Source organism: Trichosurus vulpecula, chromosome 4 (assembly GCF_011100635.1).
Source record: "Trichosurus vulpecula isolate mTriVul1 chromosome 4, mTriVul1.pri, whole genome shotgun sequence".
NCBI lineage: Eukaryota > Metazoa > Chordata > Mammalia > Diprotodontia > Phalangeridae > Trichosurus > Trichosurus vulpecula.
In genome coordinates, this window is record NC_050576.1 from 127,530,757 (window position 1) to 127,674,935 (window position 144,179).

General features: G+C 37.9%; 3 protein-coding genes and 1 pseudogene across 3 annotated transcripts; 2 read left to right on the forward strand and 2 right to left on the reverse strand.

Annotated features, from left to right (window-relative positions):
* Positions 1-2,081: 2,081 nt before the first annotated feature.
* On the reverse strand, positions 2,082-54,278 carry AIDA (axin interactor, dorsalization associated). The gene is made up of 10 exons (XM_036754132.1): positions 53,989-54,278; positions 46,592-46,661; positions 22,285-22,338; positions 21,825-21,879; positions 14,920-14,983; positions 14,661-14,767; positions 9,571-9,693; positions 7,632-7,754; positions 5,092-5,209; positions 2,082-4,879 (listed from the first exon to the last, which is right to left on the reverse strand). The coding sequence occupies exons 1-10, from the start codon at positions 54,096-54,098 to the stop codon at positions 4,783-4,785; spliced, it is 921 nt and encodes a 306-aa protein (XP_036610027.1). The 5' UTR covers positions 54,099-54,278; the 3' UTR covers positions 2,082-4,782.
* Positions 54,279-54,311: 33 nt separating this feature from the next.
* On the forward strand, positions 54,312-79,592 carry BROX (BRO1 domain and CAAX motif containing). Its single transcript, XM_036755418.1, has 13 exons — positions 54,312-54,660; positions 58,028-58,167; positions 62,112-62,218; positions 62,952-63,048; positions 65,901-65,996; positions 66,282-66,354; positions 67,492-67,597; positions 68,325-68,414; positions 71,336-71,421; positions 73,935-74,016; positions 74,486-74,636; positions 75,648-75,807; positions 76,848-79,592. Exons 2-13 carry the CDS (start codon positions 58,067-58,069, stop codon positions 76,932-76,934), a joined length of 1,236 nt encoding a protein of 411 aa, XP_036611313.1. The 5' UTR covers positions 54,312-54,660; positions 58,028-58,066; the 3' UTR covers positions 76,935-79,592.
* A 5,399-nt stretch (positions 79,593-84,991) lies between these two features.
* Positions 84,992-92,658, forward strand: FAM177B (family with sequence similarity 177 member B). Its single transcript, XM_036756491.1, has 5 exons — positions 84,992-85,068; positions 86,841-87,005; positions 87,913-87,979; positions 90,496-90,593; positions 90,997-92,658. Exons 1-5 carry the CDS (start codon positions 85,042-85,044, stop codon positions 91,132-91,134), a joined length of 495 nt encoding a protein of 164 aa, XP_036612386.1. The 5' UTR covers positions 84,992-85,041; the 3' UTR covers positions 91,135-92,658.
* Positions 92,659-113,619: 20,961 nt separating this feature from the next.
* LOC118846833 lies at positions 113,620-131,243 on the reverse strand (annotated as a pseudogene).
* Positions 131,244-144,179: the final 12,936 nt, after the last annotated feature.

Here is a 144,179-nt window from a genome sequence, read left to right on the forward strand (position 1 = left end):
AAAAATAAATGCAATGTTTTGTTGTACCTAAATAAGGACTTGTAGATACACAGTGTTCTTAAGCAACACAAAATTCCCATGAAGTTTTCCATCTGTTTAATAAATTTTGACTTAAGATTTATTTTGGATTTGAGTTAATTTAGATTCAAAACATTTTTTAAAAGAATAACTGCTTAGGGAGAAGGTGTTGGATGGCAGGATTTTGACTTAGGTCTTCACTGACTCGGGTGGTTGCCCTCTATACAGTAAGCTACACTCTTTGTATGTTTCTTCCAACTATGCAGATCAAAACCCATTTTATGTGACTCTTGTCCATATCCATGTTGAGTTTGCCACCTGGATGGGGTAGAATCTACCCCTAAGTTTGCCAGCAGAGGTAGTGACCATCCATCGTGTTGTACACAATTATAGAAGAATGTAATTTGAGTAAAGGAATTACACCATGTATGAATAAAGTTAAAATTTTTCCAGGGTCTCTAGAATCCTTTCATGCTCTCCATACCTTCTGCTGAAAATGAAATCACGTTTTAGACCAAAACTCATTTTCGTAAAAAGCATGCATTTCTTTTCAGGGCTGGGGGAAGAGGGAGGCATGTTTTCTGGATGAAAAGAACTCCTCCCACAGAATAAAGACATGCATATAAATGTTATCAGATTTATTTTACTGTGTTTTGTTCATTTGAACATGGCTGAAATATAGATTTGAAAAATGACACTCTATCCAAGCAAGAGACAAAAATTTGTAGTATTAACATTTCATAGGATTTAGAGCCAGAAAGGACTTAACACCTGCTAGGTATGGAACAGCCCTACATGCTACAGTAATTTCAGGGGTAACCACCCAAAGAAGCCAGTCTATTACATGAGGGATAATAAATACTATAAAATAGGAAGAAACATGTCCATTCCTCCAGCATTGTTGAGGGTGACTGAATTTTCCCATAACTGAAGCCCACCCATTTAAGTATCAAAACTTTTTTTTAACTTTCTAAATGTAAATTAGCCTTTTCTTGGCAAATTGGCATCATTAGAAACATCCATCATTGTATTTTGTGCTATCATAATTTCTTTTAGAGGCTACTGATGGAGGGAAGGCTATTTGTTCCTACACTAGTTCTGTTACTCTTTTTTAATTTCATTTGTATTCTCCTCACCGTGGTCACTTCTAGCCTATCACTATGCCTGCTTCTAGCAGCCCACTCTGTTTGCTATCAGCTTAGAAATCATATTACATACAACTTTAAGATGGCTAAATAAATAGGAGTAAGGATCTGAGGGGGGTTTCTTGTGTGTAAAGTGCATTAAATTTAGTGCATAGACTGTAATGACTATTTTGGGGCTAACTTTATTTTATTTACTAGTGTAAAACTACTTTCTATACAGTTTATCACAGACCATCTGAATAATGTAGGCTCATCAAAAGGGGAAGCTACTAAAAAGCTCTTAGCTACTATCCTGACTAAATTTTAAATATAGCTGAGTTTTGGATCCATGGGATAGTATTTGGATCCCAGGGAAAATCATGTTTTCTGATGATTCAATACAGTATTGATGAAACTTGTAGACAGTAATGAACATCTGGGTTACATACATATCACCACATTATCATAACTTGAAAACAATGCTTCAGTAAAAGACAGTTTGTAGGCACTTCAAAGCACGCTACTTACAGCATATGTTGTATAGGTTAAGATTTAGAATTTAAAACTGAGCTATTACAAGTCTGAAACTTAAGAGTGGAAAGTTTATTATTTTTGAGACCTGCCCCCTTTTCTTTTAAGTTCCACATCTTAAATAATACATATTAGCATGATTTTTTTTTTTTGCCTCCAGTAAGAATGGCATGTAAAAGAGGCAAAAGCTTTAGTAAGGAAGAAGTGATTGCTCCTTTAACACCAAAATTAAGAATCTATTACATTATCACATTACACGTGAGAGAAGTAAAAAAAGGGACAAATACTTAAAGTTTAATCACTACTACAAAAGGAATAAAGTTAATTTTTTCATATCCTCCCACACACTGATTCTCCAGCCCTTTAAAAGATCAAGAGTAGGAGAATTTTTTTAAAGATATTCCATACTTCACAGTAAAGGACATGTGTTTAATATTAGTAAAATAACAAAACGTTTTATTACTTGATCCACAAACACAAACTCTGAATACCTATGACACCCAGACATGTAACACAATGCTGAATCAAAAAGTTGTAAACACCAGTTGGATACAGATTCCAGTTAGGAAGATATCACAGTAGCAAAGCTAAATCCAACCTAATCATTTACTCAGAATGAGAACTCTTTCCCTTTACATAACTCTTTTGCTCCCTAAGTAATTTCTACAGTATGCTCTTCAGGAAAACTCATAGACACATCAATATGAAATTTAGAAAAACTCAAACCTGGCTTAAACACGAACCAATCCACAACCACCATAAAACTTTCAAATCACATACAACCAGTTGCACCATTTTTCCCCCAGAAAAGCCCAAGGTTGGAATGTCACTGTAGAAATATTACAAATCCTTTTTATTTTAAATCATTAGATTCCATTCCAAAAAAAATTAACTATTGTACTATAGTAGTCATCCCATCCAACCATGTTTACTTGCTCACTTGCTAGTGCTACCATGTAAAATTCATTCAAACTGCACAAAGCCATCTTTATTTGTGAATCAGCAGCACTCTATCTTGAAAAGACAAATGTACAGTGTAGTTGCTGCTCAATGTTTCAGATCAGTGAAAAAAATCCATCATATAAAGGAAGACTATTTATAAATGCTTAGATGTGGGACACACCAAATGGTACAGAATTTAAGTGAATAGTTGATGTTTCTGCAATAACAAGTGCTTTCATTAGAAAACTGAAGCGCAGTCAAACTTAGCTTAAACTTCTTCAGATGGTCTTCCTAAGGCACTAGTGCTTCTAAATCACACTTGTGAAGCAGAAATGTTACTTTTTCATATAAACTATCACTTCATTTCATGCACATTTCCTTAATCTGAAGGAGTTATTTTAGTAATGATTTTTAGGTCTTATCATTGAGATTTACTGAATACTCAGAGTCTTGACAGCACTATAGGAATTTTACATTATTTGAAGATAATGTGATATGTTAGCTCCAAATGCAAGAGCTCTTTTAAACTCAGAGAATAGGAATATGAAAATGATTTCCCCCAAAGGAATTAATCCAATCAAGACTGAGGAAAGGGAGAGAAATTATATCGTCAACTTGATGTTTATATATAGTTTTTTTAAACTGTCTATCCAGCATGAACAAAACTGACCTGAACAGAGAGCTGAAAGCAAAGAATATTACATCCCTTAAAGCAGGGAGGGATAAATTGAATTATTTTGTTGGAGTTTTCCTAATAAAATTGTTATGCAACTTTTAAGAATTTGTGGTACAGAAAGCAAATGAGCTGAGTGGTACAACTGATTATACAATAAAAAAGAAAGCTAGTATTGACAATGCATTCACTCGGTGCTGGATTTTTTTTTTTACTATTATATAAGTGCATACGAAAGTATGTGCATATACTACATACAGTCCACATAAAGCACACAACAGACCTTAAAGGAATGTATTAAATATCCCGCCTATTAAGTATATGAAAGGTCTGCTTGGGTTTTATTTATGTCCCTTTATTAAGTAAAAAAAATATGTAGATATTCAAATTATAAGCTAATGACCTGCATCTTTTGATTTAGATGACTTAATACATCTGAATAGAAAATAAATGGTAATCCTAGCTATCTATCTCAGAAATAAAATTTAGAGTAACTTTCCAAACTTGCATACAAATTGCTATAAGAGGTATGCAGGTTTTTCAAGGATTTACAATCAGTTTTCAAAAAAACAGCAATAACTCCTGTAGGTATCTTTAAGGAAGTGATTGAATTCAAACATTTTTGGACAAGAAAGCTTAGAACCGTATAGAAGGTTATTTCAACCACATCATAGTAGCTGAACACTGTCACAAAATCAAAATTATTTAGACACTCTCTCTTGTATTTTATAATCACTTAGCGGAGGAAGAGCTTTGAATAAGAAAAAAAGAAACCTAGATGACCATTCCCTTAAATATATAAAAAGAATCCAGCTCTTCAGTTTTACCTCAAGTCATTTGGTAAATATGGGCTGCTGAAATCTGGAAAATAAGCTCCGCCCTCCCCATGAGATTGAACTATGTTCATGGTAAAGTTATGAATTCTTCTGCAGCCTCCCCATAACCAACCACCTGGTATTGGTGACTGGTGAGCCATCCCTGATACAAACCCTTTACAAGTTTACCAATTCTGGTACCTGGCAAATTTCTCTTTCATTGGACAACTCCTGCCCTAAGCAGTAAAGACCTGGAAATAAACACACGGATTCAAAGGAGTGCACTGAAGCAGAGGTGAATTAGGGGAGTAAAACCTGCACAGGAGATGAGTGTTCCTGCCTGCTCCGGTGTTAATCACTATAGCAAGTAAATTTAAAACTTAAATCTTTACCATGTACACAAATCACAAGTCAAAGACTATTTCAAAAATCTGTGGAAAAACCTGTATGCTAAAGGAACTCTTTATGAATGAGTGCAGTCCTCTTGCTCTCCATTGATGGCCTGGACCGCAAACATCTCTGTGGTGCGGCTGTAGAACAGATCACACTTTTCATTTATTGGCATGAGGAGGGCTGGTTTCCTAGGAGCCTACTGAAGGATCAATGTGCTACACAGAGCTACCATGACTTTGTAGTGAGGGGTTCAGATCACAGAAGTTTTAGGATATACATGCCATGGTCATTCTTTGTGCAAAGTTTGATGGAGGTGAAGATAAAGTGGTTTCTTGGTCAACAACTGCAGTTTCTTTCTTTTAAAGTCAGTGGGTTTCTTGTATCTGGAACGACAACAGAAGGCATACTGTAAATAAACTTCGGTGACTAATCTTTTCAAGATATTAATTTTTAGCATCTGAAAGGTACCGAAGTTTTTAGGATTCTCACTCTGCTCTACGGAAAACCATATTATTTTTGAACAAGGGAGGTATCTAGACAGGTATGTAACTCAGATGCCACTAAACAAGTATTAATTTACATGCATATCACTTACAGCTCTATTATAATTGGCCCAGGTTTAATTTCATCCATCTCCATGAAAGCAAAACACTTGGTGCTGGTAAACCTTTTCTTAGGCTTATAGTGTTTGAATTCAAAGAAAATAGCTGCACCTGGGGGGGAAAATAAACTCACGTAAGCAACAATATAGTCAGTATATTCTGCTGAGTTAATCCATTTCCATCGATAGGGAGCAGCATGTGGAAAAAATAGCAGCTGGCATAATTTTAGTAACCCGAATCATGTATATTTTTTCTCAGTTCAGTATAGCTATTTTGGAACTTATTGTAGTGTTGACCAAAAACTGTCTTCTGTAAACTAGACTAACTTAAATTTATAAAAATATTATGAATGGTTAAGATCATAAAACACCAAAGCATGTTTAAAAATACATAAAAAGATATTAAGGATGAAAGGAAAACTATCACATTTATCAGGTGAGCAAGTTTAAAAGTAACTGGATGGAAATGCATTTAGGTTGGCAGGGTGCTTTAAACAGATATGTCTGTCCTTTACCATAACAAAAAAATACAAATCTTTCAGGTGTTTCTCAGTTGAAGTGATATCAATCACACTACAGGAATAGAGGAAGTACTTCATTAATAAATAAAATGGTCCAAATAATAATGGCAATTTCTTTCCTATACCACTAACTTTCTGGAATAACAAAGACTTTGAGAGCATAAAGGAAGGTGAGGCTAGAAAAAAAGCCAGTTTTCCCACAGCTGGGAAGTGGTATGATAGGTTGCTTTTTTTTTTAATTACCCAAACCAAACAGGAAAGCTTCCCCATTCTCCCACCCCTAAAAGATCTTTTTTTTTTTTAAAGAGAGAGAGAGAAAGAAACTATCACATACCAATTTAGCCAATAGCAGTTAATTTCAAAAGAAGATATATAAAAATTGGGGGAGGGAAATCAGGGGAATTTATGTTAACTGGTTACCTATTAATGCTGACTTAAACCGGAACTGTGCTGTAATCTCGGATTTTAAAGACCGCCAACACACATCTAATATTTTCACTGATGACAAAACTCACAAGTTACTAGAAGCTTAACAATGTTCAGAAACGTGTGCACAGCCTTGGCACTTGGGTCCAATTGGAGTGCCTCACCTGTCAGGGGGAAAAGAGAAACCAATCGCTCAGGAGACAACAGGATCTCGGTAGGGAAGGGTTAAGCATTAAGTGGCCAGGCTTCTCCCACCACATACAACCGGATATTTAGGCTGCTGGTGACCTCCCTTTCCCAAAACGAGACCCTCCCAGATCCATAAAATAGCTACTTCCTCCCTTCCACCTCCCACAATATTAGAGGAACTGCCTCCAAGCCAATAAGGAAAGCAGATCAAATTTATTAGTCTCTTCAAGAAGCTTAGGTGTCTCTGTGATGTAAAGTGAGCATGAGGTTAAACTGATACTTGAGAATGGTGAGAAGGATCCCAAGTGTCTTTAATTTTTAGGAAGAATCTTTTTACAAACTGTAGTTTCTTTTGAATTATTCATCTATCACCAGCAAATAATGTATTTAACTAAGCCCCTGGCATGCATAGCTCTGTGCTACATGCTATGCCTAAGCAGAAACACAAAGGCAAAATGTGACGAGGTCATTCCTCAGAGGAATAGCCAGATGGGAAGACTAATTAAACTTTATATAAACCACTAAGTGTGCACCTTAGCACTAACCCAAATTAGGGTTAAAAGAGTTGGAAAATTTAAATCAGAAGGCCTGGGAGTGTGAAGGGACTCAAACTCTGAATACAGTTTTACTTTTAGCATCTTGTGAGTCACGTCATCAAGGACACAGAGGTGTGTTAAGACGGAAAAGTTAGCACATGAAAACTTCCCCTGCTTCCATAACATTTACAGTTTTCATCGAAAGATCTACATAATAGAAGGAAAAGCACATTTTATTGGCAATTATTCACACGACATCTTCCAACCTGAAATTCATTCAACAAATACTTATTAAGCACCCATTCTGCTTGCTTTTTCAAACAGCACTCCTGAATGTTCATCTCATACCAAATGGAGAAAGAAAACATAAGATATTTCCTGAAAAGATTTTCATAGCTTCTAAAGTTCAGAAAATGACCCAGTGCATTGACTGCATTCCATTTTTTTTACTTCCTCCAAAGAATGAAAGTTTGAGAAACTATAGCTAGGATGTGAATCTCAGAAGACATGGAGACTTCAAAATCTTTTTTTAAAGGACAGAGTTTAAGAATCACATGATCAAAATCATAGAGAAGTACTGAGTTCTCAAGCATTAACTGATAGTTTTACCACAATATACTTTTTCAAAGATTTTATTTTGCCCTCTATTCCCCTTCTCAACTAATTAGGAATTATAGTATCAACCTTTCTATATGGTAAATTTTAGGGGGAAAAGTGGTTTCAACCATAGGTGGTAGCTTCATTATTAAGTTCATTAAGATAAGAAAAACCAAAAGGAAATTTGCTTCTAAGGAAGTTTTTATTAAGTACATAACTGGGTAAAGTCCTCTGAAACCATTTCTTCCTCTTAAATGCTACAAACCTTTGGTTAATTTTTCGATGTGTTTCTGAAGTTCAATATCCACATTAAAGTGAACATATGTATCCTCCTTCCTTGAAGCCACAGGAGTATCTTGCACAGGGGTTAAATCTATGCCATTCAGATCTATAGAAAAAGAAAGTTTATACCATGAACCGTGAAATACCTAAATACAAAGAACAAATAGACCGTGAAATCACTTAAGTTATACCTCTCATATTGTCATCACACAAATATTATCATTAAATGATTGTAAAGATTTCCCAGAAGCAATAATTTTCCTTTTTGTATGTGTCCTTAACAACCTATTTTTTTTTCAACTGGAGAGCAAAGCAGCAGGAAACACTGACTAAAAAAATGAATTCAAAGTGAAATTTAGAGACAAAAATCTTAACTACAGATCGAATTCCATTACTGTGAAATTCCAAAGTGACACCCAAGTTCTTTAATTATATTGTACTTCCAGTTTATTAAATATTTCTTGAAGTGGGTCTTTAGGTAGGTCATAGAATCACAATTGTTAATCCAAAAAAGAATTAAGTGCCTACTATGTATAAGGCCCTGTTAGGGACTTATTGAGATGTGCATTCTATTTTCTGTAACCAAATTTGACCTACAGCAACCAAGTAGTGCAACAAGTATAGAAGGTAGCTTTTATCCTTCAGAGACAGCATTACACTGGCTAAATTATTTTTGAGCACTTAGGGCCTTCTATGTCTCTTACAACTCTATGTCCTGAAATAACATGTAATTCATTGCATTTGGCAATTTGAGTCCATGAAGGTCTTAGGACCAAGCAGAAAGTAATGTTTCATGGCACAATCAAATGACAATGGCAGAGGCTTGAAGACATTTACACTCAAATTTTACAAAAATCATTTGTAAAAACATTTCTTAACATGTCTCCTTAAAGCAGTCTTACAAGTGATTTAAAAAAAAATCTAAAAAATGTTTTTAATGGCACCACTGTTAGCTTCAAGTAACATGTATTTCAGAAGCCTATCTGCCCCCATTCCCATAGCTTAAATTAAATCTGTCCATGTGATTTGGCCAAAATTAGGGGACAAATAGGCAACTTGCACTAATTATGCAGTTCTTCTTAGATAAGACATAGGAAAGTAGCTTCATAGTTATTTTTAATAACTGGTTGATGAAAACTGACGTGCTACGTACAAGCTTAACAACAACAAAAAGTCCAATTCTAGATCTCTACTCAAAGTCAAAAATGAAAATAAAATTGTCTACAAGAAACAACTGGACAGAAGAAGAAAATTCCTAAAAAATAATCATGTTTAATAATAACCATGGCAACACAGTTAAGGATAACAAATATTCCACTTTTTCAGCATCCCACAGGATTATATTCAGGATATGGATATTTGTGGGTGTATCCATGTTTTTCCATCTGCACTGGTGATTCATTAAAGATCTAATTCTCAGCTACCTCTACAGATCTCTTCTATGCATAGAATTCTGTTGGAAATGTATGGGAGTTCCTATAGCAGGAAATGTGAGGAAAAATGGGAGAGTACTTGATTTTGCATCAAAAGGGTCAGATCCTTGAAATGTGTCATGCATTAATTCATTTCTTCAAGGGAATAATGCTTGATGAAGACTATGCACAAAGTTAATGACCACCATGGTTGGAAAATACTAGAGTTAAAACAGACACATTTTAGGAAAACCCCAAAAGCAATGTTGTGCAGCATGTTATAAATAAACAGGCAAGTGCTTTTGGCATATCCCTTTCAATTCTGGGGCAGGGGGTGGCAGGGGGTGGAGGATGATGAATGGAAATCTATTCCCAGTTATCCTGTCTCACTATAGAGTGGACCAAAATGAGTTTGTCACAGGTACATGACAAAAAAAGTCAATGGCTTGACCACAAAAAGCAGTAGAATAAAATGCACCAGAGACAGAACGTAGAAATAGAACTATTTACCCTTTACACTAACTGTAATATAGGGATCAATGCATTGCCCAGCATCTTTCAGACCAATTTTCTCAATTTTGATAGTGAGTAACGTCATTCCTGGTTCAGATGGCAACCTTGGTAATAAAGTACCTGGTAACAGAGAAACAGCAATAAACATTAACCCTACCAATAATTTTAAAGTAGGTATGTAAAAGAACATAGAGAAGACATGGCCTTTGCTCTCATGTAGTTAAACAAACTATTTCTCTCTAAAATCCTCATTAACATGGCAAGGTGATTTTCAGATTATTTAATATTTGGGAAAAAGAAAGCTGCCCTAGATCTAAAGATTCCTACTTCAGTGCCAAAAGCTTACCTACTGAACAGATATTAACAATTCAAAGTTTATTATTTAAAGAGTTTAAATCACACAGAAAATGTAATACCTGTTGCCCTGAAATAAGTATAATTTAGAAAACATGGTGATTAATAGTTTATTAAGAGGAACCGGTAATAATCTTTTAAAATTTAGATGGAATTCAAATGTTTGGGAGTCTGATAAATTGAATATGACCAAATATCCTTAAAAAAGATTCTGTTGTTGCAAAAAAAAAAAATCATTTCAAATTTAACATTCATAAAACAAAGGGGGGGGGTGCATAATTATAGTTACAGAAAATCAACTACTTAGAAAAAAGAAATCCCAATTCATATTCCTTTCCAGATCCAGTCCCACATATTTGCTCTCCCAAACATCAGTAAGAATTAGTGATAAGGCCAAAGTAAATCTCAAGAAGAGAGGGCCAAGAAAGTCCAAACTAATTGAAATTTTTGTCTAGCTGGCAATTTAAAGGTCAAAAACTGCAACACCATCAGTTACCATAAGAGAGCACTTCCTCCATCCTAATAATCTGTGTCTAAAGTTCTACTCTAACAAATGTTGCTAATGTTAGGAAGAAACAGCAGAGGATAAAGAGGTGTTTTCTTGACCTTATTATAGTATGGGGGTAAGCTTGGATTCTGGAAAGCTATGGAACAGAGCTCAAGATTCTTTTGTCCCATAAATTTGTATCTAAGATAAAATTGTATTTTGTCCAGCTTTTTTTTTTATTAAAAGCAGGTAAAATAAAAACTTCTGATTCATTGTATTTTTTAATCCACTATTTAACAAAATTTTGTCCCCCAGTAAACTCCTACTCTGGGGCTTTATCATAAGATCAACCTCAGTTTTAGAGCATAAAGGGATCCCTCCCTTAAAGGAGACATGCATTCACAACTATATAGCTGAGACCCCATTCATACAAAACTCCTGCATACACCCCCAAAACATGTAATAAAGATTGTAAAAGCCAAAGAGTCAAATATAGGTTCAGAGGTCAAGAAACTTATCCAAGGGCACAGCTAGTAAGTAAGCAGACCTAGAATCTGAATCTATTTCAATTATAGCACTTTTCTCACTGCACTAGGGAGTTTCTTTCTCCAGGGTTAAGCAAGGTCTAAATAATTCTTTTTCTGTTTTGCATTTCACTGAGGCACTAAACTAAGATGCATATATGCTAAATAATCTATTTCTTCAATCACTAACAGTTTTTGGAAAACAGTCGAATAAACAAGATTAGCATTTGACCTTATGAAGAAACAAAAGCACCAGCTAGTGGTGCAAAGGGTAACTCCTATAACAGTTTAAAGAAATGCATCATGACAAGACAAGAGAACTTGCCTGGTCAGTTAAGTGAGAAAGTTCACAAGCAAAAGGCAGAAGTTTTAAAAGCTACAGCTGGAAGATAAATGTATTTGTGCGTAAATGAGTAACATAACAAGGACATCCAAGTTGACTATGATGTTCTAGAACGAATTATTAACTCCTACAGTTCCCACTATTATACTTACTAACTGTTCTACTACTTTGGAGTCATCTGTTTTGTATTTCTATTTATCTCTTTATGTGACTCATCATCTAAATTAAATGAGATAACGTATGTAAAATGACTGCAAGCCTTAAAGAGCTACATAAATGCCAGCTATCATAAGCTCTTTGAAACTAGATGCCTTGTCATACCCCATGGAAGATTTATAGCAGGACAAGGAAAAGAATCACACAAGATGACCAAAAAATTAAAAGTAAAGTAAAAACAGTATCATACCCTCTAGTACATAATCTTGTTAACTAACCCACCTTCTCCAAGTTTCTTGTAGCTCAAGTGCCAAGCACTACCTAATTCTCCAGGCTGTGTCATTGCCTCTCAAAGGCACCAAGATTATCTACAATATGTTGCTTTACTCTAATTAGTTTGATTTGCCTTTCGTGTGTGTGTGTGTGTGTGTGTGTGTGTGTGTGTGTGTATGTGTGTGTGTGTACAGAATGAGAAACACTAAACTTGATAGTGAACGCCAAAGACCATTCGTTTCTATCTAACCATTCCATTATGCCATATATAAAAAATTCACTAATCAATCAACCAACAAGCACAAGCCCATTAATATGTGCCAAGTAATGAGGATACAAATACAAAAAAAATGAAAAAGACCCTTCTTTCCTGGCAAGAAGTTAATATTCTAATGGAGGAGACAAGTAGCTATAAAGGTGTGTACAAAATAAATATAAAAAGAATAAATAACAAAGTAGTTGAAACACAAGGTAGTTAAGAAAGGCTTCACGTAATAGGTGATGCTTCAGCTGCAACCTCAAGAAAGGAAGAGATTTGTGGTTTTTCCCTTTTGTCTGATTCTTCTTTCATAACATGACTAATGTGGAAATATGTTTAAAATGATTGTACACGTATAGCCTATTTCAGATTGCATGCCTTCTGGGGGAAGGAGGAGGGGAAAAATTTGGAACTCAAAATCTTATAGAAAGGAATGTTGAAAACTAAAAATAGATAAATTAAAAAAAGAGATTTTATGAGGCAGAACTAAGGAGTTAATACATTCCAGGCACGGAGCGATGGCCAGGACAAAACGGTAGGATCACACTTGGATTATTAAGTTATATTTCAATCGGTGCTCTTTCAGACAACTAAGGAAGGAGGAAAGAAGGAAATAGGCATTTTAAGGGTCCACTATGTGCCAGACACTGTGCTAAGCACTTTATGAGTATTATCTTCTTTGATCCACTGGGAGGTAGATGCTATTATTACCCCCATCTGACAGATGAGGAAACTGAGGCAGACAATTTAAGTCACTTGCCCATAATAAGTTTCTGGGGCCAAATTTGAACTCAGGTATTCCATACTCCAGGCCAGCATTCTATCTACAGTGCCACCTAGCTGTCCCTGAAGTCAATCTATCTACAGACAATTGTTCATCATTAACCTCTCTCATACCAAATAACTAGAAAATAAAATTTTAATTTCACGAACTAAGGCTATTATAGGCAATCACCTAAATGCGAAGTTTTCTCAACAACAAATTTTTTAAACCATTCATGATTGCCACCTAGAATTTACATAAAGTTCACATTTCAGAACACTCACACAATCTTTATAACCTGGCTTTTAATAACCTTTAGACAAATCAGTACAGTCCATCTACTTGATGGTTTTAAAGTATCAGAACTAAAATTAGTCATTCCAAAAGCATTGTGGTTTTAATGAAAGTTTAGTTAAAACAATTATAAGAATTATTCTGCCACTGAGTTTGCAGATACAGCCTATAAATCTTTGGCAATGGGTTTTTAGCATGATTAAAAACGAGAAAAATTTCCTGTGCTTTGAAGATCCTTTAAAAGTTACTGCTATCCTTATATTTTCAGAGTAAATGCAACTTAAAAATGATTGTGAAAAGAAGAGCCCCAACAGGCAATCCCAAGTCACAAAGACAGCTCATTTGGTTCTAATACACTTAGTTCCCCCACCTTCTGATTACAAATACTTCCCTACTTTTCACAGTAAGTCACAAAAGCTATCAGAAAACTTATTCTCAACTATATATTTTTAGAAGTTTTATTGATGTCTTTAGTTTTTTATATTAGTCTTATTCCAATATACAAAATTCTCTTCTGTAACAGAGGTCAGCAAAACTGACTGCCTTGGCAATGGACCCTGGTAGCATATGCAACATTGCAAACCTGCAGACCTTCATGCTACAGGGGAGGGGAGGGGCTATATTTAAATATTGCAAAACCACATCACAGAAAAAAAAGCTACATTATTATTTAATCTCTCTCACATTAGCATGAGCTCACTGTAAGAGAACAAGAAACATCTTCAGTTGAGCATCTTGGCCCCAAAACACAGATTCAAATGATTTCTCTGTCTCATTGCTGTCATTTGCTCCAGGTTTCTGTAAGTATTTGGAGCAGGGAAACTATCAAATTAAGTTGGCATTCCTAAAACTTGAAACCACATTAACTATAGCATGTTGTTTGAGTAGGAAATAGAAATTTCAAGAGAAGTTGCCTATCCCATCTTACTCCTTTTGCAAAAGCAAGATTGTATGCACTCTTTCATTATAAAAACACATTAGAAGTAATGTAACAATTAATCTAGGAGAACAGCATTAAGAACCCTGGAACTTTAATGATATTAATAAAGCTTCCACTGCCTTAAAAAAATACTGTATCATTGAATACTGTTCCACTTCCCGAAGCTAACTAGATATATGAAGTGAATTGCACAAAGAGAGAAAAACAGGGTGTGGTGAGATGGTTGGGGGCCAGGAGGGAAAAGGCAAGGAAACTCCCCAGTCTGCCAAGGAAGATAAAAGGCCTGGCCGGCTGCAGAAAAGGAAGAGAAACATGGAGCTCACCGATCTAAGCAAGTAAAAAAGTTCTCCGTGCTTATTCTCTCTCTCACAAGACATAAGAGAGTCATCCAAGGGCCACTTTGCCTGAGCCTAGAGTTGGTTTGCTATTGATTTCATGTTGTTAATTTCTAAATCTGATTACTTAAAACATCCTAAGTAAATAATATATGGAAAGCACTTTGTAAATCTTGAGTCACTAGAGAAATGTGAGCTATTATGATACCATTTTCAGAGGCTGATGGAGGACAGCAACTACTACACATGGCTGTGAGAACCTGCTCAAGAAGTTTTACTCCCTTCTAGAAAGAACTAGGGGAAAAGCTCCATACTTCTTGATCTTAGATAAAAACAAATGTATAATTGATGACTCCTACCTGGAACTCTAGCAGGGAAGGAGTCTGGAGATCCTGCTCTAGCACCACCCTCTTCATCATCATCCTCAAATTCCAAATTCTCTTCTTCACCAGGTGCTAAAATTCTCCTACACAAAAAAGGAAATGATGAGCTATGCAAACAATATGCTTCCAAGTCACTTATTTCCCAAGGTACTACTCACGTGAATATGAAAACAGCCATAGAAATATAGGTACAACATTAAAGTCGAAATGGTGTCTGGGTTGTTTTTTTTCTTACCTTAATGGGACCGGCTGAACATCAAAGGGGAATTCCTTATTATAAGTAAGAATATTCTTTAGGACTGTAAAGAGAAATATAAAAAATGAGTTCTTTCGTGAACCTAGAATCAAGAAATAAATGGGCCTTACAGTGAATTTTCACAACTAATTCATATTGAACAATATATATTTTAAAAAATTAATCAACCTTACCACAATCCCTGTGCCATTATTATACATTCTGCAATTGAAAGGCTGAACAAGGAATAAATTTACAGTCTGTTCCAAATGCTACCAACCCTTGGATTTTGCCAGACTTCCATGGAAATTAAGCTCCAAAGATTCAGAGACCTTACAGAAGACTACCATCCTCATCACAGTCAAATTGAGACTGACATTAAGAAGTGACTAAAATAGGGTCAAGGGAAAAATGGTTTCAGCACTCTGCCTTCAAAGGTCTATGACCACGTTTTGTCTTATATCATCCATCAAATGCTTGCCTATTCTTAGCATCAAGTGACAAGCACACTGTACTGGATTTTAGGAGACCTGAGTTTGGTTCTTGGTTCCACTACAAGCCATGTGACCCTGGTCAAGTCACTTCTCTTTTCTGAACTTCAGTTACCTTATCTGTAAAATGAGAGGTTGAATCAGCTGTATTCTAAGTTCCCTTCCAACTCAAATATGTGTTACAAATCCCTTTTGACATTCTTTTTAGTGAAGTCCTATGTCTGAAGGGTAAATGCTATAATCTACAAATTCTTTATTTTAAGAGCTATAATATTTGCTTACTGAATCTATAATACCTGTATCTACAACAGATCTGCAATACTACTGCTATCTTTAAAAGGATAGCAAATAACTTCTTTTATCTACCTTCTATCTACAGCTCCACAGTTTGCTATTCTGCTGTGATATTATGTAGCCCCATTCCCCGTAAAGAATACATTATATGTAAATGCTTTTTCATAAATTTTAGATGTCCTTGATGTCTTTCCATCAGGATTGAATGTAGGAAGGTAGGGTTTTTCCATTTTTTATTTTTCAAAGCTTACTGAATTAGCCCCAGGGCAACCCAAGGGCTCCTGTGACTTTCTAGTCCAGGGGTGGGGAACCTGCAGCCTTGAGGCCACCTGTGGTTCTTTAGGTCTTCAAGTGGGCCCTTTGACTGAATCCCAAATTCACAGAACAAATCCCCTTAATAAAAGGATTTGTTCTATAAAACTTGGACTTGGTCAAAAGGCCACACTCAAGGATCTAGAAGGCCACATGTGGTCTCCAGGCCACAGGTTCCCAGGTCACAGGTGTGGACCTGCTCTAGTTGATGTTTGCCTTCCCAACTTTGTGGTTTCTTCAAGTTTAGAGCCAAACCAGCTGCTATATTGTGTTAAAAGTCTGAAAAGAGAAAATCATTGGTGCTATATAGAATGAAGTTAGTCTTATTTTTTAAAAATTAACTGTGGACGTTTAACAGAAATCTCAGTATGTAAGAACCTCCCCTAATTCCTTCAGTTTTCAGGATACAAGAAAGGTGAAAGTCCCAAGACTTGGGGTTGGTTCATCTGAATCATGTTTATTTCCTGAGTGATCCAGATCTATATTAGGTGATTTCTGTTTTAAATACCGTCATAATATCCAATTCTATATAATAAAACATCTCCTTTTTCTTGCTAAGAGCTTGTAATAAATAACAATGTGGTGACAATAAATTATGTTGAAAGATAAATTATGTATAACAAGTATGTTCACAGGATTTAAAGACTACATTTTCTTTTAGATATGGTAATTCTATATAGTATCTGTGTGAGAATACTGTACAATATTAAATATCTTAATAAAATTTGAAATACTTTTAAACATGTTTCATCATTTTTTCCTTTAAGTGCTAAAGAAAGCTCCCAAACTGGTGTTTGAATTGTTGAAAGCTAATGCATGAAAAGTCTCTTGCTAGCTCAAGGTGAAGACAAAATGAAAATCTGTGTTACTGTACAGAAATTTTAGTTTTTACCTTTTACACATCCCCTTCCCCATAGAATGTGAACAACAAAGAACATTTTAAACCAAACAAAATTTATAAAATATTACTACAATGCTTTGGAAAACCACACCAAATATTAATATTCTATTGAATTCAAATACAGTTACTATATCAGAGCAGAGCTGTATTTGGGAGGCAATGATGCATATTAGAAAGAACACTGATTATAGAGTCAGAGGACTTGGGTTCAAATTCCTCCTCTGATGGTTACTATTTGTGTTCTCTTGAACTAGTCACTTATCTTTCTTGGGCCTCACTTTCCTTCTCTATAAAATGAAAGGAGTGGATTAAGTGGCCTTTGAGGTCTCCCTCAAGGTTTAGCCAGGGGTATGGAACCTGCATCCTAGAAGCCACATGTGACCTTCTAGGAACTTGGGTTCGGCCTTTCGAACGAGTCCAAGTTTTACAGAACAAATCCTTTTATTAAGAGGATTTATTCTGTGATGGTTGGATTCAGTCAAGAGGCTGCACTTGAGAACCTAGAGGGCCACATGTGGCCTTGAGGCCACAGGTGGTAGACCTATGATCCTATCTACTTTCTCAGGTATCACTACTTTGGAATAGGCAAAGTATCTCATTTTTTCAAAATGGCTTTCCATAATCAATGTTAACTATTTACAAATTACACAAGATTTGCTTTTACAAAAATAAAATTTCAAGAAACTTCACTTAACTCTTTAGTACACTTCAGTAATATGTTTCCATTTTAACAGGAGGAATTCTGACATCCCTTCAAGTTACTTAAAAAGGGAGTCTGCCTTTGGTGTGTATTTCTTTCCACTTATCCTGATAGCTTGAGAAAGTTACAGTAGTTACCAATGTTGTTTCAGCATACTTTAGGCACTGGGAGAACCACAGAGGATTATCATAATATAGATGGCATTAGGAGAAGCAAGAAGTATAGTATTATTTTGGTGACTATTATTTGGTCCTTTTAATTTATTTTACAGACTTCAGACCTCAGAAAAGCAGGCAGAGAAAGTATCTAAATTTATTCTACTAATAAAAAATTAAGCACTCACAGCATGCTATCACAGAACATATACCCTGATCTCTTGAAGCTTACATCCTAAAAAAGATAGACAAATACACAAATATAAATAACATGGCTTGTTTTGTTGGAAAGGACTATACAGTTGATTTGTTTAGTTTTATGACAAGGCAAGATGGGCTCCCCAACTTTTCTGAGTGGCAATGCGTAAAAATCCCCTGAAGACTGATTTTTTTTTTAAATGGGAAACAATAGGCAGGAGCTAGACCAGATAACCTCTGAAGTCTTTTCCAACATTTAAAATGTTACAATTACAATAATGGAGGTAGAGTAGATAACAAGTAAATCATTTAGGAATAATACAAGAAAATTATATTATGTTTTCATATCCCAGATGTTTGAAGTATTGAAGAACAAGAAATTTTTGGTAAAATAATATACCTTTTAAAAAAGAATTTATGTCCAAAAGATTTGAAGTTACTATTATTCATTAACTTTCCATTTCTAAATTTTTGGGCTATCTAGATGCCTAATTGGTTGATTATTATGCTCTTTAGAAAAGAATTACTGTAACCTAGCTAAATACCAATAAGCTAAGAATCTAAGGCTGATAAAATAATTAAAATCTTAATTAAAAACTATTAGCTAACTTTAACAAATCCCAAACCACATTCTATTATATTCAGAAGGACCAGAGTAGAACTTTATATACCTTTTTAAAAGTAAATTAAGAACCAAGTAGATACAGAAATCAAATTCAAAATCATTATGTGAAATTCAAAGCATGATAATCTGAATGCCATTAAGTTACTCAAGCTATGTAACACAGTCCTCTCCTTCCACAAAAAGAGATGGCAAGACTGATTCTTGCTAATGTAACAATGGAGTATGCAAAGGAATTAGATAAAGTTCTGTGCATTTAATATATCTGAAATGACATAAAGGAAAAAACATTTGTCCAAAGACTGAGCTCAAGTGATCATAATGAGAAAGTTTTGGGAGGAATCTAGAAGGGAAAAAAAAGATCTCAGAAAGAGGAAAAGTATAATCATATTTTAGCAAAATGAGAAAAACTTTTTTCAAAAGAAGAAAAAAAGATAGGCCTATTAAAATGATTATAATTAGAAGGACTGGGGGAACCCTGATACAGTTTGCATGTAAAACCTGTGCTTCTCTATGGCGAAAGTTAAGCTAATTTAGTAGATCGTAAAATATAAAGAGAATTAAAATACATTAAAGATCAACAATCTCTCTACAAATGAATGTTAAACTTTTTTAAAAAGGAACACAAATTGTAACTGATCAATAAATAACAAAGAAAACTACAATAGTTTCTGTTTTGGATGTTCCAATTTTCCTATCTTGAAAACAATAATGTGACACATTGATATCACATATCCTGATCCTAATGTACTGCAGAAAAACTAGGTGACACAGGGTTAGGGTTAATTGAAGTCAGGAAGAGGTGAATTCAAATTCTGCCTCAGATACCTACTATCTATGTGACCCTGGAGAACTCACTTAACACCTGTCAGCCTCAGTTTCCTCATTTGCAAAATGGTGATAACAGTAGCAATGACTTCACAGGTTGCTGTGAAGATAAGAAATGTATCACATGAAAGTACTTTGCAAATCTTAAAATGGTATGTAAATGACAGCAATTATTATTTGCAAATATTATCAGATATGGCTTTCCATTAAAGTAAAATTCAAGTATTTATGGGGCTGACAAAAAATTTTTTTGCTTATACTATAATACTATACTTTTTTCCAAAGCAATTAATATTTTGTCTCTCCCCTTCCTTTCACTGTACCCTGACTGGTTTTAAAATGACCTTCGAAGATCTAAGAAGACATTCCATTTTAACTTCAGACATGTTAACATGGAAAACTAAGAATTAAAATAAGTGAGAAGCTTAGATTCATGTGATAGATGTTTATAACCTCAAGAGAGCTGAAATTATATTTGCCATTTTAAAATATTAAAACCATGTTGATTAAAACAAAACATATCAATTATATAAAATAATCTATAACTAAAATATTTTATTTTTATGTTTCTTGCCAATGTCAGAAGGAAAATGTTCTGAAAAACAAAACCATAAAAAAAAACACTCCAGGAAAAACACCAAAATCATAGCAAATCTGCTACATGCCTCCATCAGTTTGGCACCCACCTATAACAACAGCCAACAGATACTCCCCATATCACCAAATGAAAGATCTCTTCTTTTGACTTGATAACCATATTTAATCTGTAATTCAAATCCTATTGCTACCACCAGAAATAATATACTCTTGTCCATGGCAATCATGATATGAATCAGAAACTAGTCTGCAAAAGCCCAAATAGCACATCCTTAGTTCTTACAAGGTGAGTCAGTGAAACATAAACCTCACTGTGGTATGATGGAAAGATTAGGAGACCCAGGTTCTATAGCATCCTCAAAAGTCACTTAACCCTTTAGGGTGTCTCATTTTCTTTAGTTTTAAAACTTGGAATCAATGATCTCTCAGGTAGAGAGGCAGAGTAAGATGGAGGAAAAAGTACTCGTTTTGGAGTCAAAGAGCCTATGTTTGAACATCATCTCTGCTATTTGCTGCCTGTGTATATGATGTTGAGCAAAGTATTGAACCACTCTGTGCCCCGATTTCCTTCTGTGTACAGTTGTACTGTGTGACCTCAAAGGTCCCTTCTCGCTCGAAATCTATGATTCTTTCAGCTCTAAAACTGGGATCCTACAGATAATTATAATTTTGACTTAACAGATGGATAAAGGGAAGGAACTGAGGCTATTTATACATAAACATTTTCAAGATATGATGTTTTGCCTTAATAAAAAGACAAAAGTTTTGGCCTATTTTTAGTCTTATATTTAATTCCTGTGGTTGTGCTTATGTTGGCAAACATTTATCCTAATAAAATATTTGTTTCAACCAACAAGATTATTTGGCAACAACCTTAATGATAAAAATTTCTGAAGCAAATCCTTTCTTCCAGGGGAAAACAAGTTTCAGAAGATAAAGTAGGAGTTGGACAGTAAGCATTTACATTTTTAAAAAATTATCCTCAAACCATAATAACATAAAGAAAACACTGAAAGACTTCAGATGACCAATGGCAAAATATCTTCCTGTCTCTAGACAGAGAGGTGGCAGACTAGAGGTATAGTTTGAGACATATTTTCAACATGGCCAATGTCCTGATTTGTTTTATTTGACTACTATTTTGCTGCAAGGCAAGGTTCTGGAAGGGCAATCAGTAGGAAGTGATAGTGATTTTTTTTTTAAAGAACCATCACTAAAATAATTTTTTAAGTATCATTGATACACATCTCTACATACAATGAAATATTTCCCAGATGACTCTACAATAAGTGTTTTCTAAGGCAGGTGTATCTTTATCAAAATGATTTAAATTTATATAAATGTTTTATCAGAAAATAAAATAGCATGCTTTTGAATATTCCATCTTATTTTCTTATTTCTAATTCTCATCAAAGAGGAATTTGATGAGTATGCATTTTTCTCATAAAGCTTTCATATACATGGGAAAGTAGACACGTAGATCAGTAGTTGTTGATAATTTCGTGAACACTTTTTTTGTGGGGGTGGGGAGTAGGGAGAATTATCATTTTCTTCCATACCGGGTATCTTCCCCTCCTTCCAATACCTTGTGAATCAAGATAGAATGGTGCAGTGAAGGTGTAATTAACTGCAGTAAACATTACTGCAATAAACATTGCAGTATATCAATTACAAGAGTAAAAGATCAAGCATATCTGTATTTTCATAGAATATAAAATCATCACCCATGCCATTTAATCTTATTTTGTTAATATTATAGGAAATAATGTTTAAAGTAACTGTAATAAAACCATATGATTCAACTTACTTGGTTCTAGTTTTTTCAGGTCTTCCAGTTTAAATTCATCTTGAGACTGTGTGGACTAAATGAAAAATATGTATGTTATACATTTATTACAATCCTAATTTTTAATCTCTGTAGTCCAATCAATGAGAAAAAGCATTCTGTGTTTCTAATAGGAACTACTCACACACAAGCTAAAAACAATCAATCTCTTGTTACCAAGAGACAAACTGAATCAGTCACCTCTGTTTTCCTGGAAGCACTTAAAGGTAAGGGAAGTAAGAGAAAAAAAAAAGTCTTCTACTTTCTCTTGTTTTAGAAACATTAAATCTTCTTGCTAATCTAACAGAAAAATTCCTGTTATAAAAGTTTCTCTGAAAGTATACAGTCTTTTGGTTGAAAGTATACAGTCTTTTAGTAATATATGGCAAACTTTTAGCAGAATGACAGCTACTGCTTTTATTGGAATCAGGAGGAAATTTACCTGTAAAGCTGCACTTCGTAATTCCAAGCATGTTGCAATTTTGCCAATGGTTTTCTGTAAGAAAGAGACATGAATATTAATAATACTGGTAAACTCCTACGTGATGTTGCTCTAGCCAAAGTTATTGTTAATACATTAAACCAAATCCTGCTGTAACCACTAGGCAATGGAGCATTTGTAATATTTTTCCTGTGGCACTAAACTGCTCCTGGTATGTCATTTAAACTATCACGTTTTCTTAGAACCAATTAATTATTTTTAGTAAGGGTATGCTTGTACTTCAGGACAACTGTTGAATGTTCAATACATAAAAATCTAATCTGCATTTACAAGATAAGTGAAATTCCTTTAAAAATCATAAGATAAATTTCTTTCTAAGCTGCCAAAAAGTTGTACTCAAATTCATAAAAAGCTACTATTAAGGCATGGCTCTTTGATCATGTTCTCTGATTTTTTGTTATTCATGCCACAAATAAACCATGAAGACTGAAACTACATTTACTGCATTTACAGATAAAATCTGCAACCTTAATCTGACACATAGTGTTCTGGAACAATGACAGTAACAGTAAGAAGTTTACCTAAGTGACTAATTAGCATTCTTTTTACACAGCCAAACCAAACCTTTAGTTTTCATCTTCTCACTTTGATAGGGTTTCGGTTTTGACACACACTGAAGAGGTCATGGATCTGCTGAAGTGTGTATAAGCAGCATCAATGACCAAAGTTCTCTCTCATACAAAAAAGTCAAAGCTCCTACATCCAAAACCTCCAAGAAAAAATGTGAACTGGTCTCAGGCCACGGAAGAGCTCAAAAAGGATCTGGAAAAGCAAGTAAGAGAAGTAGAGGAAAAACTGGGAAGAGAAATGAGAGTGATGCAAGAAAATCACGAAAAATGAGTCAACAGCTTGCTAAAGGAGATCCAAAAAATACTGAAGTAAATAACACCTTAAAAAATAGACTAACCCAAGTGGCAAAAGAGGTCCAAAAAGCCAATGAGGAGAATACCACCTTAAAAAGCAGAACTGGCCAAATGGAAAAGGAGGTACAAATGCTCGATGAAGAAAATAATTCCTTAAAAATTAGAATGGAGTAAATGGAAGCTAATGACTCTATGAGAAATCAAGAAATTAATAAACAAAACCAAAAGAATGAAAAATAGAAGACAATGTGAAATATCTCGTTAGAAAAACAACTGACTTGGAAAATAGATCCAGGAGAGAGAATTTTAAAATTATTGGCTACCTGAAAGTCATGATCAAAAAAAGAACTTAGATATCATCTTCCAAGATATTATCAAAGAAAACTGCCCTGCTACTCTAGAATCAGAAGGTAAAACAGAAATTGAAAGAATCAATTGATTACCTCCTGAAAGAGACCCCAAAATGACAACTCCCAGGAATATTATAGCCAAATTTCAGAGTTCTCAGGTCAAGGAGAAAATATTGCTAGCATCCAGAAAGAGACATCTTAAGTAGTGTGGAACCACAGTCAAGATAACACAAGATTTAGCAGCTTCTACATTAAGGGATCTGGCCCTGGAATATGATATTCTGGAGGTCAAAGAAGCTAGGATTAAAACCAAGAATCACATACCCAGCAAAACTGAGTGTAATCCATGAGCGGGAAAAATTGCTATTCAATGAGGTAGAGGAATTTAATATATTCTTGATGAAAAGACCAGAGCTAAGTAGAAAATCTGGCTTTCAAATAAAAGACTCAAGAGCAACATGAAAAGGCAAACAGGAAAAAGAAATCATAAGGGACCTATTAAAGTTGAACTGTTTGCATTCCTACATGGAAAGATGATATTTGTAACTCATGAAACCTTTCTCATTATTAGGGTAGTTGGAGGGAATACATATAGACGGTAAGTACAGGGTGGGTGGAATATGAAGGGATGATATCTAAAAAATAAAATTAAGGGGTGAGGGAGGAATGTACTTAGAGAAGAAGAGAGGGAGAGGTAGAATGGGATAAATTATCTCACATAAAAGAGGCAAGAAAAAACTTTTACAGTGGAAGGGAAGATGGAGGAGGTGAGAGAGAATGAGTGAACCTTACTCTCATTGGAATTGCCTTAAGGAGGGAATAACAATACACACTCAATTGGGTATGGAAATCTATCTTACCCTACAGGAAAGTAAGGAGGTAGGGGATTGGGGATGGGGGCGGGGGGTGATAGAAGGGAGGGCACATTAGCGGAGGGGGTAATCAGAAGCAAACTCTTTTGAGGAGGGACATGATAAAAGGAGAGAATAGAATAAAAGGGAGGCGGGATAGGATGGAAGGAAATATAATAGTCTTTCACAACATGACTACTATGGAAGTTTTTTGCATTACTACACATGTATAACCTATATCAAATTGTTTGGCCTCTCAATGAAGGTGGGTGCAGAGGGAGGAATGGAGAGAATGTGAACCTCAGAGTTTTAAAAAGAAATATTAAAAAATGTTTTTACATGTAACTGGAAAATAAGATACAGAAACAATGGGGTATAAAAATCTATCTTACCCTACATGAAAATAGAAGGGGAAGGGGATGGGGGGGTGATAGAAAGAAGAGCAGATTATAGGAAGGAGTAATCAGAAGCAAAACACTTTTGAGGAGGGCCAAGGTGGAAGGAGAGAGAGAATACAATAAATGGGGGTAGGAGGAATAGGCTGGAGGGAAATACAGTTAGCAATGGTAACTGTAAAAAAAAATTGAAGCAAGTTTCTCTGGTAAAGGTCTCATTTCTCTAACATATAGAGAGCTGTGTCAAGTTTATAAAAATAAGAGCCATTCCCAATTGATAAAGATCAAGAGATACAGTCAGTTTTCAGATGAAGTAATTAAAGCTATCTACAGCTATATGAAAAAATATTCTAACTCACTATTGATTGGAGAAATGCAAGTTAAAACAGTACTGAGGTACTACTTCACACCTATTAGATTAGATAACAGAACAGAAAAGGTAAATGACAAATGTTGGAGGGGATGTGGGAAAAATGAGACATTAACATACTGTTGTCAGAGTTGGGAATAGATTAAACTGTTCTATAGAGCCATTTGGAAGTATGCCCAAAGGGCTATAAAACCATGTGTACCCTTTGACATAGCAACAGCACTAGTAGGTCTATATCCCAAAAGAGATAAAAACAAAAAGGAAAAGGACTTAGATGTACCACAATATTTACAGCAGCTCTTTTCTGAGGGTAAAGAATTAGAAATTGAGGGGAATGGCTGAATAAGTTGTGGTATGTAATTATGATGGAATACTAGTGTACTATAAGAAGTGATGAATAGGATGCGCTCAGAAAAACCTAGACTTACATAGGTTGATGCAAAGTGAAATATACTAGGTACAAATTCTCAGCAATACAACAATCCAAGACAACTCTGAAGGACTTAGGATGAAAAATGCTATCCATCCCCAGATAAAGAACTGATGGTATATGAATACAGATTGAAGCAACTTTTTTTCCCACTTTGTTTTTCTTTAGTTTTCCTTTGTCTATGTTTTCTTTCACAACATGACTATTATGAATATGCTTCACATGACCAAACATATATAACCTATATGGCATTGCTTACCTTCTCAATGCGGGGGGTGGGGAGGCAGGGAGGGAGAGAATTTGGAACTCAAAGTTTTAAAAACAAATGTTAAAAACTATTTTTACATGTAACTGGGGGAAAATTAAATACTAAATAAATGCAAAAAAAGGATCCAGAATTCTTTCTACATCATGATGAGGCATCAGAGTAACCCAGAATAAGCTGCAGAGATTTAAACGAAAATCAAACGACTCATTCTTGTGCCTTCAAAAAAAAAGGGGGTGTTCACTAATGTTATATTCTTGGATTTCTTCACTTTATATCCTTTTGCTAGGTGGCAAATTCACTCCTGCCCTTGGTTTTAGTTATAACCTTTCAGATGATTCACAAATACAGCTCTCCAAATATGGCCTATCTTCTACTTTCCTGTATTAAACCTGTATTTAAAATGAGGCTCTTCACTTGGATGATAACAGTAACAACAACTGACACTATCATATAATGTTTAAGGTTTGCAAAGAACTTTGTTTATATACGTAGATGTGTTTCACTGGTATTGCAAACTTAGTATGTCCAAAACGAAGTTTATTAGTTCTTCTTCCTCTAACTTCATTGTTTCTGTCAGAGTAGTAATACTAGAGCTACAATAACCAAAACTTTGATGTGTTTTTTGATTCTGGCTTTTTTCTCCCACATCCATTCAGTCACCAAGTCTCCTGTGATTCTACCTACCCAATATTTCTCATTCCTCTCTATTCCCTACTGCTAGGACAATCCCTTATTACTGGCTACCAGAACCACTGTAATTAGCTCCTAACAGGTTTTTCCATCTACAATCCATCCTTTATATTTCTGACTAATTTAGCTTTCTTATGCAAACACCTGGTCACATAAATCCTTCTTCTCAAAACCCTTCCACATTTTAAGCTCAGGCCTAGCGAGCATTCTAGGTCTTCCACATTTAGTCACTTAGACTACTCTACTTTCCCAAGCATATTTCATACTGACTGCCATCCACATAACTCTATGCTTCAGCCACAGTAGACTGACTACACAATGTCCCCATACATAACCAGTACTATTCCAATTCTGCACCTTTACTCATGCTTTTTCTCTGTGTTTACATTATTTCGCCCACTCCCACCTATTGGTATTTTATAGATTCCTCAGAAAAACTCAGTTCAAATGCTTATGTCCTCCAGGAAAGCCTGCCCTTCTCCTTTTCCTCCTTAGTTGGTAATGATCTTCCCTCTACCTCAAAACTAATATAGCTCTATAATTCCTATGTATTTTATCAAACATTATGTGGTCTTACAATTTTCTAGGTATGCATCATATTCCCATCTTGGAACATAAGCTTCACTAGGGAACCTATGATGTATTTAATCCCAGTACTTAGGAGAGTCCTCTACTCCTAGTTGGCCCTCAATCAACCCTGGATTCTTACTAAACAGGAGAGCATGGGCAAATCACTTAACTTTAGAGCCTCAGTTTCATCAATCATAAAATGAGGACGATACCTACCTCACAGAATTGTTCCAAGGTTAAAATGAGAAAATGTACTTAAAGTACTTTGCTAACTTCAAAATGCTATTAAATATGGATTACAATCACTATCATTATTAATGTCTGTGGAATAGAATTCTACATAAAAAGCTTAAAAATAACACAAATTCTGGGGACTAGGGGTGGTGGGGAGAAAAAGGGAAGACAGAGACCAACACAACCTTACTAACAATACATTTCCATCTTTAAATTTTAAAAAGCACTTAGAAGAGTTTACAGAAATATATTTAAGTAAAATTGCGCATACCCTTTGATCCAGCAATACCATTACCAGGTTTGTATCTCAAAGAGATCATAAAAAAGGGAAAAGGTCCCATATGTACAAAAATATTTATGGCAGCTCTTTTTGTGGTGGCAAATAACTGGAAATTGCAGGGATGCCCATCAATTGGGGAATGGCTGAACAAGTTGTGGTATATGAATGTAATGGAATACTTTTGTTCACAAGAAATGATGAGCAGGCAGATTTCAGCAAAATCAGGAAAGACCTGCATGACCTGATGCTGAGTAAAGTGAGCAGAACCAGGAGAACATTGTATACAGTAACAGCAACACTGTGCAATGACTAACTTTGATCAAAGACTTAGCTCTTCTTGGCAATGCAATGATCGAAGACAGCTCCAAAAGACTCATGATGGAAAATGCCATCCACATCCAGAGAATGCACTACAGAATGTGAATGCAGATCAAAGCATACTATTTTCTCTTTTTTCTTTCTTTCTTGTGGTTTTTCCTTTTTGTTATAATTTTTCTTTACAACATGACTAATGAGGAAATATGTTTAATATGATTATACATGTATAGTCTATATCAGATTGCATGCCATCTTGGGGGGGGAGGAGAGGGAAGGAGAAAAAATTTAGAACTCAAAATCTTATAAAAGTGGATGTTGAAAACTAAAAGTAAATTAATTAAAAAAAGAACTATGTTCCATAATAACTCTAGGAGAGAGGTACTATTATTATCTCCATTTTACAGATCAAAAAGCTGAGGCAGATAGAGGTCAAATGAACTGCCCAGGGTTAAATAGAAAGTAAGTTACCACAGAAAGGATCACAACCTACAGAGTCACTAATATTTTCAATCTTTAACCAAATGATAAAGGCATTAATCAGGACTAAGACCTGGGGCATCTTATTGGTACTGTTGGTACATTTTGAAATCATAAGGTTTATCTTGCTATTAAGAAATAAATAGTACTCTATCCACTAAACCAATCAATATATTGCAAGAGATCTGGAATAAGAAAATAAAGTTTTAAATTATTTTTTAAATGCCTGCAGCCACAGAATATTAAGAAGCCCTCCTTGCAGCCAGTAAGACCTGGGCTCAAGCAACTCCTCTGACACATGGTTGTGTGACCCTGGACAAGTGACCTAACTTAGTGATCTAAACCTGTGGCATCAAACTCAAATAGAAATGGATTCTGTAGGCAACATCTTGACTTAGAAAACCACAATTTAATATTCTCTATGTCATATTACATTTTAATTTATTTTGTTAAACATTTCCCAATTACTTTTAACCTGGTACTGGGTCTGAAGCTTTGCTGGTCACTTGCTCTTCGGCTGCACGTTTCACGCCTCTGCTCTAAGCAAATCACAGGTCTGTTACTTATGCCTTTACTCAGAAAATTTATGTTGCATTCAAATGCTGTAACAACAAAAGGGATAAATTTTGCCAGAAAATCAGCAAAACGTTTCTCTTTAGGAAATGCATTCTAGTGACCTGTAAGTTCTCAGTTTTTCCAAGGTGGTATGATCTAAGGAAAGGTGTGTTTACTACTCCTGTCCTGTGCTCTGGTCTGTGAGTGACCACGAGCATTCTTTTCTGCCCTGGAATTGTGATGAGGGTCCCCACTCCACTGCGGCCACAGAGCTCTGCATTCCTTTGTCACAGCATGCAGGTACACTAGCTAAGGCTGATGCAATTTAAAGATAATACAGCCACACAGTTGCACCTGGTAGGCCTTCCATTTTCATAAAATTTGGATATAATATAATTACTTGGATATCTCATCTTAGAGGATTTTAAGTCTTTTAGAAATATTACCTAGCTCCTTTCTTCTTTCTTTTCTGAAATTAATTTAACTGAGCTCTTTCCCCTGTCAACAAAGAATGTAACTGGCAGATGGAAACTGCTTTAAACTCCAAAATCTTTGCAAGTTAAAAGGCACCAATCTGTTTTTATGCAGAATCTACTGCATTATGGCAAAATCCCAACAGCCATTATTCATAACTATTTTAGAGGGACCACACCCAGCCTCAGTATAAAAATAATGTGGCTGAACTATCATTTTCAGTTGCGGCAACATTAATTTAGTCCCAATATTCAGAATACTTGGTATTTAATTATTTCTGTTTGAGATAATAAACTCTGCTTGCTACAGTAATGTGTCTATTTTCCACATAAATAAGGGGTCTGGAAAAGAGATATAAATGAACTTAATTGTGCCACAGAATGAGGAATGACTTAACTAAAGCAAATTAATACCAAAAAGGAAGTGAACAAAATTCAACTTCAAAAAGATTTAAGTTATTAGCAGGTCACTCAGATTTTCTAAATCATTCTGAAGTTGTGTGACTAAAAACTGTTCTCATTTTAGAGACTGAAAATTTTATTTTTACTATGACTAAGAAAACAGATCATTTATAAAAGTATTGGAGGGTGCTATGGAGCCAAGATGATGAAGAAAAGGCAGCAACTTGTCTGATTTCTTCCCCAAACCCGTCCAAACACCTCTAAATAATGCAATAAAACAATTCCCAGAGCAACAGAACCCACAAAAGGACGGGGTGAAATAATTTTCGAGCCAAAGATAACTTAGAAAGTGAGCAGGAAAGGTCTGTTGCATCTGGGTGAGAATGTCTTACAGTCCAATGCAGGCTTTGCCAGTGCAGCCCCAACAAACCAGGAGCAGACCTTGGGAGCCACTGAATCAGAAGCAGCTGCTTCTGAAGCTCTCAGTTCACAGACAGTAAGGGGTTCAAACAACTGGTCAGAAGGAGATTACAGGGGTCTCTTTGCTGGCACTGAGGGAGGACTCTTGCTATCCCCATATTCAGATCTGGGTTGCAATCCTGGATGGCAGTCCCAGGGCAAGGAGGAGCACTAGCACACCAGAGCTTGTGGCTGCAGTGGAATAGGGACCCTTGTCACAATTCCAGGGCAGAAAAGAGTGCTTGTGGTCACTCACAGACCAGAGCACAGAACAGGAGTAGTAAACACACCTCTCCTTCGATCATACCACCTTGGGAAAACTGAGAACTTACAAGTCACTAGAAGTATCTCTGAAAACAGGTATACAAAACCCCTGAAGCTTGGGCCAGTGCACCTTCCACCCTGGAAAGAGAGCCCTGCTTTAACAAAGAATTAAAAGTCAACATACCAGAAGAATAAGCAAACAACAGAAAAAAATTCTGACCATAAAAAGTTACAATGGTGACAAGGAAGATCAAAACACACACTCAGAAGAAGATAAAGTCAAACCTCCTATATCGAAAGCCTCCAAGAAAAATATGAATTGGTCTCAGGCCACGGAAGATCTCAAAAAGGATTTTGAAAATGAAGTAAGAGAGGGAGAGGAAAAATTGGGAAGAGAAATGAGAGTGATGCAAGAAAATCAAGAAAAATGAGTCAACACCTTGGTAAAGGAGACATACAAAAAAATACTGAAGAAAATAACACCTTAAAAAACAGACTAGGCCGAATGGTAAAAGAGGTTTAACAAACCAATGAGGAGACTGCCTTAAAAAGCAGAATTGGCCAAATGGAAAAGGAGGTACAAAAGCTCACTGAAGAAAATAATTCCTTAAAAATTAGAGTGGAGTAAATGGAAGCTAATGACTCTATGAGAACTCAAGAAATTAATAAAACAAAACCAAAAGAATGAAAAAATAGAAGACAATGTGAAATAGCTCATTAGAAAAACATCTGACTTGGAAAATAGATCCAAGAGAGATAATTTTAAAATTACTGGACTACCTGAAAATCATTATCAAAAAAAGAACCTAGACATCATCTTTCAAGATATTACCAAAGAAAACTGCCCTGCTACTCTAGAACCAGAAGGTAAAACAGAAATTGAAAGAATCTACTGATCACCTCCTGAAAGGAACCCCAAAATGAAAACTCCCAGGAATATTATAGCCAAATTTCAGAGTTCTCAGGTCAAGGAGAAAATATTGCTAGCATCCAGAAAGAAACGGAAATTCAAGTAGGGTGGAACCACAGTCAGGATAACACAAGATTTAGCAGCTTCCACATTAAGGGATCTGGCCCTGGAATATGATATTCTGGAGGTCAAAGGAGCTAGGATTAAAACCAAGAACCACCTACCCAGCAAAATAGAGTATAATACTTTGGGCAAAAAATAGACTTTCAATAAAATAAAGGACTTTCAAGCATTCTTGATAAAAAGACCAGAGCTGAATAGAAAATAGAAAATTTGACTTTCAAATACAAAACTCAAGAGAAACATAAAAAGGTAAACAGGAAAGGGAAACTATAAGGGATTTATTATGGTTAAACTGTTTACATTCCTATATGGGAAGATGATACTTGTAACTCATAAGAACTTTCTCATTATTATGGCAGTCAGAAGGAATATACACAGACAGAGGACACAGGTATGAGTTGAATATGAAGGAATGATATTTTAAAAAATAAGGGGTGAAAGAGGAATGTACTGGGCGAAAGGGAGAGGTAGAATGGGGTAAATTATCTCACATAAAAGAGGCAAGCAAAAGCTTTTACGGTGGAAGGGAAGAGAGGGGAGATGAGGGGGAGTGAGTAAACCTTACTCTCACCACAACTGGCTCAAAGAGGGAATAACATACACACTCAAATAGAAATCAATCTTACCCAGAGGAAAATTGGAGGAGAAGGGAATAAGAGAAGGTATGGGGAGGGGGGGGGCAGGGTGACAGAAGGGAGGGTAGACTTGGGGAGGGAAGAGTCAGAAGCAAAACACTTTGGAGGAGGAACAGGATGGAAGGAGAGAGAGAATAGAATAAGTGTGGGGGGGAATAGGAAGAAGGGAAATACAGTTAGCTATAGTAACCGTGAAAAAAAATTTTGAAGCAAGTTTCTCTGACAAAAATCTCTTTTCTTAAATATAGAGAACTGAGTCAAATTTATAAAAATAAGAGCCATTCCCCAATTGAAAAATGACCGAAGGTTATGAACAGTTTTTAGATGAAGTAATCAAAGCTATCTATAGCCACAGGAAAAAAATGTTTTCATCACTCATTGAAGAAATGGAAATTATAACAATTCTGAGGTACTAACACATACCTATTAGATTGGCTAATAGGGCAGAAAAGGAAAATGACAAATGTTGGGAGGGAATGTGGGAAAAATGAGACATTAATGTGCTGTTGTTGGAGTTGTGAACTGATTCAACCATTCTGTAGAGCAATTTGGAAGCATGCCCAAAGGGCTATAAAACCATGCATACCTTCTTACCTAGTAAAAGAACTACCAGATACCACTGTATTCCAAAGGAGATAAAATCTGTATCCCAAAAGAAATAAAAAAACGAAAAGGAAAAGGACAAGAACCTATATGTACAAAAATATTTACAGCAGCTCTTTTCTGGGGTCAAAGAATTGGAAATTGAGGGGATGCCCATCAACTGGGGAATGACTGAACAAATTGTAGTATGTGATTATGATGGAATACTATTGTGCTATAAGAATGATGAGCAGGATGCTCTCAGAATCACCTGGAAAGGTTTACATGAGCTAATGCAAAGTAAACTGTACTGTGTACAAAGTAACAGCAATATTGTAAGCTGTGAGTGACTTAGCTATTCTGAGTAATACGATGATCCAAGCAACTGTGAAGGACTTACTATGAAAAATTTTCCCATTCCCAGGGAAAGAAATGATGGTATAAGAATAGATTGAAGCATACTTTTAAAAATTTATTTATTTTTCTTGAGTTTTTTAGTCCGTTTTCTTTCACAGTATGATTAATACGGAAATGTTTTGCATGACTACACATATTGAATTGCTTGCCTTTTTGATGGGGCAGCGGGGGTGGGAAGTGGGGGTGGAAAGGGGGAAAGGAGAGAATTTGGAAATCAAAAGTTTTAAAAACGAATGTTAAAAATTGTTTTCACATGTAACTGGGGAAAATAAAATACTAAGTAACTTTTTAAAAAGTATTCCAGAATAAGGTTAAAAAAAATTTAAAACCATATACCCCCACCCATCCACCAACCCAAAGAAAACCTGGCATTAAAAAAAGTCAGTCAAGGAACATTTATTAAGGTAATAGGCTAAGTGCTGGGGATACAAAAAGTAAAAAGGCATTCCACTGCCCTCAAGGAGCTCATAAACTAAAGGAGGGAAACAACAACCTCTATACAGTATAGATAAGAAATAATTGAGAGGAAAAGCACAAGATTAAAAGGGTTTGGGGAAAGGCTTCCTGTAGATGATGGATTTTAGCAGGGACTTAAAGGAAGCCAGGAGGCAGAGAGAAAAGGAGAACATTCCAGGCCAGAGAAAATGCCTAGAGCTGGGAGATGGATTATCTTGTTTAACAACCAGGAAGCCAATTTGAATGAACTGAAGAACATGTTCTGAGAATGGGAATAAGGTTTAAGAAGACTGGAATGGTAGAAGTAGATGGTAGGTTATGTAGGGCTTTGAATGCCAAACAGAGCATTTTGTATTTGGTCCTGGAGGTGACAGAAGACCATTAGGGTTCACTAAGTAATGTGATGAAATGGAAGTTTGAGGGGATGAGGGCCTGCACTAGAGTGGTGGCAGGATCAAAGAAGAAAAGGGGATGTGTTTGAGAGATGTTGTAAAGGTGAAACTGACATGCCTTGGCAACAGACTGGATATTGGGGGAGGACAGACATTTAGAGATAGTGAGGGTCAAGGATAATACCTAAGTTTGCAAGCCTGAGTTAGAGACTGGGAGGCTGGTGTTGCTCTCCATAATAACAGGGAAACTGTGTGGGAGAAGGGAGTTTAGGGATAAAGACACTGAGTTCAGTTTTGGTCATGTTGAGTTTAAATTGTCTACTGAACATCCAATTAAGATGTCTGAAAGGGAGGCAGAGTTGTGAGACTGGAGGTCAGCAGAGAAGTTAGGGCTAGATAGGCAAATTTGAGAATCATTAGCACAGAGATAAATTCATGGGACCTGATGAGATCACCAAGTGAAGTACTATAGAAAGAGAAGAGAAAAGGGTCCAGGACAGATATCTGTGGAACACCAATGGTTAGAGGATATGACTCTGATGAGAATCCAATGTAAAGGATACTGAGAAGGAACAGTCTAATAGGTAGGAAGGCAACCATGACAAAGTGGTATCCCAAAAACCTAGAGAAGAGTATCAAGGAGAAGTAGGTGATGAATCATGTCAAAGGCTGCAGAAAGGTCAAGAAGAATGAGGACTAAGAAAAGCCACTGGATTTGGCAATTAAGAGATTATCAGGCAGCTAGGTGGCACAGTGAGTAGAGCACTGGCCCAGGAGTAAGGAATACCTGAGTTCAAATCTGGCCTCAGACACTTCACACACTTACTAGCTGTGTGACCTTAGGCAAGTCACTTAGCCCCAATTGCCCTACCTTCCCCCCTGCAAAAAAAAAGAGATTATCAGTCATTTTGGAGAGAGCAGTCTCAGTAGAATGATGAGGTCATTAGCCAGACTGTAAGGAGTTAAGAAGTAAAAGGAGAGAAAGTGGAGGTACCTATTAAAAATTTCAATTAGTTTCACTAAAATATACTGTAGTTGCTTTCTGGAGGAAATCAAGTTTTTAAAACCAAAGCTGCCAAGGTAGAAGAGTCTGACTCAATCTTCAGTTTGCTATACATAAATACAGGCCAGCCACCTAAAGAAAGTCTGGTCAAATGGACCATAGAACAAGCAGACACTGGAATGCTCACTACCACTAAATCTGGCACAAAGCAAGGAAAAACCGTCTAAGCATCATGGGACAAAAATCCCATGAAACTTACGAGAAAAACTGCTAGACAAACCAGGGAATCCTATCAAACTAAAGTTTTTGGCAGCTATTTTTTGGCTACTAAACTCAAAATGTGTTAGAATGACAAAACTATTAAGTTTTCAGATGATGAGTAGGTCACCTAACTGCAAGAGAAAATCAAATAACACCAAATTATTTATAGAACATAGGACTCAAAAAGGAGCCTTGGAGATTATCTAGACTAGCCCCTTCATCATACAGATAACAAAATTAAGGCCTGGACAAAAAGTGATTTGTCAAAAGTCACATAAGCTATTTGGAGAGTAGGAGGTAAGAAAAAGTGTTGGTTAGCTTTGTTTCTTTTTTTCCTTTTTTTTAATCTTTAAATAATCTCTTTGTTATATGGGATTGATCTCTGGGAGGAGGAGGGGAAGGGCAAAGGATACTGGAGCAAACCGTGTAATATAAAGAAAAAGCCATGAGTTAGGAGATGGTGTGTGTTTTGTGTGTGTGTGTGTGTGTGTGTACACAAGAAACAGCAAGAAGGGCAGGATTGCTGGATCACAGAATATAAAGAAAAGATTAATGTATAAGAAGAACGAAAAGGCAGGAATGGACTAGGTTGTGGAGAGCTCAACAGTAAAAGGGAAGATTGGGAGAGGGGTGGGTTTGAGGGAGTTATGCTTTGGACATACTGAGATATCCAAATGACAGTTCATCAGAGATACCCTTAATCTTGCCATCACTACAAGTGTTCAACACTTCATAGTTCATGAACTATGAAATTCTCCTATCTGATCATAACCTGTTATTATTCTACCTCTCCCCCCTCTTCCCTACAACCCCTAACCCTGTTCTATCTATGAGTTCCCATTCTTCCACCCATCAGTTCTTCCCTAGACCAGTTACTCCTGCATTGGTTATATTACTCTCCTCATTCCCCATCTAGACCCTTCGGTGAATAAGTTCAATTCTTCTCTTGAGAGTCTTGCTCCCTTACAGCGATCTCACCCTTCAAAGCCTCAACCTCAGATTATTCTCACTATTTACTGCCTTCACTCCTTGTCATATGCTGCCAAACAAAGCTGGAGAAAAGCATGAGACCGGGCTGACTACATTCACTACAAATTTATGTTATATAATCTCAGCTGGGTGCATACTGTGGCAAGACAATACTTTTACAACTCCCTAATCAATTCATTTTCATACTCACCTTTGTGCCTTTCCCAAATCTTTTCATCTCCCTCAAATCTCTCATGGCTCCCCACCCCACCTCTTTTGCCATTTGAGTTAGTCTAGGCTAGGAACATAGCCTCATACTTCACTGGAAAAAAAATGAAGCCACTTGCACAGTGCTCCTTTTCCATTCCTTGTCAGCTGACAGCACTCAGATGTTTTCTGCCATTATCTCCTCCTTTGCCCTTCTCATGTGAAAAGGTGGCCCCTCTTGCCAAGGCAAACTCCTCTGTGCACACAAGTGATCCCATTTCAGCCCATCTGCTCCAACAAGTTGGCCCCTCTATCATCCCTGTACTGTTCTGTCATGTCCAAATCTTCATGACCCCAGGGACCATAGAATGCTAATAATATCCATGGAGTTTTCTTAGCAAAGATACTGGAGTGGTTTGTCATTTCCTTCTCCACCGGATTAAAGCAAAAGGAAGTTAAGTGACTTAGCCAAGGTCACACAGCAAGTAAGTGTCAGAGGCCAGATCTGAACTCCAGAATATCGTATTCCAAGCCCTTTGCTCCCTCAACGTAGAAGCTGCTAGATCTTGTGTTATCCTGATTGTGTTTCCACAGTACTCAAATTGTTTCTTTCTGGCTGCTTGCAGTATTTTCTCCTTAATCTGGGAGCTCTGGAATTTGGCAACAATATTCCTAGAAGTTTTCTTTTTGGGATCCTTTGGAGGAGGCGATCTGTGGATGCTTTCAATTTCTATTTTACCCTCTAGTTCTAGAATATCAGGGCAGTTCTCCTTGATAACTTCTTGAAAGATGCTATCTAGGCTCTTGTTTTGATCATGGCTTTCAGATCATTCATTATCTTTAAATTATCTCTCCTGGATCTGTTTTCTCGGTCAGTGGTTTTTCCAATGAGATCACATTTTCTTCCATTTTTTCATTCCTTGGGTTCTGGTTTATATCTTGATTTCTCATAAAGTCACTTGCTTCCACTTGCTCCAATCTAATTTTTAAGGTAGTATTTTCTTCAGTGGTCTTTTGGACCTCCTTTTCCATTTGGTTAATTCTGCCTTTCAAGGCATTCTTCTCCTCATTGGCTTTTTGGAGCTCTTTTGCCATTTGAGTTAGTCTATTTTTCAAGGTGTTATTTTCTTCAGTATTTTTTGGGTGTCCTTTAGCAAGTCCTTGACTTGTTTTTCATGGTTTTCTTGCATCACTCTCATTTCTCTTCCCAATTTTTCCTCAACTTTTCTAACTTACTTTTCCAAATCCTTTTTGAGCTCTTCCATGGCCTGAGACCAGTTCATGTTTTTCTTGGAGGCTTTTGATGTAGGCTCTTTGACTTTGCTGACTTCTTCTGGCTGTATGTTTTGGTCTTCTTTGTCACCAAAGAAAGATTCCAAAGTCTGAGTCTAAATCTGAGTCTGTTTTTGCTGCCTGTTCATGTTCCCAGCCAACTACTTGATCCTTGAGCTTTTTGTCAGGGTATGACTGCTTGTAGAGTAGAGAGTACTTTGTCCCAAGCTTGAGGGGCTGCACTGCTGTTTTCAGAGCTACCTCTACGTAACAAGCTCTGCCACAAGCTCCTCCCCCAAGAACCACCAACACAGAAGCTACTCAGATCTAAGCAGGCTCTGCATTCCTGCTCTGATCCACCACTTAATTCCTCCCACCAGGTGGGCCTGGGGCCTGAGGCAACTGCAGCTGTAGTTCTGTAAGCAGCCTCAGAGCTGCGCCACCTCCGCCACCCCTAGGGTGGTAGCTGACTTCGAACTCCTTTCACTTTGCCCCAGCAGCTTTTCCCACTAACTTTCTCTGTTGCCTTTGGTGTTTGTGGGTTGAGAAGTCTGGTAACTACCATAGCTCACTGATTCAGGGCGCTACAGCCTATTCCACATGGCTCCTGGTGTGGTTGGTGTGGGTGCAGCTCCCCTCCGCTCCCAGCTCTGTGGGACAGACCTTACCCAGCGACCATCCAGGCTGTCCTAGGCTGGAGCCCTGCTTTCCTCTGCTATTTCGTGGGTCCTGCAGTACTAGAATTTGTTCAGAGCCATTTTTATAGGTGTTTGGTGGGTTCTGGAGGAGAGCTTTAGGCAAGTTCCTGCTTTCCAGCAGCCATCTTGGCTCCATCCCCCTCTCCTCTAATCTTTAATCTCTCCCTATCTACTGGCTGCTTCCTTAATGCCTACAAATACATCCATTTTTCTTCCATTTTCAAAAAAATCCTCACTTAATCCAACAATCCATATTAGCTATCATCTTACATCTTCCTCCCTTTTGTGGCTAAACTTGAGAAAGCCATCTAATATCTGGTGCTTCTACTTCCCTTCCCACTCTTTTATGAACTCCCTGAAGTCTGGCTTCTAATCTCATCATTCAACTGAAACTGGTTTTTCCAAAGTTACCAATCATATTTTAATAACCAGATCTAATAACCTTTTTCTCAATCTTCATTCTTCTTGACCCTTTACAGCCTCTGACATTGTTAACTGCCTTCTTTTCCTTGAAATTCTCTTCTCTTTAGGTTTTTGTAACATTACTCTCTCCTGGTTCTCCTCCTACATCTCTGATCTCTTCTGTTTCCTTTGCTTATCTTCATCTACTACATGCCTGCTAAGTATGTGGACCCTGAAACATTCTGTCCTTGGCTCCTCTCTTTTCTCCTCTACTATTTTAACTGGTGACCTTATCAAATCCCAGATTCAATTTTCATCTCATAAAGATGAGATCTCATACAGATACATCTCATACGTACATTTCATTTCGTACAGATCTCAAATATACTTATCCAGCCCTACCCTCTTTCCTGGACTTCCAGTCACTAGTTGCCTACTGGACAGCTCAAACTGGATATCCCACAGACATTTTAAATTCAACATATCCAAAAATGAACTCATTAACTTCCCCTCCAAATCTTTCCAACCTCCTTCAAAATTTCCCTATTACTGTTGAGAATACCATCCTTCCAGTCACCCAGGTTTATATCCTCATCATCATCCTCAACTCCTCAATTTCTTACCCTCTGCTCCCCACTTCCCCCCATGTAATCTAGGGCCAAGTCCTGTTGATTCTACCTTTGGAATATCTCTTAGATAAGCCACTTTTTCTTCTCTGACACCACCACCACTCTGGTGCAAGACCCCATCACCTCACAACTATTCCACTAGTTTTCTAATTGGTCTCTTTGTCAAGTCTCTCCTCACTCCAACCCATCCTCTGTTCAGCAGTCAGTTATCTTCCTAAAGTGCAGGTCTGAGCATTTCACTACCTTATTCAATAAACTCCAATAGTTTCTTATTGTCTCCAGAATAAAAAAGAAAATCCTGTCTTTTAAAGCCCTTTACAGCCTAATCCCTTACCTTCCCAGTCTTCCAGGTACTCTACAATCCAGTCACATTGGACTACTTGTTGTTCTTTGAACAGGACACTGTCTCTGCACTTCTTCATTTTCAAAGTATATTCCTCATTTCTGGAATACTTTTCTTCTACATCTGTTCACAGCCTTCCTTTAGGTCCTAGTTAAAATCTCACCTGCTACCAGAAGTATCTCCCCCTTAAGGCTAGTGCCTTCCACCTTAAGATGAATTCCAGTTTATCCTGCCTATAACTTGTTTCTACATAATTGTCTGCATGTTGTCTTCCTCATTACATTTTGAGCTCTTTGGGAATGAGGACTGTCTTTTGCTTTTCTTTGTATCGCCAGGGTTTAGCATGGTGTCTGGCACATAGCAGGTAAATGCTTACTGATTCACTTTGAGACCGGAGTTCAAGAGAGAGCTTAGGACAACAGATCTGGCAATCACTTGCACAGAGACAATAAATGAGCCCATGGGAGCTGATGAAGGATAACAAAAACAAAAACAGAGAAGAAACTTAAAGAAAATAAAAGATCAAATGTCATCAAGATAAAAAGAAATTTACCATACTAATTTTCCAACTTGTGTCCATTTAACACACACACTCCTGAGCTATTACTTTATATACCTATTTTGTTGTTAAGAATTCAGCAAGAATCAAGGCATGTAGTATGTGAAAATCCTGGACATTTCGATTTTTCTACCCAATTAACCTACGCACAGCTAATATTATTTTGGACCATTTTGGCATCTCAAAATAGACATATGCATGAACTAGTGACAAAAAGTATAATTTTCTATGGGTTTGTCATTAGGTTATCTGGCTACTAAATTCCCTTCCAGACTACAATCTTTAATCTACCCTGGTAATAGCCAGACAAGAGGTTAATTCCTACCTTCTACCTAAGGAACACTGGTCATTCTGACAAGGGACAACACAGAGTTAAGCTCTCCCAAGGTGACTCTATTGAAAAGTGAGACACGTTGTCAGGGAAGCAATAAATGTACAATGAATAAATGTACCAACAAATGAATATTCAATGTCAGACCGAGTTTGAGGAAATGTATGCTCACGGAAAGTAACAACTACCCAGGCATGACATTTGCCTATAATCCCTGCTGCTAGGGAAGGCTGAGGTTAGCTTGTTTAAACCTGGGAGTTCTGAGTTGCAGTTGAGCTAAAATCCATTGAGTACTGCAGTGAGTCTAGCAATAATGTGGTGAGCCCTGGAAGTGGAGGACCACTAGGCTGTCAAGGGGGAGAAAACTGGCCCAGGTCAGAAAAACAGAGCAAGTTAAAGTTTCCATACCAATCAGTATTGGGCCTGGGCCCACGAGTGACTGTTGCATTTTCATCTTGGGTGATAAAGGGAGTCCCTAGTTTTAAAAAACAAAACAAAACAAAACAAAAACCACTAAAGGAGTTCACTTTTCAGAAGTTCTGCTTATTTACTACTTCGTTTTATAATCTACAAATCCTGTGTAACATTTAATAACTTCTATTCCTGACATGTATAGTGTTCCACGGGAATAAGTTAAAGTATTGTCTAACAAATTTCTGATTGACACAGAATCGTTCTCTCCTACACCTTAAAAACCAATATGCAGCGGACTACAAATTTTAACTCCTGTATTCAATATTCTACAAGAGGTCTCACTTCAGGAAATCTCATATAGAGCAATGTCTTCAAGAATACTGATAATGTAAATTATATAAATATATATGTCAAAAAGAACATATCTGTCAGCTAAGTTACCACAGAGTTAAGTGAAAATAAAAAACAATCACCTGGAAAACCTAATGTTAAAACATCCAGTAAAAGAAAAATATTATTGCTCAGGTGAATGCATGACAGTACTTATAGAGGAGCCTGTAAAATAAAATCAAGAGCTCAGTAGTACTAAAATTTTTAAAAAATGGATCATGAAAAAAGTTGGCCCTTCTCTAGATTCTCTTGATGAACTCTGGAATTCTATGTCCCTGTTTGCTTCAGGTAAAACTCAACAAAAAAGACAAAAGAACTGGTATTTCTGGCTCATAAACATTAAATAAAATGAAATTAGTCAAGTTGAAACAAATAAGACATGGCTATTCCACTACTAAGTGAAAGGTGATGAGAAAAAAAAATCACTCTATTTTAAGCAATTAGAGATTTTATCTCCTCTGATATGTACACACAAGGTTAATTTCACAACTTGGCAAAAGGTTGGCCTGCAGATACAAGTTATAGGACTATCCTCTACTGATATTCATGCCTGGCTGTGTTTGCTGATCATGGTGACACCTTATAAAACACTACATAACTAAGTAGCACTGCAATAACATTAGTGGGGATGTAAAAAATAATGTAAACATCATACAGTATAACGTTGTAGGACTTAATCTTAAAAGACTGAATATACTGAAGTATTTCAAATTTGAAAAGGCCAAGGCAATTGTTTACCACAACCTCCAAAACTGATTTTAAAATATTTTGCCCTACGCTCCCACTTCTTCATATATCTACTACCGAAAGCTGTTCATAAAAAATTCTCTTGCCTGTGCAGAATGCAAATTAGTTATTAATAACCTCCCAAAACACTCAGGACTTAGATGAATTATAACAACTACAAAACACCCTTTATAGAAAAAAACTTAATAGCAGATCTATTGTACATGGTTGGGCTATGCCAAAGTAATAAAATGATACTATTGAAATAAATGAACAGATTTAATGCCATATCATCAAAAAGAACAAGGGGTTACTTTTTAGAACTAGACATAGTAACAATGAAAGTCATCTGGAGAACAAGAGAAAGAAATCACAAGGGAAATAATGAAAAAAATGTAGGCTTGAAAGGAATCTAATATTACTGTAACTCAAACTATACTGTAAACCAACACTCATTAAAATATTTGGTAGAGGCTAAAAAAATAGAGAATTTGATTCTTAGAACATACTAGATAAGAAAGATCCAAAAGCAATCAAACAAAGTAGTAGCTTATTGTTCCATAAACAAGAGAACACAACCTAGTAGGGCAAGGACTTCCTATTTTAACAAGAACTACGGGAAAGCAGTTTGGCAAAAATTAGTCTCTGAATAACATCTTACAAAATACAGCACAGTAAGCTCCAAATGGATATCATCTAAAGATAAAAGGTTAAATCATTTTTTAAAAAATTGCTCACAAACATGAAAAGGGAGGTAATAACAGAATAAAGGAAAGAAAAAAACACTAAATATTTTATTGCATTCTAGGCTCTGGGTATTCAAAAAAACAAGGAAGACAGTCCCTATGCTAAAGGATCTTATATTCCAATATGGAAAGCAACAACACCTAAGGGGAGTTGAGTTGAAAAGCATGTGAGGACATAATTTGGCAATCGCCAGGAAGTGTACCGTAGCTTGGTTCCAAGCAAATAAGGCAAAAGCTCACTTAATCAAAACCCAGTTTCCCATGGGCAGAATCTAAGTTCTGGTAAGAGATGAGAGAAGGTCAGAGTGAAATGGTTGAAGAGAGAGAAGCTACAAAAAAAACCCCCAGCACTTTGCAGGAAATATTTCTGATAAAAGCCTGAAACGTAAGGTATATATATATATAGGGAATTGAATCAACTATATAAGAAAAAAGAACGATTCCCTACTGATAGTGGAGGTATATGAGGGGATAGAGGGTATATGAGAGTGATGTTTTAACAAGCCATCAACAAAACTGGTATAAGAGAGTGATATTTTTAAGAGACAAAGGATACGAACAGGGAGTTTTCAAAGTAAGAAATACAAACTATCAATAGCCGTATGAAGAATGATCTAAACCACTAATAAGAGAAATGTAAATCTAAAAACTCTGAAGTTCACTTCACATTTATCATATTAGCAAAGATGACAACAGACAAAACTGACAAATAGTGTAGGGGGTTACAGAAGACAAATACACTGATACATTAATGTAGAATAATACTAAGTGTTAGATATTAGTTGTTCCAACCATTATGACAAACAATTTGGAGTCGCTAAACTTATACATACCCTGTCTATGACCCAGCAATACCACTTCTGTGTTTATGCCTCAAGGTGATAAAAGACAGAGAAAAAGATATACATTTATAGTTGTAGCAGAACTTTTTGTGATAGAAAAAAAAACTAGGAAAAAAAGTAAGTGCCTAGCAAATTAGGAATGGGTGAACACAATGTAATATGTGAATGTAATGTAATATTATCTATCTATATATATATATATATATATATGTAATATATAATTAAAAAGAAATTGGAAGTATTTTAAGAAACTTGGGAAGACTTGTATAAACTGACATACAGCAAAGTAAGCAGAACTAAAAGTACAATTTACACAATCACCACTACATCATAGAGAGAAACAACACTGAAAGACATCAGAACTTTGATCAATGCAGAGTACCAAATGTGAAATATACAGTACCTGAATCTTGGGGGATGGTTGATGATGGGTGCAGAGTAAGGCACACATTGTCAGATATTGCCAATTTACTGGTTTGTTTTACCTATTTCCTTATCACATATAAAGGAGGGCATATGAGAGTGATGTTTTAAAAAGCCATCAATAAAACTGGTATAAGAGAGTGATATTTTTAAGAGACAAAAGATTTGAAAAAAGTTATCAATAACTTTGTAACAAACCATTTACAAAAAAAATTAGGAAGAATAACTTCAAAGAAAAGTTGTGAACAATTAGCAAACTTAATTTTCAAATTATGGGTTTATGAAATATCACTATTTTGGTATTTATATACATTAAGGATTTAGTGTCTCTTTGGAAGAGTCATTTAAAAATAGAACAACAGTTTACTTAATGCACAGAAAACTGAAAATTTTCTAAACACAAGGCTACAATATTATTTAAACTATGCGAATTAGTACAAATTCAACTTCAAATTTCTAGTAATTACCCACTGTAAAACTGAAAGCCTGAATTTCTGTAGTAAGCTTTGTTTTATTAAAAGGAGAAATAAAAAAATAGCAATTATTGCTCTTGTGTAGGAAAATAAGGGCATTTTTCTTTAAATTTCCATTTATACAATTGTGCTGATGTTACAAACAAAAATGATGCTAACAGTTTCTATGCGCATAGATTTTGAGTTAGAATTTTATACAGAACTAGAAGTCACGTAGGTTCAACCTCTTTCCCCATTTTATAGATGAGGAAACTGAGCCCCACAGAGGATTTCTGCCCAGGGACTTTTACTCTGACCCCAAATTCAGTTCTCTTTTTCACTCTACTATACTGATAAAATTTGTTTTGTTAAAAACTAGGACAATGTAATTTTTTTCATATGAGCAAATCAATTATACGATAAATCTCTTCATATGGCAAATATGCTTATGTCATGCTGTACAATGCAACTAATCTCTTACTCAGAAGTCTTCAATCTTAGTGGACTATATAATTATTTCCCAAAGTCTCACATATAAGAGAAGTTAAATAAGCGGATTAAATAATTTTTTAATGAAATAAGCTTTTTACACCTATTTAGAAATATAAATTCAAATGTGAACTAAATGTTCACATAAGAATTTTAATAAAGTATAGTCAGTACTTGTAGTATACTTTTTCTGAAGCTTACTGGGTCAATGTTATTATATGCATTACTGTTCACTGACTGAATCATTGCTATTACATTGATAAGCAAGGGAGAGTGTGAAAAAATTCTATGAACAGAATTTTTAATTTATAAAAACAAGGCCAATATAAAGCAAGATATCCTTAAATAATAGGAATAAAATATAAGATATTTCCTCATCTTTCCCTAGAATAGGAATTATAGGGAGGAAAAAAAATCTAGAGATTTCCAAATATGGAATGGATCACCTTGTACAGTATTTCCTGTCATTGAAGGCATTCAAAAAGAGAAAAAAGAAGCACTTTCTGGGGAAGTTTTAAGATGGGATAAATGCATCAAGAAGAGTATCGGAATAATGATCCCTGAGGTTGCTACCAGGTCTAATCTTGAGTCTAAAAATCTTTGGAATATCTCCCCTTCTTGATACATTAAGGTATACGGAATTTCCAGGACAGTGAACTTGCTATACTTCTACTACCACTTAGCTTTAGGAGAATGAACAGAAGACTAATAATCCTCCCCAACCCAACCTGAATTTGAGCATGCAACCATGTGAGATGAGAGAGGAAAGCCGGTAGTTAAATAAGTATTAAAAATGAAAAACAATTACTCAAAGTGCTTAGGTTCAGATGATTCTAGAATCAGAAATCACACAGTACACTCTCCTTACTTTACAAATGAGGAAACTGGGATTCAGAAATGAAATGACTTTCCCAAAGTAAAACAGGTAGTTAAGTGTCTGACAGAGTCAGAACCAGAACCCAGATTTTAGGCTCCAATCCAGTGTTCTTTTTCTATCATGTCACACTGCTTTTACTTTAGCCAATCTCTAGTGAAAAGAAAAGATAGTAGCAAGTGATTATCAAGTCCTTTATTTCTGCCTCCACCAAGTCTGCACATTTGAATTGTCTGTAGTTAGTATGGCCCTAGATGAGTGAACACAGAAGCACTAGAGTATAAAGGGCATTCAAGCAATCACTTCTTGTCTAAATCACTCTAATATTTCAGTCCAATAGAGAAAATATGAGCATCATTTTTACTCAAAAGCACAACACCTAATTTTGTTGTTTTTTAAAATACCATTACTTCATATGGGTTCTTCTATACTTAGAGGGTTTTAAAATACTACCTTTTGCTCTTCTGTGAATTCTGAATTGTTGTGTTGAGCCTGAGCTTCTTTCTGAAGATGTCTTGCTAATCTATAAGAGAAAAAAAGTTTCAGTACTATTCTTCTTTTGTATTCAGAAGATATGTTAAGTGAAACAATGTGACACAAATCAAACCCTGGAAAACAAGAGCTGACAAAACATTACAAAATTAGGAATAATAACAACAGCTAATGTTATTTATAATTTGTGTAGAACTTTATAGAACTGCAGTCCTTTACACATATTATCTCACTTGGGCCTAACAACAAAACTGTGAGGTGGCAGCTATTAGTCTCATTTTACAGAAGAGGAGAGTGAGGTTGAAAGGGTGGTTCAGTAACTTGACCAAGGTCACGTAGCTTGGTAAGTATCTGAGGCAGCAGTGTAATGTGGGTCTTCCTGACTCCAAGTCCAGCACTCTTCTCCACTCTGCTACCTAGGATTTCATCATACTTATAAGAGACAAATTTATCAACTTAACCTAGATCTGTTCTCAACATATATTACTGTGACCTCATGAAAATATAGTGTTTATTACAACATTTTACTAGTTCAGATTTAAGTGCCAATAAAGGAAGATACTACCAGTAAAGTCACTGCTATTATAAGACCCTTTAACAGTCTTAACAAGTTAAGTGATGATGTTACTCTATGTCAATACTGGATATAGGCATCTAATAGCTACCAGCTTCAACTACAGAAAATATAACACACATTCCTAAACTCCCTTGGAAAATAAACTAGACTTTAATTGGCTGTGGAAATTATAGGCTACCACCATCACCTAAACATAGTACTAAGGTATGTAGGTACTTTTAAATAAAGAGTATCACAAAGTCTGTGTCACTAGTCTAAAATTTTTTGACAGCTAGGAAATGGCAAGGGTATTATGAAATGACATTTTAAATGAGAATCTGGATTATGAAAAGTAATTCACAATCTAAATGTTCCATCCCAAAAGGTTTCATATCTCAGGTCCACTTGTTGGGAATGTTGTAAGATGGGATTTATATATCTTTTCCTAACCCACAAAAGATCCAAAATCAGACATAAAGTTCATTATACTAAACAGAGAGAATCTTTATCGACTATATTCAATCTATATGTCTTAGATCTAACACCAACTAATCATAAATAATAGAAGGGCCAGGTACATCAACAGACACAAACATATTATAATTTTACTTTTAAGTAAAATTTGTCATCATATTTTGTTTTATTTCACTTGGCAATGTTATCAGTTTCTGTGGATTCAGTGATCATCTCTATGCCTTAAATCTATCTTAAATCTACCTATTCTATCCCAACTTCTCTGCTGACCTCCAGTCTCAGATCTCCAACCTGCCTTTCAGACATCACCAATAGGATGTCCAGTAGACTTCTTAAATTTATTAACATGTCCAAACCTGAATTCTTTATTCCCTGCCCCCACACAAACCCTTATTAATGTCAAGGGTACCAACAACCTCTTAGTCACCCAGACTTATAACCCAGATGTTCTCACTATCAAGTTCTCACTCTCTCTCACATCCCATATCCAAACTTATGCCAAGACCTGTCAATTTTACACACCTAATATCTCTCACAGGTCCCCCTCTCTCTTCTGACACTGTCACCACACTGGAGTAGGTCCCTATCACTTCACACCTGGACTCTAGTCCATTCTCCACCAAAAAGTGCTCTTTCTCAAGGGCACGTCTGACCATGACACTGCCCTTCTCAAAACTGAGTAACTCGATACCACTTCTAGGATCAAAATCCTTTCTTTGATGTTCAAAGCACTTCATAACCTGACCCCTCCTTACTTTTCCGGTCCTTTTACACCTACCTTATCCTACTTCCTTCTTAATAACATATTCTACACTCCAGTAATTCTGCTCTCCTAGCTGTTTCTCAAATAAGTCACTCCATTTCCCACCCTCCAGGTACTTTCTCTGGTCCTCATACTTGGAATGCTCTCCTTTGTCATCTTTGGTTCCAGCCTTCCCTAAAATCCTACCTTCTATAGGAAGCTTTTCCTAATCCTCCTTAATTCAAATACTTCCTTTCTGTTGATTATTTCCAAATTATCTTGTGTATATCTTGTCTGTACATAGTTGCTTGCATATTTTCTCCCCCATTAGATTGTGAGCTCCTTGAGAGTAAGGACTGTCTTTTATCTTTCTCTGAATCCCCAGTGCCTTAGCACGTAACAAGTGCTTAAAGTTCACTGACTTATGGATAAGAAATTGCACTGTATCAATTGATGGTCTTTTGTGGTATTTTTAAATTCTAGTCCCTTTAATATAGTAAAATTAAATTCACTAAATATTACAAGAAAAAATATACAGCACAAAAGCATGTGACATATCAAAGAATTTTACCCCCTCTTTTTGTAGCATTAGAAGAATGGGGTAAGAGGCCAAGACTAAAGTGTTCTTAACTTTTAATACAGAGATCATGCAACTATGCAAATATTCTAAAGAAATCAATAAATAAAAGTTAAGTCCATATATAACAGTATTTTTAGTAGCACTTTTTGTAATAGTAAAGAACTAGAAAGAAAGCAGATGTCTATTGACTGGAGAATAAACTGTGGTATGTGAGCAGGACGACTATTACTGCACCATAAGAAACAATGATATTGAAGAATAGAGGAGAATGGGAAAGTTTAAATAAATTGATGCAGTGAAGCAGAAATAGGAAAACAATATGCATAAGGACTACAGTGTAAAATGCAAACAAAATATCAAGACCAAATACTGTGAAATTATCACTAAGCTTGACCCTGAAGAAGAGATGTAAGAATGCACTTTCTTCTCCCTTTTGTAGATGCAGGTGACTATTGCATGCATAACTTCAAACCTGATTGTTGTGCTTATTATGTCAAAATATTTTTGTTTCATTCTTTAGTATATGGAATGGCTGGGGGTGGGGCATGGGAAGAGATGGACACATAGGGAAATGATTACTTCAATAAAAATTCAAATTAAAAAAGGAAGATTGAACTAAAGTAACAACTAGTAGTATGAGACTGTCTATACATTCAAGTGATGTGAATTCAAGTTATACAATATAAAATGAAGTAACATTTTTGTGCCATTATCTATTTGATAATTTTCTCAATTCTTGATTTCATTTTGTAGGGAGTCTGCTCACAAAAATTTAATTCAGTCTCATTAGGTTTCTATTTGAACTTAAAATAGACAAATCTCCATGATTTATCTGATTTAAAGGAAAATTCCAATTAAAGTCCTAGCATGGGCATCTGAAGCCAAGAAATTTCCCTTTCTATAGGATGGAATTAGAAACCAAAAGGTTTTTTTAAACTAACTACATCACGTCACACTTCTCTGTCATGCTGAAATACTCAAAATTCTAATCTGGATACATGGTTTGTAAGATCTATTTCTCTTTCCTATTAAGATAAAAAATTCTTCAACTTCTATTGAGTGAATCTGAGTGCTAAAAGCTGTTTATACTTTAGACACCTAGTCCAAGTGATTCTTAACCTGAGATCCATGAACCCCAAAAAGGTCCATGTATAGATTTCAGGGATTCTGTGAACTTGGATGGGGAAAAATTATACCTTTATTTTCACTAACTTCTAAGTGAAATTTAGCATTTCCTTCAATTATTTAAAAAGAGTACTATGAGAAGGGGGCTACAGCCTTCACTAGACTACAACAGGAGTCTGTTACATACTTATACACACACACACACACACACACACACACACACACACACACGCACTCCTGTTCTAATTCAACTCTTATTTTACAGAAAAGATAGGCCCAGAGAGTTAATGGCTAGCCCCAAGTTACACAGGGAATAAGTATCAGTGGCAGGAATTAAACTCAGGTCTTTCTGCTCCAGATCTGGTGATCTTGCTCCTGAATACCAATGAAAGGCAGTTTGGGATTTTGGGGTAGAAAGTATTTAGTTACACACAGAAAACAGGAGTATGTTTGAATCCTCAGCCTAAGTGTTTAGAAGACCACATCCCTACAGAATCAAATTAAGTGCAAAAAGTGACAAACTGATGACTCTGGAGATGAATGAAATACTTTAATTTACCCATTTCTTTCATGATATAGTACTCCCTTTTCTACAGAAAGGTCCATCAAACATTTGTAGATTTATTATCATTTCATTCACTCAAGAGATATTTGTTAAGCTCCTACTATGTGCTAGGCACTATGCTGGGAATACAAAGATGAAAAAGGAATAGCCCCTGTTCTCAAACAGCTTACATTCTATCAGGGGAGACAACATGTACACATAAAAGTCAGCTCAAGTCCCACCTTCTGCAGGAAGCCTCTCCTGGTTCCCCCAGGTCTTAGTGCCTTCTCTTCTAAGATTACTTTCCATTTATTCTATGTATATCTAGTTATCTATATGTGGTCTCAGTCATTAGAATGGGAACTATTTGAGAGCAGGGTCCATTTTAGCCTTTTTTTTTGGTATCCCTATCATTTATCAGTGTCTAGCATTTAAATGCTTTTTAACTTACTACTAATTATTATAATTTATATTTATGCCAATTAAAACAAATTATAAGGTAATTTAGGGGAAGAGAACACTAGCAGCTGGGGAGATCAGGAAAGGCCTCATGTAGGGGAGATGATACTTGAGCTAAGCTTCAAAGGAAACCAGGGATTCTAAGTGGTGGGGGTGGGGAAGAAGTACATTCCAGGCATAATGGATAAATGCCCTGAGATGATGATAGAGCTGGAATACTGTGAGGAACAATTCGATAAATCTTTGTTAAGCACTTAATATGTGCCAAGCACTGTGCTGTCTGATATTTAAAAAAAAGTGAAGTATGTTATGCCTATGTTGGAATAGTAAAGGGTTTTAAGTGCCAGAGGAGTCTGTAATGAGTTTGTATGATCCTAGAGGAAATAAGGAGCCAGTGGAGTTTCCTAAGTGTGGTCAAATCTATGTTTTAAGAAAATCTGAATGACAGCTTTGTAGAGGATGAACTGTGGTAAGAGGTGAGGGGGGGGGAGGAGCGGTCGGGGACGGAGGATTAGGAGGCTATTCCAATAGTACAGGTGAAAATCAATGAGGACTTGAATGAGGGTTATACAAGTAGAAGGGTATGGATGTGAGAGATGGCATAAAAGTAAATGAACAAGACCTGGCAACAGGATATGTGGAATGAGGAAAATTGAGGAGCTGACGATAACTCTGAGGTTGAAAACTTGGGAGACTAGAAGAATGGTGATACTCTCAACAAAAACAATTTAGTCTGGATAAAGGGTGAGTTTGGGGAGAAAGATGATTAATTCTCTTTTAGACATGTTGAGGTTGAGATGCTTACAAGACATCCAGATTGAAATGTCCAATAGGCATTTGGTGATGGAGAATGGAGCTCAAGACAAAGGCTAGGGCTGGATATATACATCTGGGAATCATCCATGTAGAAATTGAATACAGGGGAGCTAGTGAGTCCACCAATATAGAGTGTAGAGAGAGATAAGAAGAGAGCCTAGACATAAGGGATGGGAGACAGTCACATTTGGGGCGGGGTGTAGGATATAAATGATGATCTAGCACAAGAAACTGAGAATCTCTCTATCCATGCCAGAATGTCATCTATCAAGTCCCAATCTATGCCAGCAGATACTTAGGAGAAAACATTTCACTTACACATACTATTTAACACTCTTCTAACCAACAAAAGATGACTTTCTTTACTGAATCAACACCAAAGCAATGAAAAGAGAGCTTGCAAACAATAGCATCCTGTTTTAATTTCATACAACACTGATCCTTCTACTAAAGAAGGACCTACTATAGCTTCTCATGGTGATGTGCAGTTTTCTTCAAAAGGCTATTCCAGAGCCGTACTATAATTCTAATTACAATAATAATAATAATTCTCTCAACTTGATAAAAGCTTTCAAGTAAGTAAAATAAGGCCCCGCTGTGAACTATGCCTGCCACAGTTCTTCTAGATTAAACTGAAGCTAAATCTTGTACACAAGGTCTTTCCACTGAGGAAGGCAGGTCATTCTGAGAACTGAAGTACCAGAAACGAAGTCGAAAGGGTTTTAATCATCTATTAAGTGTATGACTGCATGATATCCTTGAAGAATCATTTTCAAAAATGGATACAGGGGAAGTAGAACCAAGAAAACAAAATACACCACAATGTAAATAAAGAGAACAAAAAAAGGCTGACAGCTGTGTAATTTCAGTGACCAAGCAGCCCCACCTCATCTGAGAAAACGTATTTCCCTCTCTTCTTTGCAGAAATGTGCAACATTGCACATAGTGTAAGACTGGATCGATGCGTTGATTAGTTGTGTTGGATTTCTTTTAAAAATTATTTGTTACTAAAGAGATGGCTCAGTGGGTCGGGGATAGGCGAGAAACATATTCGGAATGGAGATCAAACAGAAGTTACCGATAATTTTTAAAGTATCCCTGAAGCTTGTACAGAAAATCAGAATGAAATAAGCCGGGTGGGGATGTTCATGAAGCTGGTACCCGCATGTACCCTGCGAGACATCCTTTACCTGCTTCATCAACAAGCCTTTATCAAGTGCCTGTTGGCCTCGGCACAGTACCGGGATGGCTACAAATAGGAAGAAGGACCGAACATTTCCTACGACTCACACCAAGCTTACGTCCTAACTCATCTACAAATGAGGGAATGAGAAGGAAGGAGAGAGGGAGCTAGCCGTTGGTCAGATGCTGGGTAGAATTCGCATTTTGCTTTCAATCCTCCTCGAATCCGGAGCTGACTCCACCCAAAGGAACAGAGAAAGGGTGTGGGGATGTGGAACTCGATGCCTCGAAAATAACAGTTTCGGAAACTGAAACCGCAGCGAGGTGTATCGGGAAAAGGCGCTCCTCTGGGAAGGGCTAAGGAGAGGGGGGGAGGGGGACCCCCGGGACGCCCCGATTGCTGGCAGCAAGCTCTCCCGGGCAGCTCGCGACCACCTCCTTTTCTTAATTTTCTAAAATTTTTTTTCTTCAGATCAAGGGTTGAGCCCCGCAGGAAGCGGGCATCCAGGCTCCGGGACGTGGGCGGGGAACGTCCAGCGGGATGCGCCGCCGAGAAGTTTTCTTTAGCAGGGGCGGCCACCTGCAGGGGCAGAGGAAGGAAGGAAGGGGGCAGGCAGACAGGCGGAGGGTGAAGGCCGGGAGGGGGGACCCGCCGGGACTTGGGGGCAGCCACCCGAGAGAAGGGCGGGGCGGGGCGCGCCTACTTGTTGAATGGCCCCGGCCCATCCGAGGAAGGGCCGAGGCGGCCCCCTGGGACAGGCTTGGGCATCTGCAGAGGCGCCACCAGCCCGCCCCGGGGGGCCGCGACCGGGACATGGGGGGAGGGAGAAAGAGAGGGACACGGCCGCGCCGGGCCCAGCTCCCGGGGTCAGCCACTCACATCTGGTACTCGTCTATCGCCTCCACCAGCTGCCCCCACGAGTCGAAGTCGGCACCCCTCCTGAAGCTGGCGCCCCAGCGTTGCAGGAGGCTGCGGGTCACCTCTGACATGGCCGGTCCAGTCCCCACCCCGCCCCTGCCCGAGAGTTCTAGGGAGCCATGGTCCCGGGTTCGCGCCGTGGCATCCACGGGGCTCCGAGAAACGGCCTCAGTAGCCGCCGCTGCCGCCAGCTCAGGAGCCGCCCAAGCCCATTTGCCGCCACAGCCAAACTTTGCGGCACTGGAGGAGCCGCCCCTCATGGACCCCGCCCCCCGAGTTAGGTTGCGTCGGCCCCGCCTCCTCGGAGGGGCCGGGAGGAGCCTTCGGCGGCCATTGTGATTGAGGCACCTGAGCCTCGGGGAGGAACCCAACGAGTTGTTCCTCCTTGGGTCTTGACTTAAGGGAGGGGCCACAACCCGACTCCCGGAGCCCTAAAGTGAGGCAGAGGGGCTGCGCGGGCCACCGTAGCAACGATCTCCAAGGACGCGGGTTTCCGCCCGGTTGTTTGCCATGGCTGCGGGGGCCACGTGACCTTGGCTCAGTATCCCGAGTCCCGTTGCTTTTAGTCTCGAGGGTACCGACATTGTCTCTGCTTCCCCGGAATAACTGCTTCACGGTTCTCTGAGAAGCCCGGTGAGTGTGACGTGTCTATTATTAGTTTTCCGTTTCGGGACCCGCCCCCCACCCCCACGTCCCAATCATTGAAGCCCCCCTCCCTATCGACACAAGCGGTAAGGATGGGGTGTCTTTAGAGAAACTCTTTCCTTTTCTCCTGCCTCCAGTCAGGAAACCCCCTCACTTTGGCTGCACTCCTCACTCCCAACCTTTCCAAGAGCCACTTTACACACCAGGCTCCCAAGAGCCGGTTGTCTAAGGCTTGAAAGGCATTTGACAGCCCTCCTAAAGGTTCGCGAACGATGATATCGGCTTGCAGTAGCTTTCCCCTGCCTTCCGCTGTAGATGCTCTCGACTTTAGATTGGAGAGACTCCGCGGCTCCTCCCTACTTTCTCTGTGTCCAGCTGTATGGGTTGGGGGGGCGGGGGGAGGGGGAGATGGGTGGGAAGACAGTGTACCTCCCTATCGCGCAGGCGCAACTTGTCTAGCTTGTTGAGGGTGTGGGAGGAGGAAGAGGCGAGTAAGCCGGAAGTAGCCCAGCACTCAGGTGAGTTGGATACTTTGTGGGGCGCACCCTGATATATTTCTGCCCTTTATCCACCCCCCCCCCCTGTCTTGTCCATTGGGGAAGCTCTTCCGGGGTCCGAGCGTGATCACAGAAACGGGGACAGATGCGTTGACTTCAAAGACTACCCCACACCAACTGGCTCGTCCAGACAATTTCCTGGTGACAGACGAAGGATTGGGGAAGTTCTGGGGAGACTGAGGCAGGGAATCCTCATTCCTTCGTGTAAGCAGGGGCTTTTTTAGTGCCGTCGACTCTCTGCATGAAGCTAGTGGATCCCCTTCTCGGAATAATGCGTAAAGTGGGATTACAAAGAAAGGGGATTAGATTGAAATAGTGGTCGAAGCCCAGGTTAAGAACCTCTTAATTAAAAGACTATGTTTTGTACATATTCCTCCAAGATTTCACCTGAAATTGAAAGAAGCATTCATTTTATTACAGCCAAATGTATACATAGTAGGAGTGCATATTTGTATTGCTAAAACATGAAATCTTACACAGTTAAGTTGTAGGTGAGAGTTCTCTATGTTGTTAGTGGCTAGTGAGTTGGAAGTTCCCAAAGGGGATGATTCAAGTGTTTTTTAAGTTATGAACAATTTTTGCTTTTATTGGGGAAATTAAAATTTGTTCAAGAAACTTTCTACTTTTAAAAAAGCATATTTTTATAAACCAGATTTTAGTTTAAGTCTCGTATTCCATGACTCTTGTTGACTGACTGGAAAAGGTGTTGGGAAGGTACTTTTCCTCTCATTAGGTAATAACCCTTTCCCAAAATGTCCTATCATAAAACTACTGGATAAATACCATAATCACCGAGTAGTAGTTTGCAGTAGTCATGTAACTTACTGGGTAAATTCAGTGGTAAAAAGATGCCTGTGAATTTTACAAAAAAATCTTAATTTTAAACTGACTAGGAAAGCTTGCAAATTAGAGGAACTCTGTCCTCTTAATTTTAACTTCTTTGTAAATCTTGACTTTCATTAATTGAATTTGTTTTGTTTGAAGTTGAGTACACCTAAAGGATCCTATGCAGGTGGATAAAGGATAGTGATCCTTTAAAAAAAATATCTCTGGAGAAGAAGATTCTGCTCAGAAAATCATTCTAATGTCTTGAAATTTTTTTAAGAATAGGAGTGTCTGAGGTCCACCTATATTACATCAGCTTAGGTTTCTTTCCTCCCAGAGAACATCTGTTCACAGATTACCTGCCTCTCTTTGATATTCAATCAAGTAAAAAGTTAAATTTAAAAAAAATACTCATTTTCAGAGATGGATATTTTCATTCTGGCATGGAATAATCTGGAAAGGCAGTGTAGTGCAGTGGCTGACTCCAAGTCATGACCTAGGTTTAACTCCATACTTAATTGTGTGACTTGGGGCAAGTTACATAAGATCTCTGTGCCTCAGTTTCTTTATATTTGAAATGAGGGGGTTAGACTAGATGCCTTTAAGGTCCCTTGCAACTCTTTATCAATAACATATACTGCCATTTAAGAATGAATATGTCTACAACCATATAGGATAAATAGCTAACTAAAGATAAAAGGGACATCAAGGCTCTGTCTTACTAGAGGGAAAAAAGATAAGTTGAGATTGAAACTGTTTGGTTCATGAACTTTATCTTTAGACACTATTGCAAATGGTAAAAGTAATGCAGATTAGTATCCTTGCTTTCTAATTCATTTTGTACAGCACTTTAGTGTGGTAGGAAGTATACTGGTCATGGAATCAGTCAGGAGCTATGGATTTAAATCCCTTATCTTAAACTTAACTCTGTGATGTTTGGCAAGTTAGAGCATTATAGAATCAGTCACTTACTCAGCCTCATTGTCCTCATCAGTAAAATCAGAGCAATAACATTTTCACCATCTAACTTACCAAAGTATTAAGAAGAAAGCATTTTGTAAATTTAAAGTGGTGTATAAGTGAGTTCTGGGGTTGTTTTTAAAACTCGGCCATAACTGGTGGGCCAGTCAATAGTTATTTCATCTTAATAGCAATTAGAAAATTATTGATTTTTAACATTTAAATATTTTGTAGTGAGACCAACTGAAGTGCACACTTCTGAATCATGGATTTATTGATAAAATGTCTTCTGTGCACTACTTCCTGGACTAATTTCAAGATAGCTGTTGGTCATGCTCCCCTTTACATTCTTCATTGCCAGGGAATCTTTTAGACATATACTTCAATTGTTCAGATGATAGAATGTAGAAGTCAGTCTTTTAAAAATACTAGTGCATTTAGGTATTTAGGTTTTTCATTTTTTTTTTAAATCATAGACACAATGTATATAAGATTTGGGAAGAATTTTTTTTAAACTCAATTTGTTTTAAATGGTGGTAATCTTTATTATTGCTACTACAAGGGAAAATGTTTATCATAGAGAAAATATAAAGATTTGTATGCCACCAATGAGATACATGAAAAACAGTTATGGAAACTGCTCTTTCCTATTGGAGGCTAAATTTAAATCAAAACAGTAATATCTGATCTGTTGTTATAGGTTATTTGGGAGAACATTCTCCATCTAACTGTTTGCTTTTGCTTCCTACAGCAGCCATAACTGGATTATGTAAATTCAATATTACTTTGCAAACTACAATTGATATAGGACAGGCTTCCAACAAATTTTGTGTAGACTCAATGTCTTTTTAATAGAAAAGCATTTCAGAAATGTGTATTGTAAACATGAAAAACAAATAACACATATTTTTAATTTTCATTTTAGAACTAAAAATGGTTATAGAGTTCACTTTATGAAATATTTTATCATAAACATTCAGATCTATACTTTTTTTTTTCTCCTGGGTGTTTAGGTTTCTTTCACATAGATCTATAGAAAACATCTGGGGAAAATGACACACTGGTTTCATCGGAACCCACTAAAAGCCACTGCTCCTGTCTCCTTTAATTATTATGGTGTAGTAACAACTCCTGCAGCTTCAAAAATTTGCAAGTAAGTTTGAATCAGATCCACCATTTCTTGAACTACTATGCTTTGTTTGTTTTCCTCTGCTAGGTGCTGTGGACAATATGGAGTAATATGACATGTACTTACCTTCAATGATTGTAGCTTAGTTGGAGAGACAACATGTGAAAAGTTAAACTCCCACATCTTAAAATTTTATACCTTTAAGATCTTTTTACACTTTGCCAGAATAGTTAAATTATATTACCAAAGCTAAATTAAACAGAAGAAAGCAGTGCAAAAGATGTCACAAATCAGCATGTGACTAATTTACCAGAGACAATGTATTATGAGTTGAGAACAGAGCTTTAAAGTAATCTGAGAAGGAAGTCTTCATGAAAAAATAGAGACTTTAATTAGGTTTCAACTGGGCAGAGAGGCAGAGATTGGGCATTCCAGGTTTAGAAAAAGTATGAGTCAAGTGATTGAGTGTCAGACTTGAAGTCAGGAAGACCTGAATTCAGATGTGACCTCAGATGCTAGCAGTGTGACCCTGAGCAAGTCACTTAACCTCTGTCTCAGTTTTGTCACCCCTAGGAACAAATGACCAAATTGTCACAGAGGTTTTACAGCCTCTGTTAACTCTTAAAAAAAACCAGAGAGCTCACACAGATTATCAAAACCACAGTTAACTCTAACAAATAATAACAAATAAAATAAAAACAAAGAGGCAACAGTGGTTATAAGGAAAAAGCTTTCTTTCTTCAGTTGGAGGAGGGAAACTAGACACATGTGCTGGGGCCTCCTCTAATACCAAAGAGATCTGCTTTAGTGTGGGCCAGTCTCAATACTTATACCAGTGGCTACGCAGTGAACTATAGCCCTGACAGTGGAGGGGAACAGCAACAATGAGACAAGTTTGGTTCACAGCAGGACTTCATGACTGAAACATGGGTACTACAGGGGCTTGTCCAAGCTCAGGGACCACCTGCTGGTGCTGGTGTGAAACAACTCTGCGATTTTGCTGTGGCTGAGATCATCCAGAGGGTGAGCCATAAAGGATTGTTATGCCAAGCTCAGGGCACAGCTTGCTTGCCGTGCCTTAACTCTGGAAAACAGAGTGTCTCCTGGTAGTTAAAAGAGAGGAGTGGTCTTGGCATGGGGATCCTGACAGTTTCCTTAATGTAAAATGGAAGTAATGGCACCTACTCCCAGGGTTGTTGTGAAGGTCAAAAGAGATGGTAATTGTAAAGTGCCTAGCACATAGTAAGTGCTGTATAAATTTGTTAGCTATCACTATGTTGCAGGGTCAATTAATTAAGTGGACCAACTTTGTTGGAGTCTGTAGCAGCCAGCACCCTAGCATACCCAGTATGGCCTGCTAGCACAGGTTCTTTAATCTGTTTTACTAGGAAAGATAGCTTTTTAGGGGTCAACAATCTTCTTCAATTACATTCATTAGTTGAGGGGAAAAGTCAGCACCCTAAACGTCAGAGAAAATACAAGCAGAGAAATTAGAACAACAGACAGGGCTCTGACTGCCTGAATCAAATCAATATTGCTAAAAGCTTTACATACACCACTGGATTGAGAGAGCGTTTATATCTGAGCAGTCGTGGGAGGGGAGGTGTGGGGGAGGGCCTGAGAGCCACAGTGCTGAACATACGACTACTCAGAGTCTTGACCAGGGAATCACAAGGTCCTTCTCATAAGTGAACCCCCAAAGCAAAATACCAGCCCAGAGTATATATAAACCTCTCAGAGCCAGAAGGCATCACAACCAAAAGGTATGCCTTCCTACACGCAAGCCTCCCCTAAACAAGCTTCTCTTAATAGGCAGGGAAGATCTTCATATCCCATTAACATTATAGTCATAAAGAGAGTAGTTGTGGATAAGTTTGGAAAAGTAGTTTGGTGCTAAATTGTGGAGAGCCTTAAAGGTATAAACTAATATGGTTGGACTTGTAGTTAACAAGGAGCCTTTTAATAGAAAAATATTTGGGTGAAAGCATTGTTTTAGAAAGGCCAATTTAATAGTAATATGTGGGATGTTGATATAGGATTGACTTGGAGGTGGGAGAGCAAGCAATGTGCTAATTAGGAGGTTGTGGTCTAGTTATGAGATGATAAAGACCAGGATTAGGGAGGTGGCAACAGGAATAAAGTGGAAGAGGTCTTCTAAGAAGTATTTACAGAGGAAATCAAAAGGACTTGAGGAGTCAAACAACTGAAGTTTTGCACCTGACTAACTAGAAAAATGATGATTCTAATAAATAGAAATAGGGAAATCAGAAAGAGGATCTTGTTTTGTAGGTCAGCATAGGGATATAAGTACTTGATTGGAAATCAGGCCTAGTTCTAGACAAAAATCCACGACTTAGTTGTTGTTCAGTTGTTTTCAGTCAGGTCTTGGCAGAAATACTAGAGTGGCTTGCCATTTCCTGCTACGGCTCATTTTATAAATGAAGGAACTGAGGCAAAAAGGGTGGCGCGAGTTGCCCAGGGTATTAAGTGTCTGAGGCCAGCTTTGAACTCAGGAATTTGAGTCTTCCCAACTCCAGGTCCTACATCACTGCACCACCAAATAGGATCAATTAAACATATACACAGAATCAATCTGATCATTTCAGTTCTAGAATCCTGATTCTATGTTGAGCTGTATAATTACACTGCATCCATCTTAGTTCAGTCCCTTATCACCTATTGCTTAGATTACTGAAACATTCTCCTCATCAGTCTCCCTATCTCATGTTTCTTCCCACTCCAGTTCTTCTTCTCTGCTGCCCCAAGGTGATTTTCTTTAAGGATCAATCTAAACACATCACTCTTCTACTCGATAAACTCTAGTGGCTCCATATCTTCTCTAGAGTTGAAATGACCTCTGAGGTCCCTTTCTGCTCTGAATCTGTGTTCCTATAACAGAGACTTGAAGAACACCTGTAATTGAGGATAGAAGAAGGAAAGGGGTTCCAGAAAACAAGCTCAGAAGGAATAATGAGCTTGAAGAGGTAGAATATTGTAGAAGTCAAAGAAAGAAATTTCAAAGGTAGTCATTGGTGTTACAGTGCAGATAGTGCCATGTAAATGTATTTCAGTCCTCGAAAAATCATTACTGTCAAAATCATCCCCAGCAGTCAATTGCTTTCTGAAACAAAGTTTCATACCATTATTCTTCTAGTGGTTTGTGGTTGTGAGCTATGGAATATTATGGGCTTTAGAGAATTAAAATTTTAAGCATTACCCAAATGATAGTGAAGAGATGTTTGATGGACCGGAAGAGGCCAAAACATACTACAAATTAGTGATTGTACAAGAGAAACAGCATAAGAAATGTCATCAGAGGAATGTATGACCAGAAAGAAAGATAAGGCCAGTCATGTAGCAGATGCAAGAAATAAGCAGTTGATAGCTGAAAAGCTCCAGTGGTCTTTGTGCATTGTCAGGAGGAACAAAAGAAGCCCTTTAGGATATTGTTGAACTTCCTGCTACAGATTTACAGGTAGACATGGACAAATCAGCTAGAATGGACGGGCATGAAGGAATTGAAATTGTTGTCATTGGAGGCATCTGCAATCACAGATGCATTAGAGTATTTGTCAGTTATAAATAGGAGTCTTTAAAATGTCCCTGAAGTACAAGACTCAACAGAGCCGTGTATATTATCTAAAATTAAATCAGCAGTACGTTGTCAACATGACATCTTGGCAGTAAAATTCTTTTTGTTTAATTAGAACTGTTTTTTTATCTTTTTTGAATGGTTAGATTCCTTTTATATATATTTGAGGATATTAAATTATAAGTTTAATTTATTTCTATTGTTGGCCAAAAAACCCCAGATTTCTTGGGAGATAAGATTCACAAGATTTCATATATGAGAACAAGCTTTCTCTCTTTTTGAATTGATGGATTTTTAAGTACTTTCATATTGTCCACTTTTCCTTAGACGTCATAATAGAGCTTACTTAATTTTACTCTCTTCCCTATTCTCCAAGTGATTTGAGATCATCAAGGGCACGACTGCTTGAGTTGTTCACTGATTTGACCTGTAATCCAGAAATGATGAAGAATGCAACAGATTCCTACTTTTCTCTTTTGCAAGGTTAGATGTTTAAAGTTTTACTAATATGTGCTGAATTTTTTCTGTTTGTTAAAAGCAAATATTATAATGTCCATTTTCTAAATGTATAATTCTTGGGCCTTTAAAGATTGAATTTTTTATTCTTCTGATGGAGGTTGTGGTTGCATTTCAGAGGAATGGTAAGATAGGAAAACGAGGTTATTTAAAACACTACTATTCTTACTCTTTGAGTGTTCAGATTTAAGTTGCCAGAGAAAGGTAGATAAGATAGAGTGAGCATTCTATGTGTCAGGTTCTGTGTTAAGCACTGAGGATACAAATTCAAGCAAGCAAGATAGACTTGTTCTCAAGGGACTTACATTCTAGTGGGGAGTATAATACATGAATGCATGCTGGGAAGCTGTGCTGGGGATGGAAGGGTACCTGTGTTGGGGCATGGTGAGGAGAAGGCCAGAAAGAACCTAGGCCCCAGTATATCAAGGCAAAAGCTCACCCCTTAGAGGTGGGGGATGTAGTGGTGGGAGCCTAAGTTTCTGGTGAGGTGGAAGTGGTCAGAGAGTAAGGCCAGGGTGAGGAAACAACTAGGAATTTGTGTGGAGAAGACAAATATGAGCATAGTGCCATTGAAACTATGGAATAGATTATGTATGTTTTGGTGGCTTCTTGCTGATATCCATCTGAATATTTTAATTTCTTTGTTATAAAATATCTGAAGTTCTTTAAAACTAAAATTTTTTAATTTTATTTTTTTCAGGTTTCATAAATTCATTGGATGGCTCTACCCAAGAAAGCAAGTTGAGATATGTTCAAAACTTTAAATGGACTGATACATTACAAGGACATGTTCCAAGGTATATCATGCTAAGTTAATCTAATGTTTATAACTGATTAGCTGGTTAGTAAATCATAGGCACTACATTTTGGAAAACAAATGTAGAAAAAGAAAAAATGAAAATCTGAACAAGTTTTTTTTTAATATCCTAGGGAATTTTTTAATCACAATATTTGAATTTAACCCATTGCACCTCACTGTTAAGAAAAATATTTCATTCACTTAGATAGATTTTACCCACATGAAAACTGAAAAAAATGTTCACCTTCACTTTATCAAAAGGATGACTAATTCTTAATTAAAAAAAAGGTACTAACATGCAGAATAAGGATGTAGGCATTTGAACTCTCCACCTTAACTATCTGATCTTATGTGTAAGAGTAAAGTTGAAAGTCTCTCTCTTCATCTATTCATTCTACTTCTTTTTGAGAGGGAGCTCTAGAGAGTTGGTCCCTTTACTCTCTTAAGTTCCCCTCCAGCGAACCTTCCCACACAACTAGTCTTTGTTCGCTGTTCTTGCCTTCTTTCTCTCCAGTGTTGAGATTCTCCAGCATCAGTGAGGGATTCCATATCGTTCCTCAACAATTAAAATCTGTTATTTTATTATCAAGAATTTATTTATGTTAATACATTTTCTACTTTATTCCTTATTATTCCCCTTCATGCATTCTACATTTTAGCTAAGTAACTGCTAGCTGTTCCCTTAAATTAACATTCTGTCTCCTGCCTCAGTGCAGCTGCATATGCAGTCCTCATGCGTTTCCTACAGTCTTTCCTCATTTCTGCCTGTCACAGGTTTTATCTTCCATCAAAGCTTAACAAAGATGCTATCTCTAGTGATAAGCTTTCCTGATCTTCCCCTCTACTTGCTAATGTTCTCTCCTACAAAATACCCTGTATTATATTTTCCTGTATACATGTTGTACTCACCTAACCTTGAAGGTAAATGTTAACTACATCATTACTGTCATTATTATTATTATTTTATACCACAAGTGCTTCATACATAGTATGAATGAATGAATGAATGATCAGAAAGCTTTAATTGCTTACTATTCGCAAAACGTTGTGTTAAACTCTGGGGATAGAAACTGAAAAGCACAGGTAGGCATTTAATATGTGTTTACTGAGTAGCATTGAAAATTCTTAATTATAACAAGGTGATTGTTATAGAAAATTAGCTCTTTAGGGGACCTTGGAGATAATATCTTATATTTGAAATTGTTCCAAAACAAACTATACTATCTTAACAAATGAAGAAAGAAATTGAATAACAACCTTCCTTGGCCATAGCCTGTTCTAATAATTTAACAATTGATCTTTCTTTATGTCTAATCATTTTATTTCATTTTTTGGTCTTCAGTGGAAAGAAAAATTTTTATGTTGCCTTATATTTAAATGCCTGTGTTATGTCATTAACAGGAATATGTATGAAATAGGTTGTCAGGTAGAAGTGACATCTTTAGAAAATTTCCAGCCATTTTTAGAAGAGAAGCTACTTAATTTACCCAAATTTTAGGGTCCTGGGGGTAGAGTGGGGTGGTGAGTTTGGTACTAAGGTATTTTCAGGCTCTGAATCTATGATTTTACTCATTTGGCATATATTTCATCACCATTAAGTTGTTTAAATTTGCATATATATGTGAAATCTTCCCTGGTTTCTCTGAAACTATTCATTTTACCTACTGTGAACAGAAGGGGCAAAGAAAGTGTGCAGATGTGTATATATATATATTATTAATTTTAACATAGCCAATGTTATTTTCAGGACCTGTAATGCTTTCTTGTTAAACAATGCAGATTATTTCCAAATAGAGATGTTTTAAATGCTAATGAGTGAAATGTTAGTCCCCTGATTGGAATGCTTGCTTCTTCATCAATCTAAATCCTGTCCATCCTTTGAGGGTTCAACTCAGGCCCAGTTCATGAAGCTTGTCTTGAGAATCGTTCTTTTCTGAACTGCTCAAGATAGGGTTATTTTCAGTTCGTTACTCTGCCTTTCCATCCTTCCATATCCAATTAGTTGCCTAATCTTGTAAATTCTACCTTCATAACTTCTCTCAGATATATACCCTTTTCTCTACTCACCTAGCCACCTCTAATCCTCCCCCGCTCCGGTTCAGGCCCTCATCACTTCTTGCCTAGATGATACAGAGTATCTTTCACCACGCTTGTTCTCCCTGGCTCAAGTCTCTTCCCCTCCAGTCCACTTTCCATTCTCCACATAACTTTCAAAATTATATTTCTAAAGGACCTCTGACCATGTCATTCCAAATAAACTTCAGTTACTTTCTCTGGGATCAAATACAAATTCCTTTGGCATTTTTGAAGTCCTTCATAGTCTGGCTCCAATTTTCTTTCCCAGCCTTTTTATATATTACTCTCTTTCATGAACCCTTTGGTCCAGCCAAACTGGTTCTCTATGACTAGTTAGGTGGCAAACGCTACCTACTACATGAGGCCCTTCTGGGTTTTCCAGCTGCTGGTTCCTCCATTTACCTCATATTTATTTTATTTGTGTTTTGTATGTATTTACATGTATATTTGTTGCCTCTGACAGAGTAGTAATTCTTGGAGGGCAGAATTTTTCTTTTTGTGGTTTTGTATCCCCACTGCCTAGCATAGTGCCTAGAACATAGTAGGTATTTAATAAATGCTTGTTCATTAATTGTCATTTAACATATATTTTCATATATAGTTGTCTTATCTTCCTAACTAGATTATATGGTATCACCTACAATGCCTAGTAGACATTCAAAATAAATATTTGTTGATTGATAGTATACTAAGTAATCATATTGAAGCTGTTTTATGCAGATAAACTTGATATATATGAGATGACCAAATTAATGAAAGTATGTTTAATTTTAGTGCCCAGCAAGATGCTGTGTTTGAGTTGATTTCCATGGCTTTTAATGTAGCCTTATGGTATACCAAATATGCATCAAGATTGGCTGGAAAAGAAAAGTAAGTGTGAACAGAAGGGGTAAAGAATGTGTGCAAATGTGTATATATGTTATTAATTTTAACATAGCCAATGTTATTTTCAGGACCTATAATGCTTTCTTGTTAAACAATGCAGATTATTTGCAAATAGAGATGTTTTAAATGCTAATAAGTGAAATGTTAGGCCATAATATGCAGGGAAAGAACAAGGCCAGAATTTCTGTAAATAATTATTTTTATTGATTAAAAAATATTCTTTGAAAACTAAAAAGAAGAATTAGTATGACTGGTGTCATTATGTTTTAGCATAACAGAAGATGAAGCAAAAGAAGTTCATAAAAGCCTAAAAATTGCAGCTGGGATTTTCAAACATTTGAAGGTACCAAAATATATTTTTTCTTTTGATAGTTTTCTCACTTTTTGAAGCTTTCTAAATTTTTTGTTAGTGATGAGATCCAAGAAATTTGTTTTGTTATTTTAGATATATTGGTAATTGGCCCTTTATTTTATAGTATTATTTTGCTATAGCATAGCTACCTACCTTTTGCCTTTTTATATAGTGAAATGTGAACTTAATAAGTAGAATAGCTTTAATCATAATATATTATTTTAATTACCCCTGGTAGGGTGGGGATGAAAAAAAATGGGAACATGGCCTTCATTTCTGCTTCATCTTGAGCCAGAATGTTCAATACTAATAACCTTGCTCTTGCAACTTCCTTGGTGTCAGAGATCCTTCAGATCCCTGGAACTTTCTGATGTAGTTATCATGCATTATTGGTGTACATTTTCATTTTATCCCTGTTATTAGACTTCAGTCTCCAGGAAGGCAAGGACATTGTTTTATCCAAAATTTGTATCTTCCCCCAATGCCTAAAACTATGTATACAGAAGGCCTTTAATAAATTTTTATAGTATTGTATCTGCAATTTGATTATATTATTTACAGTAGCTATTTTGTAAGTTTGTTGTGAGAAAGGACCCTATTATATAAAGGTGATCTATCATTTACGTTCTTGGTGTGAGATGTTACAACAGGGATAAAACCTATAATTGTACGTGGTGTTTTTCATATGATTCTCTTTTAGATGCTTTTTTTTCATTGTATATTTAGTTTTCTTAATTGTCTGAAAGTATAATTCAGGATAACATACAAAAGTTAACTTGGTTATATTACCATTTTGGCTAAATGTTTTCCAACAGGTATGAGTTACATACATAAGCATTTCATAATACCCCCTTGATTTGAATCAAAAATTATTTGGGGCTGTAGTTGCTATTCTACTAGTATATGGTTTGTGAAACTCTTGTAATTCTTTATGTGTTCTGGCCGTTACAGCTGCTCTATTTAGCATAACTTTAATTTGCCCTTGAAATTTCTAGCAAAGCCCCAAATTGAATGTTTCACCTCAACTTCTAGAAGTATCATTAGCTTAAAAATTTTAAATATAACATTAAATGGCTGAGAATAATTTGGATTAAAATAAAATTTGGTATTTATTTTGCTTTCTCTTAGGAAAACCATATTCCCAAACTTATCACACCTGCAGAAAAAGGCAGGGATTTGGAAGTTCGGCTCATAGATTCCTACATTATTCAATGTCAAGCTGAAGCTCAAGAAGGTATTCCCAAATGTCACAATGTAGCGTTGAATTTCTGAGAAATTAATTTTCTACAAGTACATTTATTTTGCAATTCAGCTACATTGTCCAGAAGATAACTGGTTCTGAAAGATCTGTAGTCAAAAAGCAATTTTTTTCTTTTTAATACCTTTTGGCCTTATTGGTTTCTAACAAGACTCTCCTTGGCTACACAAAGTGAAAGACTTCTGGGTTCTTTTGAGGAAGGTCTTTGACTTTATCCCACTTCTTCTGTAAGAGTGAAAAACCACTCTCACTCTTCTCTTCTTGTTTGCCCTCCTTTCTTCCTCCCTCCATTTCTGCTCTTTGCATCTGCTTTTTCCTGGGCTCTCTAGATATGCCTACAGGCAAACATGCAGCTTATGAGGGCTAGAGCTTGTGCTAGGGGCTTTCTTGATCCATTTCTAATTCTTTCTTAGGAATAGTTCTTCGTATGTCTCAAAGTTACTACTTAATGCAAAGTCACATTTCTTAGAACATTTGGGGGATTTGGCTCTGTACTACTGAGCTCAACAGTTTCTGCATGCTGGTGCTTTTGTTTTCAGTAATTTACATTTTTCACATCATAGTTGTTATATAACAAATTCTTATTCTAGGTCTTAAAACTTTAGTAATACAGACCTATAGTTCTACTCTTACTATGTATCCAAATTGAACTTGTGTTCTGTTGTGATTCTTAATATAGGGGTACATTTTTTTTCTTTTTCAGTTACAATTGCTCGAGCAATTGAACTCAAACATAATCCTGGTCTAATTGCTGCACTGGCATATGAAACAGCCAATTTCTATCAAAGAGCTGGTGAGTTTTAGGTCCATTATTGTGCTCCTTAGCCATCAGATGTCCAAGTTTTTCTTCCACTGATTTAATTAGAGGAACTGTTGTAAGCCATTCATCAGACAGGCATCTATGTAGATTGATTTACTTAAAAGTAGAATGTGATCCAGTGTAATTACTCACAGTTAAGAAGCAAGAAGTGCTCCTGTGAATGGAAGTGGAATTTTATCCCAATGAAATGGGAAATGCTAGACTCTTTCCAATAGCATCTCGCTATACAGTGTTAACACTTCCCAAATTGCTCTTGTAGTCAGTTCTCCATAGATTGTCTCACACAATAGTATGAGGTGGCTAACGCCTGTCAGCCTTACTTTGCAGCTGCTGAAATGGTCCAGAGAAGTTTAATGTTTTACTGGATTAGTCCCACTAATTGGTTTCAGATGAATTAAAGTCACCAAAGTAGTGTGAAAAAGGGCTGTTCGTGTGAGTTGTAGGAGTTTTAAAATGAGAACAAGACTAGATCTGTTTCTCGTATCCATTTCAATTCCTACATTTGATGGTAAAGGCCTAATCAAATGAGTGATTACACAGTTAATCAGCATCTCTCACTAGGAAGAAAAAAGGAGAAAACCCATGTGTAAGACCCATATGTGCAAATGAAATGTACTAAATTATTCTTAATTAAATTATTCTCAATTGAGGCCAGAGGAAGGCTAGGGATGGGAAGTGTGCTGCAGTCCCCCAAATCTGTATCCTGATTGGGGTGGTGGTACATAGAATGATTCCCTTTTTTTTCCTTTGCTATAGGAAAGGTCCCATTTCTGATGTATTTTAGATTCTCTCTTGTTCTTCATGGATTCCAGGGTAGTGATTGATGGGGAAACAACATGTTATCTGTTGTCTTCACTTACAGATCCAGGCTTTAGGATTTTTGATTGTTGTAATTAGTTGAAAGGGCAAAGAAGGGAGAAAGAGAAGTTAAAAGAGATTCTGACTCATCCCTTGGCTGACTTTGGGTTTGTTCATAAAGGAGCTTGCGGTTAGGGGCTCATAAAAGTAGCAAATGTGCCAAAGTTTTAATCAGCCAACAATTGTTTATTAAGTACTACTTATATTTAGGAACCAAGAATACAAATACAAAGATTGAACGAATTTTTACTCTCAAGGAGCTTACATTTTAATATGGAAGACAAGGCACTGTGTTAAGTGCATTACAAATATCTCATTTAACAACCCTGCAAAATAGGGTTCTTGCCGAGCGAAGGCCATTTTGGCTGGATCACAGAGACTAAAAGACCATAATATGTAATGAGGCCAAAAGGAAAGGAGAGAGAATGACTGAGGGCCAGTAGACAAAGCTACCATGATTTGAATAGAGGAGGAGATGTTGCTGTGTGATGTTGGCAAAGTGAAAGTCTGGAAATGGCAGAGGGGAGCAAGGAGTACTTCAGCTCTCCCTTCAAGACCAATGTGTCTGGGGTTTGAGGGAAGATACAGTGTTGGAAATGTCGACCAAGAATGCAGGGTCCTCTGGGTGAGACAGATCTCTTTGAGGGCAAGTAAATTGAAGGAGCGTTAGAGAAGGAAGACCAAAATGAAAGAAGTTTGTTCACTCTGGAGTAGTAATTCTAGAGGATGTAGTGCAAGGGAGTGAGCAGAATTAGAATGGGACATGGATAGTGTGGAGTTGGGGTAGGAGTAGGGTGGGCATGAGAAAAGAGGTTGTGAGGTTGAGGGCAGTTTGTACCTAGATGGTGGGTGATTGATTGTTTACAGGAACAGAGAGACAGGTGGGAGTTTGTTAGCTGGAAGGATAAAGAAGTGGCAGATGAATAATAACTCTCACTGCCTTGAAGGGATGTTGACCTCATAGACTCTTAAGGTTCCATATAGTTTTAAAAACATGCTCCTGTGATTTTACTTGCTCCTTCTTGGGGCTAGCTGAGTCAGAGGAGAAGGGGGAGTGGTGTTTCTGGAGATACCTATACACATACCTTAAAAAGAGCCTGAACTGGGGGAAGGAGGAAAGCAATTAGTAGTATAATCAGGTCTTCCTAGGTGGTACAAGGTTTGTTTGTTACCTAAATTTCTGGTTTAACTCTTAATTTTCCTTTGTCAATTTCCAGACTCAGCATGGGAACAGTGGACAGGTTAACATTCACTCAGGGTCTTCTGTTCAGTACTTCCTATATTGGGGTGTTTTGCATCTGTGTGATAGGCCAGCAGCCAGTCGTCCACAGGTAGAATAGGTCCTAACAGACATGATCAAGGTTACAGTGCTAGTAAAAGTGTTGGAACTAGGACTAGAACATAGTCTTCTGACTCCTGGTGTGTTCTTTTCACAAGTGTTGTTTTTTGTCTTTGGACTTTTCACATAGTAGATGCTTAGGAATTGTTGAGTTCAATTAGGTTGGCAAAGTTAAAAGACAGTTGTTATGCTTTAGGAATGAGTATTGGATTTTACTGAATTTTATATTTGTCTCTTGCATCATTTTACAAAATTTTAGGTAACGATAACACCATAGCTTGCGTAATGATTTAAATTTTTCAAAGCCCTTTCATATCTGTTATCTCTATTTCACAGATGAGGAAGCTTAAATTCAAGGAGGTAAAAAACGATTTGCCCAATATCATAGAGGCAGTAAGTAGTACCAGAACTATCCAGCTCCAGATGAGGCCTTTTCACTGCTAGTCTAGTGTACTTTCCAATTCCTGACTGCCTGGGTCCACACTCTTCAATAGAGAAAACAATCATGGGATTGGTCTCATTGGCTATCTTGGCTGTGCTTGAAAAAGAATGGTTTTAGGGTTTATTTCAAATTTACAAATCAGTCTTAATTTTTAAACTGGAGTGATGATAGTAATTGAACTCTTCGGAAGAAAGGAAAATCAAAGATTCTTGTCAATCAGAGAAGTTATGTTTTGTTTTATAAATGTAATTTTAGATCACACTTTATCCAGTTTGGAGCCTACATATACTCTTAAATGGAGAAAATACCTTCACTTGAAAATGTGTTTTTATACAGCTTATGTAAGTATTTATTTAACATTATATAATGTTAAAATGTTGTTCCCACGTTCACATTTGCTATTTGTGAGAACATTTGATTAATTCTAGTCTAGTTCAGGACAAATAGATATCCCTACTTAGCTTGTTCATTAATGATTTTCTAGTACAAACATTTAGTTTGACACAGACGAGGAAAAGTGAACTGCATGTGATCATCTACATCTTACCCCACCCTATTTTCTAGTCAGAGATATTTGTTCTCTTAATGTAGCTGGAGAAGTAGAATACTGTCATAGTCTATTGAGAGCCGATTTAAATCCTGAATAAAGAATTAATTGGTTTAACTGGTTTTGTTCCATGACATCCCACAATATCCCTTAAATGGATCTGAGTCAGTATGACATTTCTTACTAATGTAAGAATGCTTACTAATGCTTTCTTTGGTAACCTGTTCTAATTAGCCCTTCTCACTGAAGTTTAAGTTCATGTCCTCTTTCTCTTATTAAAATTAAACAATTACAAAGCCCTGCTCCAGTGCCCCCATCTTGGTATGGAAGTAGACCCTAAATTATTGAAGGCTATGCCAGCAAAGCATGAGCTTTCCTAGAGTCTGCCTGCCATTCCGGAAAGGCTTTGAGAATAGAGTCATCAACAAACAAGAGCATTGTCCTAAGTACAGAAAGGTTCATCGTCAGTAGGTTGGCTGAGACATAACAAAATTTTTTTTTATTATAACCATCATTTTAGTGCAAACCCTTCTGCTTGATGGCGATGATTGTGGTAGAAAAATGGGCAGAGGATGCTGAGAATCCCACAGTTTTAGATCATCTATGAATAGTCATTGATCAATAGACACTTCGTATGTATGATCTTTGTCCGTTGACCAACAAAATTGATGTGCTATTTATTGGAAGAAATAAACCGTACTTATGTAGATACATGAAACCAGAAGATTAAAGGAAGCTGTGGCTAAAGTAATGGATGGGATATAGCCTCTCCTTGGAGAAGTAAACAAAAGAGTTAGTGGAATGAGTTTCATTCTGTTCCCAGTGGCAGCAAGAAGCATCATTTCATGGGATGTTTTTATTCATCTTGTCTTGCCAATGAAGATCATTACAGCTTATATGCTTCTCAAGCTCTGAAGATTAAAAATTGGGGATCATGCAAAGGACAGTGGAGGAGTTGTGTAGTGGGGGCAACTAGGCTGTAACATATGAATGGAGTATGGGAAATTGAGTAAATTCATATTCAGAGAAGAAGGTGGACAAGTCATTTAATGAGAGCAAAGGATAACACATGAAGATCCTGAGTACTGCAGTGATACCTGTGAAATGTTTAAAGATTAAAAGAAGTTCTTTAGCAGATTTGGTAGATTTTCTGTGGCTGATCTATGGTATAAAATTAATAAATATCACATAGAATCAAAAGAGATGGATAGGTAACAGTTTGTACTGATGAAGGGAATCTGAGATTACAGATTTATTGAAGCCAAGATGAAAAATAGTTCAGTATCATTATTTATATAATAATTCTTGATATGCTTGAAGATATCTTTTGCTTTCTATTCCAACTGAATAACTACAATTCTTGTTTTTAAAGTAAACATTTGAAGTTTTTATTTAATTCTAATGTTCTGTTCCTTTCATCATTTTGGTTGGTTTTTCTTTAGACCCTCTGTCTTACCACATTTCTTATTCTTGACTGTGCTAAAAAAGTTGGAAAAACTCACCATTGTAAAAAAAAAAAAATCTTCTAGTATACCCAAATTTTAGGTACTGAACAAATACTTACTATATTGTAAGATATATGATTTATTCTTGTTGAACTTTTTTATTAAGATTACTTTGATTTCTATCTTCCACAAGTTTGTAAGGCCATTTTCAATTTGGTGTCTTTTGCTGACTTGATGAATTTCCTCCGCAATTCCTTCATCCTAATTATTTCTTTAATAAAATTTAAAAGTATTAAAACCAGTCTTGACACAGCACCCAGTATAACCTTCCTAGGTTGGTAATGAGCTGCTAAAAACCTCTTTGGGTTTGATCCTTCAGTTATGTACTTAATAGACTATATATTCCCTTTTTTGGGGGGATGAAAAATGTTAGAGTAGATTTTAAATAAGAAATGGTCATTGATCTTCTTCTCTGGCTTTATTTTAGAATCCCTCTTTAATCCTAAACTTCAACCAAGGAAATCTCTCTAGTGATCCTTGATAGCAGAGTTCTTTCTACCCTTCTAAGTATTTCCCATTACTGCATATTGTAAGAAAGTCCAGTCTTCCAATATTTATAGCATATTTTAGTGAACTTAGTCTTTGCTAAGCAAAGAATTTTAGGTTAATTCAAGTCCTTTACTGGGATAATAAAAATTTTCTATTATTTCTGAGAGGGAATTAAAAGCATAAAAGGAATTAGTATTTGAATAGACAAAGGCATTTTTATGTGACATATTTGAAATGTGAAAAAAGTAATATCTGTTGTTAAATGCCATTTGGGAAAAGCAGAAATGGGAAATCTTGTTTTTTCTTCCACCAGGCTTACTGCTATCATGGTCAGACTTTGCTGGCAAGTGATAAATGTGGCGAAGCAATCAGGTCTCTCCAGGAATCAGAAAAATGTAAGCTTTCCTGTCATAATATTATCTCCCTCAAAAGCTAGCTTTTTATATTTTTTTTGAGACAGTAAAGGGACCTTCAAATGGGCAGATGGGAATCTGGGAAGGGAATTTTCCAGAATTTATACAGAAAAGTTTGCCTCTAATGTAAAAAGAAAAATATATTGATACTTTTTATTTTTATATCACTGTCATATTCAAATATATTCTTTCCTTCATTCCATCCCCAGGGAACTGCCCCTTGTAAAAAAAAAAAAAAAAGGAGAAAAAGTGAGTTTTGTAAGACTGACACACACATCAAGCAAGTCAAAAAATAAATGCAGAGTTTAACACCCATAGGTCTTCACCTCTTAGTTTGTATCTCATTTCGTTGTTCTTAGGAATCTTGTTTTTTCATTTTACTAGGTAAATGAGAATAAGCATGAAACAATGAATTATAATCTAATAAACTTTACCTTCTTTTTATGTGCAGTTTATGTCAAGGCTGAAGCATTGTGCAAAGAATATGGAGAAACCAAAGGACCTGGAACAACAGCCAAACCTTCAGGACATCTGTTCTTTAGGAAACTTGGAAGTCTAGTGAAAAATACTTTAGAAAAATGTCAGAGAGAAAATGGATTCATGTGAGTGTAGATATCTATATATCAGAATCTTTGTTTTCTTTTGTATTTAATTAGGTTATACAAAAATGTGTTTGCATGTAGAGTAACTTTAATTTCTGTCTTAATTCCTTTTTTTTCTCTTGAAAATGCTTATTTTAAATTTTGTAACACCTGAACTTTTTGCATCTTCAAATTGTTCTGTTCCTTAAGTAATATGACTTTAGCTAAGAGAGAGGACATAATTCTAATTTACTAGAATGCCCCCAGACATCTATTCATCCACCTTTCCACTCATCTTATATCTACCTTTGTGTCTTATCTAAAGATAGAAAACCATTTTTTTCTCTCAGTCCTCTTCCCAGGCCTTATCAGGCTGACTCCCTCCTTTCATTTAAACAGCTTCTAAAACCCTACTTCCATCATGAATCCTGATCCATAAAGCACTACCACATTTCTCACTTTTAGAATTAACTGGAGAACAGTTTAATTATATATTTGCTATAGTTTGCTATACCTAGAATGTTTTTACCTTGGCCTCTATCTTTGATGTATCACTCATTTCTAATAAATTCAGCTAATGTTCATCAGTGATGACTAGTTAGTATGTGCTTCTATTGATATTTCATTGTTTATTTTGCCACCTCGTTAGAAACTATTAATTTGTCAAGAAAAAGAAAAATTCTAACTAAAACCTTTAACAGCCTTTGGAACCAAATACAGTTTGCCTGGTTTTAGGAAGCATCATTTTGATATTACTAAGAGCCTCTAAAGAACACAGCAGTCACTGTCAATCACAAGTCAGTCAAGGAACATTTACTAGTTGCCTACTCTGTGTCAGATGAGGAAAATCATGGAGTTGACTTTATCTCAGTAAACCATTTAGGTGAGGATAATCCTCTTTGGAATCAGCTGATACCCAGAAGATTCATTTTTAATAGGTGAAGAGAAGTAGTTGAGATGGGTCATCATTCACCCCTGGTTTCTTTTAAGGGAAACTTGGCACTCAATTATTGTTTAAATTTTCTTTTATAGCTATTTCCAAAAAGTTCCAACAGAAGCACCACAACTTGAACTCAAAGCAAACTATGGTCTTGTAGAGCCTGTACCCTTTGAATTTCCTCCTGTAAATGCACACTGGACACCAGAAATACTGTCTGCATTTGATCTCACCAAAAGGCCAAAGGATGATAATGTATGAGCTTTATTTTATTTCTTCCATTTCTCTTTTAAATTTAAGATAAGGATTATAGAGTTGTTATTTTTAATATCTTTATTTTCCCTGTTTGCAAAGATAGAGGTTTATCTGAGAGTAATGACTATTAAATTAGCTAATTTAGTGCTTTCCATTTGGAGCTATTCTAATATCCAGAAGGCTCTGCACTTTTTGTTTCGTTTTGGAAAAAATTTCTAGGTATTTGCTCCTGAATCCCTAGAAGTAAATATTCTCAAAGTAATATCTATCTTTTAAAAAAAAAGTCTCTAAACATTGCTTTAAGATGAAAAACAGGGGTGGTAGTAGTATCTTAAAATCTCTTAAAAGAATGGAATTGATAAGTATATGATTCTGTAATAAAGCTCCATACTTTACATTTACCATTTCATTGAAGATATGGTCTTAATTTTAGCATTCCAGGAAATAATCAAGGTGTAAAATATAGTACTATTCATTTATTTCTCAGTAGCTTTAGTGAACTTTGGTTTATAAGGGTGATGAAGTAAATGGAGTAATTGAATTTTGGCTTAAGATGATTAGGAATTTATGGGAAGGATTATTAGGGATCTGTGAAAATAGAAGTAGGAATGCTTTGTCATTTCATAGACATCTTACCTCTCTTGGGTTTGAGTTAAAACTCTTGCATAGTCAAAATAACTCTGTAAAATAGTCTTCCCTCTGTTTTGCTTAGCCACTTGCTGCAACATAAAGCACTTTTAATGACCTCCAAGTACTATGGGAATTTGTTATTTCCAAACTTGGAATCTCTGTGTCAGTGGCAGCTAGCTAGACTCTGGGCTCCTTAAGGGGAAGGGACTATTTAGCTTTTTGTATTTGGAGGCAGTTAATTGGCTCAGTAGATAGAGCACTGGGCCTAGATTTGGGAAGATCTGAGTCATTCAAGTCCTGCCTCAGATGCTTTCTAGCTCTGTGAAAATGTGGTGCCTTTAGAAAAACTGATTATTTTAGTTTCCTAGACCTGGCCTCCAATATTCATAACTCTTTGTCTTTCCCTCTAGGCCAAACCCAAACCAGAGGAAGAATTGAAACCAGTCAAAGAACCAGATATCAAACCACAGAAGGATAGCGGCTGCCATATTTCCTAGAAGACCATACGTAGAAACAAGGAACTCCTCTCTTAAGTGGATTGGCTTAACTCTGGGACTGGATTCTTTTTTGTGATTCCTCTGGAGCCTGAAGGATAATTTGCTTCTTTTCTTGCCTTCACTATGTCAACACTCACTTTTTTAATAGGGTTGGGGTTTTTTAGTGCTTTATTTCTTTATTTCCACTTTAGTCAAGTTGACAAGAACAGCTTTTATAGACCTTACTTTGACTTGAAGATATGGGAAGAGTTTTTTTTGGAGAACTCTAGAGTAGTAATAGGTCTCAGGTTAATATATTAAATTATAAAAAAGAATCATGGTTCTCCTTGTCACAACAAGGTTTGTTTTCATTTCTCATCTGTCATTGAAATCAGAGGAGAGGTACAGATAAGAGTTGACAAAGAAAAATCAGTTCTTACTTCCTTATGGTTATATTGCATCATGGGACAAACCTGTAACACTCCCAAGCCATTTATAATTTCTCACGTGAAACAACTTTCTTATAATGGAAGAATCTGAAAATCATTAGCAGCTAGGCTCCTTGATAAATATTTGCTTAAAATTAATATTTTTAAAACCAGAATTTCAGTGTACATGTTGGAACATTAAGATAACACTTAATTTTATCTCTAGTTGACTAAACATAGGCTTTGCTTCTTTTCTTGAGCTGAATATTTATTTTCGATCCCTTTTTAGAGAGCTTATGTGACTTAAGGAACTAATTTGTGCATACCAAGCTTTATATATCTATATGAAAGAAGGTAAAAAAAAAATTATTCCTTGGAAATCATACACCATGTAACAATGCAGAAAATTTTTAGAAGCTTGAAAAACTACCTCTTTGGAATTACACTGGTTACCCTCTATTTCCCTTTCAAAGAAGTGTCCAAGTCAGTGTTTTTGGTTTCAGACTTGAATATTTTCTCTTTTCATAAGGCATTCATCCTGTCAGAATGAATGAATAAAAAAGCATTAATTAAGTGCTCACTACCCATTGAGCACTGTGCTAAGCACCTTTGAAGATACAAATTAAAAAAAAAACAGTCCCTACTCTCCAGGAGCTCACACTTACTGAAGGAGACAATAAATAAAAGAAAGTGCTGCTTCAGGGCAGAGGAAAAGGTCTGGAAGTCCTGAGGGTGCAGTAACAAGGTGGATGATATAGCCTGGAGGTCCTTAGGTGTGTCAGGAAATCAGATGACTGCCCATGGGTCTGTTGGGCATGTTGCAAAGACTGACATCATGCCCTGCGAGACCTTAGTATTGCTTTCAGCTAGAGGATATTGCAGAACCGAGAGAGCAAGGAATTAGGTAAGAGGTGAAATATCTGTAAACTAGAGAGCTCCAAGCAAGGCAAAGTTAGTGTATCTAAGCGATGATGTTTAAGCAAATTGTCAGTCGTTGAAATTTAGACATAGAAGAAGGCTTTAGAACTGGATCATTTAGTCTAATTCCTTCCTTCGTAGCATTTGATTATTTTGCAGTTTTCGCACTTTTACTAAATGGTGCATCACTAAATACATTTACAAAAGCCTTTTTGGTTTTGAACTGTTTATGTATCTCTTACTTTGGGAAAATTACCAGAGGTTTAATGTAAGCCATACTGACCACATGGTAGTCTTGCATATATCACTGACTGTGGTAGTCAAGCCTAACACTAACATTTGCTGTGCTCTGCACATAGAAATTTTTCGTGTATTTTATGTATTAGTGCATTTCTCCCTAGTTTTTTCAGTTTTCATATTGAACGTTTTATATGATTCCTCCTCCCATACATAAAATAACACCCAGTGCTTTTCATTTCTTTTTTATAAGATATTGTAAATACCAAGATTAATGATTGACAGCTTTTTAAGGGGTAGAAAGTGAATATCCTCTTTAAAGTTGACATACAGCTAGAATCTTCTATCATAAAATTTCAAAATCATGTTTGGAGATTTTTTAAAAATAAAGGTGAAGAGATTGCATGAAGATTAGACATATACATTGTATTAGCTGTTCCACATAATTGTCTGATTTCAGCCAGTTCTGGTCTTCTATTACTGTCCTATACTGAAAGCATTGATTCTATAGGCAGTTCCTGTCCCACTCACCTTTTTTTAAGAGGAGAGATTTTACAAATCAAGTTTCCTTAGTTCTATTTCCCATTAAATATTTATGCTTATACTAAGTTAATAAGATACCTAATGTGCAACAAAATCATGATTTTTTCACAGTAAAGTTTTTAAAAGATACGTATGTGTATGTACATATTGTAGTCATTGTATCAGTTTAATGTCATGCGCTGTTTAATTCTGTTTTAATTACATATGTCTACATGCACTCTTTGATACGAGTATTCATCTGCCCATCTTGGTAGAATTTGGCCTGGGTCTATAGCTGATATTAATATGTAGCATATGTAATATGCAGTATTCTGAGCATATGGTCAGAAAGAAAACTTACCATCATCTCTCTACAATGTTGTGCAACAAACTTTGCACTTTACAAACTTAATATTGCATTTCCAGTGATATGTGAAAGTGTTTGTAATTATTCCTTTCCCTTTATTGTACTGATTACATAAGAATACAATTAGTGTTCAGATGAAAATATCTTTAGTGTATGTTTTACTCTCTTCAAAAAATAAATTTGTAGTGCCACCTTGGATGATATTAATCTCTGTGCCTGAAGACTTAGATTTTTGCTTAACTCATTAGTCTTAGTAACATGTTTTAATAGAGTATAGGGTTGAAAAGAGTTCATGCTAATAATCAGAGGAGCTTATTCAATCACATATGAAGCCTAATGAGGCTAGTGCTTGTTTTGCCTTAAAAGGTGTGTATGAGATGCTGCCATTCTTAAATTTTTTGTATTTTCACAGAGCATAAATTTATTTCTCGATAAATTTTGAATCTTTTAACAGGGCAGACCATCTCATTCCCACTGCACCATAGTTGATATGGAATATCTGTAGACAATTTAGTACATAAAGAGAAAGCAGTATGAAGTCTTGGGGGCCAAGAACAAAAAATACCAAGAAAACATGAAAGAACTTTGATTTTAAGTAAGATATCTAGAGAGTTGAAAATTTGTCACTGGTTACCTTTCTTATTGGAGGAGGAGGTCCTCCAGCACCTCCCTTCCTGCCTAGTTGGCCAAAGAGCAGGCCCAATCTCTGCACCAGCCAGTTGACCCTCCAATGGGTCATACGATGTTTCAATCATGTCCGACTCTTTGTGGCCCCATTTAGGGTTTTCTTGGCAAAGATACTGCCTTTGAAAGAATACTGGAGTGGTTTGCCATTTCCTTCTCTAGGTCATTTTACAGATGAGGAAACTAGGCAAACAGTTAAGTGACTTGCCCAGGGTCACACAGTAAGTGTCTGAGGCTGGATTTGAACTTGGGAAGATGAGTCTTCCTGACTTGATGTTAGCACTCTCCACTGCGCCACCTCACTGCTGCCTGACACAGAATTGTTGCTTAATAAATGCTTGTCAATTGAGTCTAAGTCCCCTTCACTCTTTAAAATAAAAAAATCCTACCAACAGCAATGGAATCAATTTTTAGGCTTTTCCTTCAGTAGAATAATTTACATCCATGTTATGCCTCCATTGACTTAATGTCTCCAGCCTCCTTTTCACACCTTAGTTGCTGCATTCCAGTCATTTTATGCATTGACATGAAAACTGAAATTTTTAGGATCATAGGACACTATTTGATCCATTTAAAGTCTTCCCCTCCTTTCTCAGACCTTTTGCTAAAACTAGATTAGGAATAAGCAATACTGAATTAAAGCATTAGCAGCTCTGGGATTAATTAGATCCCTTTTCTGAACTTCACCATCCCTAATCAATCAAGTATCTTTTAAATACCTACTATGCCCTAGGTATTGTGCTAGCTGCTGGGTATGCAAATACAACAGATGAAACGATTCCCCCTTATTGGTCTTCCTGCTTCCAAGCAATCCCCTCTCAAATCTGTCCACCCAGCTGAAAAATTAATATGCCTAAAAATAGAGTTCTGACCATATCACTCTCTTCAGATGTCTTCTGTAGCTTCCAATTGAGGGGCTGCTAGGTGACGCAGGGGATAGAGTGTTAAGACTGAAGTCAGAAAGACTCAACTTCATGAGTTCAAATCCGGCCTCAGACCCTGGGCAAGTTATAGCCCTGTTTACCTCCGTTTCCTCATCTGTAAAATGAGCTGGAGAAGGAAATGGCAAACCACTCCAGTATCTTGTCCAAGAAAACCCCAAATGGGGTCACAAAGAGTGAGATACAACTGAACAACAATTGCTACTGTCAAAAAGGAAGCATTTTAGCATTTAAAACTCTACAATTAAACTACTTTTCCAGATTAATTTCATGTGCCTGGTCCACAGTAGGAGATTATTACTCCCTTTCATGCATTTTATGTCCCAGCCCATGTCATCTCTTAGCTGTTCCCAAGTTCAACTCACCAGGTCCAGAGAAGCACCTTGGAGCTGAGAAGGCACAAATGTTCAATAAAGGAAAATATAATGTAATATGTATATATGTATTATATTATATTATATTATATTATATTATATTATATTATATTTATTATATTATATATAAAATAAAGGAAAAAATATGGGGCAGCTAGGTGGTGCAGTGAGTAGAGCACCGGCCCTGGAGTCAGGAGGACCTGAGTTCAAATGCAGACACTTGTCACTTGACACACTACTCGTGTGACCTTGGGCAAGTCACTTAACTGACTTCCCCCCTCAAAAAAAATTTTTTTTAAAGGAGAATAGCAATCTCTTATCAGATTTCAACCCATGAAACAGTAAGAACTAAATGAATGAAAAATGTCTTTTATCTAGTCCAAGGGATGCAGTTTAATGGTCAGTCCAATTAAGTTAGTAAATCAGTTTGTGAATCTGGCATAGGCACTGTCAACAGACAGTGAGTTGGGCACAGAACTCAACTAAGAGAAAGCAGGATGGATTGCATTGGGGGAATTATGTGAATGATTCCAACAATCTTAAGAAGGAAAGTCCATCTTTTTAACACAAACTTTCTCCTGGTGATGATGTGAATCCTGTGGTGCCATAATCTCTTTAGATTGAAGGTTGCATGTGATTCAAAGGTGAATGCCCATTTAGTTCCGTTTCACGGATTGAAGTCTGATAGAGACTGTTCTTCTCTTAGACATTTCTCTTGAGTAATCATAGATCTCACTGAAGCCTTATAATATTTTGGGATTTAGTGCAATCAGCACAATATCATCTGCAAATTGGACTATAAGAATGGAATCACCACTTCTTGGATGTGTCTTCCATCTGTATCCTGCACAGAACAACTTCCATGATAAACAAATTCCTTTGGTGAGCATACAAAACAACTTATCGTTTTATAATAATAGCAAAATCCCTCTCCCTTTCTTTCTCTCTCTCTCTCTCTCTCTCTCTCCCCACCCCCATATATCTCTAACAATGACCTGAACTCAAGAAGTAGCATAATGCATAACATTAAAGAAATTTATAATTGGAGAAGGAAATTTAATTAGTCATGTAGGAAAAAAAAAGTGGAGAAGGTTTGTTCTTCACAGATAGGATCATATATTTGGAACTTGAAGGGGTCTTAGAGGCCAGCTTATCCAATCCCCCTTATTCTACAGATAAGGAACCTGAGAGGCCCAGAGAGTTTAAATGACTTCCCCCTGTTAACACAGCTAGTGTTGGAAGTAGGATTTGAAACCCAGTCTTCCTAATTCCAAATCTAACACTCTATTGACTCTGCCATATCACAGACAAATAGCAAAGTGCTACTCTTATTCCTATGAGGTATAAAAATAAAAACCTACCAAAAGACTTTCAGTCCATACACTAAACATTCGTTGATGAGATCATAGGTCCAATGAAGTACTACTCTATGGACTAACCATGAAACTCACTAAATTGATAACCTCCCTAGTGAAAGCAAGACATATTTAAATTAGTCACTTGGAAGATATCAAATAAAGAATATATTGTCTGGAGACCCTTAAGACACTCATTGTGGAAGTGAACACAAAATTTAACCTAAAAGCACACCCCAAAGCAGCCCAGAGAATGATGTTTAGTCTTCTGTCCACATCTAGCTACTGGAGGTACAACTCTGTTTACAAAAGGTCCCTAAGAATGTTTCAGAAGCAATAATGTTAAGTTTTCAAAACCCTTAGTGGTTTGGCAAATGGTAACAAGTGAAGGAGTTTTTTGGGATAAAAATGTAAGTCACATGACACATGGGAAATTCACCATACACCTATACAATCAATTTTTTGTACTGCATAATTTACTAAAATGTAGCAGTTGTGCTCTGGTACGTTCCCAAGTGGCCCATTAGGTGGCAGAAGAACATTCAACATAGTTTAAACACAAACCAGTTCTGAGACCCCCTCGTTCCTTTATAATCCCTACAAATCCCTGAATTTAATTTTTAAACAACAATAAACTTAGACATTCTTCTTCCCCCCATTAGGGACTGAAAAATGAATTGGTTTTCTAGTGGCAGTTTTTCCTCAACTAACAGATGGTATTACTTACTATATACCATCTTTAATAATATAATAATAGCTTTATTATTAGGACTGGAAATGTATGTGTAGTAGGAGTTGGATTGGAATAAATCCATAGAGTACTGATCCTGCATCCTAGCTACTTTCAGGTAAACAGTTTAGCACTGAAGGATTTGGACACTTTGGAATGATGAAGCATCCCTTTTATTATTCACTGAGCAAGAAAAGCCACTACTCAGTGGGTCTTTAAAAGGCAGTGACTCTCTCTTTCCACTTTTAGATTGTATCAAGACTATTGGGGTCGATATCTGGAAGTGTGGGGAGAAGAATGATGCTACCTTTTTTTCTCGCTCTCAACCTCCCAGACACCAATATGATAGCTGCCCACTTCAAGGCACCTAGAGCATGTGATCTGCTACACAAGCTGCGCCTGGGTCTTGGGATCCTTGGTTGCCTTTTCCACTTGGTGTTTCCTTCCCTGAGCATTGATGACCAATCAGTGATCCAGAAATGAACGTGTTCGATTTTGGAGACAGTCATGTAAGTTTGAGAGTTTGGGAGATCCTAGACCCCTTAATCAAAGTTGACTTACTACAGGAGGATTTTCTGCATTAAGGAGGATACCAGTGACAGGGGAACAATCCCTGGCCTCACTTTCCAAAAGACACAGACCTGAAAGAGGTTGTTTGGAACCTGTAGAACCGATGAGAACTAAGGAATACTGATTTATTTTGCAGTCCCTGCAAAATGCTTTTTGAGTTGACAGTTTTACATCTTAACCTCCCAGGAGAATGTAACAGTAGTTATGTTCTGGCTACTTGTTTAAATTTTCCCCTTTACTGTAGAGAAAACCTAGACATAAGCCAAACCTAAAGTGTATTTTCCCTAGGGTGCCAGGGAGGGAGTGTAAAGAGTCAAAGAGAATGAGAAAAGGAGTCTTAGTCCTCTGATTGGAGCCAGGCTTCTCCAGAACCGAATCTGGTATGTTAGGGGCAATATCCTATACCATAAACAGGTATCCAGAAGTGAGGCAGGTCCCTTAGTAGAGGTGGGGGGGGGGGGGCATAGTGCTCCAGCCCCTAGAAGTAATTGTAATTGTTAGATGTGAATGTCTTGATAATAATAAAACTGGCCTGGAAATGGCCTTGGGGAAGCATGCATTGACTGCAATCTTAAGACCTTGTACCTTTAAATGTTCTCTGACTGAGAGCTATTCACTCATGTATCTATCTTATAGGATAATAAGAATAATAGAAGAGTTACCCTGAAAGTTTTAACTTTCAACATTACTGTATCCTTTACAAGCCTCTTTCAGTTCCAATTACCCCTAGCTGATCGGAAATAGGGATAAAAAAAGGAATGTTGAATGTTTAAACAGTGGGAAAAAAAAAGAATGTTGACTGTTTAAATAGCAGAAGACCTGCCTATAACTCAAACAGATCCAGCCTTTTAATATGCATGAGAGGAAAAAAGTTCCACGTCAGAGCACATTTAATCCTGCAACATGGCCTGGGTCTAGTTTATTTCATGTCATCTACTTCAAAAGCAAGGTCCAGCTCCAAAATATTGTAGCCTCCAATACTAAAGATGACTTGGTGAAAAAATGGAAAATGCCAGAGAGATATTGCAGGTGAGTTGCTTTCAAAGAGTTTGTGGTACTTTAAAAAAAACAACATATTTATATAGTTATTTCTCGGGTGGGTCCTGTTGTGACTTTATTAATGTATAGTAGATGAATTTCTGTGCTGTTTTCTCATTTTTATCGGTGACTTGGATAAATGAATAGATGACATGCTTATTGAATTATAGATGACAAAGCTTCAGGGAATAGATAATGAGCTTGAGGGCAGAGCACAGGAATTGGAAATAAAGGGAACTGAGTTTTGGCCCTTTTTCTTCCATTTTCTGACTTTGTGACATTGAGCAAGTCACAACCTCTCTGAGACTCGAGAGAAACTGAGGTTTAGCTGTATAATGGGGGAAATAAAGAATTGATGAGATGGTGATAGTAATAACAACCTAAAATACCTCAGAAGCTATAAAGCACCATCAAAATGCAATGTGTGTTATCAGTCAGTGCAGTACTTGGCATACGGTGAGTGCTGAATGTCATCAAAGTAAATTTTTTAAAATTTGAAACTGTTTGGCTTTCTGTGATAAGAATTATAGGCCAATTCCTACTATATCCCACAATACACATACATGCAAACTCCTGCTCAAATTCCTTCTGATCATCAGCTTTATGATACTTTGATGCCCAGTGGGATAGGGTAGGAAATATCTTGTATGTTCTCATTCTAACAGTCTCAAAGGAACTTCAGGACTAGGGTGAGGTATGCAGTTGTGTGCTGGGAAATATTCAAGAACCAGCTCACCAGGAAAAATATGTACCAATAACATATTTTTAAGTTTGATATGTATTATTAACATTTTTAACACTTTCTTAAGTCTAGAAATCAACAAAACAATGAATCAAGCCCTGATTTGTAGTTTGAGGTCTAAATGCTCACAATGAACATCTCAAAATTGGCCCAAGCCAGTTTGATCTGGCTTTGAGGGAGGAGGGGGGGAAAGAGAGAGAGAGAGAGAGAGAGGGGGGGGGGGGGGAATTGGATAGACAGAGAAGAGTGAGAGAAAGGGGAGATGGAGAGAAAGAGACAGAGAGACAGAGAAAGGGATAGACAAAGACAGAGAGAGAGGGGAGACATACAGGGAGAAAAGGGAGAGGGGGTGGGAGGGAGAAACACACAGAGAGAATTTGAGTCTTTGTTAAGCTTCTAACAAACACTGTTGTGAAAATGCCATAAACTCAGTGCCACAAAAGGAATAGGACTTAGTTCATCATGAAGTGGGGGGTGGATACAAGAATTTATTAAGCACCTAATATGTGTCAGGCACTGTGCTAAGCACTTTATAAATATGATCTCATTTCAATAGGTTTGATTGTGTGGTGTCCATGTAATCCTAAAACCTGTGACATATTATTTGCTACCCTTGGTGTGGGTATCACATAAGCAGTCTGCAAGGTTTAGTGGCTACAAAGAGAAGAGACCACTCTTCACTGGAGATTTGTTTTGGAATTAATTACAGGAAGAAGGGTCCCTTAAAGGATTGCTTGTGTGGCCCAGAAATGACTGCTTGCTTCATTCTGACTTTTCCATTCTGTAGCAGACCTGGAGAGTCCTTGGAACTGATGAAACCGTATTACATAGTCAAGTGATGCTTGTCTTTGGCCCTCTTTTGGCTAGACTTATCTTTCATAGATATTTATGAAGAACCTGCTGGTTACATGGCATTGGGCTAAATACCCTTTATCCTTGGTCTGAGTAGATGAACTTAATGGATCCTGATATCTATTCACTTTATCTGTTGTTGTTTGTTGTTGTGTTTCTCATGGGGAAGGAGGATGGTTTCCCAAAGTCAGGCCTGGAGAAGAGAGAAACTACCAAAAGAACTATCCCCAAACGGATCATCCACTTTGCAAATGGAGACACTATGGATGAATATAGCACAGAAGAAGAAGACGACGAGAAAGAAGAATTGAAAAACACTCCAACACTTGCTATTGTAAGTCCAGTATATCCATATGAGTAATAGGTAAAGGGACAATATGCATTTGCCAAACCATTTAGAGGAGTTAGAAAAGAATTCTAGGAATATCGGATTTTTAATAACACATTATATAGTTTGTAAACTGCTTTGTTTACATTATCTTGTTTGGTCTTCACAACAATTCTGTGAGGTAAGCAATATTATATCCATTTTATAGATTAGGTAATTGAAGTTCAGAAAGTTAAATAACTTGTCTCTCATCACTACACCAGAATAGTTCACAGTAAGACTTTGCTCTCACGTTCTGGCTTTTAACCTGGGATCCATGGACTAGATTTCAAGGGATCTGTGAATCTAAATGGGAATAAATTGCTCCTTTATTTTTGCTAAGCTCTGACTGAAATGTGTCATTTCCTTCAATAATTTAAAAACATTATTCTGAGAAAGGTTCCACCAGCTTCACCAGATTGCAAAGGGGTGCATGACACACAAAAAGTTAACCCCTGCCCAGTGAATAGAGTATTCTGTTGTGGGGGAAGGGGTGATATTAAAGCTATTTTTAAAAAAGTATTAATGAAACATCTAAAAATAAAATGAGTGGGGCTGTACTGCAAAAATCTCTATTGCCTAGATCCATTTCCCTGTGCCTTTGAGCAAAACCGTTTAATCATGTATAGATACTTAGTTTTCTTATCTGTAAAATGGTAAGTGAAAGCAGCTCACTATGAAGTACCCCTGGTTATAGAAAGGCACTAAGATGTAAGAGAAAGAGTGAAGATTGCAAAGCTGAGTTCGAACCCTATGTGTTTTTTTAGTTAGTGTGGTATATAACATTTTGAAATCTCTACATGAAACATTCTCTGCAGTTCTCAGGGCTTTCTGTTAATCATTGTCACAACTTTGTTTATTTGTTGGCTTTCAGTCTAAACTTCCATGGGGGCCATACTTAAGATTTTGGGCTGTACGAATGACAAGTGCTACATTTTCCAGTAAGTGCCTTCGTTTTAGCTCTTCCAAGATGAGGGTTTCTCTCTTTTTGACATGGGCCAAATTGTGACTTAGAATAACCAAATAACTTGATCATTACTTTGAGTTGTTTTTCCCCCTAAAAATGATCACAACCAGTAAGCGTCAGTTGGATACGTCTTCAACACATGGAGGGGGTGGGGGGGAGCTTGGGGGAGGGAGGGTGAGAGAAGAGAGGAGAGGAGAGAGAGACAGAGACTGAGACAGCAAGACAAAAATAGAGACAAAGACTGAGACAGGAGAGAGAATGTGTGTGTGACAGAATGTGTGTGTGTGTGTGTGTGTGTGTGTGTGTGTGAGAGAGAGAGAGAGAGAGAGAGAGTTTCCTTAGAAAATTTGAAAGTGAAAGTGAAATAAAACGTTTTTCACTTTCATTTTAAAATTTCCATTCTTCATTTATTTATTTATTAAGCTTCTGCTGTTTGGCTAGCTATCCTTTTACTGGAAGATATCACTCAGTAACAGATGCTGCAATGGAAGTATAGCCTATAGCAATCTACGATCTAGTTAAACAAACAAAACATCTGCAATGTAAAATACTACTAGGATCACCTCAGAGTTGTGTTATTCAGGAGAGGCTTTGATCCTAAAATTATAGAGTGAAACTTTTCTTTAGAAATCCTAAAATTCTTGTACCATTTTGAAAAACCTCAGAATCCCTTTTCCTATTTTGCTTCCCACTTAATTTAAACCTTGGGCCTTAAACTTATCAATTATTAGAAGGGTGAGTAATCCTATCTTGCTGTTCTCCATCTTGATTGAGAACAGAGGGAGAAGAAAATGACTTACTATTGCCAAGAAGGAGTTATGTTACACATATGAAGAACTACCTGATGGTGAGTATTGTTAGGCACTGGAATGGATAACTGAGTAAAAAGGAGGAATTTTCTGAAAGTTTTTTTTTGGTAGCTAGGTTGATAGAGCCTGGGCCTAGAGTCAGGAAGATCTGAGTTCAAATCCAACTTCAGACACTCGTTGACTGTGTGATCCTGAGGAAGTCACTTAACCTCAATTTCCTCACCTGTAAAATGGGGATAATAAGAGTAGCTACCTCCCAGGGATGTTGTGAGAACCAGATGAGATAATGTCTGGAAAGCACTCAGCACAGTTCCTGGCACATGGTAGCCATCATATCAATGTCAGCTATTTTATCTTTGTTATTATTATTTCTATTATTATTATAAATTATAAGCTGCCTTACAGGCAGGATTGTTTAATTTTTTTGTCCCTAGTGCCTAACACACAGTAGGTGATTAATAAATGTTTGATTATTGTTCGTTGAATAAAAGATATAGCTATCTGATCTGAGGTACTGCGGAGCAGCGAAAAGAGATCTGGAATCAGGAGATCTGGGTTTGAATCCTGCCTCGGCTATTTACTAGCTATGTGGCCATGGTCAGGTTATGTAGCCTCTCAAAGCCTCGATTTTCTTGTATGTAAAATGAGGATAATAATTAATTTACTACCTACCTCAGAAGCTTGAAGCGTAGGAAGTGCTTTGTAAGGCTTAAAATGCTACCTAGATTTGTGTTATTATTAGATGTAATCTAACTGTTCACTTCTATAACATCTTTCTTCCCCCTTCTGGATCTGCGATTTCATTAGTGTACAGAGCTCCTTGCATCAATGCAGAATGGCACCTGCTCTTTGGATAATAGATTTAAATCTGCGCGGACCTGTGAGGCCATCTGTTCTAACCTCCTCATTTTACAGATGTGGAGACGGTAGCAAAGTGAGTTGCCTGGGGTCGCACAGCTTGTTAAGTGTCAGCTTGTTGTTGTTCAGTCGTGTCTGATCCTTTGTGACCCCATTTGGAGTTTTCATGGCAAAGATCCTGGAGTGGTTCGCCATGTCCTTCTCCAGCATATTTTACAGATGAGGAAACTGAGGTAAATAGAATTAAGTGACTTGCCCAGGGTCACACAGCTAGGACATGTCTGAGGCTAGATTTGAACCCAGGAAGATGAGTCTTCCTGCCTCTAGGCCCAGCACTATATTGACTGTACCACTTAGCTGTCCTGTAAGCATCAGCAGCAGGATTTAAATCTGGGTCTTCCTGACTCTAAACGCAGCACTCGATTCCCTCTTTAAAAATTAAATGGAGTACTATTTTCACCTTTTTTATTGTTTTCTTCTTTCTCATGGTTTTTCCCTTCTGTTCTGATTCTTCTTTCACAGCGTGACTAATGTGGAAATGTTTAACATGATTATACATGTATAACCTAAAAACCAAATCTAAATAGAGAGGGGATGAACCACATGATCTCTGAAGGTTCCTTTGAGCCCTAGAACATCCTGGAATGACTACAGCATTAAGAACAGTTAAACCATATAAGTCCTTTCTAGAGAAGCATTCTTCTCTGGAACCTGGTAAATCTCTTCTATGCAGTTTCAAACCCTCAGCCCCATTCACTCAAAGCTTCCCTCCCTATAAATCCTGTTTACTCTACTGTTTTTTTGTTCTTTTGCTTTCTTGCAGCATGTGACTTCCTAGGTGGGAAGTTAGCCACTTTCTTTGGACTCGATGAACCCAAATATCAGTATTTGTTAAATGAATACTACAGAACTCAAAATCAGGTATGCAACATCTGGACAGATAATGCAAGGACTTAAAATAGGAATCTGGTTAATTCAGGTCTAAACCAGCAGGACTATGTGGAGAATTTTTTGGCTTATCTTAATAGTGTTCACCTTCTTTCCGCACAATTTTCTAACCTTAGTTAGTTTCTAACCTCCATAGTCAGACTTTTTGATCCCAATTCCTCTTATCATCATGGATAAATGAATACCTTTCCCTACTTCCTTTTCCTCTCCTTTTAGGTAGATGGAGATCTATAGGGTAGATTATAATTGGAAGCAAAGGAGATGATGGGGAAGGATTTGAGGAATTACTAACTCCCAAAGTCTTCAGCAGAGAGGCAGGAACCAAGGAGGAATGCAGTGCTGGATAGTAAATTTTCTTTGTTTCTTTACCTACCAGGAGAATGATAAGCAAGCTGAAGAAGATGACTCAAAGGCCCAGTCAACAGAGGTCTCTGACGAAAAGCAGTGCTTGGATATCTATGGCAAACAGTATGGCACCAATGAACAGAAGACTTTACCTCCTAGAGAACCTTGACATATATGGGGAAAGTGGCGGAATCCAGTGCATGACATGAAGCAGCAGTCAGGTTTCCTTATTACCTCCTTTTTTTGATCATCAGTTGCCACAGCAACAGAATCCCAGGGAGTATCTATAAGCCTATCAAATGACCGAAAGGCTTCTCCAGTTCCCATGATTAAATATCAGGTAGTTATAGGTTATAATCTGAGAACATTTATGACCTTTTTGGGGTGGGGAACCTTGAGGCCACATGTGGTCCTCAAACACAGCCCTTTAACTGAATCCAAACCAAAGGGCCACACTTGAGGAACCCGAGGGCCACATGTGGCCCTGAGGCCACAGGTTCCCCACCCCTGCTAGCTTCTGGGAGAGGGGAGATAATGGGAGAAAGTAGTGGCAGCCCTTTTGTATCATTGGGATTTAAATAGCCAAGAACAGTGGTGAGGTAGTCATCTAAAACTTTTTGTGTGGAAAATGAGAAGGATATCATTTCTGATGGAGCTCTGGGACTCTGTTTAGATGATAGGATCATAGAATGCCAGAGGGACTTCAGAGATTGTCTAATCCAACTTCCGCATTGTATAGCAAAGAAATTGAGACCCAGGAAGCTTCAAGGACCTGAGTAAGGTCATGAAGCTAATTAATAGCACAGCTGGGTAGGTGAAAGTAGATCATCTTGTCCAGTCCCTTAAATTTTTAGTTCCAGGTTCTCAGCTGAGGACTGTAGGTTTTTCAAAGCCCTCTGGGAAGACAGGTGTATAAAATCCACTCCAAACCCTGATCCCTTCATTTACTTTCCCAGCAGTTAAATGGGAGTGAATACACCCCCTAATGACTTCTGTATTCAATCTATAGGTATAACTTTTGCCCAAGCAAAAACTTTATCTTCAAAGCCTGAAGAGCTCCAAGAGAACGATAGGAAAATCATGGTATCAGGTCTGGCCTTTATCTACTCAAAGGTTATACCAATTCAACAACAACAACATAATATTAAAGTTCTCTAGGATTCCACTGAACTCTGCACTTACATACAATAGCCACTTCAATTAAACCACCTAAGTCTCTCTTTTTTTAAGCAAAAAAACCCCTTTATCCAAATCAGTAGTGTAATAGAAGTCAGACAAAGTATACATATGAGAATATATACCAGATAATAGTGAAGGAAGTCTCCCATTGGGAGTGAGATATCTTAGCTGAACCAAAAGAGAGAGTTCCAGATCTCATTCAAGGGGAAAATTCCCTGAAGTCTCAGTGTAGTAAGCTAAGGAGAGGGACATGATAGAGACTGCCAGCTCCTCTCATGATGGCTTCTTTCCAGAGTCTATTTTCAAAACCACCTAACTCTTAACCATCCATCCATTCACCACCCCACCAAAAAAGTTAGTTATTAAGTCAATAAAGGATTTATTCTTCATCTATTTTTAAGTACTATAAAATGCAATACATAGCAAGACAGAGTCAGAACTAAGAAAATTACCACTTGCCCACCCAGAAGTAAATACTTTCCAAGTATTTGTTGTTCAGTTGTTTTCAGTCGAATCTGGCTCTTTGTGACCCCATTAGGGGTTTTCTTGGCACAGATACTGGAATGGTTTGCCATTTCCTTCTCATTTTGCAAATGAGGAAACTGAGGCAAACAGGGTTAAGTGACTCACCCAGAGTCACACAGCTAGTAAGTGCCCGAGGCCAGATTTGATCTCAAGAAGATGAGTCTTCCTGACTTCTGGCCCTGGCACTCTACTGAGCCACCTAACTGCCCACTTTCCAAGTAGCACTTACATTATCAGGAAACTAGAGCTCTGTTCATTTTTTTAATCCATTAAGTTCTAGAGAACCTTTGTACTCATAACCAGTATGCTGATTTATAATGATTGTTCTTTTGTCAATTCGTGTATGCGCATTATGTATCCTCTTCTAGATTATAAACCTGAATAGGGCAGGGACTATGTCTAATACTTTTTTATGTCTACTCCCTTCCAAAGGTTTTATTTGACTTTAGTCACAATCTTGCTTAACCATGGATTATTGACTGTTTTGGAAGCCCAGGAAAACAAGGGTAGGTTCTCTGAGCTGAAGCGAAATGTGGGCTAAGAGGAATCCTTTTACGAATAAACTTGGTCATTTTCCTAAGCAGATTTTTAAAGTCTCAAATTATGTCAAATGTACATATTTCTCTCTTCAGTTTACAGAAAGTGATTTATAAACACTTTGGGATCCTATATTAATGCCCTTCCTCAGTGTAATCTTTTAATTATAAACATCCCCTTTGATCCCACTTAGTCCAGTTCTGAAGCTGAAGGAACAGAAACTACTCTACTTAAATCTAACTAGAACGTTTCTTGATAACATACAAACCTCGTGATCACAACACATAGGATAATTCCCTTTACCAGTCACCCCAAAACCTCATCTGTCAGTTCTGATCTCTGAAGGATGAAGCAGCACCCACATAAATCCCAGGAAGTGGACTCTGCCCACAACTGTAGGCTGGTTCCAAGTGACCACAATGATTGGGACTTTTTTATACTTAGAAGGGTCAAAAGAGCCGAAGCTTATTTCAGATGTACCCATGAAAACTTCTTGAGGGCATGGACTCTTTTTATTCTTTCTCTTTATATCCCAGCAGAGTAGCACAATGCTTGACATCCTGGAATGGCATTTAATAAATAAATGCTCATTGATTGATTGATCAATTGCCTGGGTAACCACGAATAAACTCAATAAAGACACTGCCAGGTGGCTGTACTTAAAGACTCATCCGTCATTCTAACTATTCCTGCCTCCTTGTCCCTTATTTCTTTGGGAGAAGGAGTCTAGTCTGGCCAGACAGCATCATCTACCACCACCACTGTAGTCTTTCGTTCATATCCCTAGAGAATAATTCCTTCTCTTCTTCTTTCTCTGTTTTAGAGAGGCCCAGTATCTATATATAGCATTTCAGATGTCCTGAGTAACTTGGATTCAGAAATTGCTAGCCCAAACTTTGTCACTGGATCAATAACCTAGCAGAGAAATTCTGTCCCCTAAACACTCTGCTCATGAAGGCCTGGCAGAGCTGGGATTCTGTACTTTCCCTGTAGCCTTATAAGCAGCTATTTTGATTTATATATTTCATAAGTGGATATAACTCATAACTGTGTTTTCTATGCCTTCATCAAGACCTTTAGAGAATCAGGTGATTTTTCCCCCATCCCCAAACTATAAATAAAACTACTAATGCTGAAAAAAAAAACTATTTCAGGGAGCAGAGATTATGCTTCTTTTCTGTATGCTGCCATGATTCAGAGTAAAAGTAAATATATGTATCAAAGGACTTCACTAATATGTCTGAAGGGCAAAAATTTTCTCACATTTCCTGGTGGTGTCTCAGTTTCTTTGAATATTCAGATGAACCAGATCAAATCCATGATGGTCTGCCTATCATATAAAACTGTTAAACTATCCAAGATAGCTAATGAAGGGTGGCAAATTAGGACAAGGTGGAGAAGATTGGGGGGCGGGGGAGGAGTTTAAAAGCTTTGTTATGGCAGAAGAAAGAACAAGCTCTGGCAAATAAGCCTACATTGGTTAAGCTTCAGATATCTGGTTATACAAAAACTCTGCCCCTGTTTTATTTGTGTTACCTGAGAACCAGTCCATTGATATACTGGTTAACTTCTCTTAGTGTTTTCACAGCTGTTAAATGGTGGGGAGGAGGATTTAGTAACTTGAGACATAGTCACTGGCTGCTAATCCAGAAACAACTTTGCTAGTACACAATGCTATAATATTTCATGGAATAAATTGTCTCTGTCAGGAGGGGATAAGGGCTTGGGCTACTACTGGTAAAAAATTGAGTTGTACTAGGTCACTTATGGTTTGGGAAACAGGTGAAACTTTCATTAGGGTTTGAGTAAAGAGAAAAGGGACTTTCTGCATCCTTGATAGAGTGCTGGACCTGAAGACAGGAAGACACATCTTCATGAGTTCAAATCTGCCCTCAGATACTTAGTAGCCATGTGACCGTGGGCGAGTCACTTAACCCTGTTTGCCTCAGTTTCCTCAACTGTAAAATGAGCTGGAGAAGGAAATGAATGGCAACCCACTCTAATATTTCTGCCAAGAAAACCCCAAATGGCATGAAGAGTTGGACATGATTGCAACATAAGTGAGTTGTCTAGGGTCACACAGCTTGTTAACTGTCAGCTTGTTGTTGTTCAGTTGTGTCTGATCCTTTGGGGTTTTCTTGGCAAAGATACTGGAGTGGGGTCATAGAGAGTCAGATATAAATGAAAAAATGCCTGAACAAATGTATAAATTAGGAAAAAAAATTGAGAGACAATTTACTCCATGAATTTTTGTACTATCAAAATCTATCACTATTTTGTACATGCATTTTGTACTATCAAATTGCTTCTGGATTAGCAGACAGTGGCTATGTCTCAAGTTACTATTTTCATAAAACTGTTATTTCACTTACGTCAATTTTACTCACACATGTTCTTAAAAATTATCCTTGGATTGTTCGTGAAAATCTCATAAGACATTATACAAAGACAGCCACTTATATGTATGTGTGTATAAATCAATACATATGTATACACACAGAGAATTTTATTGATATGTTTCGCCTCAAATAAAGCTGATGTCCCAGTAACATCTGGTGAATTCTGAATCCCAAACTGTTTATAATCAGCATGCTTTGAGGCTTTCCACCCTTTCCATTAATGAATGAATGAATGAATGAAGAATATAGTAAGCACTTACTATGTACAAAGGCTCTGGAAATACAAATAGAAAAGTCAGACAGTTTTTGCTTTCCAACACTTTACATTACAATGGAGGAGATGTCACTTATGAAAGGTTTCAGCAGCAAGTCAGATGGAAAGGTCCCAGGGTCCTTAGATTGTAGAGGCAAAGCAGATGTTAATGCCTGTTCTTCTGATGCTGAACCGTTCTATAGTGGCAAGAACTTTCTTTTCTGGGTATTCAGCAGCTGTGGCTGAAGCACCTTCAGGAGCTGTGGCCCCACGACCACTTCAGACTACTCTTCCCAGGATGATGCCTGAGAGTACTGGGATGGAAATGTTGCTATTCTCTCTTTTTAATTAAAATTTTTTTGCTGATTTAGTTTTTATTTTTTCTCAATTACATGTAAACAAAAACTTTTAACATTCTTTTTTTTAAATTTGGAGTTCCAAATTCTCTCTCTTCCTTCTTGAGAAGGCAAGCAATTTGAAATAAATTATATATGTGTACTCATGTAAAACGTTTCCATATTAGCCAAAGCATTGCTATTCTCAAGGCTGCTGGGTTCAGGGTCCTGGGCTGTCTCCATCAGGTTCTTCGGAGAGGTGGTGGTGAAGGTGGTTTGACTTTCCTGGCACATGATGCCTCCTGTCTCTCCCTGAACATGCCATGCTGCCTCAGCTAGGCTGGCTTGCCTGTCTCGGTATCAGACAGCAGCTGGTGGGATAGTCAGCCCCTTCTCCACAGGAGGTGTTTCCCTGGATAGCGCTGTGAGGGCTGGGCTGTAAGTAGGACTAATGGTCAGGAATGTTCTGCCACTCCCCTGCTCCTATGCCCACCTGACTGTTGGTTGTGAGGATGAGGAAGGTGTGCTCCTTCCCATGATGGTTTTTCCCCTCAATGATGGCTGTGGGGGCTGTGCTGAAAGCCCGTTTGGTGGTTGAAGTGAACTGCTATTCCCAAGGCTCTTGGGTTCAGAATCCTGGGCTGTCTCTATCAGGGTCTGAGGGAAGATAGTGGTCCTGGTGACTTGCTGGCACATGCTGCCTCCAGGGAGCTATGCTACCTCCAGCTGGCTGCTTTGCTTGCCTCCTTTGTGCCAGTTGGTTGCCTTGCTCAAAGTCATCACCAAGGGGTACAAAGCAGGGAATTTAAACTAGTTTTTTTTTTAAGCCTAGGGTAAAGATCACGTAGAAAGCAAGTATACAGCAAAAATAAAAATAATAATTCCAGTAAAATGTAAGTGATCCTAAAATTCCTGCCCAGCCTTCTAGTTTAGATTATGCAGGCCAATGCTGCATTCTGTTAAAGAGGGTAATTGAGAATTGGCTCCATTGTTCTTTCCAGCATCAGCGTTAGCCAAACTCTCACCTGTGGGATAGAAATTCAGGAAGCCCAAGGCGATAATAGGGTAAGCTCCACGGCAGATACACACAGGAATCTGCCCTCTATTTTCATACACAAATGATTTTTAATTCACATTACTACGGATTGTTTTGCCAGGTACTGTTGGGGCTTTTTCATCCTTGAGGGCTTAGCTGTGATGCTACTCTTCAATTACCCTCACAGAAGTCTTTCTTATTTGCCAAGTGGCCCCATCTCCCTCCTCAAGGATTAATATTTTCTTGGCAATATAAACTACAGCTAAAATAAGCCCTCTTCTCCACCATCCAGTGGCAGGTTATCCAAGGGCAAACCCAACATTTTGTTTCTTAAATAGGAAGGGTGCTGGGAAAGGGGAGAGTTCTTCTGATATGCAAAACTCTTCTCAGTCTGACTCCATGCTAGTTTTCAGTTCTTTATTTCACACGATTCTCACTAATGTGCCCTATACTTTAGCACACTAGGAATTAACCAACACAATGAAACCACAGGTTTCTCTGACCAAAAAAAAGAAGAAAGAAAAACCCCAATCCAGAAAAATCTATATTTTCCTCATTCCTTAAACGTACATTTTTCTTCCTCTCCATCTTTTCTCATCACATGCCCTCCTTCTGAAATGCCCTCCCCTCTCATATCTACTTGTCAAAATCCTGCTTATTCTTCAATTCCCAACTCAAATTCTACTTTCTGCATGATTCCTTTCTTACTCTCCTACCAGCAAATGTCCCCTTTTCCTCTAAAGTTCCATGGTACTTTGCTTCTTCCTCTCTTATGGCACATCACATGTTCCCTTGTATTATAGCTTTTTGTGAATACTACTAGATTGTAAGGTACTTATCTATGTTATTCATTTTGTATACCCCAAAGTACCTAATTCAGCATCTTGTACATGACACATGCTTAATATACGTGTATGGAATAAGTGAATGAATGTATAGAAATTTGGGCTGAAAGCCTTGCAGCCAGTCGAAACCTAGGTGACATCAGCTGCTTGGTCCCTGCAGTCAAGGTCCAAAAATACAGGAGCATCCTTCTAATAGATGTGTTAAGGTCCACATACAACAGTTGCAGTTGCTCCTTACTGTGGCAACCTTTCATCCCCGCACTTCCTTAAAATCCAACATTAAAGGGTATCCCCAAAACCACCTGTCCTTTGATCAAACCTCTAAAGTCAGTCTAATTTTCAGATACATTCTAGCAGGGCTCTGGAACAAGCCTACACCAAACCCTAGGCAAATCCTTGTATGTACACTCAAGTATTATTTACTATAACCTAGATGAAGTGCTCCAGAAACACACAGAAACCTCAAATGCTGAAGGCTGAAAAGATGTAGCAGGGTGATAAATAAGCTTTGATGATGATTTCAATGAAAGATAATTTCTTGCTTCCAAGGATCCTCCACAAACACAGCTGTCAGAAGTGAACTGTGTAAATCAGACACTAATTAAATTAAACTCCCACTGGAATTAAGGCACCAAAGCATCTTCTCTCTCTCCCTCTTTTTTTTTCTTGCAGAGTAGGCCCCGAAATCAAGGAAGCTTGGCACTTCCAGGTATGTAGAAGCAGCAGCTGCAAAGATGTGAGCTGCTACTTCTTATAAATGCATTGCCGTCAGTAACAGAAAAAGAGATGCCATTTTAGTAACGAGTCATGTTATAAATGTAGTGACATTAGGGAGAATTTATTAGATATTTTGTTATTTCAGTCGTTTCCAACTCTTCATGATTTCATTTGGGTTTTCTCGGCAAAGGTACTGGAGTGGTTTGCCATTTCTTTCTCCAGCTCATTTTACAGGTGAGGAAACTGAGGCAAACAGGGTGAAGTGACTTGCTCAGGGCCACAGTAAGTGTCTGGGGCTGGATTTGAACTCAAGAAGATGAGTTCCTGACTCCAGGACCAGTGCTCTATCAACTTAACCACCTAGTTGCAGTCTAAGTTTTTAGACTGTAAAATATTAGTGAAGACTTGGAGTCAGGAAGACCTGAATTCTCATCCTTTTTCAGATACTAACTGTGTGACCCTGGGCACTTAACTCTCTTTATGTCTCAGTTTCCTTATCTGTAAAATGGGAATATTAAAAGCACCTATCTTGCAGGGTTGTTATAAGAAGCTAATGAGTTAACATATGTAACAAGGATTTTTAAAATGCTTTGCAAACCTTAAAGCACTATATAACTGCTAGCTATTATTATCATTAAATATTTCCTATTAGTAAAGGATTATACATATGGGGTTCCTTCATACAGACTGATAATGATGATTAAGTTGCTTGGCTCAAGGACATAGAATGTCCCTCTTTTCCTTTACTTCAATCCCTAATGAAAGTTTTGTCTGTTTCTGAAACCCCAGAGTGCCCTAGTACAAATCAATTCTTTACTGCTAGGGGCCCCACCTTTTTTTAGTTGAAAAGTATACTTATAAAACTTTTATTTCACTTACAGCAATTTATTCACAAGTACTCTTAACAATTATCCTTGCATCGTTCATGAAAATTTCAAAAGATATTAAACAAAGCTAGCCCACATCTCAAGTTATTGCCTTGTGAACTATTTTTACAATAATTTTTTTTAAATCACAGAAGCAAAAAAAACAAAACAAACCCAAACAAAACCAGTTAAATATATGGAGTTTTTTGCTTTACTGATGTGCTTGATACATAGTAACCTTATGAATATCAAGTAATTGATTTTTACCTGTGCATTTGTTCTTAGATTATCTAAACCATTTAAATACAAATTTAATGAACATAACACAAAGAATGAAAGCAAACAGTTGGTAACTTTAGAAATGGTGGGATATGAATTATTTCTACCTTTCCTCCAGAGTTAATTAGTTGGGTTAACGCTTTGTTTTAAGGATTATACTTGCAATCACAATCATAATGGTATACACTTTGAGATTGCGTATTCCACAGATATACACAGTATGACACGTAATATCTATGAGGCATTTGTTTCTAACACAGCCATGAGGGCTCCAACCCAAGTATTTAACAATTCTTAGACCAGTAACTAGAACCAATTAATCTCTCACCCCTACCCCCTCACTACCACCACTCTCTCCCCACCCCTGCCCTGCCATGACAGACCAATCTGTAGGCAATTTGCTTAAAAATAGAAGCTGTTTTAACACCAGCTTTACGAAATCACAGTGTATCCAAAGTACTATGACAAATATGCAAAAGTGTATAAAATTCCACATCCCCAGATAGGTTACCTCAGATGAAAGCAGACAACTCTTCAAATGTTAAATGTTAAGGGTTCCACTTCCCTAATATTAAACATAAGAACCACATGGGAAATGCAGAAATCCAAATAGAAGTAGTATAAGCCTGTAATAAATCAGAAATAAAGACTATTTGTAGAACAGTACCAATAACCTGTGGTCTACTGTATAAATTTTAGAACAAGGTAGAAAAGTTGGAAGGCTGACTCTACTCTTTCTTCTTAGTTTGATCTCCTTGGGTGTCTGGTATCCACAACGTCAGGTCATTTCTCAATAACTGCATTATTAGTAGATGCCTTTGTATGAGTCTTCACTTAATGGATCAAGTTCAGCATGGGGTTAATTCACAGCTATCTTTGCAAGGGAACAAGCTTTCTCTAGAGAGTTCAGAATCTCCTAAGAGAACAGAGCCAGATCCAATCTTATCAGTTGCGTTGGTCACACGTCCTTTTTGTTGATTTAAAATTCCTCTAGATATGCTTATTGTGATCAAACCACTCTTCTTGTCATTACTACAGCAACCCCGGCCAAATAACAATAGTAATCTTCTTTTATTTTTGAATAGAAAATTTTGCTTTCTTCTATTGAAACCTTAGGAATCAAGGACTGTTCTAATAGAGATAGGATATCGCTGCAAATATCTCTTGTTTTGATCTCAATTTTCTCTCTCTATTCTCAGGGGCCATCTGCTATTTTTTTTTTTCAGTATCTTCCATCTTTTACTCAGTACTTGAAAAGGACCTCCACGGGCATTTTTGAAAGTAATGGAGAAAGGTTCCTTGACTCACTGGATAATTTAGTACTATGCTCAGTTACAGACTTCCTGCAGGCTGCCATGTCATCTTATCTCTCAGCCTACCCAACCCATTTGGCCTTCTGCACCTGGCTCATTTATATCCGTAACTGAGCATTCTGTACTGAGAGTGAGTGGTGGTGGCAACAGATACATGGAGGTTCAGCAGTTTCTGGGTGGTGAATAGCCCCCTTTTATTGCTATTACATATTACAACTCCTTGAAGGTCAGAGGCTGAGTCTTACCTACACTTTGTGTACTCCCAGTTCTCAGGGGCAGCTAGATGGCACAGTGGATAGAGTGCTGTGTCTGGAATCAGCTCCAGAGTTCTCATCTTCCTGAGTTCAAATCTGACCTCAGACACTTACTAGCTGTGTGATCTTGGACAAGTCACTTAACCCAGTTTTCCTCGGTTTCCTCATCTGTAAAATGAGCTGGAGAAGGAAATGGCAAACTACCTCAGAATCTTTGTGAAGAAAACCCCAAACGAGGTCAAGAAGAGTTGGACATGACCGAATAACAACAAAAGTGCTCTGTACCCAATAACCAATGAAAGAACATTTGTTGAAACTGAAATTGGCTGAGAGTCTGCCAAAGAACAACATCTCTCAGACTTGCTTTAAATATGTGAAGCCAACAAATCCTTTATTTACATTCTTTCCGAGTTTTCAAATTAAGTATGAAAATATTACTTTGAACTGAGATTTCAACCAAAAAAAGGTCCATTTTATTCCACAGGAGAAGTACCTAGTTATTGAAATGAAACCCAGTGAAATAAAAGCATGACAAGGTCCTTAGCCTGCCTCCTGACTTTTCTCCTTGACCTGCCTTTTTATACCTTCCCTAGTAGTACCTATGATATTGTTTGCCTTTGCATAAGTCCTATCCTACCAAAATACGTACTATTTCATGGAAGGCTGCTGTAGAAGCAGAAGGAAACACCAAATGTACTTTATTCCCGAACATCTGAAATGTGTTCTAAAAGGAAAAGTGGGGAATAGGCAGGGGTGTGCTAGTAAATAAATTTTTAAAAAAAGATGTATGCATGGTATACTTCTAATTAATTAGTAAATTCAATTAAATTAATTCCATTAAATAATTTCAATTAAATTAACAAAATCAAATAAATCAATAAATTAAATAATTGATAAATAATCTAAATAGATAATTATTAATAAAATAATAAATTAAAGTTAATAAATTAATTTGAATGATGAACATTTTCTCTATCACTTTCTTAAGTCTAGACAATCCGTGAAACAACAAATCAAGCCCTGATTGGTAGCATTCGCCAATTTCTGAGGTGTAAATGCTCACATTGAAAATGTGAGCCTGTTCGATTGGGCTCCAGCACATTTCTGAGTATAATGCAAAAGAGATCAGATCAAAAGCTACTGGCTTCAAAGATAACTTTTGACAAATTTTCTTGCTACTCATAAGGGGTTCAGGGATACAGCTGTTAATAGGGATAGCCCATAATGGAAAGCTTATGGACGTGGGGCCATCTCAACGTTCTACTTGGAAGCCCAGAGTCCTTGAGGGCTCAGGCTCACATCTAGTTTGAGGCAAAGAGCCAGTACCAATAGGATACTACCCTATTATCTATAGGGCCAATAAAGTGATTGTATTTTCTAAATGACCTAATAAGGAGTGAAGGATAAGCAGACAGAGTTGTAGAGAATCTAACCCTAATTGTGCCAATCCAGAGGCTTAAAGAGGCTTAAAAAATGGGAAGAGGTATTAATACCCAATCTCTGGGTAAATTAGCCTTGGCAGGCTTGCATCTTGGGAGCTGGGGCTGTACCTGTTTTTAGTGGTCAGCAAGGAGCTTTCAATGGCCTAAATTGTAGATATGGAAGAGAAATTAGGTAGTCTATAAAGGGGCAGAAAATTGAATCTTAAGGATGGGCAGATGTTTCTGAGAGATAGTAAATAGTCCTTCAATGTGGAGATAGTACTGGTGTTCTCCTTTGCCATGATTATGGCAAACCCATGAGATTGCAATTGTTGGCCAAACTGGGAAATGCAAAATGGTGTGGGCCAAAGGAATGAAGATTGTGAGAGATGTCAGAGCAGTGCTCTTGGGCCTTTTCTCATTTTGTGGTATATTGGTGAATTTCTAGATTTTTTAGAGGCAGTTATGGGCTGAGACGGAAGAGGATGAACTGTCTAGTGTAATTAAAGGAGTCTTGGAAAGAACCCTCTTTCCTTCCACCCAAGCATGTCACCTAACTAAAGTTTCATTAAGGAAACTTTCCCTTGGGTAGTCTCCCTAGGCTCCACTGTTAAAGTGTAATCACTAAAAAGCTTTTCGATAGTTCTTCGGTCATTTCAGGTTTGTATATTTTATCTCTCCAACCAGATTGTAATTTGTTGTTGTTATCATTCAGTTGTTTCAGTTATATCTGACTCTTTGTGACCCCATTGGGAGTTTTCTTGGCAGAGATACTGGAGTGGTTTGCCATTTCCTTCTCCAGCTCATTTTACAGATGAGAAAAACTGAGGCAAACAGGGTTGAGTGACTTCCCCTGGGTCATACAGCTAGTAAGTATCTGAGGCCAGATTGAACTCAGGAAGATGAGTCTTCCTGACTCCAGGCCCAGAACTTTATCCACTGGGCCACCTAGCTGGCAAGTAGGAGTAACACCAAACTATTTGAATTAATTTTTCAGATCACCTTCCTCCGTGAGAATTAAGCATTGAGCTTTAATAGAATGGGAGTAAGGGGGAAGGAGAGGGAAGACAAACCTAGGATGAGGTGTTACAGTCAGTGGAGACAGGAATCAGGAGCAATTGAACCAATGTCTAGTTATTTGGAGCTTTATATATCTTAGAGATTCTGAAAAATAATCACCCCCAAACCACCTGAGACCAATTCAGCAGAAATTCAGTCTCGTTTCTCCAGATTTACCTTATAACCCATCCCTTTGCCCCCTCCCTCCAGTATGTCTGTATTTGCATTGGGCTGGAAGAATTCAGAGGCTACTCCTGAGCTGGTCAAATTGTTGGGGACCAGAGACTGATGATAAGAATTAACTTTGGGCCAGCCTTTACTGAGGCTCATCTGTGAGTCTCGTTGTTCTGAAGTCAAGGGCACATATACCCACAATGAAAATGACCTAGAGGAGTCTCTTCCAAGGTACTTCCCTTATCCACCATCACACTGTCCCAGAAACAGCACTCTGCACATGTGCCCATTGCTCCATCAAGAAAGGAAACTATTAGAACCTGTTTTGCTCAACTCTATGCCAATAAAACCAACTTAAATGAATTGGAGGAATATTTACTCCATCTGTCAGCTCCAAGCATTTTCTCTGACTGTCCTCTATTCCTGTGATGTTCTCTCTTCTCTGCTGGACTACTGACTTCCTTGGCTTTAAGTCTCAACTAAAATCTAATTCTGCTTAATTCCAGTGTATTCCCTTTTAATTATTTACTATTTATCCTATAGCTTGCTTTGTACCTATTTGTTTGCATGTTGTCTCCCTAGATTTTGTGATTTTATAATTACTTGTATCTCCAATGACACTGAGTTTTTATCAACATTGTAAAAATAGAATATTTTTCAAAAATCAACTCTGTTTAGTGTATTCTTTCACACAAATGACATTTCTGAAACTATATTTTTACCTAGAGGGAAAATGGTTAGCAACTCACTCTTACTGAGAAATTTGATTATTTCTCTCTTGGCTATATCGACAAGCAGAAAGAAAAAAAGTGGATCTTGATCAATATATCCAAAGGTAGTAAATACAATGGCCCTAAGCAGATCTCACATAGAGAGAGAGGTTGCCTCCTTTCTTGTCAGCCTTGTGAAATGTAGGAACAATTCAGGGAGTGTTTATGCTTTATACATACATATGTTATATATTTAGGGGTCAAGTATATAGTAGGGTGTATGGGGTATTCAGGGAGGACTAGCATCTCTGGTGTTATGGCTTGCTAAACCCTTTTCAGGGCTGCTTCTCCACCTTTGATGTTCACCTTCACCCAACTCTCACCTCTGCTCCAAGAAGTTGTAGCATGCCAAGTTGAGGGTAACTGACAGGCTGCAAACCTGTGTGAGTTGGGGGATGGCTAACCCAAGTTTTTGAAGACTTCCTTTGGTGGAATGGGCAAATGAAAACAACTTGTTCCAACAGCCATGAAGGTAGCTGAAGTGGGCTCTGTGGAGTGCTTAGAGCTTGTTGAGACATGGAAGACACCAGTCATCCACCGCATTCCAGGCCATCACCAGTTGTCCTGACTTTTGTCTTGCCACTGGACTTTGATGACTCTCGAAGGGAGAGTGAGGCTGCCAATTCCGTGTGACTCTGCCTCACTTAAATCCAATTTATATACAAGCCAAGATATTACCCTCATGTCGTCATTGTTCCTTTTAGAAAATGAAGGACAAACAATAACAAACTCCTTGACAGCAGGGACTGTCTTTTGTCTCTTTTTGTTTCTTTAGTGCTTAGCACATAGTAGGCACTTAATAAATGTTTATTGGATGAAATAGTTATTGAATTTACAATATAAAAATATAAAATGCTCAGATTAACAGAATCAGAAATTGTTGCTCTTGAGTTGTTTTTTAGTTGAGTCTGACTCTTCATGACCCTATCTGGGTTTTTCTTGGTAAAGATACTGAAGTAGTTTGCCATTTCCTTCTCCAGCTCATTTTATAGATAAGGAAATGGAGGCAAAGAGTTTTAAATGACTTGTCCAGGGTCACCCGGCCAGTGAGTGTCAGGCCAGATTTGAACTCAGGCAGATGAGTCTTCCAGGCCCAGTGCTCTATCTACTGCACCACCTAGCTGCCCAAATGAGAAATAGAGAATTTAAATAATCTATTCTCAGAAAAATAAGTTGAACAAGCCATACACAAATTCTCAAAGGAAAAAAAAATCTCTAGGGCCAGACGGATTTGCAAGTGAATTCTATCATACATTCTAAGAATGATTAATTCTAATATAAACAATATGTTTGCAAAAACAGGAAAAGAAGAGATGCTACCAAATTCCTCTTATGATATAAATATGATCTTGATACCTAAACCAGGGAGAGTCAAAATACAGAGATACAATTATTGACCAATATTCTTAATGAATATTGAATGACAATTTTTAAATAAAATATTAGCAAAGAGGTTATAGCAATATGTAAAAAAAGATTATACCCTATGACTAGACTGAATTTATACCAGGAATACAGGATTAATTCAATATTAGGAAAACTATCAACATAATGGAGCGTATCAGCAATAAGAACAAGAAAATAAATATCATGATTATATCAATAGATGAAAAAAGTTTCTGACAAAATAGGATGCCCATTTCTGTTAAAATACTAAAACAGAAATTAAATGGATTTTCTCTTGACATACAAGTAGCACCTATCTAAAACTAAGAATTAGTATTATACGCAATAGGATTAAGGTCTTTCCAACATGATCAAAGGGAAAGCAAGGATGTCCATTATCACCACTACAATTTGATATAGTGCTAGAAATGCAAACTATTGCAATGAGATAAGAAAAAAGCAATTGAGGGAATAAGCATTGGCAAAGAGGAAGTAAAATTATTGCTTTTTGCTAATAACTCTGTGATTTACTTAGAGAATCTTAGAGTTGACTAAAATTAATGAAAACTAACAAGTTGTAGGACGTAAAATAAATCCACATACATCATCAGCATTTCTGTATTTTTCAACTAAATCCAGCAGGAAGAGATAGAGAAATTCAATTTAAAACGATTATAGAATATATAAAATACTTGAGCATATATCTACCAAGACATATACAGGAACTATAATAATACAACTTCAAAACACTATTTATAGAAATATAGATCCACATACTTAGAAAATATAAATTGTTTGGGGGTAGGTCAAACCAATATAGTAAAAATGACAACATAACCTAAATTTTATGTGTTCTCTTCCCCCATTAGAATGGAAACTCCTTGAAGGCAGAGATTATTTTTCAAATTGTATTTGTATTCCCAGAACTTAACAAAGGGCCTGGCGCATTTAGTGCTTAATAAATATTCTATCCACCAAGATAGGTACTCTTATTATCACCCCCATTTTACAGATGAGAAATCTAAGGCTCAGAGAGGTTAAGGCAATTCCCAAGGGCTACAAGGCCCTGCCTGAGGCAGGATTTAAACCTAGGTCTACCTAACTTCAAATTCAGTACTCTATCCACTATGCCTCTGTAATTTATGACATCTGGGACCATAGTAGCACAAGTCCAGAGATCAAAGGGTTGGAGCATGCTTGTAAGACTAATGTGAACTGGATGTAGAAGAATTCTGCATAGGGCAAGGAGGTTGTATGGCCCTAACTATAAACAAGCTACTGCCTACAACTCCCCTTCCTAATATGTTCTAGCTTACTCTCTCAGCTTTTGATCATGGCTAGGGAGTCTTTTTTCCTTTTGTCTAGCCCTTGGATTTAGTTAAGCCCTGAACACTGGCTTGAGTCACATGGCATCCTGTTTCTTCTCCCACTATGACTTGGATAGAGACTCTTTCCTCAAAAGAGTTCTTTCCATGAGGCTTGTGAACTGGTTGGCCCTCCCATCCATCTCCTCCTTGGGAAGTAGGGCTTGAACAAATGCAAACTTTGAAAGTGTGAGGTCTGATGATGCCCAAGTCTCCATGTACTTTGAACAGTGGGTGGAAGCAATAGAAGTAATAGAAGACATGAGGTCTCAACCAAGAAGTCTAACGAGTAGGGCTGGAACAACATTGTGTAGTGACAAGCCAACTGAACTCAATTCAACTCAACAAACAATAAGTATCTGACGTGTGCAAGACAAGAATAAAGACAAGAATCTCTGCCCTCAAAGAGCTTACCTATTACTGAGAAAATACAATATGTACAGGCAAGTAAATAGAAAGTAATTTGAGGAGAAATAGAGAACTGATAACTGGGATGAGGAGAAAAAAAAGGCAGGAAAAACTTCACATAGGAGGTAGTACCTGTGATAAGTTTTGAAGGAAGAGAAGGATTCTAACAGGCAAAGGTGAATACAGAATATTGTCTGGGTTTTGGGGTCAGCTTGTACAAAGACACAGGATCTAGAAAGTGAATATAGAATCTGAAGAACACCTAGTAGTCCATGTTGACTACAACATAGAATGTATGAAGGGGAGTGATGTCTGGAAAGTCTGGAAAGGAGTCAGGGATAACTGGATGACCTGGAAACATATTACCCTCATGAGAAATTAGGAAAGTTCATAGGAAAAGGAACATAATGAACTCAGTTTTGAAACACTGAATTTGACATGCTAATGGTGGAGATGTCCAGAAGGCGACTGTAGATATAGGCTTGGAATTCAGGAGAGAGCATGGGATTGGAAGTCATCTGCTTGGAGCTTATAATTGAACTTATGGGCATTGATGAGGTTGCCAACCAGGAAAGGAGAGTCCAGAACAGAACCATGGTGGATTCCTGCCTTTAATATTTAAATATTTAATTATATATAAAAGATATATACAGCAAAGGAGACTGAGCAGAGTAGCTAAATAAGTAGAAAAGGTCAGTGTCAAAGAAGTGAAAGGCAGAGAGAGAATCTAGAAGTAAGGAGGAATCAAATGTTAAAAGCTGCAGAAAGAGTGAGGGCAAAGGAAAGGCAGTGACATTTCTCAATCAAAAGATTGTAGGGAGGATGAAAGAAAAAAATATTATGATTGGAGAAGTTAATTTCAGAATTAAAGAAAGTGAAGGTGGCAAAATTTGGATGGGGTGATATCTAACATATAACCAGAGCAAGGAATTAAAGGGAAAGGAGAATATATAGCTGAACTAGTTAACTATAGGGCTGAGACTGAGGAAGGAAGGGTCAGATATAAGAAGAGCAGGGAGAGTTTACTAGCCGTAGAATGGGAAGATTAATAGTTGATTGGAGCTGGCCATAAATGATAGAGACAAGTCTAAGACAATGGAATTCTCTACTTAATTCCCCTTCCCAGGTAACTACTGATCAGATGTCTACTGCTAGAATAAAAGCCAAGAAATCTGTCCATGCCAAATAGAAGTAAAAAAAATCAGGACTGTCTTATGTAATATGGAATAAATAATGACTCTATCCTGGTCCAAAGTTTTCCATGAAGAAAAAGCTCTTAGGGAGGTAAAAAATCCCCAGGGTCATTTCTAGATCTGGTCACTAGATGATGCTGTTCAATAGGCTAAATACGCCAAATCCTTTTCACTTTTTGCTACCTGGTATACAGCCTATGGTTTTTCTGTAGTGGTTCTGAGATTTCCTAGAATTGTAGAATGTCAGAGCTGGAGGGGACATTAGTAATCAGCCACCCCATATTCATGCTGGGGAGGCACTGTGACACATGAGACTTGGAATCATGAAGAACTGAGCTTGAGTCCTGCCTGAGATACTTCCTTGCTGTGTGATCTTGGGCAAGTTATATTCTTCCTTCAGCCTCAGTTTCCTCATCTATTAATTAGGACGATAACAGCACCTATCTGATAGTGTGGTTGTAAGGATCAGATGAAATAAAACATGTATTTTACAAACTTTAAATCAACATTATATATTAATATTTTACAGATGAAGAAATTTAAGGCAAGAAAGGGGAAGTAGCTTACCTATCATGGACCTATCTAGAGTCCGGGTCTTCTGACTCTAAATTCACTACGCTTTCCACTACACACGACTTTTTTTTTCTTTTTTCATGTACAGGTTAAAATATGGGAAGGAAGGAAGGGAAGAATTATTTTGTGAAATTTCAAATTTATCTCAAACTTTCATAAAATAATAATGCATTATCTCAGGATGATAATTTTTGTAATGGATGGAAAAAGTGGAGAGACTGGTGCCAGGGAACCTAATTGAAGGCTATTGCAAGAGTCCATCTCAGTGGTAATGAGGCCGAACTAGAGTCATGGGAGTGGAGAAAAAGATACAAAAGATGTTGAGGAAGTAGAATTGACAGGACTTAGGAACTGATTGGATTGAGGGAGAGGATGAGTAAGAAATGACTGAATTTTTAAACCTAGATATCTGAAATAGTGGTGTCAAACTCAAATAGAAGTAGAAGTCATTCAACCTTACATAAGGATCCCTGCAACCACATACTGACTTAGAAAATCACATATTAACATTATCTATATTCAATTGTATTTTTGTTTATATGATTAAGTATCTCCCAATCATCTGTATTATTGTAGTAAAATCTCCACCCAGATTATTCTGTCTCTCCTGGTTCAGCTAAGATATTTTCTTGCACCTAAAGAGTTCATTTGCTCATGTGATTTCTTTGGTCTTCTAATCTATGTAACTTTCCTGATTTCTGTTTACTGCTTATTTTGATAAAGAAATTTACTAGCTGTTTGATGGGAGGCAGCTAAAGATGCTATCAGGAAGCTAAGTACCTTTAAGAGCAACCAGGGAAGCAGCTCTTATCTTGAGCCCCCCAAAATCATACTCCTTGTCTACAACTATTGAGATATAGTAGATAGAATACTTCTGGTCCAGTACCCCTTTGGGAGGAGGCAAGTGAAGGAGTCTGATACAGTCCTTATCCCATTCTCTGCAGAGGAGGAATTTGCAATCTTCTTCGGAGACAGTCAGCCAGATCCAAAATCATATCTGCCCATACCACATATAATCCATTCATACTTCTATTAGACTACTCCCAAACACATATATCCTGCACAGGCTTGAAGCATGGGGAGAATGAAGGAGGCTTCGATATGCAAAATGAAGAAAAAGAATCTAAAAAGGTAAAAGGGTGTCTTAATGTATCAGAACATCTGAGGGTGGAAGAATGAGATACAAGAGAAAAGAAGAACGACCACAGAACAGTTGGAGCTCAGAATATGGTATAAGGTTTTTCCCAATCAGGAGGAAGCTAAAACCTCTTAGGAGGAAGCAGCTGTTTGTCTTCCAAGGAATGATGATGCGAATCCACAGGTGCTCTCAGTAAGAGATCATGAAGGGTCAAAGAAAGATTGGCAATTGGAGACTCCCTGCTAAGGGGTACTTAAGCAGCTATTTGTCAACTTGATAACAAAAGAGTTTTGTTTTCTTCTTCAGGCATGTATCCAGGATGGGACAGAGAATCTCACAAGACTTGTAAAATTGGATGACTACTAACCATTGTTGGTAATTCAAATGAGCAAAAATTACATTACCAGAAAGAATCTGGAAACTGCTGAGCATTGCAAATATGAAATCTTGGGCAAGAAATGGAAGATCTGAGGGGTATAAGTGGTTTTAATCACTGCTTTTGGATTTTAGAAAAGAAGGAAGCTTTGGAGAGTTAAGAAAATGGTATCTAAGAATGGGAGCTGGATGTCTAGATGTTAGCTTAAAATATAGGCATGACAGTGGTGCTAATACATTTTCCTGAAGTCTTATAAATTTGCTAAAGAAGACTTCAAACTGAAAAGAAAGGGGAAGAAGAAAATTGCCTACTTATCTATGCCAACCTAAATAACATATAGAGTAGTTACAGGGTAAGAAGAAAAATAGAAGACACATCCAGAAATTTACAGAAAACAAAAATCAAGAAGCAGCCAATAATAAAACATATAGCTGATGTCCATACACAGATACATAGAGTATGAGTCACAAGAAAAAGGAACTAGAGATGAATTTGACTTCACTGTTATGACTGAGATCTGGGAGGTACCATGAGGAGCATGACTTATGTTTCTATAAAGATAGGCCTTATTCAAAAGGAAAAGAAGAGGTAAAAGGTGCCCAAAGGAGAGTGGTAGTGTATGTTAAAATATGGAGCAGCTAGGTGGTGCAGTGGATAGAGGGCCAGGACTGGAGTCAGAAAGACTCATCTTCTTGAGTTCAAATCTGGCCTCACCCTCACACTAGCTGTGTGACCCTGGGCAAGTCACTTAACTCTCTTTGCTTCAGTTTCCTCATGAGTAAAATGAGTTGGAGCTCCTTCTCCAATGGCAAACCACTTCAGTGTCTTTGCCAAGAAAGTCAAAAAGAGTTGGACATGACTGAAAAATGATTCAACAACATATTAAAATATATTCTACATTAACACATAAGTATATATACATATGTATAGGTATATGTACTTATATACATAAATGTATGTGAATATATGTATGTGTGTGTCAGGGCCTTGATTTACCTTAATTATAATTTTGTTCTTCAAGGATAGAGTGAAAAAGGAAAATTCCATTCTGTCCTTCAAAAGGTAGAGGAAAAAAGGAAAATTCCATTCTGTAAGTGATTCTCGCCAATAAGAAAAAACTTGCTTCTGGGATAGAAATGGAGAACCTTGGGAATATCTATTCCATATTAGGGTCTGGGATAGAGAAGAAGAGGAAGCTGGATATGGTGTGACATATATACTAGATTTCAGCAGAGATGACTTCAAAATGTTCAGAAAAAGAATAATAGGATGCTATGGCCTAAATTCTATAAAAGAAGTAAACCCAGAAAAGATGGAGAGCTGTCAAGAATAAATAGGTTTTCATTCTGCTTGCTCTGCTCCTAGCCTGACCTGACTAACTAGGCAGCTGGAGAAAAAGACAATGTTGTGGATTTTTAAACAGGCACTTGAAATCTTAGTTCTATGCTTATTCTCCTGGGTAAGACCAGAACCTTCGGCTCCCCAACCCAGGGATTACATCTTGTTTCATAATTTATTTATTAGGCATTTCTTGGCATAAGGTATCATTAACGTTGTTAAAACAAATCAAGAAAACACCCAAAGCTCCAGGAAAGCAAACTGGGCGGTCCAATTCTTGTCTTTTTATCCATGTATATCTTTTTTTTTTTTGAGGCAATGGCTGGCAAGTTTATTGGTTGGATAGGTGTTTCAGTGAACTCCAAGCTCAGTACAAGAAGCAGATGACAAAGAAAAGTCAAGGCAGCTCCCAAAGCCCCTTCCAAGCCCCAGCTTCTCCAGGGAGAGATTGTCTAACTAACCCTACTTCCAACCGTTCAGACCTTGGGGGCTGGAAGCAGGTACGTGGACCCTAAGAGGCAAGACTTGTCTAGGCTAAACCGAACGGGGAAGGACCTTTGGGAGCCTCCGGGCTGGGATCCTCTCCCCTTCCTGGCCTGTAAGCTGTGGGGGGAGGGGGGGGAGGGCCCTGCCTGCATCCAAGAGAAGCCTCCTGCTAAGGGGAAGTGGGGCTCTGCTCTGGCCAGGGCAGCCCACAAAGCCGCCATGCCCACCAACCAGCCCCATGCCAGGGACTCCCAGGACACCCTGCTTGCTCTGGGTCTGTGTGACTTGTGGGACCTTGTCTCCTGGGTTACGTTTTTATTAAATCGAGAGAAGTAAAAACCTCACCTGGGGGTAGGATACAGAAGGACCAACAAGTGAAGGAAGGAATGAGTGAGGGGACAATGGAGCCATTCTGGGGTAAGGTGGGGGCTCAGTTACCATCACTGGGGCCCCCCACCAGCCCTGGAGGGGCCAGGCCAGGGCCTGGGATAGGGGGAGGGAGGGGCTCCACCAGAATAGCCGAAAAGTTGGTGTCCCCAAAAGCCTCGTTCATGCGAGTCTCAAAGAAGCGTTGAAGGCCAGTGATCGACTGGACATCAGCTTCGTCCTCAGTGAGTTTGTTGAATTGCTTGAATATGCGGCCCACCACCTGGGCAAACTCCTGAGGGGAGCTGTATCGGGGTGACAGTTTATCCTGGAGGTGCGCGCGGATCAGAGTGAGGTCCAGGGTGCCTGGCTGCTCTGCAGAGGGCGTGGGGTCTGTGGCCAGTCGGCGCAGGGGACGGCACGGCTGGTGGCAGAGCAAGGCCAACAGCACACGCTCACACTTCTGCTGGTTAGTAGGTGAGAGCTTGGCAGGGCAGGTGTCCCCATTGGCGGTCAAGGCCACACTCTCGGGGCCAGGAAGAGGGACCTCATCTTTACAGTCCATCACCTCCTGGCACAGGGAGCAGCTCCACTCCTCCCCAGGCACCTCCTGCAGGGTTGGCAGGTGACACTCCAAATGGAAGCAGGATTCGCACTGGCTACACATTGCCAGGTCCCCTGGATTCTGGCAGACAAGGCAGATAGTGGCGGCTGTCATCCACGGCTCCAGGGCCACCAGTGGCCATGGTCGCAGCAGCAGCGGCCGCGTTAGGGCCTTCCAGCACTTCCAGGCCAGAGCTAGTGCCGCGGCTGGGAGAAGCCAGATGGGGGCCCTCAGGCCCTGAGGCCTCCAGGGGAGGCAGCAGCAGAGGTTTTGTCTCCAGCCCCTCCACCGCTGGGGGAGCTCCGATGACAGCCTCTGTCTCTTCCTCCTTGACCATGGCCATATGTGGCATAGGAGGCCCCCCTGGGGCCCCTGGCTGGCCCCACCTTTCAATGACAGTGAGGTTGTAGTCCTCGTCGGTAGTTCCCAGGAAGACTTTGAACACGGTGGGGGGTGGGGGGCCGGGGCGGGGCTGGCTGTCTGCTGTCAGATCCAGATCGAGGCGTTCCAAGCTCACCCTGGACATCTTCCGCATGAGTCCACTCACTTCCCCCTCGCCAGATCTGGACCTTTTCATTCCGGACACATTGGGCTCAGCACTGTAGGGGTCATCTGGGCCATAGCTCCCATAGCCCTCCTGCAGGTCCATGGCCTGATTCCCTCCTCCAGGCTTGCCAGGGGGCCGGGGAGGGGCCATGGAACGGGGACTACTCCTCTCTGAAACAATCTTGCCGAAGGCCTCGGCTCTTTTGGTCCAAGCGTTGAGGTCCCACTGGAACTTCATGTCCCCCTGGGCCTCCACGGAGTCCACAATCATCTTGAGGGCTCGGTGTAGATGGAAGTAAATCAGCTTCTTGGACAGCAGCGGGGCTGTATTGTTATCACTCTCCAGGGCCGAGGAAGCAAAGCGCAGGATGTGCTCCTGGTGCCTCTGGATCTTGGTCATGGTCCAGTGCTGGCGCTCCAGGCGCTCCTGCTGCCCCTGCGTCACCTTCTGGGTGTCGTTGACCAGCACACGGCCCCGCTTGTTCACCTCTTTCATGATTGGCAGGATGGCCATTTTCACATCCACCTGTACCCGCTTCTGCACATCTGTCACCTGGCGGATCGAGGTGCGCACTTCCTTGGTGTTCTTCTGCAGGGTGGCATGCTTGTCCCCCAAGCGCTTGACCAGGGAGGCCAGGAGCTTCTTCTGGTTTCTCACAGCATCCTCCAGGAACTGGTATTGATGGTCCTTGTGGTCATTGAGCTGGCAATCCCGGCAGGTAAGGGTATCACAGCTCTCGCAAAACAGGACCAGGGGCTCGTGTTTGTGGACTGCGCAGTAGATGGTACGCTCCCCGTCGTGGGACTTGGTGGGGCCGGTGGAACTGACGGTGTGGTCCTTGGTATCCGTGCATATCTTAAAGCTGGAAATCTACCACGTTTTCCAGAGGCAACCTTTGCCAAGGTCTTTTGTACTTTGAACTGTACCCCCAATACCATTTACCTGTTATGAGAACACTGAGAAAAATTATTGCTGAATTCCAAGGCATGGTAACTATTTTTTTTTATATTTGTTGGAAGTAAGAGTGGAGAAGCTGGGTTTGGGGTAACCGTGGGGTATTCTTGACCTCTACCCTGGCTCTCCTGAATCTGATTTCTAGCCATATGTCCTCCTTGTCCTAACAATTTTCTTGTTTGCCTTTTGGTCCACATTCTTATAGACTATTTAGAGGGCAAGGAAAGTGCCAGGTTAACTGATGCAAAAGTACAATTTAAAACTACTTTTATTAAGAACCTCTTGTGATCTTAATAGAGTAACAGAGAACTATGCTAGGTAATGGAAGAGAGAAAAAATTGAGATAAGAAGGGGTGCCTGGCCTCATGGAGCTTTCAATCTAGTATGAGCATAAGGTACCAATTTGGATTGCTTTAATATATAGTATTACATGGTTAACATATCAGAGAGTTACACAACAAAGTACTATGTGAGGTCTGAGGAAGAAAGTAGTTTCCCACTGTGAGAATCAGGGAAAATTATTGTTGCATTTGAGGTGGGCTTAAAAGTCATGAATAAGAATCTACAGTTATCCCTTCCACGTAGTGGGGGTTAGGGGCGCAGCACCCCCTCGATCTGGAAAATCCATGTAAAATTTTTTGACTCTTCATACCAGAAAAGGAGTCTGAACTTTTTCTTTTTCTTTCATGGGGTGTTTACAGTACCTTATTATAAAATTTGGGTTAAGTATTTGATCTTAGGTTCTATGTCATCTGCTGGCCTTTGTGTGTTGTCTGTGGCTTCCACAAAACTCCCAAAAAAACTCCCCTTTAATTTCTTATGTTGACCCACGATACACCAGAATCATGATGGAGAAAGTCACAACGTGAAAGAAATAACTGTAAAAGGCAAAGAATAAGGCAAGAGTGCATTCTAGTCATTGAGAATAAACCAAGCAAGGTATGGAGGCATGAGATCATGCTGCGTGTTCCAGGTAGGAGGTACTATCAAGTCAAAATGTCAAGAACCATTTAGTAAACACTGACTGTGCCAGATGCTGTGTTAAGCTTTGGGACTACAAATACAAGTAGGGAGAATGACAGTCTCTGCCCTCAAGCAACTTATATTTTAATGAAGGAAGATAACCATAGAAGAGTGCTAAAAGAAGGAAGGAGGGGGATGAGAGGCTAGATGAGAATGAGAAAACACCTTAGGAAGCACAGTAGAGAAAATCTGGGGAGTGGAGTGGTGGCAAAAACTACTTTGCAAATGCTGTTTTCTCTTGGTGCATGAGATTCTAGCTGAAAAGAACTCCCTCTTTCTCTGTGCACTGGAAGAATGTTTATTGTTTTTTGCTCTAGTTTGTTTACCTATATAGAGATAGATGGGCTTTTTCCAGTGATTCAAAAGCCTCTTGGGTAGTACAGTTTGTCTAGTCCATAGGTTCCTAAAGTGGTGATACCATTGGGGGGGCGGTGCTAGAATGACTGGAGGGTTTGATAGTAGCCTGAGGTGCAATTCGGGGGTGTTGAATTAACATAAGGGGATGGTGGAAGTATAAGGAAAGAAGAGAAGAAAATTTTGAAAAACTGGACATGTTTCATCTGTTGTGTAACAGAATTAAAGTCCTAGTGATTATATTATTTTCCAAATAAACACACAGAATGCAAGTTATAACCCATTAGTGGTCAAGTCCTCTCACAGGTCTTAATAAGCAAGTGTTGGCAGGCAAGCGTGTGGTGCATTGTTGGGAAGTCCAGCATGCATCAGGAATATGTACGTGTAATGACTTGTTTTCAATACGATACCATTTGGTTACATGATGCAATATCGTGTTATCAAAATTTCAATGCAGGAAAAATCCCCCAAATTTACAATAAATTATTAAATTTAGGGTGTGTCATTTTTAAAAAAATTATATTTTCTTGAAATGACAAATTTCAAAGAATTAAAGGGTTAAAGATAGTAGATTCCAGGGGGGTTCCGAGTAATATTTTTTTTCAAAGGTGGCAGTAGGCCAAATAAGTTTGGGAACCTCCGGTCTAGTCCATGCAAATATGGAAAACAATATAAAGCTTGTGGAATGTCTTGTATCCCACAACACTTAGCACAATGCCTGGCACATAATAGGAGCTTAATAAATGTTTATTGGTTTGGATACAAAGGTTATATAACTTGCCCAGGATCACACAGCTAGTGTCTGTATTTGAACTCAGGTCTTTCTGACTCCAGGCTCAGAATTCTATTCACTATCCCACATAGCTGCATCTGTATAGATAAATAAGAGGGGAACCAAAAAACTGTGGTATCTCCAAAGCCAAGAAAGGAGAGAATGTACTGAAAAAAAAAAGAATAATCATCATTGAAGATACACAACAGAGGGATAATTACCAGAGCAAGGAGCTAGAGAAGGTGGGAGGGAATGGGAGAACCACCTTTGAAATGACAGAACAAAAATAATTAACAGAGAGATGAGATAACATCTAGCTGCCCCAGCCAGAGGGGAAATGAAAATTCCAGTCCTATGGGGGTTCATGCCATTTGAGTCATTATAACACTCAAAGATTCCAAAGCATAGATCAGAGACTGAGATAACAAATAACATCTTGCTTCCCTACTAGTTACTGCTCTAAACTCTTGGGGAATTGGGAAACTGGGAGATCCTCTTTTAACATGTCATATGTGGACATCACATACAATGTTACACGCTTTCATTTTGGTTAGTTTAATTTCTCCCGCACCCCTTTCTTATTGTTATAAGGGATGGCTTTCTAGGAAGGAGAAGGGAGAGAGACATTGGAAAAACAAAAGCTATAAATAAATTTTTAAAAGAAAAAAAGGTCATAGATTGATACTGTTGTAGATGAAAGGGAAAGTTAGGGTTCCATTTTTATTATGATACCTTTAGTTCCATGAACCTAAGTACTCTTTTAGTTTGTCCATTCAACTAGTTCCACATCAATCTAGTTATATTATCATCTAGTCCACATCTCTCCATCTTTTCTACAAAAAACCACATGAAATTTATCAAACGCTTCGCTAAAGTCAACTAAACTTCATCTACAACATTCCCTGAGTCTGCCAAATAACAGTGGGGAAAAAAGGAAATAGGGTTGATTTGCCATTATCTGTTCTAGGTGAAACCATGCTGTGTCTTTTGACGATATCTTGTCAGGATGTTTATTACCTCTTTAATCAACTGTTCTAGAATTTTCCCAGGAACCAAAATCAAGCTCACTGGCCTATAGTTTGCAGACTGTTCCCCTCATTTGAAAACTGGGACATTTGCCCCATTATAGTCGTATTGCTCCTCTCCCATTCTTCATCATCTTCTGGAGAAATATCACTGATTATAGCTCAGCAATCATTCCTATGCATTCATCAAGGACTACCCTGAGGATGGAGCTCATTTGGGCCAGGTGATTTAAATTCCTTGATGACAGCTCGGCTCCCTTCTGCTATCTCCTGCTATCTCCTCGGGTACCAACTCCCTAGTGCAAATGTCATTCTCCTTGGAGAAAACAGAAACAAAATAAGAAATGAGCAGCTCCACTGTCTCTTGTCAGTTATCATTCTCTGATCCACCCCAGACAAAGTCCTATCCCTTTTTTCATCCCCCTCTTCCCAAAATGACAGAACAAAGCCTTTTTGTTATCTTTACCACTCATAACCAGTCTTAGCTCATTCAGAGCTTTAGCACTCCTGACATTATTTTTACCTGCCAGTGTCATGCTCTTTATAATCACCCCCTTTATTCATCCTTATTTCCATTGTCTGTACATTTTTTAAAAATCTAATTTAGTTTGTGAATTCCCTGTGCGTTCATGACAGTCTCTTCAGACAATTCTCATTTCCCTCATTCATCAGAATTGTTTGCCTTGGTGTCTTCAGAATTTCATTCTTTTGAGTTTCCCATTTTCCTTGGAGTATTCTTCTGCTTTCTCATGACCTTGACTCTTCAGCCAACCTTTTGTTCCTACTCAAATTCATTTTCAACTAAGACAGACTGGATCTTGGGAGTAAGTTGGATCATTGGAAACCTAGAGGATAGACATTATCAATAACAGAAGGCTTTGAGTTCCATAAAAGCATAGAAATCAAAAGAGAAAGACCTAATTTTTGCCTGTAGGCATTCTGCTTGGCTTATGTTGGTTGGGTATAGTAGCTGTAATTAAAAGATCTATTGACTTTATTGGGGAGAGGTTCTAGACACTATTCCCAAGCTGAATGAAGATGATATGGCTTGGCTGACCCTGAAAAGATAAGCTAGGATTATAGAAATAACAGAAGATCAGGAGACTAGTAAAGCAAAGTGCTAAATAAAATTACGTGGAGAGAATAGTAGAGGTCTCCCGGCAAACCAGCAAGAACCTCAGAACAATGTGCCCAGTCGAGAATCTATGCCCTGTGAGGACCAAGCCTAGGGAGAGCTGTGTGGTGACATCACCAGAAAATACCCAAGGAATACTGCTGCATCACATACCCCAATGCAAGCATTCCCCACATGTGGAGCTCTCATCTGTGATCACAATGCATGCTTACTATCCCCACCGAAATTGTTTATGGAAGAATGTATTACTGCAAATGTTTTTATCATCTGCTATTTCATTAAATGTCTTTGCCTGGAAATAATTGTGTCCTTTGGCTGACAAGAGAAAATGTTGGGGCTCTATTTGGATTGAATGGATTTGGACACACAGATTACCTTGAACCTCAGGATATCCTGGGTGCAATATCATTATAAGGTGTCAAAAAATATCTAGAAGGACATAGTTACTGGACAGTATCACTGATGTATTGGCATTTTTTAAAACTTTGAAAAAGAATTTGATTCAGAATATCATTGGTCATTTTTTTTTACCATTCAGTCACTTCCAGTCATGTCTGACTCATTGTGACTCCATTTGGGGATTTCTTGGCAGAGATACTGGAGTAGTTTACCATTTCCTTCTCCAGCTCACTTGACAGATGAGGAAACTGAGACAAACAGGGCTAAGTGACTTGCCCAGAGTCACATGGCTAGTAAGTGTCTGAGGCCAGATTTGAATTCATAAAGACGAGTTCTTCTAGTATTCTAGCCACTGTACCACTTAGCTGCCTGAAAAAATACTTAATAAATGCCATAAGAGTTTGAGGTTCACAGTGTCAGTGAACTATCCTCTTAGGCTGAGTGGGCATGCCCACATTTGCCTCTGCAGTTTGCTTTTATAGGGAATTATCAGTACCCTGGTTACTACCATCTCTTTGGCTAGGGAAGTCCATTCTTAGACTCTCTTCTCTCAGGCTATAAGCACAAACACCAGAATTCTATATGTCTCTGCCTTGGAGAGAGAAATGGCAAACCATTCCAGTATCTTTGCCAGGAAAACCCCAAATGGGGTCATGAACAGTCAGACGTGACTGAAAGCAGCTGAACAACAATTGCTCCGAGGCTGTCATTTCTAGTTCCCAAAGGGGGGAGGGGGAAGCTAAGTTTGGGTACAGACTTTTCTCCCTTGTGCTCCAGACTGGTTCTGCTGCTCAATTTCTATCTTCTAAACAGTAGAAGGTGAAAAAGTGCAAAAGATGCTGAAGTGGTCTGTTTGCTGTCTTCTCTAGACCTTAGAGATGGATGAGTCCTCTGATAAGAACCTGTCCTCTGGAGTTCCAGCCACTCAATCATCTTGCAGACTGGCCCAGTGGCTAGGAACCAGTTAGGAGTTCTGTATCCTCTTAGCAAGATGTATCAGTGTATATGCACTAACTCTTCACGGTTGGTAGAGGATGCCTCTCAGATGTCTCCGAACAAAAAATTTTCTTCAAATTAATTGGGAAATTCATCAGATTGATCAGGAACTTCTCTGATCAAGGACTTAACATATGACAATACTTTTTGAGTCTGTAAGTATTTACAGAGTGTAGAGGACACCTCTAGGGAGTTTATAAACGAAGCAGAAGACAATAAAATCTTTTGGTAACAAGAACACTACTGTACACAACCCAGACATATATACCTGAGGCAATTTTTTTCTCCCTTCAGAGAGTTAGAGAAGGCATTGAAGAAAAGGCAACCTGTAACCCTGAAAGCAGTCACTAGGATATTTATATAGAAAACTTCCCTCTTTGTGGAAGAAAGAAAACGTTCTGAAGGGAAGGTTTCAATCTAATTTTTCCACCTATTGATACTTCTTTCCCAAGGTGTAAAATTGTTGTTATTTGAATAAATAGGTATAAGTTCACTCTGTGATTTCAGTATAATGCTGAACTTTGGTTATTGAGATTAGAGCTGTTTCTCCATATTTATATTACCAAATGATGGAGAAAAGGGTAGTCCAGGAAGTGAATTCCCATTGAGAAGAAAAAAAATGACCATTTTTCCATCTTCCTTGGAATTCACTATTGCTATTACCAGAAGCAGGCTAGCATAGTAGATAGCGTTTTGGACCTGGGCTAAGGAAGAACTAGGTTTGAATCCTGCCTCTGACACCTACTAGCTGTATGGTATGAACAACTTAACCTCTCAGCCTCTCTCTCTAACACAAACGTCAGTTTCCTGATCTCTAAAATGGGAATAACAATTCCTATAATATCTAGCTCTCAGGGTTGTTGTGAGGGTCAATATACATGTAAAATGCTTTGCAGATCTTAAAGAACTACATAAATTTCAACTATAATCATCAATATATAATAATGAATCACAATGTGATTTGTTTGGTTTATTAATAATGATGATAATCACGTTTACTTACATGTATATAATTGTATCCATTTAAGGTTTGCAAATCGCTTTACTTGCAGTATTTCATTTGTTTCTCGCAGCAATCCTTTGTGGGAGTCAGTCAGTCAAGTATTTATTAAGCATGTACTGTGTGCCAGGAGTTAATGCAAGTATTATTATCCCTATTTTACAAGTGAAGAAATAATAACAACACATCTATATAATGTTTTGAGGCTTTGGGAGATCAGACAGCTGGTAAATGGAGGACCCAGGACTCCCTAGTCAAACAGATAATAAATAAGAAGGTAGAGGTCCTTCTCTGAGCCATTCTGGGTCTATGAGAATATCTGAAGAGGCAGCAAAAAGGGATAAAAAAGCTCCCCCCCTCCACCACACATACCATGAATTAAGATTCATAAACTTCCAAAAATACTTCTATACTTCAATGAATTAGTGATCTCATCCATGTCATGTGGATAACCACTTCACCTGTACAGACTGAAACCCATCCAAGCCATATTAAAAACCTTATAAAAGCAAACCAAAAACCTCAAACCAAAAACACCAAACACATTTTCGGCATTCTAATGTCTAAGGCAGATTTTCTGACGTCCACAACAAAGAATGTTCTTAGTCATAAACTGAGAATGATGAAAATCAAGCCATGTTACAATACGCATGTCAATAGGTGTGTGAAATGCTCACCAATGTTAAAGGAAGTTCTGGAAAGACAAATGAGAATTACAATGGAAGTTAATACTTACAAATCCTCTTCTGAGCCTCTTCCCCCACTCTCCAAAATGTTAGTTCATTAATTTTTCAGGGGGTTGAGGAAAGGGTCTTCATTAGACATATGCCATTTTCATTGACTTTAGTTGACAGAGGTCTGGTGGGAAAATCTGATTAGTGTACTAGATGGTATATATAGTCAGGGAATCATATACGTTCAGTTTGGAATTCCACGGAGGAGAACAATTGTATCCTCAGGGGGCAAGGTCAAAGTTAAGAACACTTCACTGTGACATAGGTTTTTGGTTTTGGCTCATTCTGACTCCAGGAGAGGGGTTTTTGAATAATTCAGAGTACAGTATCTGAGCCAGCCACCAGGTGGCGTTTATGGACCAACAACCCTTCAATAGGCTGTTCTAGCCCCATTGGCCACTAGAGAGAACTCAAAGACTGAACAAGGCATGGCTTTCACACCAGTCACTTTTCATTTTTGTTCTGCTGAGGGCAGCTTTACCTTCTTGAGCAAGCTATTTCTTCCTGGGTCCTAGTCTAGAAATGGAAATATTAATATTTAAGATAGTAGCCTCCACCAATGGGGAGAACTTACTCTCTGTTTGCATACTGATGCATCACAACAGTTTTGATGGACTTGAGATTAAACTGAATTAAAACAAATGAACTTCTCTACTGGCATAGAGATGGACATTGCTAGCTATCTTTTCCTCTCCTTCCTTTTCCCTTTCTTTCCAGGACTTGTGTGAAGAGGGGGAATGTTTCTTGGCAAGTCCAAGGCTTACGGAGAATAAAGATAGGACAAGGGATTTCTGCCGTTCCTCAGCAGCAAAGGAATAGAGTTCATTTAAATGAATCTGAGGAGTGTAGCAATGTATATATCCTTTCTTTACAAATGATTATGTGCAAAGCGCCAGATTCCTTTTTATTAGAGAGAAACCTATCAACTTTTCCAGTGACATAAATTACAGAACCATTAGACATAATTCCCATAATCTAAATGGTCCCTTCCCAACAAATGAATTACAGAACAAATCGTTTCACTGTATAATGCCATTAAATTGTCAACAAAGTAGGAATATTGAACGATATGGAGAATATGATAGAAAACCTCAAAAAATCTATAAAATTAATCAACAGTAAGCTTACTGCAAAGGGAAATATGTTTGCACATAATACAGAACAGTTGGAAACATAGGTTAAATATTTAAGGATATATTTAAAAATTTTGAAAGTATGTAGACTAAAGCGATAGACTTGAAACACAAATCCCAATGCAACAATCTCAGAATGACTACTGTCTCAGAATATTTTAAAAAATAAAATCTTATGACTCTCGTTGTTTTTCAGTTGTGTCCAACTCTTTGTGACCCTATTTGGGGTTTTCTTGGCAAAGATACTCGAGTGGTTTGCCATTTCCTTCTCCAGCTCATTTTACAGATGAGGAAACCGAGCTTAACATGACATACCCAGAGTCACACAGCTAGTAAGTGTCTGAGGTCAGATTTGAACTAAGGAAGATAAGTCTTCCTGACTTCAGGCCTGGCACTCTATCCACTGTGCCACCTAGCTATTCATATGAACATTACATTCCTAGAAATTGTCAAAGAAGACCTCCAGAGTTAGAAAAAAAAATAGTGAAAAATACAGACAAGGCCACAGGAACTCAACAACAACAAACCAAACAAACCAGGAATTGGCATGACTAGATATATTATGGATATATACACAGATATAGATAAATAGAAACAGTATAGATATATAGTCACAACATAATATGACTAATTTTAAACTGGAAAAAGATTCAACTTGCCAGAAAGAATATAGAATTCGTTCACTAATGAACAATAATCCAGATCACCATGGATTTCTCCTGCAGAAGAAGAGACTATCAGAACAATTAGAATAGAACATATAATTAAGTAGTAAAGTCAGTATGTTTTCTGAAGGGAAGAAGGAGGTATATGAGGAGCACTATGACTTTACAGAGAAACACATACATTTTTAAGAAACTCTACAAATAATAAGCCTCCCATCCAAAAAGACAAGAATACAAAACAACTCACAGCTCTCTGATCAACAGAAACTAATTGCTAACAAAATGAGGGAAGCTTCAGAACATTGTATTGACTAACTTATTAAATATTTCAAATGGATATTTCAAAGAAACTGGATGAAAGGAACAAAAAGGGAGGGTGGCAGAATAATCTCAAAGTAAAACTGATATTTAATAAAGAGGAAATATAACTTAAAGAAACTTACAAAGTAGTTAATGAGATAGAAGAACTTTGTTTAGAGATTTTTAAAGTTTGGATTAATAACAGAAATAATATGGATAACAAAGGTTTTTCCTTTCTGACAGAATAACTGACCAGCCAAAAATTAGAACTCTAAATGTAAATAGTCTAAGCTCTTTATTAAAATGAAAAGAATCACATAATGGAAAAAATAAACAAACCCAGAATCCAGTTCCCGCATTTTACAGCTGAAGAAACTTAAGCCCAATTAGGTTAAGTGACATTCCCAAAGTCATGCAGGTAAATATTTCATCTGTCTATATACCTTCATGTCCTATATCAAATCTTTTCTGGTCCCATTTCAAATTAGTTTTTAACTTGTTTCTGTGCATGTTGAATTCCCTTGTGCCCCGTCCCCCCCGCCCCCAAGAAGAATGTACATTCCTTGAGATCAGGACCTTTGTCTTCTTATCCCTAGTACCTAAAATGGTACCTTGTGTGTAATAGGTACTTGATAAAGGTTTGATGAATTGAATTGCCAAGGGGAAAGCAGATTATTGTGACCTCTAGCTCAAGAGGAGAGAGGAATAAGGGAGAAAAGAGTATTGCATATAAAAAGATATTGCTACATTTATTCACAGGGTAGGGAACTGCCTTTACAGAGAAAGGGAGAGGCCATTATGGTCCCGCCCCCCGTGCCACAAGTAGTAAAATTTCCTTCTTTTTAACCTTATCCAGGGAAATTTTGTACCTCTTCATCATAATTATTACAAAAATGTTTCCTCTTATCTTCCTTATGTTACTTTCATGTCCCACCCCATTTTCTTCTCTCTTAAGTTTAAAGCCCTTCACAACCTTTCCTCTGCCTTATCTTTTCACTTTCTTTATGCTTTACCCCCTCTTTCCTTTCTCCTGGCTTTGTTCCTAACTCTCCAGACTTCACCATGTCCTTTTAGTCTTCTCATCCTGGAGAACCTCTCTGCCCATGCAACACCCCCACCTCCAATTGCTCTGATGGTTGAATTCTTCCTGCATCCTTCATTGTGAACAAATGTCTCTCTAGGCCAGTCTTTCACTCTCTGGACTTCCCCCCTTCCTTCCTCTTTTCAGCTCCCTTTTGTGTGGTGCTTTTCTCTCTGCTTGTTGACTGACTTACCAACTGACTCCAGCAATACCTGACTTCTTGCTGTTCATCAGTCTCCTGGCACTGTCTTTTCAACCACTGTCTCTCATGCCTGGAATAAATTTTCCCTATAGCTCCCTTTCCCTTTTTAAATGTTGTTTTATTTTTTTCAATTAACAAAAACCTATTTTTTCTTCCTTCCTTCTCCCCTCATTGAAAACAAATAAACAAAACTCCTGTAATAAATACATATTGTTAAACAAATTAGATTCCTGTATTGGCCATATCCAAAAAGTAAATGCCTCAATCCGGGTTCTCTACTATCACTTCTCTATCAGGAGATAGGATATTTAAACCTAAGTAAAGTCTTTGACAAAATCTCTCACGTTCTTGTGGACAAAGATGTCGTAATGTAGGCAATATGATGATACAGTTATGTGGGTTTCAAGCACGATTGAAAAATTGAACTAAAAACCATAACAAGTATTTATTCAACATTAGATGGATGGAGGTCTTTAGTGGAATGCCCCTGGGGTCTTTTTTTGGCACTATGTTGTTTAACATTTTTATAACTATGAACATTTATAACTGTGAGAAGACTTGTATGAATTGACACAGACTGAAATGAGCAGAACCGGGAGAATGACTCATACAAAGACAACAACACATCAGGCAAATTACCTTGAAAGACCTCAGACAGGCAGGTAGAGAAATGGATAGATCTCTGGTCCTGGAGTCAGAAAGTTTTGAGTCTACTCAGACACTTAATAGCTCTGTGACCCTGGATAAGTTATTTAACAACTCTCAGCCTCAATTTCCGCATCTGTAAAATAGGGATAATAATAGTAGTCTACCTCTCAGAGTTGTTGTGAGGACTAAACAATATTGATAAAGCCCTTTGTAAACCTTGAGCTGCTCCTAGCTCTCATCATTATCAATCATCATTATCCGATCAATGAAAAGGCTGACTGAAAATCCAGAGGATTCTATTTAGAACATGCTCCTGACCACCTGACAGAGAGATGACAGGCTACATGTTTTTTTTAGATCTGGCTAGTTTGGGAATTTGGTTTGTTTGACTAAGCACGTTTGTTAGGAAAGTTTTCTTTTTCTGTTTCCTTTTTCAAAGGGGTGGGATGGGAAGGGAAGGTAGATTTTTGTAAATTGGAAGAAATAAAATTCAAAACAAAACAAAAAAGTTGCCGATCTTTTAATCAACAATTTGGCTGAAGCCATAATATACAGGTCAAATTTTCAAATGACACAAAGCTAGAAGAGATAGCTAAAATGCTGAATGACAGACTTTAGAGAAAGGCAGCAAAACTGCTCCATATAACACCCAGAAAGACAGACCTAATGCTCTCCTTTCATGTGCTCTACCTACCTTTTCTTTTTTAGCAGGGGGGTAGGGTGGTGGTGGAGGAGTGGAAGGGTAGGAGAGTTGGTGGGGGGGAGGGCAGCTAGGTAGCACAGTGGACAGACTGTAGGGCTTGGAATCTGGAAGGCTCATATTACCCCTGAGTTCAAATCTGATCTCAGACACTTTATTAGCTGTGTGACCCTGGGCAAGTCTCTTAACCCCATTTGCCTCAGTTTCCACATCTGTATAATAAGCTGGAGAAGGAAATGGCAAACCACTGCAGCATCTCTGCCAAGAAAATCCCAAATGGGGTCATGAAAAGTCTCCATGACTGAACAACTTGCCCCTTTTTAAGATATGGAGAGAGAGAAGGTCAAAGAACTACTCTTGGATTCTGAAAGTCAGAATGCAGAAGTACTTCTCCTTCCTCTCCAACTTCTCACCCTGAAAATATATTTGATGTATTTAACCAGGATGGAAATTCACTGAGGGATCTGGAAATTGCAGAGGGAAATAGGGCTTTTGCTGCTAATTCTCTACACCATCTTTCTTGATGTAATTAAATTTATGTGTTGGAGAGCCAGATTTCAGTAACAACACTGAAATAGCTGTAAAAAGCTGTTCCAAATCAGATTTTTTTTACCTTGAAGTAAGTTCTACTCCCACTCTTGAATACCTTTCTCACTAGATCAAGGGGTATCTTATGGTATTTGGGCTATTTTTTTTAATATGGCTTAGTTAATTTGGTCAGGAAGTGATCAGGAAGAGCATTTTTGCTCTGAGACTTTAAAAACCAACTAGAAGGAGGCATGATGCGAATATTTCTGAGTCCTAGGAGACTCTGCAGTTGGCTCTTCTACTTTTCTTTGTAGCTGGATTTGAGTCCACCTCTCAGGCTAGATTGGTTTGGTACTTGGCTAGAAAATCAGAACTTTTCTCCAATCTTAACATAAATGGCTGGGGAGGCAGAGCTGCATGGGGGAAAGCTCACTGGATGTGGAATTAGAGTTTTGTTTGGTTGGTTCAGTCATGTCCAACTCTTCATGACCCCATTTGGGGTTTTCTTGGCAAAGATACTGGAGTGATTTGCCATTTCCTTCTCCAGCTCACTGTACAGATGAGGAAACTGAAGCAAACAAGGTTAAGTGACTTGACCAGGGTCACACAGCTAGTGTCTGGGGGCAGATTTGAACTCAAGAAAATGAGTCTTTCTGACTCTCCAAATCCCACCTTTGCTGCTTACCACCTGTGTGTGTACTTGAAGTCACTGAACCTTTCTGAGCCTGTTTCCTTATTAGAAAAATGGGGAGTTGCACTTAGATGGCTTCTAAGATCCTTTCCACTTTTAAATCTGTGCTTTGAAGATACTAATATGACCTAGATCTATTAAAATGAAATTGGATTGTCATAAATATAAAATTCTGTAGTCTGGTTTAAATAATTTACTTTTGTAACCTCAGTCGCAAAGCCTGTTGGTGTGGGATTCTTTCCTCATTGATAGAGATGAAAGCCCTATCCTGCACAAAGGGTGGGGCAGAGTTGATGAGAGTTTCATTCTCTTCCATCTTCTTTGAGTCTTGTTCAAGTTCTCTTCAAGCCCTGAGTAGCTTTGAGCTTCCAACTTCAAGAGGGAAGATAGAGAATGCCATCCCCACCTCAGTTGCTGAAGAAAAAGGTTCTGAGAAGATAAAAGAGCTGGCAGTCTCCATCATGTCCTTATTCCCAACTTGCTACACTAGAGTCTATGAGTTGAGCTGAGTTCCCCCTCTTCAAGAGGAGAGCTCCTTCACTCTGTATTGTTTAGTGTATATGTATGTATGTATACGTTCTTGGATTTCTGTTTTGCTGTCACTCTTGGCTAAGTCTATGTGTGTGCACTGTGGAACAGGTTTGAGTATAGAGCTTGGGGTCCTGCTTCCCCCCAGTAATAGCAATCAGAAGTTAGCTTGAATCTCATCATATCCCTTAGACTTTATTTAAGGGAACAGATAGATAAAATTTTAGCCCACTACTACTCTCTCTCTCTGAGGAGAGGAGGGACCTCTGGTCCCTACCTACCTTCTGTTTCTCCTCCAAGCAAGGATTAAAGTCTCCTTTACAGAATGGTAGAGGGAAAAGAAGCCAGAGATATTTACTCTGCTTCTGTTTGAGCAACACAAGACTTCCTGTGCTACATGCAGGGGACAGCCCTTACTACAAATGGGGACAGGGGAAGCTCCTATACTTTGTAAGTATAAGTGCGACCTGGGATGGCCTTTTCAGCATGCCTCCTAGCTAGTTTGTCTTGCTTTGGAGAGAGGGGGAGAGAAAGAGAGAGAGAGAGAGAGAGAGAGAGAGAGAGAGAGAGAGACAGACAGAGAGAGAGACAGAGACAGAGAGAGAGACAGAGAGAGAGAGAGACAGAGAGAGAGAGAGAGAGAGACCTGTTGGATCTCTTTTCTACCTCTTCTCATCTGACTCTTTTATTTGATCCCTGCTATGAACTTCACGAACTGAACTGGTGAGAAGGAAAGGACCCCTGGCTCCTGATCTCCTTCTTTTACTCTGGCTCAGAGAAATGGGCCCAGGGGTGTTTGTTTCTGTTTTGTATTCTTTTTCTTGAGATTCAGGTGCCTGAGGTGATCCCCACTCCTGGACTAGGAGTTTAAGGTACGGAGATCTTGGAACTGGGTTTGCAAGAGTGGGGACCCAGCCAGTCAGGCCAGCATGGAAGCCCTGAGAAGCCAGATTGCCTGGGACTTGAGCCTCAATGGGGCTTTGGATATTGAACTGGGACTGGGCTCTACAGAAACTGAGGTAAACTGTGAACCTAATCCTCTTCACCTCTCCTGTGACTGAGGTGGTGAAAGGAGAAAAGAGATCATGCTTCCCATGTGTTGTTGGGGGAATACATTTATATGTTTATGATTAAACCTTTTGAAGTTCCTATGTTTAAAAAAAAGTACAAAATGAGAGAATAGCTAGGTAACAATTCATCTAAAAAGGCTGGGTACTGGTGGTGGTGGTTTGAAGTATAAAAGTATAAATCAACAAAGGGACATAGTAGCAAAAAAAAAAATTAATGTCACCTTCGGCTGCATCCCACTGTACTCTGCCTTTGTCTGGCCAGATTTGAAATACTGTGTTCAGCTCATAGTAATAATAGCTGACGTTTATGACCCTGCGTGTTCCCCCAAGGCTCCATCCCAGGTCTTCTGTAACACTGTCTCAGGAAGCTCATCAACTCCCTTGGATCTGATTACTATTTCTTTGCACATGATTCCCAGATTTTCAAATCCAGCCCTAATCTCATACCTGAACTCCAATCATGAACCAATAAATGCCAATGGACATCGCCTGGATATCTATAAGGTATCTCAGACTCAAAAGGCCCAAACAACTTACAGTCTTCTTTCTTATACCTGTTCCTCCTCTAAACTTCTCCATTTCTGCTGAGTCATCATCATCGTACCTCAGACTTCTCTTCTACTCTTCACTTTCACTTACCCTGACACCCATATCCAATCAGTGGCCAAGTCTCCACTTCCTCGATGTCTCTGACATCCATCCCCTTTTTACTTTCTACCCTCTTCTCCACTCTGGCACCAAGCCCTTAACCTCTACTCCCACCCACAGCTCCTTGGAGGAAGGGACTAAATTTCATTTTGGTTTTTTATTGCTAACATCTAGCACAATGCTTTACACATAGTAGGCACTTTTAACATGCTTCCTGAATGAGTGTATTTTCTCATTGGATCCCTTCAATAATACATTGAGGGTAAGTAGAATGGTTATTCCATTTCTGAAACATTTTTAGAAATGCTCATTTAAAATAACTTTGAGAGGCACTTTGCAAAATAAGGAAAATAGTCTCATTCACCTTCTGGTGTGGGATGGGGTGCAAAAATGGTTTTGCCATGTGGTGGTCATCCACCATATTCATCAGGTGACCATAAATGACTTTTGACTGCTGCCTAACATTTGAATCTATCTCTAAATAATGAAAAATAGGATTTACCACCAACTAGGATATTCAAAAGAATGTGTTGCAAGGCCCTGAAGGCACTCCCTTTTTGATGTATGATAGCATCATGGGAATAGGTACATAGCTTACTGAGGTGACTACTTTTAAAGAGACAATATTTGCTTTTCCATCTCCTGCCACAGTGACTTTGCACAGGCTATCAGAATATTCTTCCCCTCCCCTCTTGGAATTCTTAGCTTCCTGATTCCAAGCCCAATGCTCAATCCATTGTGCCATTTACCTTCTCTTTAAGTAAAATTAATAATTATAACGAATGGAAATACTAAAGTTAATAATACAGTGATGGAGATTAAAGGGAAGGAGAGGAAGAAGACAGGATGGGAATTCCCCAGAGGGATGGGGAAAAGACAGCAGAAGTTGGGGTTGACATAAGGGAAGGGAGTGAAGCCCTGGGAGAGGAGGCCTGGAGAGGATGAGAAGCAAAGAAGAGAGAACTAAGCCTGATGTACAGCTCCTGGCATTTTCATTTGTGGTCTCCCATGCCTAGAACTCTCTCCCTCCTCTTCTCTGCCTCCTAACTTCTCTGGCTTCCTTTGAGTTTCAGCTAAAATCCCACCTTCTGCAAGAATCCTTAATGTTAGTGCCTTCCCTACAAGACTACCCTCAATTTATTTTGACATATCTTGTTGCATGTAGTTTGTGTATTGTCTCCCTCATTAGACTGTTAGCTCCTTGAAAACAGGGGTTGTCTCTTACCATTTTTTTTGTATCCCCAGCACTTAGCACAAGGCCTAGCACACATTAACAAATGCTAGCTGACTGACCAAAAGTGCATGTAACATTCCACATCTGTAGCACCCCCACCGCTCTATTTAAAAAAATGTTCAGAAATCTATTTTTTCCCCTCCCTTCACCCATGCTTTCTAATACACCAAAGTGCCTTTCTAAGCTTGGGACACCACATTTGGAGAAGGCTACGGATAATCTAGAAAACATCTGGAGGAGGGCAACAAGTATAGTAAAAGGCCTCCAGTCCATATAAGAATGGTTGAAGGAACTGAAGCTGATGGAGAAAACAGAATTGGGGATGGGGGGTGGGCAGCTATGGTAACCATCCTCAAGTATTTGAAGGGCTATTACTTCAGAGAGGTACTAGATTTATTTTGCTTGGCCCCAGCGGTCAGGGTTGGAAGCACTTGGTGAAAGACTGGCTTGATATATGGAAATAATTAATAATAATAAATAATTACTTTGATATGAGTACTAGCTATATCATTTACCTATCATCTATGTTTGATATAATTGATATATTAAGTATAATGCATATTGTGTAAGTTATATTATATATCTATATTTGAGATAATCTAGATCTAATATATACTATACAACATAACAATAGAACACAATGTATAATATATAACATCATTTTATAGTATAAAATTACCATAGCACTTTATAATATTATAGAATTATATCATTAACATGTTATATTAATATGGCATGTAATAGATTATATAAATGTAGGTACATAAGATATTTATATGATATACAACAATGTAAGTGATACATTATATTTAATAGAATACATATATTATACCAAATATAGATAAATTATATAAATAGTTCTTATATCAAAGTAATAATAATAATTATAACTTTTACATATCAAGCCTGAGTCTTCCACCCATTGCTCCCAACCCTGACCTCTGGGGTGAAGCAAGGCAAATCTAGTACTTCTCTGAAGCAATAGCCCTTCGAATACTTGAAAATGGTTATCATTCCTGCCTACCTCCAACCCCAGCTTTCTTTGCTCCATCAGTCCCAGTTCCTTCAATATAATATCATATATTATGTATATTGTACATAGATAATAGATAAATTATACACATATATAATAGATATATTTCTGGGGAGGGATTCTAACTTTCTTCAAGTATTTGAAAGGTCATTGCTTCGCAGCAGTACTAGACACCTTCCTTTGCCCCAGAGGTCAGATTTGGGAGCAATGGGCGGAAGACTTGGGCTTGGTGTAAAGAAATAGTAATAGTAAACAATTACTTTGATATAAGTAATATCTATATTAATTCATTGTCCATATTTGATATAAAGGCAGATTTGTAACAGATATGTAACATATTGATCTATTATCTGTATTTGACATTATCTATATTTGATATAAGTAATATCTATATTAATCCATTGTCCATATTTGATATAAAGGCAGATAAATAATAGGTATATAACATTTATCTATTATCCGTATTTGACACATTATCTATGTTTGATATAAGATCTATATTAAACCATTGTCCATATCCAATATAAAAGCAGATATGTAACAGATATGTAACATACCTATGTTTATCTATTATCCATATTTGACGAGTTATCTATATTTGATACAAGTAAGATCTATATTAATCCATTGTCCATATTTGATATAAAGGCAGATTTGTAACAGACGTGTATTTATCTATTATCTGTATTTGACATGTTATCTATATTTGATATAAGTAATATCTGTGTTAATCCATTGTCCACATTTGATATAAAGGCAGCTATATAATAGATATAACATTTATCTATTATCCGTATTTGACATAATATTATCTATATTTGAGACAAGTAGTAGGGGAAGCAGACCGAGCTGCTCCGAGAAGGTACTGGGTTCCTCTCTCACTGGAGGTCTTCAGTCAAAGGCTGGACAGTCGTGTATATGGCTGGATATAGCTGAGGAGTTTCTGAACGTTCAAGATCTGGTAGGACTCGATGTACTCAGAGATCCCCCCCCCCCCAAGTCTCTGGAGTCTAATACTGGGGGCTTGGGGAGGAGAGGGAAGAAAGAGTCTCATTGTTACTTTCAGTCTGAGACCTAACTCCGCCCCCTCCCGTTCTTTCTCCGGTTCGCGCCACACCCTAGCCACGCCCCCTCCCCGCCCCCTCCCGCCCCCGCGAGGCAGCCCATCTCGGGGCTCCCAAAGGATTCCAAGAGCCCACTCGTTTCGAAGTGACGTAACGTGACGTCTGGGAATCGGACTGAGGGCTGGCTAGACGGAGAAGGCGGGACTTCCTGTCCCACGCGGCAACACTTTCCGTCTGGAACCGGAAGAACGGGTCCCCGCTGGTGTTTGGGGCCCCCGGGCGGTTTGGAAGAGAAGGTGAGCTTTCAGAAACCTTGTTCCCTCCCCAGAGGAGCCCGAGCGTCTGGTCTCCTTAGAGAATGGCGCTTGGCCAGACCGCTGCCCCGGTGTCACGGGAGGGACCGGGGGATCGGAGGTGAGGGACTGGGGAGAGCCCCGGGGTGGAAGGGGAGGGACCGGGGATCCCGGCGAGGGAGAGGACGGAGGCTTAGGCTGGGACTAGGGAATCCCCGGGAGGGATGGGGCAAGGGAAGCCGAGCTGGAGGGAGCGGAGCCCTGCGGGAGGAGGCCGGCAGAGAGCGAGAGGCGAAGGAGGGAGCCCTCGGTCCGATGGGCAACTTGGAGGGCAGGAGAAAGGCTCGGCGTGCAAAGGAGAGAGCCCAGGAGAGCCTGGAGGGAGGCGGATTGGGATGTCATCCCGCCAGAGAGCAGCCTTGAAGGACGGAAATTTTGCGTGTAGAATGCTTCAAAGCGGGTGGACAATTGGCCGTAGGAAGCTTTTGGCAAAGAATGGGGCAACCCAGGTTGACCTGGGTTGGAGATGGGTGGACATGACCAGGTTTCCTTTGGGAATTACCGAAGGAAAAGACTGGGTTCTCCACCATAAGAGGTAACAAGCAGTCAGGGTTAGGGAAATAAATGTGTTCAACTGTGTACTGGATATTGACCTGTCACTACTTCATGTGCAATTAATACTGTTTTTTGATATAGGTATTTTTCTGTGTGGATTTCAGGGAAAGATTTTCCAATCCCACTGAAGACTTTTGAACTCTTCTTCACCCAGGTCTAATTTAATAGAGCTACTTGTGTTGCTTTCCGCATTCAAATTCATTATACTGTAAAATTCCCTTCAAACAATTAACCAGAATTGTTCTTCTTGGTTCCTTCTCACGCAGTTTGTTGTATTTTTGTCATTTTATTGCTCAATGAAAGTGTCCTCGCCATATTTTTATTTCCTATTGCAGAGAAATTGAGTCCTATCTTTATAGGATTTGTAGCCATAGTACATTGTTTATGTGTCTTTTATGCTCTGTTTCTATATTCTGACATGTCCGTTTTGATATACCAGATCATTTTCTAAATGTTAGCCCCCTGGATAGTTCTTCTAGTCATATTTTTCAGATAAGAAGAAATACTTCTTTTCCCCATTATTTCTTCCCCAATAATGGTAGTTTTGAATAGATTAGGAGAAATGCTTATGTTCTCCCACTAATCCTTCCCCAATAATAGCAGTTCTGAATAGATTAGGAGAAGTGCTTTTTTTCTCCTACTACTCCCTCCCTAATTATGGTAGCTTTGAATTAAGATGCTGTTAATATTGGCATTTCTTAAGGGCCCTTTTCCCAGCTTTATTGAATTAATATAGAGTAAAAATTCTAATTGTATTGATCGCAAGATATGAGATTGTTTTAAAATATGGCAGCAAAGTGGCGCAGTGAATAGAGCACCGGCCCTGGAGTCAGAAGGACCTGAGTTCAAATGAAGCCTCAGACACTTGACACACTTACTAGCTGTGTGACCTTGGGCAAGTCGTTTAACCCCAATTGCCCTGCCTTCCCCCCTCCAAAAAAAATATGGCATTGAAACCATTTTTCTGTTCTTTTATACCTACATTTGAGTACTTTATTTTAATTTTCAGTCTTGTAGCATACCTACTTTTTGGTAATTTATTACTAATCTTAATTATCTTCTGTATTACATATGTTTTATCTATTTATCTATCTATATATTTATAGAGAGAGGCAGAAATAGGATGATCTGAATTCAAATACTGCTTCTGACACTGGCAGTATGAGCTTGGGCCAGTCACTTAAACTCTAAATGCCTCAGGCATTGTCTAAGGCTATGATGTTGTAAAACAGGTGCTGATCTGTACTAGTAGAAGTTTCCTCATGGAGAATTCTCTACAGCAATGAAATCCCAAGTCTGGACTGTATATATACACATACATACGTATATACACACACATATACATATGTGAATATTGTATATTACATAAATGTATATTCATTTAAATATAATGGTGAAATCAGACTCTTTCTGGCTATTGAAGTAGCTACTAAGTTGATTGCCCAGAAATATGCCAATTTTAGCTAGGAAAAGCCAGTATTTCTGTTAATAGTGCAAGTTGGTATTTGATGATTGGCAATTTTGCCTGTTTCAAGTGTTTGGCTTTTCAAGTATTTGCTTCTTTTACTTTGTAGGTAACTTTTAGTTTGGTTCAGTAGCCTGACTCTTAACCTTTCCATGTTAAGTAGGGAACTGCTATTTGTAGTTGACAGTGAAGTGCCTTGCCACCTTTGTTATTACCTCAAAAAGCACCTCCAGGGTGGCGCTGAAGATTTATGTTTGAGTGAGATTTAAGAGTGTACCTGATACTGGCTTAGACATAGAACATAACATTGGCACAAACCACTGCCATAGAATATAGACTTAGTACGTTAAATGCCTTCCTTCCTTCCTTTCTTCCTTCCTCCCTTCCTCCCTTCCTCCCTTCCTCCCTCTCTCTTCCCTCCCTCCCTCTCTCCCTTCCTCCCTTCCTTCCCTCCTTCTTTCCTCTCTTACAGGGATGGAGGAATAGATGTAAAAACCCAGCAGTTCTCTAAAGTGTTTACATTAATTGCCATATTCGTCCTTAGATATAGTTCTTAATTTTAATTGATCCCTTCTCAATTAGACAGGCCTTGATTTGATCTGTTCATCTGATAAGGCTTGGTTTTATTTTTCCATACAGTTTAGATTAAAAAATTTACCCAGCCCATCTCCCCTTCGTTTCTGGGAGAAAAGCAGTTGAGAAAGCATTCGAATCTTCAAACTTTAGTTCATGCTTGGAAGGAAGTTCTCGGAGCAGAAACACAAGAACATCTGTCTTCTGGTGTAACAGTGTCTAGTAATGTATTTCAATTACCCTACATTCTGAATGATTAAGATTCTTTATCCTTTGTTATAATCACAGAATAAATTTAAAGCTTTCTTACTTGTCTCTGGGTATATTGATTTCTGGTTTTATGTATACTGTCTCTGAACATTAATTTTATTATAAATAGCAACTTAATTGTTTGTACACATTGGATGGAAAGGAATTTTCTATGAGTCAGCACACTAGCTTTGGGTACCAAATTGGAAAAGCTTGCTAGAAAGAGCCTGGGACCAGTTTTCTCACCAACTAGCTGCTGTACAACTTGGGAGAAAATGGCTTTCGTTCCCTTAGTCCCAGCCTAGATTGCTCAGTGTAACAGCTGAGTGATAGAAACCCTTGCTACTGGGAGGGTGGTGTTCTGGTTATTAGGCAGCCCTTTGATCCATTTGGTTTGGGTTGGGGTTATGTTTAGTATAGAAATTGTGAGGAGCTGAGTTATGATACCAGCTCATCTGGAGAATCCAAGAGCCATTACTCTTGGCAGTTAAAGTTCTTTTAGCCTTGCCATGTTGGGTTCATAACTCTGGAGCCCCTGGCAAGCTTCTCTACCTTGGGCTGGATTGGTGGACCTGAATTAGCAGTTTATGTTATTGAGAATTAGTGTGGTCTAGTGGAAAGAATGTTGGACTTGGAGTCAGTAGAGGACTAGATTCAAATCTTGCCTCTGGCTCTTAAGAATTTTGTGACATCTTTCTAAGCCTCAGTTTCTTCATCTGGAAAACTGAGGTCTGTAATACCAAATCTCAGTGACTGTGAGGATTAGATGAGTATATGGATAACAGCTCATAGATTTCAAGCCTTAGAGGTTATCTAGTAATGACAAGTGAAACAGGTACCCAGAGAAGTAACGGCACTTGTCCAGGGTCACCTATAAGTGCTAGATGACTGTTGGCTTTTATTGGCTTAAGTAACAAAACATTAAAGTAGCCAGACTATATAAAGTGAATTAGTATTATTTAGATTAAAATAAATTCTGTATTGAATAATAATGTGCTTATTATAACTGTTGCCTAAGTGGGCTTGGTATTGAAATGGCATCCACATAGTAGATAGATTATATGTGCAGATATTATAGATAATAAAATGATTGAGCTTAGTGTTTATTTAAAAATTTTAAGTGTCCGTTTGTTATAGTTAGTAGACTTAATTCTGACAACTAAAGAGAGGAGAACTTTTGATTGAAGTTTTGGAGGGAGTAAGTATTCAACTTAGCTAGTTTTGGGGGGAGACTTCAAGCATATGGTCAAACTTGAGGAAGAGTCTGAATGCCGGAGGTCTACCACCTTTAAGAAGATAAAGGATTGAGAATGATATTTGAAGTTTTAGGACCAAATTGTGGTTTTAGAGTAGCACAGTAAAAATGGGATTGAGAACAAAGTCTTGTTTGATGTGTCAAAATACAGTGATTGAAGGAAAGTAATTGCCTCTAAATGGACATGAAGACAAGGCCTGGCAGAGAGCCTTGATGGGATAATTGAGGCAGTGGAGGCTTTGAGAAAGAATGACATGAACACAACAATAGCATAGGAAAGTTATTCTGGCATAAATATTTTGGTGAGAAAATAGAGCAAGAGGCTAGTGAGAACATTTTTCACTTGTGAAATGACCATGAGAGGGGTCAAAATGTCACCTTCATCAAAGTCTTGCTGTGATGCTTCCTCCTGGCATGGAAGTGACCCAGGGTTCTTGACAACTATGCCACAGGAGTGCAAGCTCTGGCAGGTTCTGAGTATGAAATCTATTGTCCGAGGAACAGTCTTGGTAAGCTAAGAGATCCATGGTCAAGTTGGCTACAGAATGATGACTCTTGTGGCCACAGCAACTTAGAAAGCTCCTCTACTAAGTTAGAGAGGAGTTGTGATCTTTATTGGTAGATGGATTACCCACATGGATTAAAATACGGACCTTTGAAATACTGAAGTCAGCATCAAAAGATGACTCCTCATATTCCGAGCCTCAGCAATTATATTCTTCAGCACCTAGGTGGTATTAACATAAGGCTAGTTAGTGATGCACACAGTGTGTTCAGGGCACAGCAAATTGATAAGTTTAATTTGAACAAAGGATTCTTGTAGAGGAGTAGTAAAAGATGAAGGTGGGTGGAATTATAAAACGAGTTGAGTGCTAGCCTAACATTCAATTTTATCCTGTAGGCCTGCATTTCTCAAATTAATTTGGCCACAGAACACTTTTGGGCTTGACTTAATTGATGTAATCTATAAATGTGTGTCTTGTGGAACCTGGAGCCATTCAATTACCCCAGGGATAAAAGGAGATTGGGAAACATTTTGAGCAAAATAGAAGAAACAGTGTACATACAGACAAGTTGCCCCATGTAAATAATGTTGATACAAACTACATCAGTCTGAATATTGGCTACACTTCTAAACTGAGAAAAAAACGCCATAGGCTTTTAGAGGTAGCTTGGAGTACTGGATAAAATGCTAGACTTAAGAGTTAGGAGAGCTTTGGGTTGAAATCTGGTTTTTAACATACTAGGTTAATGACTCTGGGCCATCTGATACATAAACTTGTGTTCTTCCCACAATATCCTAGGATTCAGTAATCTACTAAGTTATAAAGTTCCAGAGGATGAAAGGAATCCCTATACCTAGATTCCCCTGTATTACAGACCTTACAGTTCCCACCTGTCTGTATGGGCATATAGTACTGAAAAGGTACCATATAAAATTTCCATACAAAATATATTTGTTGCCAAAGGGTTTTTTTCTAATTCAAATAAAGCTATTTTATTCATTTTAAAATAATTTCTCTTTTTCTTTGTTATTTTCATTGTCATTCAATCTATAGTAAGAATAAAATTTCAGACTGTTCAGGTGCTCATGTGAACTAGATATTGGGGGAAAGGATGGCCTATATTCAGAGCCATATGATTTATACCTTTCATGTTTTACATGTTAGAGGGGGAACTATCACTGTCGTCAATTTTCTTAGGGAACCCTTACTTTCATCACATATAACACTAGGTTTCTGAAGAACTTAGTTTAGAAAAGGTTACTGTATAGACACTGGGAAGCCATTGAAGACTTGAGCTGGCAAGTAGTATAATCAAAGCAGCTTTATGAAGATTTTTTTTGATTCCCTTGGACAGACTAGATTTAAGAGTTGGGAAGCAGGGAAATTAGTGAGAAAATAGTTATAGTGGTCTAGGCAACAGGTGTTGAGTTCCTACGTGAGAGCAGTAACTTGGAGTGGAAAGGAAGGGACAGATCTAAGGAAAGACCTCTTTTTTTTTTTTTTTGCATGTTAGGAATAAGAGAAGTCAAAGTGTAATTTCAAGTTTTCAAGCCTAAAGAATGGGAAAGAAATAAGAAAGTTTGGAAAGGAGCCCATGTTAGGTGGGATAGATAATAAAAAGACACTAAGGCAAGAGTTATTGACTTGAGTGAAGAGGTACATGTATTTCAGGGAGTCCATGAACTTGGGTGGGAAATAAAATTATATCTTTATTTTCATTAATCTCTAACTAAAAGTTAGCATTTCTTTTAGTTACTAACAGCATTCTGAGAAGGCCTCCATGGGCTTCACCAGACTGCTAAAGGGGTCCATGATACAACAAGATTAAGAAATACTCCGAGGTGTATGTAGTCAGAAATAAGAAAAGGAGGAGAGAACTGAAAAATTAAACTTGAAACTGAAAATTAATCATTGCTGTAGACAAAGGCTTATATCAACTGTACAGTAGCAAATAGGCTAAAATAAAAGAATTATGACATCACTATAGGCATAGGCAAAATATTTTAAAGTACAAAATTGTGCTTTATACCTAAAAAACAGTATGCAATGAGGTCATCAATATTCAATGCAGGTTATTTGAAACATAGGTAGAATTAGAGTATTTGACTTTAAGAATTTTTGGAGCTTGATATGGTAATATCCTAGGTTGATATTCCTAAAGTATAGATATGACCATGTCACCCTTCCTCCCCAAGGCAGCTCCAGTATTCCCGTTTTGCCTCTAGGACAATGGTTTTCAAAGCCCACTGGTCAGCCACAAAACTTCCAAGTATGGCTGGAATCAGACTAAAATATAATTGGAAAATGTTAACAAAATAAATAAAAACTAGTACAACTTAGATAATGTTAATTTGTGGTTTTCTAAATCAATATGTGGCCTCAGGGATTTGTTTTTACTTGAATTTGACACCACTGCTCTAGGATAACCAGACCTTGAGGTCAAAACTATTTTTATACAAATATTAAGATGTTTTTATTTCCGGCATGGTAAATTTAGATAGTTACAAGCAATATAAACAAAAGCTGCTTGGGGGTGGGATTCCTCAATTTTTAAAAGTGTTGAAGAGTCCTAAGGCCACAAAATTTGAAAACCTTTGCTTTAGGATAAAATACATATTTCTTAGGCATTTAAATCCCTTCACAATCTGCTTTCAAGCCTACTTTTCCAGGCTTATTGAACATTACTCTCCTCAGCCACATTAGCTTTCTCCCATCACACAGCTAATTCCCCTCTCCTCTCCCATGCCCTTCTTTTGATTCTGCATCATGGACTCCAGCCTCTTTCAAAGTACTACTCAGATATCACCTCCTGCAGGAAGCCTATCCTCATTTTCCTCTGCCCAAATGCTGGTGCCCTCACCAAAGAATTTACTTTGATATTCACTCTTCTGTGTATGTATTGTTTCCTCTCAACATTTTGTATTTGCTTTTCTGGTACGTGTTGTTTCCTCTGAAGTCAGCTCCATGAAGACAAGTCCTGATTTCTTTTTGTTTTGTATCTCCAGTACCTGGCACAGAACAGGCACTTCAAAAATGTTTTTTAAAAAGAAAAATTATTTTTTTAAATGAACAAACTTCTGTCTCTTTTACCTCCCCCAAGCCTCACTGAGGAGACAAAAGAAAAAACAAAACATCTGCAACAACTTCACATAGCCAAGCAAAACATTGGCCATAGCTGCAAAAACTTTTCTCACGCTACATATCTAGTTTATCACCTGTCAGGAGGTTGGCAACATTCTAAATCATTGATCCTCTGGAATTCTGATTGATCAATGTGTTGGTCAGAGTCCTTACGTCTTTCAAAATTGTTCATCTTTACAATATTATCACATAAATTGTTTTCCTGATTCTGCTCACTTTACTCTGCATCTGTTCAAGGTAAGGTTCAGGTGATAAGTTCTCCCTATTGCTTCTTTGTATGTTCTACAGGAACCTCCCAGATTATATGGGATAAGTCTTTTCCCTGGCCCCATTTCTCCTCTTTTGTTCCCTAGTATATCTCTCTCCTTCCTCCCCACCCCCTTGTTAAAGTCATCGAAATATAACAAAAATCGCCCCCAGGCCCTTATCTGAAGGGTTCCTTGTGTTAACCTCACCCTCACCCCCCCAGTAGACTGCAAAAATTCCATCCTTATGAAATCTTATCTGATTGCTTGCTTATATTTGCTTTTTAATGTTTCACTTTATTCCTTGTTTGTATTTCAAAGTTTCTACTAGGCTGTGATCTTTTTATCAGGAATACTTGGAAGTCCTTTATTTCATTAATGGTCTACTTTTCCCCCTGTAAGATTATACATATTTTGCTGAATAAGTTATTTTTGGTTGTAGCCCTATATCTTTGTCTTCTGTAATATCATTCCAAGCTTTCTGGTCCTAAATAGTCATGGCTGTCAAATCATGTGTGATCGTGACTGTAACTCTGGTATTTTAATTGTGGCTGCTTGCAATATTTTCCCTTTTACCTGAAAGCTCTGGATTTTGGCTTTGACATTCCTGGTTTTTATTTTGAGGTTTCTTTCAGGAGGTAACCACTGGAGTCTTTCTGTTTCACTTTGCCCTCTTGTTCTAAGAGAACTGGGCTATTTGCTTTCATGATTTTCATGAAAACATGCTATCTGGGCTTTTTTTGGTCATGGCTTTCAGGAGATAGTCCAATGATTTTTAAATTGTTTCTCCTTGATCTGTTTTCTGGGTCAGTTCTTAATTTGAACTACCTTACATTTTCTTCTATTTTTTCAACTTTGTTTTAATGTGTCTTATTGTCTCATTGATTCATTAACTTCTCTCAGGTCCTTTCTGATTTTCAGGAAGCTTGTTGTTTGGGTAGACTTTGTGCCTCTTGTGCCAATCTTTCCAGTTCTTTTAGTTCTCATTTTTTTTTCACTGCTATCTTCTATTTCCCTCATTTCACTTATAATACCATTTAAAAATATTTTATTTTTCCCAGTTATATGTTAAAACAATTTTTAGCATTCATTTTAAGAAATTGAAATCCAAATTATCTCTCTGCTATCCTTGCCTCCTTCCTTCCTGAGACAGTAAGCAATTTGATATAGGTTATAAATGTTCAATCATACAAAACATATTACTATATTAGTCA

What these genes read in the sequence shown, in the direction of transcription:
- AIDA (XM_036754132.1), bottom strand. Translation starts at nt 54,098, where the DNA reads ATGTCAGAGGTGACCCGCAGCCTCCTGCAACGCTGGGGCGCCAGCTTC. An exon ending in GCGATAGACGAGTACCAGAT is followed by an intron (nt 46,662 to 53,988) that starts GTGAGTGGCTGA and finishes TTTCTCTTATAG; the next exon opens with ATTAGCAAGACATCTTCAGA. An exon ending in GTTCAGCCGGTCCCATTAAG is followed by an intron (nt 14,768 to 14,919) that starts GTAAGAAAAAAA and finishes TTTTTTGTGTAG; the next exon opens with GAGAATTTTAGCACCTGGTG.
- BROX (XM_036755418.1), top strand. Translation starts at nt 58,067, where the DNA reads ATGACACACTGGTTTCATCGGAACCCACTAAAAGCCACTGCTCCTGTC. An exon ending in GCAGCTTCAAAAATTTGCAA is followed by an intron (nt 58,168 to 62,111) that starts GTAAGTTTGAAT and finishes CTATTCTCCAAG; the next exon opens with TGATTTGAGATCATCAAGGG. An exon ending in GGATTTTCAAACATTTGAAG is followed by an intron (nt 66,355 to 67,491) that starts GTACCAAAATAT and finishes GCTTTCTCTTAG; the next exon opens with GAAAACCATATTCCCAAACT.
- FAM177B (XM_036756491.1), top strand. Translation starts at nt 85,042, where the DNA reads ATGGAAAATGCCAGAGAGATATTGCAG. An exon ending in ACACTCCAACACTTGCTATT is followed by an intron (nt 87,006 to 87,912) that starts GTAAGTCCAGTA and finishes GTTGGCTTTCAG; the next exon opens with TCTAAACTTCCATGGGGGCC. An exon ending in GACAAGTGCTACATTTTCCA is followed by an intron (nt 87,980 to 90,495) that starts GTAAGTGCCTTC and finishes GCTTTCTTGCAG; the next exon opens with CATGTGACTTCCTAGGTGGG.